The following is a 144,179-nucleotide window of genomic DNA, read 5'->3' as shown; positions in this document are numbered from 1 at the left end:
ACTGAATAACTAAATTTATAATATCTTTCAATCAGTGTCAAGATCGTTATTAATATTAAAATAATACTGTGGGGGAATTTCATTAATAATACCGTCTTTTAGTCTTCAGGCTGGTTGAAAATTCAGTTATAATTAGTCTACAGTCAATATGAAAGGTCAGGGAGATCTGTTAGATAGATTACGTGGAGAGCTAATTTTATCGGTAACTAAGTCATAATATTTTTAAAAGAAATTATGTTTCATAGACCTTTTCATTTCTCACATAATCGATATTTAATCAACGCTAGTTATTTAAGCTCTTGACTCAGCCTATGTCAATGCACTACTGATCTGCAGGTACGAGACTTCTTTACGCGTCCATAACAGTATTTTCTTAGACATTTTTTGGACGCCATCACTGTGTAAATTAAAAGCAGCGATTTCACACAAGCGGATTTTGCGCTCAGTTCACCAAACATCTATAGTAAACTGTGTGACATGTTATGATCAGATTGTAAACAAAATCGAATGGAGAATCGGCTAGTGTGAGAGCGCAACCGACTGTGTTTTTGTTTGTCAAACTTAGTGTTGGCTGCCAACCAACATTGGCCACGAAGTTTGTCAAACGTTATTTTTGTGTGTAACGAGTTCCGACTCAAAGGGATTCGGTGAACGTTTCCTTCTTAGCCCCTCGGTTTATTTGTAAGTGAAAGCAAATATGTAAGGGGGAAGGGAACTTAATACATTATGAATGTGCAAATTGACTCATCTGAACATTATTTTGACTACGACACGACTAAAGCAACACGAAAATATATGTATTTCTAAGAAAATTCAAGTCATTCCTTCAAATTGACTTGTTGCCTGTTCATTTTCGTTTTTTTTTTTCTCTCTCTCTTTGAGCAAAATAGCAGTATTTATTCTTCTACGAGAGAGTATTAAAATCGCATTGTGTTTGAAAATGGAGTCGGAAAAAATGCATTTATCCTAGTTTTGTTACGAAAGAATGTTAAATCATGGGAATAATATTCCATAGGTCCAAAATGATCTCCACTATAAATGTTGTTTTAATGTTAATTATTTTAATGTAATGACGTGAAATTATTATTTTTGCTTTAATGTATATCTTGTTCAATAATTTTCTAATTAGACATTCATATTGGTAAATGTTTAATTAGTCATCGAAAATCTAAAACACCTATTTTCTAATACACACTTTCACTGTGATTAGTATGTATTAATTCATGTTACATTCAGGTAGCACGGACTAGCAAGCGCAGCGTAGGACGTCCACCAACGAGGTGGACAGACGACCTTATAAAGGTCGCCGGAAGACGCTGGATGCAGGTCGCTTCTAACAGGTATCTGTGGAGATCAAAGGGGGAGGCCTATGTTCAGCAGTGGATGTCCTATGGCTGAGATGATGATGATGATGATGATGACATTCAGGTGCCATTCATTTGATATACGTATTGCGAAGCTTTGAATAGTTATTTGAAATCTAAAATAATATCGAAATGTCATAATAAAACAAATTCGAACGTGAAATATAATTTTTAACATGCTTATATTAGCTTCACTTGTAACTAACTGAGTATGTAATAAAATCTTGAGATCTTAATTTGACCCACTTTCCGGTCTCCGATTACGGTAAAATTTTGCACACGCTTTCTTTCAACAAACTAATGTCCGAATTATTTTGTAATTTTTTAAAACCGTGTTTTTTTATTTTTACTGCGTACCATTTAATGCGTAAAATTGTATTGTACAATATAATACAAAGTTACCTTTTTATCGTCCCATTGCTGAGCACAGGCCTCCTCTCACATGGAGAAGGATTGGCATATAAAACAACATTTATTACATAGAACTAACGCAAGTAGTCTATCCAATCAAGTTGAATGAACTTCGCTAGTAGCTATGTATCTTAGCTTCATATTAGGACGGATAGTATCGGCAGCCACCAACTATAAGATTAACCAAACTTCTGCAGAATCTAAGGTATGTCCTAAAGATTTTTATAGTGTGCTTTCAATTTTGTACCTTCTAGTAATTTTTATGTGATTTATGGACTTCCAGACTCTTTACCGAGGTTACTTCTCGAATCCGTACACAAAAGCCTGAATTTTCACAAAAGTCTAATACCTAAATCTATTTGAAATAAACAAAAATGACTTTTAAAATATCTAAAGTAACATTTTAATACACAAAATAACCATATTTTTCCTTGAAAATAAGGTACTAAACTTATTTCGAACTACCAGTGCAATCAAGTTGAATGAACTTCGCTGGTAGCTATGTATCTTAGCTTCATATTAGGACGGATAGTATCGGCAGCCACCAACTTTAGGATCAGCTAAACTTCTGCGGACCTGATGAGTGGGATTGAATATTCATGAGGAACCATGATTAAGTCGGAGGTCTTAAGTATGTGCTGAAGATTTTCATAGTGTGCTTACATTTTTCTATTGGTAATTTTTATTGTGATTTGTGATTTGTGGACATATCCAGATAAAATTATGGCCTGAATATTTAATATCTAAATCTATAGTAGAAAATTGAAGGGTTTATTAGTTAACTCACACGCTCTTATCTCAAGAAGTACTTAACTGATTTGGTACCAATAAAGTGGCTTTTAAATGATATTAAGGTTTGCGAATTATTTCTTATGGGACGAGGTTGCAACCGCTGGTAGAAACTGGTAAACTATGTATATCTGCCAAGTTTCATTATAATCTGTTCATCAGTTTTTGCGTTAAAGCCGTCTGGATTGGCTAATTTTATGTACAATACTATTAAGGGAACAGTTGTGCAGTTACATAATAAGTTTTACAAAATTTTAGTATTCTCATAACTTATAAAACTAAACAGTAAGATTATACTCAAGTTAAGCCTTTAGCCACAGTTATGAAACAGCTAATAACAGCGAAACATTATGACCTGACCTTATCGTGGGGTCAACAGGTCAATTAACAGCCAAGCTGCACCCCGCGGCTACGAGAATAAACAGTTGACTGCAGGCCATTAACTACTGTTTTGATAGATCAAGATTATTATTGAACATTCAGTCTATGGTTGGGAATATTCAGTTTATTTGTGCTCATGTTTTCGTTTGATTGGTTGTGATAATCTGAGGAATTACTGGGACGATTTTTAAAATTACTTCATGTACTGAAGGAGCTTTAGGCTTCTGTTGAAATGTGTACGATTTCTTTATATTCGGATGCGTGATGTAGTTCCAAATGAAAATAGGATTTAAAATTTAACATTTATAAACGTGAATTAAATTATAAGTAATACTGAAGGGTTGTTTAAAAGAATTCTTACTTACAAATGTTACTTAAGCAGGTCTTAACTAACATTTAATCACTACTTAAGACATTAAATAGGGATTAGTTAAAATGTTGCTTAGAAGGTGATTAGAAATTTTTATAGTAAAGCTGTAAGTGTGTGAATGTGTAGTTTGCTGACACTTTGCAGTCAGACAGCTTATCAATCAAAATTATTTACTTAGACTCCTTTTTATCCTGATGTGGGAATTAATTCCTCCAAAATGAAGGTAAAGCTAAAACGCGAACGAAAATATCCCTAATAGCCATTAGGGATATTTTCGTTCGCGTTTGAATTAAAACGTTGAATTTAAACTTATTTTGTAAAAACATTATGCAATTATCTTAACCATAAAGCAGTAACTACATGAAGAAACTTCCTCCAACATCCCAGACAAGAAAATCTAATATTCCAACAATGAGCTACCGAAAGCTTCTTCAAGATGTTTACAGCGGCTGCAGTCACTTAAGAGTAAATTCAGTCCAAATTAAACAAGTGCCTGACCGGTACCGCCGTAGGACTTTCTGTTAGTGGTCTAAGGGAAAAGAGATGAGAAGAGAACTCTCTTCTAGTAAGGCTAATTAAACCTAAATTATTTAGTTAATTATGTATAACTAGCCGTTTTCCCTCGGTTTCACCCGCGTCCCGTGGGAGCTACTGCCCGCACCGGGATAAAATATAGCCTATGTTACTCGCAGATAATAAAGCTTTCTAATAGTGAAAGAATATTTAAAATCGGTCCAGTAGTTTTTGAGTTTATCCATTACAACCAAACAAACAAACAAAGTTTTCCTCTTTATAATATTAGTATAGATGTAATTTCTGTCGGCAGTTTCACCCTCTTCCCAAAGAAATTTCTTCATGTACTCTAAAAGTAATTTATACTTAAATTCCTCTGATACATAAGCTATACCTCTATATTGACGAGTGTTATCAAATTCTATTTATTTTTTTTTGGGTGAGAGACCAACAACATCAATACATATAAAATTTGATGTGGATAGTAGGACAATAAATTCATATTTAAATTACATTTAAATACCATTATCGACCGTTTCTTTTATCTTTTAAAATTATGAATATTAAAATGATGTAATTATTTCGAAGCCATTGAAATATTTTTTCAAACTAATAGGTAATTTATATTAGATTCAAGAGTCCATAATTTTATCATGCAAATTGTTAAAAATATAATAGAATTTTTGCTTTTTGTTATCTTTTATTAAATTACATTTTTATTGTCATGAGTTCGATGCAAAGATTAGATTCTTTTGTAAGAGAAAATAAAATTACCGTCGCAGCGTGAACAATGATGGAAATTCTTCTATGAATAACGTTTAGTTTTTAGGGTTCCGTACCCAAAGGGTAAAACGGGACCCTATTGTTTTCGCTACTCTGTCCGTTCGTCCGTCCGTCTGTCACCAGGCTGTATCATGAACCGTAATAGTTAGAAAGTTGAAATTTTCACAGATGATGTATTTCTGTTGTCGCTATAACAACAAATACTACAATGAAAACTAGAATTAAATAAATATTTTGGTGGGCTCCCGTACAACAAACGTAATTATTTTTGCTCATTTCTGCTCGATGTCGGTAACGGCAACAGGTAGATGCGGTTTTATAAATAATGGTACGGAACCCTTCGTGCGCGAGTCCGATTCGCACTTGGTCGGTTTTTTCTTTTCTGATTAGACCAAAGGGACTCGTTAAAAACAGATTAAGGGCGTTGAACTGGTAACTTTGTAACCTACAGTTAATGAGTTTGTTAGTTCAGAATCAGCTAAACCTTTTGTAGGTGTATCTAGCACATATAATTTGTGGTCAAACTCGTTCTTTTGATGTGAATTATTTTGTTCTGTAAGCTGATTATTTTGTGAAATGGAATATAGTTAATTTTGGAGCTTCTAGTTGATAAAGTAATGCTCTTGTAATAAGATCTAGGTTCTAATTTGTGAATTTTTGCTGTGAAATAATGTGAAGTTAGTGTTCGGGGTCTCTTTTGGTAATTTTTGGAGTCGTATTAAGTTTTACGGTGTAATTGCTATTTTGGCATAATTTTGTACGAACAACATTAAACTACTTGTGTAAGTGTACGTGTTGCTATCTTAAGTACCTTTTTTATCTACCTCATTATAAAGGAGAAGTGATTGTTTGTATGCTCCAGTCTCAGGAACTATTTCTTCGATTTAAAAATTATTTTATTGTTAGCTTGGCCACTTATAAGAAGTCTATAGGATCAGGATTTTTGGCCAGCTGCGGAAAGTAGTGACTTCAAAAAGCAGGCATAAGCTAGTATACCACAATTCGCTGTCACCACTCTATTAGACAGTTCCTCAAGCACTTGTGTCTGTTGAGGATTCCCATTGTTTGCGCGTCTCCGAGGCCCTGCTTACTGCCTAACTACCGAGTCTCAGACTCACCAGCATCCCCGTAAAGCAATGTGATATTACACCAGCGGTGATAAGGAAACTCTTTGATAACAAACTTTGTGATTCCATTGGGATTTTCGAAGCTGAGAAGATTTGTGTAATACCTGATTGTTGTGAATTTTGAGACATTTTTGATGGTAACTTATGTCTATAAGTAGATATGATAGTGAATGTATGGTTCTATCGTGTTTTATCTTCATTAGATAAAATAAATGCTATTTAATATTAATTTTAGTCGATTTTCTTATTTGATTACTCCACTGCTTTCTATTTATAGGTCTTTTTTTTTACAGAAAAAGAACGACTTTTTCAATTATTTAACTCACTGCATTCGAGATCTAAATGCTCTATGCATTTTTCTCATATAGAAAAATAATGACTATTCCAGAATTTTCAGTGTTTCATCCTCTGCTGTAATTCGTTTATTGACGTCCAAGACAGTTCATACTACTTGACTTAGCATTTATAGAACTCACGCACTTGAGAGGTCCTCAGCAAACAGCTTTCAAAATAATATAAATTTTGATTTAGCAATACTTTAAACACCGCGTTCCTAAACCATTCTAACCAAACCCATTCGATAGAAAGGTCGATTTCGCAGCCGTATTTCAATGTGAAAATATTGTAATGGAATATCTGGGCGGAGCGGTTTGTGGCCACGATTTTAAGAGTCGTATAAGAGAATTATTGTCGGTCACGGATGCTGATAAAAGAAGTTCACGGGGTTCTGTTAAGGTGGAATATGGTTTGTAGTTTCTCTCTGCGTGAAAAAGCTTCGTTTTTAGAATTTTACGTGGAAATGATGTTACTTCTAGTGTTTTCTTGGGATGTGATTTAAATCACTTACATGATTAAAGTAAAAAGCTATATAATTTTTGGAACTAAAATTTTGGTAATATATTAAAAATAGTTATAGATAGTCTAATTTGCAAGCTCCTTTGAGAAATCTTTAAAGAACAGAAGCAGTTTGGATTTATATACTACGTATTTAAAATCGAAATAAATTACATTTTTGTCATTCATTCTTCCTCGTACATTTATTGACAGCCCTAACCTAGATAGAAATATATAAAAGTCACGTGTCACCCACAAACTAACAAAAATATCTACAAAGTTACTTCTATCTTCAAAACTTACATCTTATCTCAAGTAAAACTAGTTTTATCAGAATTGAAATCTTTTTGCCGACGCTAAATTTTGTTAGATATTTCAGTCTGCCTAGACTGAGTTCGTAATAACTGGAGCAAAAGTTTAAATGAACATGCTGTAAGAAAAGATTAAGGCGTTTTGGGAGATGTGGTTTTCTTCATCATAATGCTTTTTGAGGTTCCATATCCACCCAAGTAGAAAAGGGTACCTATTACTAAATCTTCGTTGACAGTTTGTCCGTCCGTCTTTCCTATCGTAAGAGCTGTAATTTAGTAAGTAATGATACTGCAATACAATTATTTTAGCTTTGTTGTCAAAGTCAAATCATTTTTATGTAGGCCTTACAAGCACCTATGAACGTCAAAAATATAAATAAGTTTGATTTTAGTTTCTAGCTAAGAGCATCAGATGTAGTTCAGACACTACAAAATTCACTATTTGACTGCAGTGTTCTTTACGTTATGTGCTTAGATGTAAAATCATTACTTGCTTCTGACACCATGGTTAAATCTGAAATGAAACTAATTAATAACAGGAGACATAACTTAAATCTTAATTCAAAACAATATTGAAATCAATAGAGTCCTCAGAACTTATAACAGAGACATAAGTTTTGCTACCAAACAATTTGACTCAGGGTATTGTATTGAACTATCCTATTCACTACTGAGTTTCAAGTATATAAATATGTCTGGAATCTTGCGTGCCTACTGGGATAATTGTTTAATTTGTTGTTTGAGACAAGTTTAATGAATTTCTAGTTAAGGATTATTGTGAATCGGATATTTGGAAAAATATAAGATAAAAGACCAGACACCTCAACAGAGGATTGTCAGATTGCTACTTTCCACGAACCTATGTAGGTATATTATTTATTGGGAGTAAATAATGTACATGGGTTCTATTGGGAATGTAGAAAGTAAACCTTAGTTAACGATTTACGTTCCATATGTAATAAAATGCCATAATAAACAAGAAATATTGAAATAAAAGAGAATTAATACTTATGTGAGCACCTAATTTTAACTAATAGGTTCAATAAATATACCCTAGAATTGATAAACTCTTTTGGAAGTCATTAAACAATATTCATATAAACAGGCGAAAAGGCGTTAATAGGCCATTCGAGTACAATATAATAACGCGTTCCGGGTCGTAATGGGGCTGCCTCGCTTCTGCAGCGCATCAGGGATGTTTGCTGAAGCTCGCATTGACTGCTTCTACGCAACAATGAGGAAAAGATGCGCGTCCCTGGTGCGCCGTGTGCGGGACAGCCCCAACACCTTAGTGCGCTGTATAGCGAGTAGACTCGACTGCCTGTATATGAATCACTGCTGCAGACTTTCCACTTCGGTGATAGACCTGCAGTGGTGATTCGATACAGGCAGTTATCTTAGGTTAGGATGCTTTGTTTTGTAATTTACTAACATAGTAATTAAGTACAAATTGTTACTAACAAAATGAGTGATGGTCACTTGAATAATTGAATTTAATATATAATACTCATAGATCTCCATTTTTCAAACACCCTTGTAACATTTCCGCGCCCCCAATTTTAGGAGAACCAAAACCCCATGTGTTAGTAATCCCGAAAATATTCCTACACATAGGTACATATATGTACGTAGGATAACAGTAAAAATCTTGTTTAGACAAGTCGAAATCTTCGTACGAGCGGCGACGGATTAAGCCGTAATAACATGCAAATTAGTCCTTCATTCCTTATTGCGGGGCTTAAGATGGCGGATGAAGCGGTGATGTTGAGGTGTTGTGTTCCTATTTTTGTGTACAAGGTGAGTATGTGTTGTGTTGTGTGGAGTGAATGGTATGAGGATTATTGGAAGTTTGACTTGTTGAAGTAGTGTTCTAAATTTGGGTGGCAATGTTTTGGAAGTATTACATAATTATGATAATATACATTATTCTATTAGAAGTTTCTGTTCAAAAAGCTAAGGCACTTGCTATTCTAGTGGCCATAATCATATGGCATTGAGTGATCGCTCTGCGCACTTCTTCACTGACTTTTTTACAGGAAAGTATAAAGTACTTCATCGGACATCCTTGCATTTTTGCTGGTCTAGTGGAAAGAAACTCAAATACGATTCCAAGTTTTAGAATTGTTTTACTTTAAAAAAGTGGATTCGTATTCATTTAACATTCATTATCTATTTTTTACTTACTATATTTTGCATACAACAGACTTACAGGGTTTCATTGCACACCTGCGACCTTAAGTACTTTTCCCCTATCTCTGACAAATCTTGTCACTGCACTGAACATACGATCTCCATTCAAAATCCAGTTTGTACCAAAGGTTATTGGCCTTTGCCAATTCAGTTTGCTAATTCATTGATTTCTGTATTCCTCTACCTAAGCCTTCAGGGAATACAAGCAACATATGTGTGCAATTCAATGCTACGTATATTCTATCTCTCAAGCCTTAGGCTCGCTGTCCCCCACAAATTGCACTCCATAGACCCTCATACATAATTCATGACTGTAAGTTTTAGTTTTCAAGGTACACACACTGAGCAACCTGTGGGTTGCCTGTTGTTAAGCATTTAATATGCTCTGGCACAGTTTGATGTGGTAATCCGTGCTGAGGGGCAATTTAGCACAAATTTGTCTTGAGGAGTCTACCTGTAAACAATTTGGCTTTATTATCCTTCGGAGCCAACCCGGGGATTAAAGCTATCGATGTTGCACGAGGACCGCAAATAGGTCAAGAAGATTTGCATTATCTTGGCAAAGTTTTGCCCTTGATTGAAGTCAAAATTACTATCGACTACAGCACTATCTCAGTTTGCATAGAAAATAAACAAGAAGGAAGAAAATTCATTTTATTACGACTCAACTTCAACTGACTGACACACTGAATTATAATCTCAAAAGGTACAGAACACAGCAAATAATATAAAAACAACGAATAAATTACTACTGAATAATAAAAACGAAATAAAACTCCCTCACAACACGGTCCAAAAAAATATGGAAATCCGTAAACAAGTTAATAAAACGCTCAATGTAAAAGTCTTTTTCGTGAATGATTGATTTGAGCATTAATAGGAAAAATGCAGGCATTATTTATTAAAGTGCAATCTCCCTTTGTTCGTAAAGCTGAATGATATTGATTTTTAAAGTCTGCAACGGATATTTAAAAACGGATTGCGAACTGTCAACATGCACAGATGTAATAACAAGCGTACCGACTTGTATTGGATATTTATGAGAAACTAGCTTCGCTGTTTTGCTAACGTAAAAACTTTTACTGTGACGACGTGGAGAATTTTAAATATTCCCTATTGATTTTTGCAGTTTCATTTGAACGTTCTTGTGAAAGGGATATTGGCAAGAATATTGGATGCGATTTTGTTCTTGTTAGTTGCAAACAAACTGACACGTACCTTACATAGCTTGTTTGGTGGTTGAACCGTAGTAAAAATGATGAGTGTGGATCATTTAACAATAATAGTTATTACATTGACAGTTACGGGCAAAAATCAATGGTATGCAATCTGTGTACAGTTCCATAATTGTACATAGAGTGCATGAACGTTGATGGATCCAAAAGTAAAGGACAACCAAAGAAACTATTGATAGTTTGTACGAAAGTCGATATAGATAGAAATAATGTTCCTTGCAAGATGACGACAGATAGAAGAATATGGAAGGAGAAACAGATAAAAGAGACCCCAAATAAAATTGGGATAAGGGCAGGATGATCATGAATTGAACGGACAACTTCAAATAACGTTAACGTTATAAAAAAAATAGCCAGTCACGTATTCTCAGAAATATTGATTACTTTCTAAAACAGTATCCAATCTAAACAATTACATTACGAAACATTCAGAAAAATAGAATAGTACCGTTTATTTTTGTACCGTATCTTTAGAATCAATGAAGCTTGCCAGGTATCCGGTACGGTGTGTTTACTTTGTCAAATGCACTTTGAAACGTAGCCTTTGTACCTGCATACTGCAGACTTTTAGTCGGCCGACAGTTTGGGCTCGTAAATCAGAATGAATTGACTGCCTCGTTGGTCTAAAGTCTGAAGTCTGTGACTGTGGTCTCGGGTTCGATTCTCGGGTGAGGATGAAATCGCTTTGTGGGTTTTATAAACTTTCACAAAGCAGCTCGTAGGTAGTCTGGAAGATGGTGATTGATTCACCCGTGCATCGGCGAGCACGTAAACGTCGGTTCTGCGCCTGATCTCTCTCCGGTCGTGTCGGAGTACCGTCCTATCGGGCTTTGAGAGTGAAGGAATAGTGAGTGCACTTGTGTCTGCGGCATAGGATTACTTTAATAAAAGTTGCCAACTGTCGGCCGACTGTTCAGTCTTCAGTATGCAGGGGCCCTTTGTGTTAGAATAGGGATGTCGTATTTCGTTTCCTAAAAGTCTGTTCTGTGTTTCAGTTTGTATGTTTGTACGTTTGAGTAGAATGGATGTAATTTACTTTGTCTGCGTTTGTTTAGACTTGTTTAATTCATACTAGCGCATGTAATACCATTTACTTCGTTTCCTATTTAAATCTGCGCTTTAGTGTTCAAAAGATAAAATGGGACCCTATCATAAAGTCTTCTCTGTCCTTCCATCTGTCCATAGGCTGAATCTCATAAACCATAATAAGTAGAAAGCTGAAATTTTCACAGATGGTGTATTTCTTTTAACGTATTAAAAACAAATACCAAAAACTAAAATGGATACGTACCTATTATTACTCATCATCCTCCGAGCCTTTTCCCAAACTATGTTGGGGTCGGCTTCCAGTCTAACCGGATTCAGCTGAGTACCAGTGCTTTACAAGAAGCGACTGCCTATCTGACCTCCTCAACCCAGTTACCCGGGCAACCCGATACCCCTTGATTAGACTGGTGTCAGACTTACTGGCTTCTGACTACCCGTAACGACTGCCAAGGATGTTCAATGACAGCCGGGACCTACAGTTTAACGTGCCATCCGAAACACAGTCATTGGTGTCTAAGGTATATTTAGAAAGTACATACAAACTTAGAAAAGTTGCATTGGTACTTGCCTGACCTGGAATCGAACCCGCGCCCTCTTACTCGAGAGGTTGGTTCTTTGCCCACTAGGCCACCACGACTACCTATTATTACTAAAATTCTTTAAAAATAGCCTATCTTACTTAACTCACGTTGTCGAATTGAAAAACAGTAGAAAATTGAATAGGTTTTCAATAAAGCCAAAGAGACATAAATTCAGTTGTGACATTCTTATATTGTGGGCCCTGAAACCAGCGTCTTATAATAACGCTAAGTGGCAGTAAATATATCGAAATTCAATCATCAAAAAAACATTGAATATGTAATATTATTTTTCATTGGTTTTCCATATTAAATTTTAGAAAATGATATCAGTTTATTTTTCATTCGTTTTCAATATCAATATCAAATTAATACTGATATCAGTATTTCAAATATTTTATTGTAATAAAGAGCAAAATAAATGAACAAATATTTTAAAAATTTTTGCTTTTGCTTCGGCCAATTCCCAGTTATCAAATTGCACGTTATTTTGTATCTGAAAAAAAAACACATCATAGAACAAATGAATAAAGCTTCAAATGAACGTTGTTTTTTTTGTTTATGACAAAAACAGTATGATGGCATTTTAAATGTTATGTTACCTGCGGTATTTGTCAACTCCATAGGAATAAAAAAAAATGGATATACAGAACTACGAATTTTCCTTTTACCAGCATATATTGCGTATTTCGACCAGCTTTTGTGAAGTCGTTGTCGTTACTGAGCTATTATAACGATGCTTCCGGCAACAAATGTCGTAAACGCCATTTTGGCGAAAATGAGTTAAGAATGCAGGCCTACTCAATTTTTGGCGCTGCGTCGTTCTAAAAATGTGAAAAAAATATTCGTCTAAAAAAATACTTTTACATCCAAAATTTTTACTAGTATAATCAAAATTTTTTAGAAAAGAGGGTATGTATAACTCATATTGCTTAGAACCGAATAAACGTGCAGGTCGTATAATACAACGTACAAGCAGCTGTCGGTCGTAAAAACATGAAGACATAATTAATGGTAAATACACCCTACAATCATTTTTAAAACGTAAGCTCTGCTGAGAAACAGTTGTCGTAATGTCACTTGGTCTTGGAGAATCTACAATCCACAGATTCACTGTTTATTCACAAAATATTTACATTAATTGAAAAAAAAAAAACTTATATATATATATACAACTTAAAACTAATACAGTGCATCAAAAAATTGCTCCTCATCGCTGTCACTGGGTAATGTACCCAAAAGACTGGCAGCATTGCCACGTTGGATGGCAATGCTCAACCTCTGTGCGAAGCCTTTGGGTCCCGGGAAGTGTCAACCAGGCGCTGGGAAATATCCCTGGCAAGAAGGTGGGCGCTCGGACCCCACGGCCCTAGAGTTTCAACCCCAAATGGCTCAAACATGTAATCTATATATATAAAAATGAAACCCGATTTCCGTTGTCACGACATAACATGAAAACGGCTTGACCGATTTGGCTGAAAATTAGAGGGGAGGTAACTTAGACCAGGGAGAAGGTTTAAGGATACTTTTTGTCACCATCCGGCTACGGGACGCGAGTGAAACCGCGGGAGAAAGCTTATAAGGTTACTATATTTGCGCCGCTTGAGGTTCCCTGCTTGTGCAGCGGCGGAGCCAGCACAACATGCAGTTCCGGGAAGGTGAGATGGCGCAAGAGTGTCGACGCATGTCGCGTCCCACACTAAAGTCCTACCCACCTTCCACGGAAATAGCGACATGCCGTCTGGTCTCTTGCCATCGTCGCGTGCCAAGCCATTTGGTTCGAGTACGGCTGGCACGCCGACGGCAACAAGAGCGCGACGGATCACGTCGTTTATGTTGGCATGTCGTGGTATGCGGCCGGCACTCCGGCTGCACGACAGGCCGTGGTGACCGAGGCTGTTGACAGCTTCCCCCCGCAGTGGCAGCAATGAGGAGAGCAGCATGGAGCACCTAGTCGGAGGCAAACGGCGAGTCTGAAGGTGGTGTCATCAAACATGGTGCCTGTGTTTGAGGACACAATTATGTCAATTTGTGTTTTATTTTTTTGCTACAAGTAATGAAAACTCAACTTACAGTCTTAAATTCATTATTTGCTTCAGATATTTCCATGTTTGTTACATACCATCGCATCAAGTCGTGGTGTTTACACTCATTTTTATTTCAGTATATGGTTTTTAAAACCAAACCCAGAACTATTGTATTTAAAAACTGGTGCATACTTCTAACTTCCGTTAGACAAATCGTTCTCCATTGATTTGTTAGTGGTCGTAAATACCAACTTCTTGAATCTTCTGGGGTGTATGTCCAAGCTAACTTTTAAAATAAGGCTTTGACATAAATAGCAATAATATATTATGAAACACCAACGTATTTTACGTATTTCTTGTATAGAACACAATTTTACAACTTTTAAAATTAAAAAGATATAAGCCAAAAACGAAATTATTTTTTGTTTTTCGTTGATTACCAAAAGTGCTATTTTGGTGTTTACGACCTTTGTTGTCGGAAGCATCGATAAGCTAAGTTATTAAGCTGTTATTTGTTTTGTAACTGTAGACCACTGCTGACATTGAACAATCTTAGGCAGTCCTTAGTCTTCGTCAGAAGCAAATTAGTCTGACAATCAGTCTTACACCTATTGGGTTGCCTGTGGGTTGAGCAGGTCAGATAGGCAGTCGCTCCTTGTAAAATACTGGTAATCAACTGCCTTCATTTAGACTGGAAGCCGACCTCAACATAGTTGGGAAAAGACTAGACAGATGATGAGGTTACATATCTGAACTGAGATCGCTTCTTTAATAATTGAGTCGCTCACTTAGAAGCCCCATACCAATGCCGGTCGAGATCACACCATAAAAATACTATCTAGTATCAATGAAAATGTTACCCAGTTTCATTCCTTAGGCTATTTTGATATCTATATGTTGATTTTTGTTTGTAATAAATTATTATTCTTCTGTCTCGCAATAATAAATCCGAATAGTAGGTTCCTAGTGTGCTTGTTTTTCCTGAGAAAAAGGGTATTTTTTTAGGTAAACATATTTGTTTTTGTCTAGATTCAAGTTTTTTGGTTCCGTCACCATATTCTTTTCACCCAGCTTTAGCGCTGTTGTTTTAGGGTAATTCAAACCTATCCAAGGAAATCAGCGAAACAGTGCTGTTGTTTGAAGGAAAACTTCCTTCTCCATACTGCATACTATTTCAAATGACTGACACTGTATTTTTTAAAGTACATAATATCAAAAAATACTTAGAGATTTTTAACAAGAGCTTTCCTAGTTTTTCGGACTTCACAATTCTCAAATACTTGAACAAGAAAATGGGTTACTAAAATAACCACATTCCTATATTATGAAAACGCTGAAATCCCGGAAAAGATTCTCATCAAAATAGATCCTATTGTATATCAACAACCACAATCCAAAGGTCATTGACCCGACAAAATTGCCTCTCGCCCACGTAGAGAGAACTCTTCTATTCTCAGTCGAGATATCTTAGAACACTTTGTTGTATTAAGTAGTAGTACAATGCAAGAAAACAGTTGAATACAAATACAAAGCAAGAACTCTGTTGTTGAGTTTCTATTTATTTGCGCTCACAAAGTGAATGTGGATGGTGAAAATAATTGTGTTTTCTGCATATGTTCGTTCAAAGCGAATTGGCATTCTCTTCTTTTTTCATGAGACTATATCCCGACATACCTCTTTGATTGAGTTCCTACTAGCTCTTCTTTGCATTCAGATTATTCGGAACATGAAAAATAGCTTACGTCTCAGTCTATAAGTCTAAGTAAATGCACATAAACAGCGATCTAAACTGTAGCTTACTGTTAAATGGATGTTCTTAGAAATATTCAACCCAAATACAAGGCGTCTTAATATGTAGATAAACTTAACAAATAAATACACTGTTAATAAATTCTATAATATTCATTTATTCTGTTCTTTACCTTCATCTAAGTCCTTACAATATCCCGCTTTAATGAACTATAAAATAAAATAATCCTAATGAGCACACAGCTAATTGAATTATTTAGAAAAATACAAACATAGTCTACTCTTAATAAAATTAAAATACAGTGCTTAGTTACTGTTAGTACGCTCATTAGCAAGCTCGTTTGTAAAGCTTTGATATTTAATGGAATTGAGCTCCACAAAATATTTTATTTTTAATTTAAAACTCAGGTTTTTCGTACCTTCAAAGGGTATTAAAGGTCAATCTTTGAGTAGCTGTGTAAGGTCAAATAACAAATGAATAAAATATGAAGCTGATATTGATATAATGCGAAAACATTTTTTTGAAGATTTTCTGAAGACTTTTATGCTCTTAGAAAGGTACTTCAGGTGAAGCCACGGGAAATATCAAGCTGACAATAATTTGGCATTATAGGGTCTATCTATCATCGCCACCCGCAGAACATCTGTCTAATTATCTATCGGATTGCAATCAGGAATATTGATACTGACTAATTTGCTTGTCTAAATAAGCTAGTTAACTGGCAAACAGGTTGATTGACATGTGATACGGCTGGTTGAGTCTATAGGGGATCAGCAGATAGGCTCAGAATCACATTAGCTAGTCTAATTAAACTCAGCAAAATACAAAGATAGCGGAAATGATTATTATAACACATTTTCAACCATTCGAAAATACGTAGATGAAACTACTGTTACAGCCTTTTTATCGTCCCACTGCTGGGCACAGGCCTCCTCTCACACGGAGAAGGATTAAGCATTAATCACCACGCTTGCTCAATGCGGGTTGGTGATTTGAAGATGAAACTAAACACACCCAAATAAAATTCACCAATACCTTTTATTACTTTTTGGCTACAAAATCTCAGCATAATTTGGCCAACGCCGATATCAATAACAAATGAGAGTAGCCTTGACCTATATCTACAAAACTAATTGTACCATTTGATACATAACATTATGTATCGATGTTTACGTTTATTAGGAACGGTCCGAACCCTTCTAACATCTTCTGCCTACAACAATATATGTATAGACACGATAATAATGAAATTCAGTTGCGACTCGACTATAGAAACTTAATGGGGCGGTGTATGGCCGTTTTAATCGAATAAGGTATTCCACAGACTGCGTGCAGCCAATTAACTGTTATTGTGTTAGAGCCTTAAGTGATAAGACATATTCCGATAGATAGGCGGAACATGTAATCGAGTGATGAGTTGGAACGTTGCTAACTGTTGCTTGGGAGAATTTGTGTCTGGAACCAGATGGAATGGAGATCAATTTTGAGCCTCTTTTGGGAATGGAAACGGATATGAGACAATTGATGTCTTGAATGCCACTATAGATGACAAAAAACAATAATCTGTGGTTGAAGGAAAAAACAGTTTTGTTTGTGTTAATAATGAGAATATTTGTGACGCTAACTTGGCATTGAGTACATGTTGAAAAAAAATCTTACTTTGAACGTTTTATTTACCTATTCAATAAAGACAGAGTTTATGAACCCGAATTCCTATTCGAATTTAAATGTACGAGTACAAAGTTACAATCCTAACATTACGAACTTTAAGTAACCAAAATACCCGAATCGAGCTTCTAATTTTGCCCATTACCTAAGTATCATAATTCGTAATACTGAAGACGAAATTGCTCAGTATTTCCACGTAACTGGTTTAAAAGGGGTGAAGTTATTCACATAAAACTGAGCTTGGCCAGTGAAGCGTGGCGACGTGTCCGTTATGGGCACCCGCACTTTGAACTCGCTAGATTCTTTAAAATAGCCACTCTTGAGATTTTCTCCCAAGTGGACGGGAATGGCCCTGAGGATTGTATAAATAATGATAGAAGTAGACAGAAAGTAGAATCTATTGTTTAATAGATTTTTTAAAGTTAAGAAGTTAGAGATAACTTTTTAGAAGTATCCATTGGCGAAAAATATGACGCAAAAATGTGCTATAGTGAAACACATTGTGAAAAATTTAAAATCGAATTTTATTACTACAAAATAAGACTTGAATGTTATCATGCATTGTTATATTTAGGTGTAGACAAAATCTTTTCTCAAGGCCAAAGTTTCAACCAAAATCGTATCACACTAACATTTTGCTCACCCCATTTTAGCCTATATTCTGAACTATTTCTACCACTAGCAGTCTGAAACCCCCACGTGCCTTCGATATAATCTTATTAGACGATACACGACCATATGTTTCACGGTATATATATAGCTATACGAATATAATAAGATTTATTACGGGCACAATTTCTGCAGTGCTTACATTTTATATATGTTTTACTGTTGTTTTTGTGGTGTCTGCTGATAATTTTGGTCTTGTGTTTTCGTCTTGAGGTACTGTTTTATGTTTGAGGTTTGATTTTGTATTCGAAATTGGTTTTTCGTCATCAGTATTATGCTGCCATTCTAAAATGGTGATATTATTTTTGAAGTCTTTCATTGCTTTTGCTTTCGTACCTTTTACAATTAAATCGTCTACATAGGTACATGAAACATCCAATCACTTGTTTATTTTTAATTCTTTTATCGACTTAATCCCGTAGTTACGAAAATATTCCTGTACTTAACACTAGCAACCTCTGCGGCTTTAGTCTTTACGGAAAAACACCGAAAAACATAATACGATTGTTTATTTTAAATATTGAATACACATACCTACGCTTCAATCGTAATTGAGTCGTGATTGGATCTCGGCAGGAATCGACATACGTTTAAGTAAAATTAGTAGGATCGCACCCCTGATCGTATTTTCAAAATATTTCACTGATAGATAGCTACAATATCCTGATTGATTCCTGATTTGCTATATTTTATCCCGGTACGGGCAGTAGTTCCCACGGGACGAGGGTGACACCGCGGGAAAACTGCTAGTTTTTTTTTTGTATTTGATGTAGTTATAGAAGATAGAAGAAAGTAGTGAAGTACTGGTTACTTCGGCTTTAAGCCTGACTTCCGAGAGCCATGACTCGCGATAGCAATACTATTAAATTCGAGGCAACAGAATGTATGAAAATTATTCCGAGGCACTCAACTTCTATAGGTACTTATAACATTATTTTACGTACTTATTATACGAAAATGAATTTTAAGCAGACCAAAAAAAAATTGGTGGCCCAGAATTTTTAACAGAAAATATCTGCATCATCAGTATAAAAAAAAAAATATGTGCCCGCCCTAAAATCAGCAAAATATGGATACCAACTATTCTTACGCGCTTGGAGCAGCGCTCGCGTCAGTAAACCGGTTTCGCGTTGCCGTCTGCGCCGTGCCGACTATGACGACTGTGACAATCGGTTACAAAATAAACATCTTTCGCTATCAATAACTATTCTTTTTTGTACTAAAACACAGCAAAATATAAATATAGGTATTTATAAAACTTATTTAACTATAAGTTGACAAAGTTTTCACACTGAATACAGTTCATTCCTGTATTGTAAACAGGATTTAATAGATACTCAAAGGTCGTACACGACCTTTACAAAAAGTTGTTATCTATGAAACTTAATAAGATAACATTAATTATTCCTGGTACAACAATACTGAACGAATATTTCTTCGTTTTATTTATAGGTACAATGACTTGTAACGAAACCATAGCGCGTTCTTATTTGAGTCAACGCCATCTATCGAGCCATGTGTCTATTAACCTTTTTACATAAAAAGTAGAAATTTACCCGAAAAAGCCTAAAATAAAAAAACATTTGTTAGAACTTGAGGTTGCTGCTGTTATTTTTGTCAACGTCAGGATTGCATCAATCCGCAACATTTATGAATTAAATGGAAATATAAGATTGCAACTGCTAGCTACTGTTAAGGAATTCCTTAAACCATATTTCGATATCATTATACCTCTAGAGCCTGCTATGGCAGTCTTACACAACTCGGGAAAATGATCTCGTCAATATCTATATGCATAAGTGTAATAAATCTGTGAAGAAGTAATTTTTGTACATTGAATATTTTATATTAAAGAACAAATCGGCCAGCGTGCTTTATTAAAACCAACATTAGGTATCTCACATTTCTAAAATTAAACAGGCTTCCTTTTAATATCATTTTTCGCCCCCAAAAATGTATGTAGCCTTCTAAATTACTAAGTCAGCCACAAATAACGAGCATCTAAATAATACTATCTTAGCCACTCGTTATCTTCTAAGTAAACCACTCTAAATACAACTCAGCATGATGGTTATTTTTAGCATCTTAATTTGTAGCATGCATTCTAACAGTAAACTTCTAAAATACTATTAAATGACATCATAAAATATATTTATTTAGCTTCTAATTTTTTAACTCAGTATGTTTAAAATGTAACCATGCAACATGCAGCAAGCATCATTTCTGTCACGGCTCCGGCGCTGCGGAGCTCCGGCGGTCCCATGCGAGCTTATCGTCGCAGATACGCAGTCGCACGCTCACCACCGCAGCTTCGGCTTGCTGGCCGGCTTGTGAGGCTATGTCATTTCCCCGTTGCTTAGTTATAAAATTAGAAGTTTAATCATGTGTCCAATAAATAATTTTGTGGCTAGACTTATAATTTCCCATTTCTAAATAACAGATCCAATAAAGCAATAGTTTCATAATTCATAATATTATTTTATTCTTATAAATACACTAGCTCCTGCCAGCGGTTTCACCCGCATCCCGTGGGAACCTCGGCACGAACCCGGATAAAAAGTAGCCTATAGCCTTCCTCGATAAATGGGCTATCTAATACTGAAAGAATTTTTCAAATCAGACCAGTAGTTCCTGAGATTAGCGCGTTCAAACAAACAAACAAACAAACAAACTCTTCAGCTTTATAATATTAGTATAGATTTACCCCATGTCCTTTGAGGCTGATGAGAAACCTTTTTAGTATGAAACAACGGATTATTCTATTATTAGATCGACATAAAACCCATGTATTCGTTTCATCCGATACATCGGTACTAGGGCATGCAATACCGGTTAACCGGTTTCGTTTTTACCGGTAAATCGCCCATTTTTGCGAGTTTTAAATTACCGGTAAAAATAATATGAAACCGGTAATTTACCGGTTTTTACGTTTTTCTGATAAAATATAGCAATTGTTCATTTAACGTCAAATCTTTGTTATGTAGCCTGAATATAATGTAATGTTGCATACATTACGTATAGTAAGAGTGTTAAAGTTGCTGTTTTTTAGAAAAGTAAACTTGTGTGTCCTTAACTATCTCTAGGTTAGATACAAATCTTCTTTCTCATCTTAATTTATAAAATCTAAACAAATTGTATTCATTCGGTTATTCTGTTTTTCCTCATAGCTGTCAGCTCATACAAGGTACAAATGCTTATTGCTTATTTTACCTACTCTATGACCTTACTGAGCAAGGGCTTTTACTTCACCACCATGCGGACAGCTCTGAGGACACGGTGGAGCACACAGTCCAGGTGCGCACTGCCTGGGAAGGGTACCGCGGTGTTGTCGTCGAGGCAATAGGCAGCGGCGACCTTTCGCGTCCTTCCCTGGTTCAAGCTATGGTCCGGAGCTAGAGGGAATGGGAAGCCGTCGCCCCTTCTGCGAAGCAGTCATGCTCGAGAAGGAGACGGCGGAGCGACTGCGAGTAGCACCTCTCATCCCAGCCGCTGTAGTGGATCAGGAAGACACCACGGGCGCCAAGGGTCGAGAGACGACTCCCGGCCACCGTAGGCGTCGGTCTGTGGGCGGTGAGTTCGGGTGGCTCATCGTTCCACCGTCTGCATAGACAACAGACCCGTGTCAGCAGCGCGAGTTGTTCCACAGGCTCCTCAGGGAGATGTCAGCAAACCCAGTAGGGCCCAGCAGGGCCAAGGCCTGCCGGGGCCGCGGGATTGTTCGAAAGAGTTACCGCTACCCTGGTCCATAAAACACCTACTAAAAACATGGGTTTTAGACAGAAAGAGTCTGTCATTTGATGATTTACCATAAAAAAGGGCTTTCCCTTCAATGAAAAATATATTTTTTACGGTAATTCTTAGCGTTTATCCCGTCTTGTGACGGGGTCGGCTTTCCGTATCTTCCTTCTTCCACTTCGCTCTATCCTCCTGAATAGACATCTTCCTCTTCGAGTTCGCAGATTTTCATGTCATTCATTACGACACTCAACCACCACGGTTTCGGCCTGCCTTTGCGCCTTTGACCGAGTATATTGAGATTGAGTATCACATTCACACTGCCGATGTCCTCAGGTGTCACTCCTTTTTACATGTCCGTACCATCGCAGCCATTTTTCTTGCATTTTGTCGGCGACATCGCGTACGGATGGTACTGACATGTTTTTTGTTACGGCCCACGACACCAAAAACGTTTATCACCTTATACTTTGCATATTTATTTAGTTTTTGCTTTAAAACTACCCAATCTTATTGTTATAATATCACATTTTAAAAAAATTACCGTTTTACCGGTTTACCGGTAAAAATATTTTTATTACCGAATTTTTACCGGTAATTTTTGTTTTACCGAAATTGCATGCCCTAATCGGTACCCTATTACTCTGCCAAAAATAAGGATAGATAATAACAGTACGAAGACACAAAAGTTCCGTCCATTAATATTCTACGAGCTTGTATCGAGAATGATGTATTAAAACTTCGGTTCTCGTTTTGGGATGAAAAATCGATTTTATTTATTAATAGCTGATACACGTGTCCAATTTTTTTTTATAAACTTTTAATGGATATATTTATCTGTACTGGATTAATTTGGTTTCTAGAAAACATTAAAATTAGAATTAACAGTACATACACTGATCCTTTTAAACACCAAAATAGAATTCCACCATTTTGTATCTCACGTTAAAATGTTATGCCTCGTATTTCGGATATCGAAAATTTCCTTTCAATGTCCAAATTTTTGTATCCACGTATCTATTCCTTTAGAAATTATTCCAGTTTGTCGCTTCACCAGTCTCCTAGTCTCTGTCCTTTGGAAATAATTTATGACAGTCCGCACGTACGAAAGACATTCTGGGCCGGTTATTTGGGTAGGCGGAGTGGGATAAGTGAAAGGAATATTTCGGAAAACGCTCATAATCATTTATCCGTACGGGGTGTAAAAGGATTATGTAAGCTCTCATTATTTGGGTTGTTTGTTCTACAAATTAACGGCCAGCTGATTATGTTTGTCTATTTATACCTAGAGGTCTCTGCACACAGCGGGCGCGGCGCGGCGGGACGGGACGGCGACGCGACACTGAGCAGTTGTAATGTACTAGATATTACGGACGACGCCACACAGAGCCGTCCCGCTCGACGCGACGCGCCCGCTGTGTGCAGAGACCTTAAATATTGCTTTGTTATGTGTTGAATATGATATTGTTTGATGATCTACTTACTTAGATTAAATAGGTGATAAATGGTTATTAAAAAAAAACTGTGTGAATAAGCAGTGAGAAAATTCCAACTCAAAACTTGGACCACTTACGTCATAAACGTAGCGACACTCGGCTAAGCTCTAACAGAATTTGTATCAGGAATAAAAGAGGCAGAAACATACATAGATTACAAATGTAACCTAAATGGAACTTGTGAAAGGATACCGCTATAGAGACATACAATAAACGTTCTGGTTGAAAACGAAGGGAGAAGGATATTGGACATAAAATATTCCAAGACGGTAACACCTCATTGAAATTATAATTAGAAAATAATTGGATTTTCAAGGGAACGATAACGTGCTTTGTTATCGAATGAAATCGATTTGCACCCCGCTTACATGGATGATATTATTATTTTATACCATTATGAAAGGCTTTAGCAATATCAAACTGGAATTTCAGATACTGTGTCTAGGAATGTTTATGGTTAAGTGTACCGAATGTAAGACGCCGTTCTGCACGATAATTTAAGTACCTCATTAAAAACTGCAAGCAAGACGTGTTGCGTCACACACGTGTTGTCTTAGAATAGACCGACGTAAATTCTAGAGATACTTCATTATGTTACTCTTTATTATTCGGAAATATTATCTTATGATAACGACACAGCATCATTGTGTTGAACTATGATGTTTGTGTAGTGGTGGTGAAACAAATTGAAAATGCAAACTTATGTTTAGCAATGTGTGTTGTTTCGTTCTACTTAAAATCGTGTACGAGTTTTTATTTAATATGCATTGTGCCTATATTTTTCGCTAACAGCTTAATGACTCATCTTGCACCTAAAAAAATATTTCAATCTTTCACTTATCGTCGAGCAAAGAAAAAAATTGAATATTTCCTAATATACGACGCCTTCGAGTCTGACATTTATAGTGAATCTAACCTAGAATTACTAAGCTTCAAATATTTATTTATTATGTTATTCATTTGTGGTGTTCAAACAATGGCTTTAGGAAAATCAGTTTGAAACGGTGACAGTTTTATAGATTGAGCACCGGGATGTCCCACATTTGCTGACTAATCGTGCGGGAGGAATTAGTTCACACAATGTCCTGTCTGGTTTGTTTGTGAGGTCGCTTGTTCCCAGAACAACCTAGATTTGCTGTCAGTACATGACAGATAAAATAAACAGTAATAAAGTGCCATATTTTTCAATGCGGGTTTGCATTATTTGGTATTAAGAATAGGTACAGACGCTAGCAGGCCAATCTGCGGAAATCTATCAATTTCACCATCGAATATAAAAATTTCGTTATTGTGATAAAGTTGAAAAGCTGTTGAAGAAATTTGACAAATTAATACAGGTTGATAAGCTGTCCGTACTTGCTTTACAATTCAAAACACAGATGAAGTTATGTTTAACCAGGAACGTAACATTGCATCACCAAAAAGAGCAATAAAGCTTAGTAACAAAAACCGTTTATAATTTTCGAACTATCCAAATTAATCTAATGCAGATAAAATTTAATTGGACCCATAAATTATCCGAACATAATAAATTTTGTACCCACTCTAAACTTACCAATTAAACAGGCTGATGAAATATAAATTAGATGATAGATTGCATTGATAAAGTATGAATTTTAATATTATAGCTATTTTAATTGAATGCGTGCAACCGGAATAATTTAATAAAAAAATGTAAAATAGTTTTAATATCGAAACATTCAGTGTGACAAAAACCTGATGTGATTTGTAGTTTATGAAATAAAAATACAGGGAATTTGGAAAATAATACTGTTACCACACTATTCATAGACTTTGTATTTAATACTAGCTTCTGCCAGATATAATTTTATTCATGCTATGCTGAGGATTAACGCTTTTTATGTTTGACGATTTATAAAAGTTACGTTGAACTTATTGCAAAAGCAGGAAAGAGGTGAATTTTAATTGTTAGGACTAGATAAGCGTTAAGGCGAGGAACTACAATAATTACCATTCACTATACCACCAAATTACAGTAGCTGAATATAACATCAGGGTCTTCATCTTAGTGTCCATCGTCGAAGGGTTGCATGGCATTTTTATGGACCCACCTTAAAAAATGCCACGGTATCCGGTAAATCTTTCGAACAATCCGGCAGTCCGGACAAGAGTTGAACAGTTGAAGTATTTTAAAATCAGAACAATTGAAATTTGGCCTATAACCATTGTCTTGCCATTTGTGTACCGTGTTTTAAAATGGTTTCCATTTCCGTCAAAAGGCAGAATGTTGATAATATAGCATATCAGAAACTTATACATTGTACGTACATCAGCCAATATTTCTGCACTTATCCAATAAAATATGAAACATTACATCGAACGTTTTGCCCGTTCAAGTAACTCATAAGTTTTCTTTGCTACACTGAACTTTTTGAGTTACTCTTAGGCCTCGGCCTCGAATTTTGCGGGCAGCGGGGCGGCAGCGGGGCGGCAGCGGCGGCGGCGCGGGAGCGGCAGGATCTTACGCGTATAATCAAATGGACCGGCCCTCGAATACAGCGGCGCGGGAGCGGGCAACTCGGTGACCGCCCGCGCCGCCGCCGCTGCCGCCCCGCTGCCCGCAAAATTCGAGGCCGAGGCCTTAGGGTGTTTGAATAGCTCAATAAAGATGTGGAATTCAGCAAAAAAAGGATTCTTTGCTAAGTATATGAACGTAATGGCTTAGGAAACTTAATTCTTGGCGTGTTGGATTAAATATATTAAAGGACTTGTTGGGAAGTTTTCGATTAAGAGTTTTGTTCGTTATTTGGCACATGTAGGCTCTTCCAAACTAGTTAATATAAAAATATTCAAGTTTCTTTGGAAACCTCATACTGAATTTCGGGAGTTGGTTAAAAAACTTGATCAAACCGCCATTTTTCTCATTATCATTAACAACATAATAAGGATATATACCAATTTAGCCCGTTATCATCTACTGCTGAAAATTAGCGTATCCATTTAACCACGCAAGTCTTGGACAATCTCCATCTACTCATACATAACCCATAGCTGCTGTCAATGTCTATAGATACCTATCATCACTCGGTCCTACTATTTTTTTTACACCACGGTTTTAACAAAAATGCTGCCCAGTAAAGGCTCCATAGGAATTGTTACCAGCTAACCACAAGCTTAGCGGTAAATCGATGGGATTTGGGGCTCGCGAAAATACTGTGTGGTAGATTGTATGTGCTTCAGTGATCAAAGGCCGGCCTGCGTGTGGTCGGCTAACAGTTTCTGTACAATGTCTATGTGACGTGCTGTTTTTTAATGTAGGGAAGTACTTACCGCACCCGTATAATTGTTTGATTATTTCGATTAATTATTAATCTAGACTTTTTCTCAACTATGTCGGGGTCGGCTTCCAATCTCACCAAATTCAGCTGACTACCAGTATTGTATGAGGAACGACTGCCTATCTGACCTTCTCAACCCATGCAACCTAACACCCTTGGGCAAGATTGAATTTATACTAGTTTTATATAATTGCAGGGAGAAAAACTCGCATTCTAGTAGGTCTACAAGTCTCTGCAAAAAAATCCGAAACAATTTATCAACAAAAAAAATATACTTTTCCAATCATTTTAAAACATAATAAGACATTCATCTGTGAAATCCATTGATGTTACTGACGGCGTACAATTTACATTGTACAATGTACATGACAGCCTTAAACCCGTAACTTTACCGTCCAATACAGGAATTTACGTCTTTTAAAAGCCTTTTTGAAAGTCCCGGAATGAAAACATAAAGCGTAGCCTCAGGCGAACGTTTTTTATTAGCCATGGATATCCATTGGTATGAGATGTGAGGAATCCTTTTGCAACTACGGTAGGTCGATTGCATTTATCAGGTGTGTGTGTGTGTGTGTGCAGGTGTGTATATGTGTGTATCTTTAATATTACAATTGAGTACATAGGAATGTATATAAGGAGAGTGAACAGTGAAGTATATAGAGGAGTGTATATGGGACTTCACTACATGAAGGCTTACATAAGCAGGTATATGACGGAGTACATAAGGGTTGTACATATGGAGTACTTAAAAAGGAGAAATAAGTATGACGTGAAAAGTAAAAATTGGAGTGGTGGGCATACCCATAGTGCCTACTACGGCAGAACCTAAAAAAGTCATGATTATTTAATTTACTACCAACGAATTATCTTCCCAACAAATTATACCTCCGTATGCAATTACGCCCCTTAGCAATATTTGCGCAAGTTCCTACTGTTTTGATAAAGCATAAAATACGTTTCCCTCTATGTAATACGCCAGTGGTTCTTAAATATTTCGTAAATTATATGTATACCACTTTATATGAATTCAGATTTTAGATTAACAGCTTAAATAAATGAATTAAATCTAGAAGTAGCTCTATGTTTTACTTCGGGTCATGCTAAACGGTGACTTATCATTAAATACAAAAAATATCGAGAAAACCTGAGTTAATATAATGGTTGAATATGTCTGCCGGGTCCTTCTCCGTGTGAGAAGTGACCTGGGCCCAGTTGTGTTGATAAAAAAAAAAAACCAAAAGAAGAAAGAGAAAGCCTGACAATCTGCGAAAATTAAGGCGGTAAATGATAAGCTACGGTGATGAAAGATCCCAAATATAACAAAAAACTAACGTCGTTATAGAATTTTCTAATCGTAATAGAACTACAAACCCAAGGTTGAGAACCAGAGCATTAAATAAATAAAGAAAGGATACGAACGTATTATGATATCATAACTGTAGTGTTTATCAATATTCGCGGATGGGTGGGCTTGTGATGCTAAGGGGTGGCAGAAAATTATAACAGTCACATGTTCTTGCAATAACATACAGTTTATATATTATTGTATTGTTTAATTTGTAGCTGTGAGATGTGTTTCGTGTTTTTGTTGAGATATACATAGAATATGATGTTTGTGTGTTTAAAGTTTAAGTTGGTTGGGAATTGCAGTGTTGTAAATTAATGGCGTACGCCATTTACAACACTGCTTCATTCATTCATTCGATATTGAATTTGGGTAAACAATAATTATGTCCCCTCTATGTGCCAAATAACGATGATATAAATGCTTTCTTAGATACGATCATCAAAATTCAGTATATTTTATGTAAATAGTACGAGTATTTTTTATTTTTGACTTGCAAATATTAACTAATTAGCTTGTTGCTTTAACTACGGTGCAAATCCTAAGAATCATAATTCAAGAGCCTTAAAATTTGTCACAGTCAGTAGTGTTCGATCGCTTGAGAATCATAATACGAAAACTGTTTATATAGATGCTGTAATATACACTCTTAAAGGTCATAAGTCCATTAACAATCACACAACAAAAAACGACAAAATACTATTTTCTTTAGAGTCCATTTATTTGACGAAACTACCCTCTTTATCAGCCTCTTCGACATAACTAGAACATTATATATTACACACGAACATAACTCTATTACAGACGAAGTTTTTTCCCTTCATATTTACCGAAGTATTTTTATTAATCTTTGTAAATCGCCTATAAAGTCACCAACAGCCAACATTTTACGGCAGATGGATAAAACTACGCCGTTGGACGATAATATCGGAATTTATTAGATATAGGTACAAATTTTATTTGAGATCGTGTAGTTTCGGCCGATATTTATGAAGTATTTTTAATGCTTGTTTCTGTAGGGCTTTTTTATGGTCCCTGCGGTAGGTACATTTTGCAACACCTTAATGTATTCTTAGAAATTACATCGTTATGTATTTTTATATGTCAGTAATTCTGTTATCATTATCACTTTAGGTACCTATCATATTTAATTTAAGGTTTGATAAAAGACCTTTTATCACAAAAAAAATATGATGAAGAAGATTGACAACAAAATTGCTTAAGAGGAATTTGAAAGTATTAATTATATATTTTTTGGTATATGCATAAAAACTAACTATGTTGGATACGGAAATAGTGCATAATGACACGTGTAAGCATATACCTACCTACTTATAATAATGTGTCCCACCCTTATCTACAAATATAGCACACTGAACCTTTCTTTCGGTCGACTTAACAATTAACTTCCCCAAATGCGACCAGAACAGAATTTATTGAAAGAACTAAGTATAGTTTATTCCTGTACCTTTACTTGAATTAATATTGAAGAGAGTTTGAAGCAACGTACATATAATATTTTACTTGCTTCTTGCAACAAACTATAAATAAATAAATAAATTGATAAAAGCTGTTTTTGTGTTATTCTTAATTATTTCCAAGTTTCATCAACATCAGTAGCAGTATTTGGATGAAAGAGGTACATATATAGTAAGAAGTAGGATTACCTCTGACTAAAAAGTAGGATCAGCAACTGGATATATATAAGCCATCTGAGCTGAGCTATTACCATGAAATAGACATAAACCCCTGAAAATGTTTCAATAAAAATATAAAAACAAACAACGCATTTTAAAGTGAGAATTGAAATTCACTGAAGCTCTAAACGCTTTTTCAAAAGTGGATTGTTTTATGGCCACTGTTAATTCAATTTAACGCACAGTAATTGCTTTAGACTTTACCAAAGTGTTATATAGTCTAAACAATTTATGTACCCGCACACTGCAAAATAAACATTCGGATGACAGTTGACCCGATGGTTGGCAAACTTTAAAAAAAAAATCTTGATTCCTATGACCTGATCTTTGTAATGTGCGTACTACCATTCATCTTCATACTGATTTATGAGCCCAAACAAACTATCGGCCGACTAAAAGTTTGCTTTGTGCTCTACTGTACTTTAGTCTAAACAATTACATAACAGAATTTGTGTAGAGGTGTTCGCTGTGTTGCCATTGAATCAAATAGGTACATAGTTGTTTAGAGGTGAACCGTGAAAACTATTTGAGCGTAAGAGTGAATTTCTAAGCATGTACGGAATTCGCGTCAGTTTGAATTGCTTGAAGCGTTAAAGAAAATGTAGGTAAGTAGGTCATTACTGTGCTTAAGAAAGTTGAAATTCTTAGCTATGACTGGCGATGACTGTTGTAAATGTTTTTTCGTAGGGTGCTTACATAAAGAAACAGGTTGCCGGTACAGACAAACCTGTACGGGTAGGTACCGATCAGTGCAGTTATAATATTTCAATACAATCCTATTGACTCACTTATAAAGAAACAGGTAAACAGGCAACCTGTTTCTTTATGTAAGCACCCTTACTCAGTTTTCTGGATTAATAAGATAAACCTAAGAATTATTCTACAGTAGAAATTATAAATCTTCGCATTACATTTACTGGATTGAAAATAGTTGCTGCGGTGGGGTTCGTTGATTTAGCCATAGCACTATAGTATACTATAGTATCCACTTAAACCACATATTATACTATAAATTGATGCATGTGAAAATAAATCAGGAGCATAACGTGGTGTATCTACACATATCATCCACATACTAACGAATTCTCACTTATAGTTTTGAAAGAAATTATTTAACTTAAACAGTGTTTTCCTCAGATGCAAACTATTAAAACACTATAACCCTGAACTACATATTGTAAAGTCACATTGATCCACAACCACGAATCTACTAACCCTATAAATGTCTCGAAAGGCAACCAGAATATATGTTTACGTATGACCCGAGTGACGCACAGATCTTTATTGCTCTGTTTATCGTCGACCCACCCGGGGGACTGTTTAAGTAAAACTTCGGGGTTTCTATGATACTCTCGTTAGTTCGTATTGTCTCTTCAAAACTTTGGTATCGACTGGGACAAATCTTTTGGATCAAACCATGGAGAACAAAATGACTAGTGGAGGTATCATGAGATCCTGTAAGAAAATAGAGCGTCAAAATGCGGGTGTTCGGATGATGAAGAACGTTACTGTTTTACTTTAAACCAGAACATTTTTTATAATATAAAAATAGTTGTCAAGGAACGTTTAAACACTCGTGACTGATCATTATGGTCATGCCCACCGTACGTAGACTTAAAAGAAGGCGCCTGACCTACCTGCATTATGGCATCTCCGCTCATCCGTCCCTACTCCTTGAATCACGCCAATTTGAAAATAAGTAAGTGATCATAGTAGTTGACAGGGCAGGAAGAAGAAGTAGTTGCAAACTTGCAACCAATGTAGGTATATTTAGTTGCTTAGCAACATTGGTTTCTCCTTTTTTGCCTCCTGGGGCTGACATAGATATGCGAGAGCATTTACTGTCAAACTGTTATCGACATTATCTTCAGATAAATAGTGTCTGAGCTGTGAATTCTGGGCACTGGTCTCTAGACAATAATAGTTCAGCAATTCCTTGGTGTTGTTGATGGTTATATTATTCATACATTGCCATTATTCAGCTCAGCCCATCTGTTTTGTGGCAGCTCGCTTCAAATTATTACATAGGTAATGGATCTGTATATTATAAGTAAGTTTGGCTGTGGATGTAATACTAAAAAAAACTAAGAAAGATAAACCAAATCACAATGGTTTGAATAAAAAAAGAACAAAATTTTTATTCAAGTTGGCAGCTAATGGAAAAAAGTTCAGATGAAAAATCTAAAAGCATCACTCTGCTTCTACGAAACGTAAATAGTCGAATGAATGTAGTGTGTACTTCAAACGCATTCAGCTCAGCTACTGAAAGGACCAGCCTTTGTTCATGATCAATATTAGCTAGTCATTGGTGAAATGACCCTTCAATACCATTATCTATTCAAAAAACTACTCCGAGGAGTTTTTATGCAAAGTTAGATTCCATCAAGTACTCTAGAAGTTAGTTTACAATCCAATTAGTGTGGTGAATTGATAGCATTAGATGAAGTTTCAATTGGCGAAATTTCAAAATGATTTTAGTCTTTGAAACATAATTTTGAGTAACTTTTTCACTTGAGTGAAACTTCAAAGACTTTTGATCTGTTTTTGCTAAAAGTGTTTTCGAAAGTTCCAACTAATTTAGAGGATGACATAAAAACTTCAAGTTATGATACAATTGATTTTATTCGATAATCATATTCCAATGTCGGAGAAAATCGATAACATTCCTAAAAAAAATCTCGACGCCCTCTTAGTTACAATAGTATTTACAACCATACAATTACACACACACTTTTAATCCTGTAATGCAGAGTCAGATGGGATTAACTGTCACACTCTCATTTCGTCAATGGCGGCTTGCGGGAGGTTCGAGTGAAGGGAGGCCTTCCCTCTCCGCAGCGTCGCGTGCGCCCCCCTCGCGTCCCCCTCCCTCCCCGGGGAGTTCTGCGCCGTCGATCCGTTCGGAGGCTGGAATTTCTGTTGCCGTAACTCTTGCAAAGGCGGTGAGTTATTAAACTGGCTCAAATTCTTTGGCATAGTCGCGTAACCCATCTGCGGGTAGCTCACGTTAGGTATTCGGAAACTGTTGCTTCTGCTCCCCAGTTTGCTCGGGAGCATCATGTTGTCCATACTTAGCGTTGGACTAGGAGGAGACTTCGGAACGTCTAACGGACCTTTGAAGTTTAAATTCGCCAGATGATCTGAACTCATCATGTGCTTCTTTCTATTCTGTCTCTCAACGTCCACTACCAAGCTTGGAGCATGCGTTGGATCCATATGGTAATGCGAATGCTTCCCAGAAATTGTCTCAAAGTGTTTTTCATTGAAACGTTGATTCTTCCCACGCGATCTTGACTTATCTCTCTGATAATAAACTCCAGCGAAAATTAGGACATTCAAAATCAGTAGAGAGCACCCTATCGCTATAGTAACACTTAAGGCCGTCGAATAGGCGGCATAGCCGGCCGCTTCCAAATTAGCCAAAGTGTTTTCAGTAGCGTTCAATGTTTGCAGATCTCTTCCTGGCAGTATTGTGGCGCACGTCGCCAGTATCGTATCAACGGTCGTTAGGGCTGTGTCGGTGTACACTGAACCGTTTGTACGTCTGATTGCGTCATTATCGTTGATGTTCCTCGCCAATGGATCCGGTCTGACGATGCCTTCGTACAGATCCTGCTCGTTGTGGTTTTTGAATAGGTTATGCCTTGCTGCCACATCCTCCATCCCCGCTCTGTGGAGTTCGGGAACTAAGCGGAGCCAGACGGAAAGTTGGTGCGCTCGGTAGTGGTTCTTGAGACGAGGTTTCATACCTACACAAAAATATATCGTTATAATATGAATTATTGAAATCATACGAGAGATTTTAATGTGCGTTTATTTCGCATGAATTACAATTGCGACTGTCTGATTGAATTTTGCTTGTCATATTAATAGTAATTTACGTCATGTCTGTATTATACACAACTCGAATGTTATCTTAATTTTCATCGAGCTGTTTATGGAAATATTGGTATTTCAATTTCGTGGAATAACTGAATATATAAATCAGATATTCATTTTTATTCTTCGAAAGTACTATTTAGTCTAAAAAGTTTGAGTTGAGGGAATTTGTATTATAAACTTTTGAAAACAAGTTTTTAAAGAGTCAGCGAGAAATGGAAACTTGATACGCTGATGCTATCATGACTCGATTTAATACGCTGATGCCTAGATACTTAGCTAACCTAACTACTCTAAATAAGCCTGTGTAAAACTTAATAGGGCGCTTGCTGTTTAGTTAATTATGCTGTTACTGTGTATAGCCTGAATCTAGCCTGAATATTATCTTACGAATCAGTTGAGAGCTCTTACGTCACAAATGAAAATATGCTATTAAATAACCAGACATTGTACGAACTCATTGTAATTGAATATTCTGGAACAGTGGAATAATAAAAGTAATAAAAAATATTTTCAGAAAAATAAAAATCGTTTTGTTATATGAATTTCCACAAGCCCTAGTAATATTTGCTTTGAAATTTTTAAAAAGAAATGTAGAATTAAAAAATGAAAATGTCTATCTACATTTTATGTAAAATCATCAGTAATATCAGGCTCTTTATAAAAGAGTTTTTCCAGATATTTACAACCATATTGCTGCTTCGTATTTTTGCTATGTGTTTTAATATTTTTATTAGAGAATATGTATGCTGGCATTGAAAAATGTATTCCAAAGACCTTTAGTTTTGGATAACAGCAAGAAACAGTGTTTTTATTCATACAGGTATAAATGCAGTTATAACTATTTTGGTGGATCAAATTATATCGTTTATTAGTCACAAATTCTCATAAAGTCTGTAATAGAACAAACTGAACTGAACTGTACAGTAAACTAGAAAATAATCATACTTAAACCTCTCATAAGACTCTAAACCCCAACTTGAAGCAACACATTTCGAATCTGAATACCATCATCAGCTTTAACGTCTAAATACACGGCGACAAAAAAATAAGGCCTAACAAGTTAACAATAAAACAATTTACCTATTTCCAAGTACTTCTGATGAGTGGAATCATATTCTTCCCAGTTGATTCCCCTGAATTTATTTCTCTCCCTCGACGCGGGGAGCAGGGACTCTTGACGCGCGTTGTCGTTCGGATTCCTGTGATCACAATGTGCTTTAGAAATTGGGGTAAGGTTATAATTTTGTGCAAAATTAGTGTGGATTTTTTTGTTGGTGTATGTTAGGTTTAAATTATGCATCTCAAGTTTAGTTTGTCCAAATAATATTTCAAATAAATAAAATTAACTAGCTTCGGCTGTTGGTCTCAATTGCGTTCAGTATGGCACAACTATGCGCAGCTACATAAAAATAATAGCTATATAAAAATAATACTCTATCTATCACATTATTGTTTTTTGTGTGTTTTCGCTAAAATATTTTTATTTACTTTTTTACACATGAAATAATATTTGGATGTACTTCGTTCAAAATGTTAAGGTGATCTTCACACTGCCCCGCATCACGCTGCATCTTGCGTGTCGACGCACCTACGCGCGTTCCTGCGGGAGTGCAGATCTGCATCATCGTGCGGGTTTTTCACGCACTCACGCGCGTAGGTGCGTTTTGTAAATTCACGCACAGCGAGTTCCATTTTCAAATATACACGTCACGCCCATTCAAAATCACGCGCGGCATTGCGGGATTCAGTGTGCCATACCTCGCGTCTCGCCCCGCACCTACGCGCGGGGGTGCGTGTTTCTCCGCATGTATGTGCGTGATCCGCATGAACGCGCGTGGATGCATTTTCAGTGTGTTGGACTATGCGTGTTTTCCATACAAACGGAGATATTTCCATACAACGGAAAAAAACGCATCCACGCACTACGCTGCATCATGCGGGGCAGTGTGATAATCGCCTAAGTCTCTCTTTACACAACCCTTCTCACTTTATACAACAGTATTAAATTTTGTAGTACCATAGCGAAACACTATTTTGTGAAAATCCTCTACGTTTTATTTTTCATGCAGGCTATAGTTAAACGCTGCACTGTTAAAAGCATCACAGTTTAAATACCACGAGAAAACAACTTTCAGGAAATAGACCAGATAAAGTTTCAAATGCGCTCCATTTTTAACTTAAATCAGGTAAACTCCACTCGCAGTAACAGTTAGTGTCTCCCTAATGATTATAACCCTCACTAAATTACAGTAATTATTAAACACTCCCAAAAATTTAAGGAATATAAAACACATAATTAAAGGGAGAGATTATCGTAAAAGCAACGTACAAAGACAAAGCTCAGTGTAATTCAAACCTTAATAGCGTAGGCACAAAGTTTATACTTCTTTGTATGTTTCCGAAACTTTCGGAAGCTATTAAACACAAGTTCAAAACAAGACATTTAGAGCATCAAGTGGTGCTTATTCCCTTATTAATAAGGCTCACGTTGATGAAGCAATTAGCGACGCTTTGAACAAACTTATGTTTCGCAAATTGTTAGATGTTATTAAAGGTGACATGGATTTGTGCACCTTTGCCTTGACGTCAAGATATTGCGAACTTGGAGTTAGCGAGAAAACTTGACTTGACCTATTTTCTAAATTGCATTTAAGAGTTATGACTATATTAAAATTCATGGTTTGCAACGAGCTTAAAAAGAATGAGAATTATGTTCAAGATGGTACTCTTTCTGTCTGGGAGAAGCAATTTCGAGAATATTAAAGGTAGCCGTTTAAAACTTACATCAAAACTAAGTGCACCTTTAGATCTTTTTCACAGGAAGATTTTTTGTGTATCTTGCTTTTTCGCTGTATTTTCGTGGGAGCATAATCTCAAAACCATTCGTTCACATGGAATATTTTGGTGAACCAAAAATGTCTTTTTACAAAAATACTCACCCGGTCTTCACAAAGTTCGCCACGAACAGCATAATGGATTCTGATAAAGCCACTTCGGACTTGGTATAATTCTGAGGGAAATGACCAAAGCCATCCACTAATGGAGCTCCGAGGACGTAAGGCAACTCCTCTCCGTGGATGGCACCCATTCTCTGAAAATAAAATTGTGGATAAATAAAAAGATAGAATATCAATTTAGACTATGGGTTAGATTTAGGTACAAAAGAACAGCCTGTTTATAAAATAGGCTAATCTGATCCATCACGATGACGGCCAGTCAGGAATGAAACATTATACATACTATTATTCGGTAACTGGATTGGGTGGTACAATTTTATCATGGTTATGTAGTTACTGAATGGAGAATGGAGTTGATCTGATGCATCTAATTCAACTGGAAGCTAACCCAAAAATATTTGAAAAAATAATAGGCTTCATAAAATCCAAAGATATTCCTTCTATAATTGACAATCGTTACTGTTATCTGCTATTCACGTTTTCACAAAACGACTCAGTTAGATTGAGTAGGCGCCCAAAGATTTAAGCCATCATTGATATTCTAGTCTCGATGTGATTAAATCCATCGCGCCCTTTTCAATGCCTGACCGAAACTAATCTGTTTATCTGTAGTCAATTCATCTGCCTCGTCGATAATATGTTTAACAATATCATTTACACTTCCAGGAATATTATAAATGGTTAGAATTTGTTACTCCTTTATAAGGTGCAGTAACTTTTCATTCCTTCAAATATTATTGTCAATTACACATGCACCAACAACATGCTTGGGAATCGAGCTCAAAAGCTATTTGCTAAACCACGCAAGACTTACGTCAAATAAAATTTGGAACTTATAGCTTTGATCGCATGATTCAATTTCCCAAAGTCAGATGATCCCTCTTTAGCAGAATGCAGCAAATCATGTACCGACATCATTTTACTTTGAATTGGGTATGTTCCTAATAAATCCATTACCGTGGATATCTGTTTAGAACCAGATAGTAACTAATACATCCATTGCTGCTTTACCTGTACTAATAATTTCATGTGTATCTATTTCATTGCCTAAAGCTAGTACATTTTGCGTTTTGCCTTTAACATGACTGGTATTGTAGTTAATTGCATGTTTATGATATAATGAGGTAACAGCATTCGGAGGTATTACCATGTTAATATATTGACGGGTTTTTGAGTAACGTTGTTAAATGTTCGTGTTTTGTATTTAAGGCTGTAATTTGATGGTGGCCCATATTTTATTACTAGCTGGTGCCCGCGACTTCGTCTGCGCAGGTTTAGTATTTCGAACAATATGTTTACAAATTGTAGCCTATGTGTTATTCTGATGTATAAGCTATATTATTGTAAAGTTTCATTAAAATCCATTCAGTAGTTTTTGCGTGAAAGAGTAACAAACATCCATACATCCATACATACAAACTTTCGCGTTTATAATATTAGTAGGATTATGTCTTATTATATTGTATTTTATTGAAGTTCAAACATTATCAGACCATACACACAGATATAAAAATTGCATAAAATCATTTCGTGATTCTCATCTAGTCAAACAAAGAACCGCTGTTTTATTGTAAAATCATTGAGAACATAAAACTGTCACTATATTTTTATGATGTTCCAGGGTTTGTATTAGACCTAATGACCCTAATATGGATCATACATTACCGCAGGCTCTGCGTCCGTGTGGACACTGGTGAACATGTAAATATACGCTTCGTTTAAACCTACTGAAGTAATTAGGCTGGCTATACGAAAGCAACTTATCGCAGACTGCAACTGCATAATTACGTGTTTTTACTACTTTTTACTCTTTTTGCTACAACTTAATATTTGCCAGTTCAAGCTCTAGTTGACCAAAAAAATCAGGATCAAAACACAGCCTTACCACAGAAAATAGCGTGGCAACAGGATTGAACCGAGATTTATTTCCTTAACAAATACCCCACCCCTTAGAAATATAATACGTATAACATAAGATATTATCAGGCATGTAACAAGCGGGAATTACGAGAAAATTGTTCGGGCCAACGTTACATAAGTAGCTGTCAAGCTAATCTATTGGTTGGGTACCTACAGCATTTTCCTTGATCGTCCTCAAAAAGTTTTGTAGGTACTAAACGGATACAAACAATGAGGAATATATGGGACGGATATTTTTAGATACCTTTAGGTAAAGAATTAAGTTTCATGTAAGATTTGTATCGGTTAATGAAATACATAATCATATTTAGAGCATATTACAAACTTTTAGTCGGCCAATAGTTTGTTTGGGCTCATATATCGGTACGGTATGAATGGTTATGTGTACTTTACAAAGATCAGGTAATTAGCCAGTATTAGACCGACTGAAAACGTTGATTGGAATCAAGATTTTATTAAAAAGAACAATTGCCATCGGATCAATTGTTTAGTACGCTCGAAATCATCACGAGTTTTTGCCTCGACAAATGCAATAGTCACCTATTTACTTTAGATTTTTTTTTTCGTTATTAGGTACCATTTTTGTTATACAATTATATTACTTCTTATGTTAATTGAATTAATCCGAATGACAATGTAGTAAATGATTCTTCTTAATGGGAATCACACCACACCACTCAAATCGACTTAAAACATAATGAAGGAAAACATTGCGTGAGGGAATCACGATTTATTACCCAAGAATGTTACGTTCATTGCTTTTTCTAATTAGAGTGGATCCTTTGATCCGCGGTGGGGTTGTTAAGGCGATATTATTATGTTGTTATAATTGTCTTGATCTTCATCAGATTATACCAGCCCTACATTATTAGAGATTAATTTATTTCTGTGATTTTTTTGTCTATTTGTAACACTTGCACTGTGAAGCCAGGCTTTTTGATCTCGATGCACAAAAAAGTCTCCTTGCGTCAAACTGCGAAGCAACAACCTGTGCTATTATCTCCATGTAATTTTATAATATTATACATACAAAAGAGATTTAATTCTTCGGTATTACTGAGAAAAATTTCTGTAACCTATTCATCTTAATTGTTGATCTTTATATCAATAATGTACTTATTAATATTGATCAAGCTTTACATAAGCCCGTGTCGGCCACAATTCTGAGACCTTTGCGGTAAACCGACACATAATCCTTCAAATCAAATTCGCAGTAAAGGGATTACAAACAAACAAAGCTATTAATTCAAATTTAGATTTTCTAGAAATATAATAAATTAACATTCGCACGCCGAGAATGTATAATTACTAACGAAAATAAACAGGTTTAATTAATTCTTGTATTTCAGTCACACGTCAAAGGTGTAATTGATATTTAACATCTTAATTTTTGGAGCGTAGAAAATATTGCCTTAATTAGTGTTAGTCATTAAGTTAATACTGAAATCTCCAACTCAGTTTTGTATAATGAGATCTGCAATTTTGATTTTCTCGAGAAATCTAGACCAAAAATGAATTTGAAACTACTATGATAGTAATGGCTTAAGATTAAAGTTTAAGAAGAAAAGTGATAGTGGTTGTGAACATGATCGTTAAAAAACATACCTATCTGGAGAATTAAAATAAAATTTATTTTATAAGCGTTAATATAGTCTTCACCAATCCTATTTAAGTAAACACCAAAACAGCAGAATTCTATGTGTTCCATAGTAAATACGGAACCCACAACATGATGTATGGCAAGGATTGATTCAGGCTACCCAAGTATAATTAATTTCCTTTAATGAATCGACGAAACGAGGTCGGTTAACTCCGTCCTTGAATATTACCCACGTGTTAAGATAAATGGAGCCCCACGTACGTTTGTATTGAGCAAATAATTCCAAGCACCCAAGCAATAAATGTCACTTGTTTTTGCAGAAGCTCAACAAATAACAAGAGTCTTAATTGTTTCTGACTTCACTGGTAAGGAGTAACAATTCTGTCACACTTCGAGGCTTAGGCAAAATGTAGGTTACAAAAATAAGCCTCTTTCAGATACCAAAATACGAAGGAATATTTTTCGACCTTGAAGATAAATTTTCGGGTTCAACAACAGTGATATTTTTAGAATTAGAAATGTAAGGATAGCATAGACCTTTACTCTGAAATACACTGACACAGATCAACTACGAATTTTAATATCTTGCTTAACTTACCTGTGGGTAGAATCCGTCCTTAGTCTGGTAATCGAACACATAGAAGAACGTTTTAGTCGGTCTTCGAGGTCCATCTTCATCATTCGGAGCTGGTTTTGGTCCACCACTTAATAGATCCCCACTTTGAACCAAAGGTGCTACGTATTGTGCATCTGATAACGCTGCTACCGTTGCATCTCTTGTATTGATTGGATTCTGTTGAAAATTTTCATGTTGTACATGTCAATTTTACTAAGACGTAGACTTAATACTGTTTAACATATTCTTATAATTTTTGCTCAGATATTGTCCGAAATAACGTCTACCAACAATACTAACATAACCTCAAATGCGTCAAGGGACGATAACAAATCTATGGAAATGAGCTTATGGCCTTGAGCTCAATCACATACAATAATCGCCTGTATTTCTAGAGACATTAAGATTCAAATTCGAACAGGAATTACTACGAGTTTTGTTATCTTATTTAATTTTGCAAGGCCTGTCGACTATTTGAAGAAGTAATACGAAATCAAATCTAAGAGAGATTGGGGTTCAACCATTTGTGATTTAGCTTTTATATTCGTTCAGAATTGTTATTTGAGTCTACAAAGTATAATTCATATTTCTGACAACTAATATCGTTAAGTGAGATATGATTGGGCTCTTTGGCGTGAGTTCTGAAAACGTCTTCGCCTTAAAATTTATGACGCAGTTCTGTTCAAGTTTTTGGTGACAGACTGTTTACTTGATAGCCAAATTAGATTTCTTGGGTAGGCGTTAGTTATAATTCTTCTTGACACGTCATTTCATTTCTCGCTTCTGCCAATATTATTCTTTGGCAACTTTGGAGCTAAGTTAGTCAAGTGAAGAAACTTAATTTATGTTAAGAAAGCTGTCACTAAAAAAGCCTACTTTAACGAACATTTAAAAGTGTAATTCATCATTCACCAGAAATCAGAAACGTAACAAATGAAAGCGAAATTAGAGTTCAAAGACTTCCTTACAGACACGAAAATACTAAGTAATTACTTTGGAGTTATAAAAAGAAATACGAGTATAAGGGAGAACTGAAATTCAATAGCTAAAGACACTGAATGTGAGCTTAGAGATAACGAGAAAGGCTTAAAGGAGTCACATAAGAGTCTCGAGGAGCCTGACAATATCTCTACGTCTATAGATAAACAAACCTCTACCGTTCTTTCCCAATCCGTGTATTCATTGACGATGGTGTAGAATATCTCGCTCAGGTGATAAGTGTAGGAATTTCTCACGTACGTTCTGAAAGAAACATTTTGTTATTAATCTTATGTCGGGAGCTTTGTTTTGTGGTTATATTGTGAACTAGAAATGATTTTGGGACTGAAATAAATGTGTTTGTAAGTAATCTTTAAGCGTTGAATGAAATGTATACTTATATAGTATCTCAGTACAGAACAAGTTTTACGCTTGTGTAAATACAATAAACAAGTATCTTATTGTGACCTTGTTCATTGGCTTTTTATGAAAGTATAGAGTTATCCTTGATGACGTAACATACGCAGTACAACCTATACCACGTGGCAACATGGACAGCCGATTTCGCTCTGTTTGGCTAGCTTGCCCTCAGTGAATTTATGACAATGGAATTTGGGTGGCGATTAGAACAACAGGTTCTTCTTCAGCATTTTCATGATGACGAATAAAAAACGCGTATAGAAGAGGGATATCAATATAAAAGTCATAAAAGTACTCACCTCAGCATCCGATCCCTTTTATCTGGTTCAATCCCATTTTGCACATCATGAGCGGAGAATTTCCACAAAGCTTCACTTGTGACTACTCCGAACAACAAATCGTATTTATTTTGAAACAGCCTCCTCCCACTATCACTCCTCTTCTTATGAACATTCAAATTTATATTCATGTTATTTAGAGGTCCAAAACTTGGGAAGTCTCCTGTTGAATACATCGTTAGGAAATCTTTTGCAAAATCTGTCTTGATTACTACGCCGTCTACTGATGGTCCAAAGGCAGTGAGAAAGTTCGGAGGAGATATGTCTGCTGATAGTAGTTCTTCTATTGATGCTTCTCTAAGGCAGTCCACTATGATCTCGTGGTCTTTTGCAAGATCATCCGGTATACTACAGTTCATATGCTTCGCTAGCTTCAGAGAATAGTAGACAGGGTCATCAACAATCGCCCAAGAGCTAAGTGCTGACCCGGACAAAAGGATTGCTCTGTGGAATAAACCTAAAAATGGAATTCCGGTTAGAAGGTACAAAAGGTATTATTTCCAAAGGTATTTGATAATACAATATTTTTTTCTTTCAAGATTTGCGCCTGAAATGTATTGTTCATTTTTGGAGCTCTTCAGAATTTGTCGGATTTGTAACTCTTGGATCCCTTTCAGTGTGTCCATGAGAAAGGATCAAATCTATAGAAACTATTGTTAGTTGATCGGATTTATTTCGCGTTTTTTCTTTTAGTAGTTTCTCGATGTGTTTTATATTGGGCTTAAGCCTCTCTGTTTGGGAAATTGTTACGATACGCTTTTAGCAAAATGGAAATGAAAAATTCTTGATTAAAAATAAGAAAAAAAACGTTGTAGGTACATCATTCGACTGCCCCAATCTTTACGTTGGGGAAATCAATTATCGAAATAATGATTTAAGCAAAAAAGAACTCGTAGGTACATTTCGTTTGTAGAAACCAAAGAATAACAAATCTCCGAAACGTAATGTAATTGAAAAAGTTCCCGGATTCTGAGTCTATGATTATGTTCGGGAAAATTTTAGTACAGAAACCTATCTCGATTATCTCGACTATCGAGATTATCGCAATTTCCTCCAGAATAATAAGTTTTGTTCTAGTATGTAATTTTATGAAAATATAAACTTGACTGCCAATGAAGTTTGTAAGACTGATAGGAAATTCTGAATATTCATAGCTTCATTATAGCCTTCAGTTTCGTAGTGGCTTCTAGAGAACACGATCTTATAAAATATTACTGCTATGATTTACTCTGATTTATTTTGACCCTTTTCAGAGTAGCGTTACAGAAATGACAGATTGTAAATAAGAGTTACTGAGGCTGTTTTGCATAAAAAGATAGATAAAGATTATTTGTCAATATACTAGACAGTTTTGTAAACACATGAATAAGGGTTATATTGCTTCAATGGACACTTGACAGACAACAAAAATATCGACATTATAAAGAACCCAATTCCATTTTTGACAATAATTCCAAGACAAAAGAGCAACGATATAAAAACTCACAAGTACATAAGTATCATTGTCCAAATAGTAAAGTACCGAATAAAACAAAGATCATTTTAATTAAAAACAAACATAAAACAAAAGCTAATCTCACCAGGCATAACGGTGGGTGATATCATGAGGAAATTGATGCAGGCGGCCCCAGACCCGTGCCCCATTAATGTTATGTTGGTTGGATCCCCTCCAAACAGGGCTATATTCTGTTGCACCCAATGTAAGGCCGCTATCTGATCCATCAGGCCATAGTTTGCTACCCTGGCTTTTAGATGCGGCGCTGGATTTGCGTTGAGAAAGCCTGTAAAAATTGGTGAGTTTAGAAAGGGGATTTTTGGACGTATCCTATGATAAATTGATAGGTACCTACTTTGTGATTCTGGGGAGTTTAAAATTATAGAAGCAGCAGAAAATCATGATAAAAGGTCCCGTCAAAAAATATATTTATGTTCCCGAATAAAAACGTTCATTCATCATAATTGATATCACATAAAAATCGCAACAACTCAAAAAAATTTCGCTGCGTTACAAAAATCATGTATCCAATTTAACAACAGCAAAAATGTTAAGCCTTTTTAATAAACAGAGCTCATCGGACCGTAACAAAACGCTGATTACAACGATTCGCTTTCACGAAGCGCCGGCACGCTAAATAGCTGCGAATAAAATATATTCCCAATATATTTTCACGTAGAACTATCCTCAAGGGATCGGTTTAATTCCAACAGCGGTACCATTGAAATGAATTGAAATGGAACGAAACACGACTGTATGTACAACATGACGAGAAAAAGTAACAAAATAAAATCTCGTTCATTACGCACGAATGTGCTTTGAAAACTTTTGCTTGGGATATTTGTGAAATGTGTAGTACGTATGGTTACACTGTGAGTCTCGGCACTGCTGAAAATGGAGAGTTCTGAGGTAGCATATTGTATTTTGGCATTCTTGTTAGGTACGTGTTTGATCATTTTCTGATCGCGTGTAGGTATAAACAATGTTCTTTTGAATTAATAATACTAAGCTACAGTTAGTAAACTAATTCCATACAAAAGAAATTCTTAAAGTATATTATTTTAAAAACAATTCGCCATTTTATTTTTCATGCCTAATCTGCTTCAAAGTCTGATCTACAGATTGATCTGACACTTTTGTTTATCTATCCTTAATTTGCTCCATTGATCTAGAACTGGAATGAAAATGCGCAATATCAGCTACATTCTGCACAATTTGTTAGTCAACTGAGATGAAATAGATTACGGAACGGTGCCTGAAGGCAACAGTCTGGCGCTTGCTTTCTATTTATGCAGGTCTGATTCTATTTTGTTTGTTTATTCAATTATACTTTGAAACAACTTGGTATAAACTAACAAGAATAATTCTTCTATCTCCACTAGATTTATAGAAATAAGCTTAAAGATGATTACCTATATAATCCACCTTACCATTAATTTTGTCAGTCCTGAGTTATATCATAATAAGACTGGGTTTTAATTAAGAGCACTTAAGCTGTCTCACAGACTATGATAACCTAAGTGTGACCACAAACGTAAAGGTTAAACCTAAAGTCAAGTGTCCAATTAATATTAGTCCCAAAACGCAATTAATGTAGGTACCAGTCTGACCTGTCTTTGCAGTGGCAGATCATAAAGACGTAATACAGTATGATCGATAACCACAGGGAACAATATTGTATCAGCCGCGTCCACCAATATTCATCTTTGTTTCTATACAATCGGAAGCTGATTGGCAATTGACACAGCTGTAACTGAATCAATGTTACTATAAATCCGAACATTTAAGCTGCAAATTGAATTCGTTCGACGATTTCTGAGTCAATAGTAAATGGTTGCTGAGGTGCATTGATTGATTTTGTTTTATCAAAGGAAATCGGAGAAATAATTATTCATTTATATTAATGTAACTCTGCCAGTCTCTTTGCTGTAAATTAATATTGACTTTGTCCCATTTTCACTGCCTATTCAAAGCGTTATTTTTATCTATAAGTAAAATAATTCAAACTCAAGAATAAACTGATTCGAATACTTATCTCTTTCACTGTTATGTCTCAAATTCTTAAAGATTAACTTAACCTTAGAAAACCCCTCGACAAAGTCCCAAAAATTGATGACATCAAAACAGCCAATAAACTGACCGAACTGTGTTCTAAGATGAATATGGAAATAATACTTGATTATATTTCAAGAATTCTACCAACTTCATTCGGGCTGTTGAACTTTCAAGTATTTTGCGAAATAAGACGTCGACTTTATGACGTTCGCTTAATTCACTTATTCAAATGAAGATGAATCTAAACTTTGCTTTGGACTCTTAAATTGTGTAGACTTGATTTGTTTAAGTGGTTTAAGATTTGATTGTCTTGTTTAATATTGCTTACGAAGATGCAAGTCTATCTAAAAGGTGAGTCTGCCTTTTATTGCATTTGTAAATTTTGCAGTCGTCATTTTATATTTTAGTCTTTTATCAGGAGTTGTTAATTTTACAAGCTATATTCAAGTTCGTTTTGAAGTTGGTAGTTGGTCCTTTTTTACAGTCTTACTTGTTTAGTATCTTCCATTGTTTTTATTATTTACCAGACAAATGTTATATATTTTATTTTTATATCTTCTTTAGGACCAATCTTTAGGAGATAAATACGCCCTATTGTTTGTTGTTATACTTTATGTATCGAAATTCTGGCAAGAATTAGGTATCAGCGTTAAATGTCAAGTAAATAAAAAAATATATAATTTTGGAACGTTTAAAAAAAAAGCTAAAGATTTAATAGGTAATCAAAAACTTACCAAGAACACCAAGTCTGAAGTTGAGGGTGACGACGATGAGGTCCGTATAGCTGGCAAGTACTGCACCATCGTATGGATGGCTGGAACTTGAGGAGTAGCTCTCACCATGGATATACACCATCACTGGGAGTGCTAGCTTCGTTTCGTCCACTGAAAGAAGATGATTTGTTACTTTGTGCTATAGATTGAATAAATTATTATAACTTGCAGATAGATATTTTTAATTGGATACAGGCTATAAAATTCTCCAATAGATTCGATCCAAAGGTCCATGGTTTGATATTCTATGAAACATAAAGATGTGGTAAGGATCGGAATCACCATTCATAATTGTATATGACTCATCGCGAATTTCTCAAAAATGTAAAATGTTTGTAAGATGTCAAGGAAAAGCAACTTCCTAAAGTTTTGACTGACAAAAATGTTTAGACAAGCAAATGGATATTCGTAATTGATTGCTTAAAATAAATATTGTTTCCAACAAAGGGCACGAGTCTATTCATTAAATTAATCATTTTGATAAAGAAACAGTAGTAACAGATGTTTGTGAAGGCTTAGATAAAGTCTGTTGTGACGTCACTACCTTTTGTATGGCAGCGTTGAAAGGGATAATCTAAAACTTTTATGGTGATGCTAGAGTTTGGCCCAGTTTGAAATTTTTGTTGTTTAGCTTATAGAGTTAGCGGTAGTTTATTAATATTAATGAATGGGTTATGAAGGGCTTTGTCTTCAGTAGCTAGATTGGTATCTTTTGTTTCGTTTCATTGTTGTGTGGCCTTAGTTTACGTCACGACTATTTAACCTAAATAAATGAATGCAGTAGGTATGATAGCTTTGTCTATCTAGCAATTGTGTTGAATTGATCACAATCAAATTTTCTATCAAATATAAAATTTTGAATAGGTACTTACTTTGCAACGGAGCGAAAATGTTTAAATATAGACAATCTTCACTTTGATTCTTAAGATAGGGAATCAGTCTTTTCAAATATTCTAGTCTGCCTTTAGGCATTTTCTCTAATATGGTCCTTTCGTCATCCATGTCGGGTATCTTCTGTGGGCATGCAGGACCTGGTCTGTCGGAGACGCGCACTCCGTCCCAAGGGGAAGGGGTTCGAGTTGGACTGAACCTAAAACAATAAGGAAATATTAAAACAAGAATTTGAAATTGAAGTTAAAGAAGATGAAGACATCAGTGTAACAAGGTAATTGGTATGAAATTGCTTTTACTCTTTCACGGTAATAAGGCTGAACCAATTGAGATAAAATTTTGTATAAAGGTATGCAAAATGTAAGAGAGATGAGTAACCTTGGATTGATTTAACATACAGAAAATATATACCCTGTATTAATAAAACGACTATTTGTAACATATCAATATCAATATAACGCGGATAAAAGAAGATTATAGGTAAGACCGCGAACACAGCTTGAGCAAAATAAGGCGGAACTCACCATATAAAAAACAAAGTAAGTACAATAAACGCCAACTTCGTCTTCAACAATATAAGGATGTGTCCAAAGTTTACGAAACAATTTGTAGGTATAATAAAAGTTATAGCAAGAAATTTTACATTGGCCGCTAAGAACATTACTTTTGAGCGGTTTTGTTCTTTTTTAGGAATTCTTATCGTATTTAATGCTATTTAGAAAGTTATACCAAAACCGGTAGCTATAGAAGAAAATGTTGTTGTACACGTTAAAAACACCGAAGTAACGGTTTAGTCATTAAAGTAACTATCTCCATTAAGTTCAGACTGTGCTAAAATATACAACGAACGCCGCAATTTTAAATCCAAATGGACTTTTTTTGCTCATGTTCTATAATTAAGACTACGTTCCTAGATTGTACAGAAAGTTTTGGTGTTAGCATTGATCTTTTATTGCAAAAGTATTTATAAGACCGAATTATTTTTAGATCATCGCCAATTTCGGCCTTAGGACATGGACTGGAGAATATAGGCTTAAAGGCCATTTTCCATCGATGCCTATAAGGTGGAAATTACTTAATCTATATCTAATTCTATCCGTTATTATTTTCCAAATTAATGAGATTAGGTTCGGCTTTAATTTTACTAAATGCAACATGAGTTTCAATTTACACAAAAAGCACTCAATTCCTTTGAACAATGTCAGTTCTTTTGTTCAAATTAGCACCTATACGTACTTAATCAAGCGTTCCTCAAAGCGAGCATAAATTTAAATACTAAAAAAGGTCTAAATATAGCTCACCTGTTGGATCCGACAGGCGGTGTAGCGTACGGTACGCCCAAAAAAACCTCAAGCGGACTTAGATATCTGTGTTCATCCATTGCCAGTACTATCCCCTGTAATTTTCCATACTTAGTCTGCACTATCTTACTACTTATCTTAAACTTAACATTAGATTTAGGGACTGGATTAGAAGGATTCAGATAGAACTTTTTATAGTCTTCGTAATTGCTATAAGCGTTATTCTCGTTATTGTAAAATTTTGTATTTAAATGTAGAAAATTTTCACTATTGTAGTAGGGGTTGGTATCGAAATTGACATCTGGGTGTGAGGGGTCGTGATCTTCATAATTGTCATCGGGAGCATCATTCTGCTTTGTGTTGAAGTATTTTACACCTTTTTCATTGAAATGTTTGTTCATATTTGTAGTGTTTGAATTAACAGTATCAGCTGAGAGGCATGTCACGACAAGGATGAAGTAGATATTGAAGAAGACTACTTGTTTTGGGTATCTGATGTGTGCACATAAAGCGACATGGTTGTACATGCTCGAATCACAGCGGCTAGTCCTGGATCTAATGCGTTTGTTTAACATATTTCGTCATGTTATCATGTTGTCGCGAAGAATTCACGATCAACTGTTTCTTGTTCTCCAATTATTGTATTGACATCTGAAACAAATAGAAGATATTATGAATACTAGTTGAATATAATCCAATAGTTCCACAGGATAACTATGAATAAATTCAGTTCAGGCAAGAACTTCAATGCCCGAAATAAAAGCGTAGATAAACTTGTTATACATTCTTTATCAAAGAGAATTAACTTAAACATTTATTCAAACCCAAAAGTAAAAGAACATTACCATTTTAAGACAATATTTTTTCACGTTATTTCTAAAATGCTAAATATAATATTTAAAGTTCCACAAACGACTGTAGCGTTTTATGAAAGTAATAAAGTTTTATTTTACTGCAGCGAGTTTTTTGGTCAAAATTTATTTTTATGGAGTTCTCTCATTGCCCACTTCGGCCTCTTTGCTTAAATGAAATAGCTGGTAACAATTTACTAGACTTTTTCGTGGTAAACGACTCAGATTTTCTTGTAACGCAATTTGTGATCTTAAATGACCCAAATAATTATAAAAGGTGGTAACACAGAAACTTTTCAAGTCAAAATGTAGCGATGTCGTGGATAAGTATCTTTTGTTTGTAGCAACCATATTAATTATCTACTCTGAGCCTATCGATCATCATCATCGTCATCATTTTCAGCCAAGTTTACAGCAAAACCATGATCTCTACTTCTGCCCATAGGCGGAACCCATTGATTTATAAAAGTACCATATAGTTGCGCCCAGCGCCAACTTCTATAAAAACGTTTATTACTAACCAAAACATATCCATTACAGTCATTTAGGTGTGCATTATAGGTAGCTACTATAATTAACGCAAACCACCACATTAGATTTAATTTACCAAATGCCACTAACAGATGCTATATCTATCTGTATCATCAACGACACCTAATTAATATTCATCGAAGTCCAATATTTTATCAGAATTCACCAAGTTCCCTTACATGACGAATTAAATAGGTGAATGCACAGGTACTCTTTGATTAAATATTTCCCATTGCTTTGCTGCACGTGAACTCCAATTTAGCAGATATTCGATACTGAACTCAATTTATTTGAAATCCGAACTTGGTTCCGATACTCAGATGATAGCCTCCCGGCCGGGCCTATCACCGGCCTTTTGTACGCCTACAATGTACGTGGGTATGCGGCTTAACCATGGAGAACAAAATGACTAATGGAGTCGCCATAAAATCACCTAAGATAGTAGTGAAATGCGAGTGTCCGGGGGCAAGGAACGTTACTGTCTTCGCCCTTATACACCTTCTTTAGACCCGACAATTTTTTGTTATACCAAAAATCGTTGATGGATGTCGTTCAAAGAACCCGAATACCTCGTTAGTTCACTCGTAATGGTTTGGTGATGGTTTTGGTATCAGTATGACCTAGAAGTAGGCGCCTAACCTACCTGCATTATAACATCTCCACTCATCTTTCCTTACTCCGTGGGCTGAACCGTTGGCAACTCATTAAATCGAGGTTTTGGCTTTTAACAAGGAAATATTATACTTCTTTAGGTAACGAGGTATTGTGGTATATATTTGGTTTTATAATCATGAAAGGTTGCAAAGGGCGCATTCATACATTGTTCTATATTTGCAGTTAATATTTTGATAGTAAGTATTTCATTTTTTAAAAAGGCTGTAACATAAGTAGGAAAGAAGAAGTATTTTGAATCATTAGTGTAGGAAATTGGTCCTTCCAGGCGCAAACCCAAGAATCCATTATTTCTCAAACTTTTATAGATTTTCACTAAAATTGAACTATCAGTAAATCTCATTACTACTGAAAATTTTAAACTGAAATATTTACGTACCGTTCAGGGTTTTACAAAAATTAAGTTCCGAAGGTTCATTAGTGATGAATATTAATTAAGTCTGATTACAGGCCTCGTGATTTTAATATGCACTTAAAAGTTATAAAATCCATTAAAATGTTGTGGTTATAATATTTACAAAGGACCTTTTAATTTGGTTGGTTTATGTTGTTATTTTGTGTTAATGAATACCAATATTGATAAAGTTGTGTTTTGTCAAGTTGCGTTTTATCGCTTCCATTTGCATTGTACTGTTAAAAGGGGATTATCGTTAATTATTTTTTTAACCGTTTTCTTTTGTCATCGTTACTATTCATTTTGATTGGTTAATTTTCACTATTACTGTTGATTTCTGACGATAAACCAATGACATGCTTTAATCTTATATCCTATTTAATGTTCTAAAAAATACTCGTAATATTTAAAATATTAAAATTAAGTCTATTCATTTTGTGACGCAACGCAAGCTTGCAGACATTGTATCAACTTATTTTTAACTTTACAGCAAATAAAATACGGTTGCTATTGTCTTGCATTTTGAGCCATGGTGCGTTTAGCTTTTCCGGGTTCCGTACGACCTCTTAGAAGCACGTTTTGTAATAAGTTTAGAACTTCCCTATTGACTCACTGTGGTTCCTACGGGACCCTATTGTTTTGTTGTTGTAACCGCAAACTAAGTTCTTGTTTAACTAAATATTCTATCGAGGGTTCTTAGAAATATTAATGTTAATTAAACTAGCTGTTACTACTCTGAACAACCATGCACGAAATAATTGTTTCACGTGAATGTACATTAAGTAAAATCCAGCTATTTAAATATAACATACGAGCTGCCACAACTTTTCTTCGTACATAGATATGGGTCGAGTAAATAGGTTTCTACACTCGTGGGCGTCTCATGCATAATTATGATTCCATTACGGGGCGCTCTTGTTCATCTCAAGATCGATACTGAAGTATACTCTGTTATATTTGACCTTTTAGAAAAGACGGAAAAACGTATTTTTAGGTAATGTTCAAATTTTTACAAGTTACAAGATCTCGTGGCCAAGTAACTGCCGTATAGGATGAATGGTTAAGCAACGGTTAAGGATGTTACGCGTAAGTTCGGAAGTGCTCAGTAGTGGTCGACTCACCGAGTCATACAAAGATATCGTATATGTTCATTTCTTTTCATGAGAAATCTTTAAATGACTATTCCCGCTGAGGGTTAGCAGCGTGAGGGAGTGTCAGACTCTTACTGACTTAAACCCACCATGTTCCTTTTTAAGCCTTTTATGTACCAGGGCCGCGGTAACTCTTTCGGACAATCCCATAGTCCCGGCAAGGTTTTGGGTTTAAACACACACACACACACACATCATGCAGATAAAAAAACATACACCCACAAACGCACACAGTCCTACAAAACACACTCAAATACATATTTATGTGTTTCACCTAAATATTTCTTGTACGTTCAAACTTCACCCCACCGATAGGCATATGAATGTTTTTCCACGGAACAATTCCCAGGATATATTCGCATAAATCACATAGTTTTTGAGTTATGAACAGACACATATGTATTTTGTTGTATGGAATGTTCGGAAGTGGGCGCCGTATATTATTATTTAGGTTAAATTGTTAATGCTGTGGTATTGAGAAGTTTAACTTTGTATAGTGATAAAATGATATAAGTTTGTACATAAGACCTCGATGGCGCAATAGTCACCATGCCGGACTGTCGAACCTGAGGTCCCGGGTTCGATTCTCGGTTCGGTCGATATTTGTGTGATGAGCATGCTTGTTGGTCGTGGTCTGGGTGTTATAATATGTATTTATAATTTATAAATATGTATATATGTAGTTATATGTAGTTTATCAGCTGTGTTAGCACCCATAACACAAGTTAATTAATAACTTACCGTGGGGCTAACCGACCGTGTGTGAAAAATGTCCCGGCATTATTATATTAAAAAAAAAAAGTTTTTGTTTATTTCGATTTTGTGAAATCTATTTTAATATTACGATACTGAAGAGTTCGATGTTTGTTTGAACGTGCTGATTTCAGAAACTACTACACCGACAACAAAAAAAAATCTATGTTAGATAGTCCATTTACGAGAAAGGCTTTATTAATAGTGTAGAATGAGTCTTGTAGTTTATCCGATCCAGAACAAAATTTGTAACAGAGAATCCCTTTTTTTGTACAAAACAACAAAAATATCCCCTTCAATGACAAAACCTACATAAAAAAATCAAAGCATGTTTATTAAGTGAAACAATTGGTCATTTCCCGTTTCGTCCCACAAAACAGCTACCTAGAACCGGGTATAATAATTCAAAGTAATATATATGCTGACGAGGAAAAAGAATGGACGAAAATCCTTCCCTACCATTTACCCTTACCATTGAACAGTACAAAGAATCTATTTCCAAAAACAGGCGATTACAATGCCGCTTTTGTTTACAGAAGACGTATAGAGCGAAAAGGAAAACGCTCAATGGACACCGTTAAATCGGATTGGTCCTTTCGATCGCAAACTTGACCGTAGCGAGAGCCTTATAGTAGATGCTTAAGTAAAGCTATGAATTCGATCGTAGCATATCTTTCTGCTGAAATACTAGCATTCTATTTTAAGGTATTAGCCCTGTTTTATTTGTTGGTATTACCATTTTAATGGTATCATCAATCTGGATAACTTTTAGATAGAACTGAAATGTTCTAGGCGAGAAAGTAGGTACTTTGCTTAATGCTCGGTTGGATGCTTGATAACAGCGGTAACTGAATGATAATGAATTTTGATAGCAATGAAGAACGTCATCTGAATATAAACGGCTGGTGAACGCATATAAATGATAATGGCAGATCTCGTACCGTTTCTGGATGCCTGGTACTTTCATAGACTTAATATAATGGAGGAGTGTATAACTCTTGTTTTTAATATTAATATTTTAATATCAATCTATAGATACCACAAAAAGCTTGGTTACATTTGATGGAATGTTCAAATAATTTATAAGTCATTGATTGTTAAGAGATATCTATTAGTACATTGTCGCGTTTACAAGCCAAAAAAGCACAAAATAAAATGAGAAGTTTATAGAAATCCCCTCAAAATTAGACAAAACAATTCAAACTAATTATACCTACAAACAGCGTCCTTCCAAAATTAAGTTGTCCCTTAATCACATTAACATAATGAACATAATGTTTTAGGGGACAACATTTCCAGTGAAGCTAAATCCACTAAACAAATGTTTGGTCTAGATCTAATCTAAAGCTGAGCAAATAGCCTTAGGTTATACCGTCAAATAACATACGTGGTTAACGTGTAATACTCCGGTTGAAATTAACCGAGATTAGGCCGTATCAGCCTGTTTGCCTAATAAACTCATTTGATTAGGACTCAAAGCACCAGAAATTATGTTTGGTAAAGGTATTAGGACCAATTTGCCGATATTGTGGATTTTATTTTTTATGGATGCTTAATTATTAAAATAGGTAACAGGATTTTTTTCGCAATTTTTTTTTTGTATTTTTTGTAATTTATGTTGTTTAATGAAATAAAAAGATTTTTCCTTGCCATTTAAAAATGTAACATCTTAATTCTGCAAAAGACAAATCAATTATAAAATTATACAAGACAAGAACGATTAATCTCAATTTAAAATCTAATTATAACAAGCGAAAAATATTCACAGCATCACACAAAACGTTTTCAAATAAAAGTCAACGTTCTCACTTTAAAATTCCCCCGACAATGGTCACAAAAGCCTTCCTTTTCATTGTCACAGTGACTTATTAAGTTGCCTTCGGATTGCTCCAATTTATGGAAAGGCAAAACTTTATGATCTACATAAAAAACATTCCATTAGTGTCAACCGAGTAGGAGGGCTATGTCAAATTAGCGTCGACCCTTCGTCGCCGTCTATTTTTGAAGAATTTTATGGACTTAAAGTTACGATGGAAAATATCAATTTTGGGAGCTGATCATGCATATGAAACGGTCGAGTTTTTGGGCGATTTGAGTTTTATAGGTTAACTCTTTTTAGTGAGAGATGCTACTCAAAAACAAACCTATGTATTTGGATAAGGCCCAAAAAATCGTCTAAGAAACTGGATGCTTTACTACCAAGCTGGTGAACTTGTTTGAAAGATCAGGAAGTGTAGAAATGAGATGGGAAGGTCTTTGCCCACCAAAGGGACAGTGTAAGCTAAGAAAAAAATAACCGAGAACGCACGAAGAATTCGAATGTCGTATTTAATCTTTAACCCTATCTCCTCCCAAAAATATATTACTCTTAATCCAAATCCTTATCCGTCCTCAATATACTTAATATTCTAACAAGAACACGAAAGCTGACGTAGCATTTAACATATAAATAGGACGAAAGCATATAAAATGTACTTCACACATCCCAATCAGATGTGATCAAAATGCTAAAGAAAGCATTCCTGTCACGCGACTCGACCCCTCAGGACGCGGGGCGAATTCCATTTGAAAAATGTCAATTCAAATCGAGCCCTAGTAAATACAAATAGAGCTTGAAATTGAATGTACCCTCAACGTCCAGGATGTTAAAACGATGTCAAAGGTACAGAAATTGAAGATGAGCATGTTGAAATCGTCCCCTCGAGGGTTTTTCGTCAGACTTTGCATAATTATTAAACTTGATTTAGCGGATTGAGTGCTTAGGTTGAAATTAGGGTATCGTTACTGTCAGGCAAATTGTATGGATTACAAGTGCTTATAGTAATTACGGGAATAAGAGGACTCGAAGGTTTTGGAACTCGATCTTTTCTGTTTAGCCACCAAATTATTGTGGTAATCTTAACCATTGCTTTGGATGGTCCATTTGGCTGTTTTTTTTTTCAAAAGTTTGTGTTGGTTTTCCTCAACTTTATCGAATTATTTTATAAATATTTTGAATTATTTAAAAATGATTGATGAACATTTAGACCTAGTATACCACCATTCATCATTTGTATCAGATATTTATTGCAGAAATAGCGCAATTGATCCTCATGCCAACTCAGCATATGCCAGCGTTTTCAAACACTACATTTCAGTTGTATCATGGATGCGTTTGCAAACCTACGTTCTACATGAATAAACATTCAATTCTGTAACTGTCTGCAGTACTGGAAATATGATATTCGAAGCAGGAATTAATTCGGAGAGGCCTATGGGCCTGTGTCCATCGGTAGCTTCATACCGTAGACTGGCAATGATGATGAGGACTTTAAAGCTCGTCAAAATTTTGATATCTCCTTTACTATTAACTTAACAAAATCAAACATTTTCACTTCTTACAAATCTGCAGTTTAGCGGAGCAATTTAGCGAGCATTCCGGTCGCGTATAGCAATCCCGATGGATTCTGAATAAGTTATGCTGGCTTCGACGTTTAGGGACCTAACCTAACCTGTTGGTGGTTTGAAAGTTTTATGCGTAGTTTATAGTGCAGGTTTTGCCACATCATTTAGTTGAGTAGACATAACATGTAAAATAGGGGGGGAATTATTAAAGATGTTTTATGACGATTCCTATCGAAGGTTTAAGTCCCCAGTGTATCTTTTCCAAGCGACATGTTTGTCCGTCCTCGATATATAATACATTCATGATAGAGCAGTTACAACACAGGTAAAATGGAAAATCCTAGATTTTAAAAACTTTGAAATCCTTCCCTGTATGACAGTCTGCGCCCTGACAAAACAATTAAAATAGGCTGATCATGATCAGTTATATTAAATAGTATATGAGTTACAGTATAATATCGTCAAGTAAATGGTAGCCATTTTTAACTTTATTAACCAGGCGTGCTCTATCAATAGCATTTTTCATGACATTCTTTAGAATATGCAGGGGTAATTCTAAATACTTTAGATTGAACGTGTCAGCGGCTGATGAAATATTATGAATTTAAAGAAGTACGTGCCTTTTTTTAAGTCATGCTTTTTCGAATTGGGTACGAATTTGTTAATTATTTTAACTTCGTATATTCTTTATTATATTTGATGGTCTGCAGATATAAAAGTTTCTATACTTGTCAAATCTATATCATATTTACCATCAAGATTTTAATGTCTATTTCATGCATTTATTTGCTCCACCGAAGTCACAATCGATTAATCTATTCATATAAAATGTTGTCATTTTCATACCGCAATCGTTTCGTATAATGCTTTTATTTCAACAATCGGATTACGCATAAATAAATAATTTTGCAAACATGCAAAATATTTCAAAAAGTTCTTGGATTATATTGTTTGTTAATATTATAAAACCATTAACTAATTTATTCCATGTTTAACCCAATGTATTTAACCCATTAAATATTACATACAAATAATGAGTGAATGAGTTTTTCCAAGAACATCCGAATAATAATGTTAATTCAATAACAAGGATTTTTTTTTTATATAAATGGTTTATGTAGTGAAAGCAAACAATTAACATTCATATATGAAAATATTCAATTTAATACATTATTCTCGCTTGCAAAGTAGTTATTAAATGCATCGCTTGTTTCCGATTTATTGCCCGAATCCCGAAAGGTTTACGTTGAAAAAATAAGTTCGTAAAAGCTGAAATTATGTCACAAAAACCAATGTCAGAACTTTGACGCTAATCTATAAGCATGAAAAGTGACGCCTTCTAAATTTCAGGATATTGGAAAAGATGAAAAGAAAAATATGTATATTTGAAACCCAGTGTAACAGAATTATATTTCAGCGGTATATTTTAAAAAAAGTACAAAAGCTTTTTGACGATTTTTTTCTATGAAACAAAAACTTACCAGCCATCCCTACTAATATTATAAATGCGAAAGTAACTATGCCTGTCTGTCTGTCTGTTACGCTTTCACGTCTAAACCACTGAACTAATTTTAATAAAATTTTGTACAGAGATACATAGACACGCGCACGTGGAAGCTAGTAATCACATAATATTGTCAACAAGCATTGAATTTTTTTTTGTGTCACCAAAACATAAATTCAATATTTTCCGCGATAAATAAAAGATGTTTCATCCCATCTCTAAAATATGACGCTCCATTACTTTAATTCGTCTTGAACAAATTGTAACTCAATCGGAAGCTTCCAGTTATTTGTAATTAAGAAGGAAATACGATACGAAATTTATTAATTGTGGCCCAAGTTTGGTCGATAGCCAACATTTTATATTGGGTTCAAGCCAAGGGGTACAATCATTGCTTCCGCCATTATTGTACGTGTGGCTTATTATTGCACTGTGGTTTGTATTTTGATTGTTATTTAACCTTTAGAAAGTATATACTACTAGCTTCTGAACGCGGTTTCAACCGCATCCCAAGATAACTGTTTCCCGTAGGCCTATGGTGACAAAAACTATCTTGTCTTTCTCCCTCGTCTAAGCTACTTCTACTAACCCTCTACTTTTTAGCTTAAACAGTTCAGCCATTTTTGTTGTGTGTAACTAACATGACTTTCATTATATATTTTATTTTAAGTTGATCTATCATCCTATTGCTGAGGTAAGGTCTCAGCTATCTTGATAGCAGCGGTTATCACAAACTCTGCGTTAGAAGCTGTCAGGTGGATTTGAAAGAAAATACTCTAACACGAGAGCTTGTAAGGTATACCAGCTGCAGTTCGCAAAATAAATATCTGAAGAACTGCTTTGAACAAAGCAAAGTTCGCACTTAATAAGTTTTCATCAATGATTGTTGTCTGTGTCTAAAGTACACAACATAATGTCTTTTCAAGAATTCACTTTAATATACCCAGGTTTGTACTTAATAATTCGCAGGTACCTGCGGTGTAGACACCCGAAGCCACCTAATTTGCGATTTCACATCACTTATTCGTAAAGGTTCCAAGTTGAATGTCTTACAAATTAGAACCCTTAGAAAACTGAGAGCTTCCAAATACAATTCACTCAAATGCTATACGTACCAATCTAAACCACGTTTTCAGAATCCCAATGCAGTACTAGGTACATCTTCAAAGGAACGTTTCTGTAAACAAATCTGGTGAACCAGTAATCCTTGGATTTCTTATTTCAAAATTTCACCTCTTGAGGTCTCGATGAGTCTGTCTGTACTTGAGGGAGCATAAATCAATATTGCGCAGTAAACATCCAAGTGGGAATAAATAAATGTAATTTCTAGAGGTACCGGTGTTTGTGCTTCAAAAGTCCTGGCGTAGGCAAACGCTTTTGATTCGGTTACGTTCCTGCAAAATGTTTTAGCGGTGAAGTAAATAAGTCCTGTTGATGTTTGTTTTATACTGGTTTTATGGTTGTTAATTTTTTGTTCGAAATTAGCTCTTGAAGAGTTGAAATAGGGTTGGTTTTGAATTGATAGGAATTTTGACTACCTTGATGTGCTAACAAGGAATACGGTTTAGGGATGTCCAATTATACTAACTAGGTAAATTGTGAGAAATACTGTTTTGAAGAATATTACTAACAATAATGCTTGCTGAAGGAACATTTTGTAAGAATCAAAAGTCTTTCCGTAGCAACACTTATTTGTATGAAGCCAGAATATGTGAACAAGGAAAAGCAGCAATATTAATAACACTCCAAATAGCACTATACCATCCAAGAACCAGCAAATTAGCAAAAGTAGCTTACACAATAAAATAACTAATTAAATTACGTAAACCGAGAGCAAACTAAGAAAACTGTATAAAATATAATAATAGCGCACATTCGCAATTTCAGAGCCACATTACTTGCACCACATGGCTCCAAATACTCTAGGAACGCACTTACAGTAATTAATGGATGTCGAGAACTTTCTAGAAAATTCTAAGAATTTCGTAGAGCAACTGGCGCAAAGTAGCTTATGTAATACTTTGATTAATACGAAACTCGTGGTAATCAATCTGAAAATTCCTCACTCCCAAGTTGTATGCGTTTAATGAATACTCAATAAGTATAAAAAAGTTACAGCTAAATAAAACTCGCTCCAGTTTTTTTGACTACGTTGGAATCCATTTGCAGCCTAGCAGAGTACGCGAATTTCGGAATTTTATACAAAGGCCTTGCCAATTAAGCCCTGTATCACAATTGCTGGGAAATATCGATGTACTAAGGGATTTGAGATAGGTTGTCAGATTTTTGGGCTCTTGTTTGTAAAGGTAAGATATCATAGATAGTTTGTTGGTTTACCGAGGTTTGACACTCATTTATTCTAGATATCAATATCTAGGAATTCAGTTCAATGCCAGTATGTAGTGATAAGAAACAATTTTATTGTTTTATTTACTTACATTAAAGTATCTCTAGAAAACATTCAACATTGAGCAGTAATACATTAAAAAAATTTGAAATATTGTATAACTTTGCTTAGTTTTGTGACAATATGAGATGTGCTGATCTGCTACAGAAAAAAAATGTTTTTCGAAGTTTTACTTTTTCACTTATCCTAAAGAAATAGCTTCAAGGTAGCCACTACCGAGATGTATTTTTAGTCTATCATGAAAACATCTATTTTTATACTACCCTTCCATGTAAATTGTTTCGGCGGCTTACCGCGCCCTTTTGCTTATTTTTGCATTTCTATTTTTAGAAAATACATTTAGTTTACTTGGCAAGTCAATCGGTTTATTCAAGTCACGAGATTTTTAAAGCGAAGTTCCATTTACAGCTATGTAGTTAAAACTATAAAGTGTAAAGGTTTTTAGCTTTCCTGTCGCGAGCAAAGCCGATAATCTCGTTAGAGACGAATCGTACTTCTGCAAATATTAGCTGGCTTCGCGAGATAAAAATGTGAATTGCTTTTTTAAATATTCATAATACTGTTTTTATTATATTACCTAGTAGAGCGGTTTGCTTTTTGTAATAAATGTTAAAATAGCCGCTTTTCCAGTTTGCGAATAAAAGTTGTATTTTTGTTAGTTGTAATTTTTAGTTCGGTTATATTTTTGTTAGTTTCAAATTTTGTATTAATTTAGTCAGTTTGAAACCTTTCCAAAACGTACTCTATATTTTTGGTTCTTTTTTTCTAATCAAAAAATAAAAGGGTGTATTTCGTGTACATTGTTTTGATCATAGCATTACTCACAAAAGCACAATTTCATTCAAACAAAAGTAAACATGATCCATCAACGTAGAACAAGCAAAAATTCTACCTGAACACTACAAATAAGGCCGCTTCGAAAGACAATGATCGAACATGTATACGGAACCAATATGTTGTAACCTATCGTATCACCGTAACTGAGTGTAAACAGACCAGGGATTATTATTCTCCAATTGGGGGAACGGACGGATGGCCGGTCAATTGTTTTGTATTATCCGAAAGGTGATAGTTCTGCCTTATTGTTTCTTAAATACTTTCTCTTATTATTTTTGGATATTCTCTAGGTAAAAGTAGATCTAGTTTTGCGTCTACATAACAAATGTTATTAAAGTCTTCATTTATTTGAGTATTAATAATTTCCACTCTGTTTTCTAAAATCAATATTCCCGTTAAATTAATTCTAACGCCAAATAAATCATTTATTACATGTATGTGTATTTGCGGTGTTTCCAAGTAATTCATTTGTAGATATTGGATCAAACAATTGTCCCGCAAAGCTTCGACGTATATTGTATTTACAATGTTCATTCCAATCAAATGTTTGCCACGATCCAACCAGATTTGTACATCCACTGGAATGTCATAACAAAGCGTTTGTGTGTCTAAATCCTTTGTATTTGTTTGCGAACGTTCACAGTCCAGTACCGCTTTAATCTTTGGTTCGCGAATCCTCTTTATGTTGTATAAGTAGAAGTGTATGGTATCGGGGTCTTTGGGACGGGGTTTTGTGATCGGTGTGTCTATACATTTGACGTCGATACAGGACGTGATGACAGTAGTCCTATAGAACGATAAAGTTGCAATGTAAGGGTTGATAGACAGTGGGTTGGGTAAATAACATTTGGGAGTTCCGATAGACAGTCTTGATTGACGGTCTTGAACGGTTTGATCGACGTACGGAATGGTACGTTTGAAAAGTGATGACAGGATTGGCCTATTTAGATTGCCTTTCGGCGTGGCAGTGGCAGTTCCGTTTGTGGGTGAACTACTTGTGTATCTAACAGTTTGAACTTAGTTAATGATATGTGCAAACAATGATCGTCAAGTAGGTATGAGAAACAACTTAAATAATGGTAAATAGCTACAACTTATTTGGAGAAAAGTTTCTAATGTATTAATCAAAATTATAACCCGACTTGCAAAACGAATCCACACATACAATTATGTAAAGTCATATTACTAATAAAAGGAATGAGCATTGACTGTATCCAATTCTTCGAGTTAAGAAACGATTTTGTACATCATAACACTGTTACAGAATGTCTCAAATTTGATCTAAAACAACCGCAACGACCTATTATTCTATCACCCAAAAAAGACAACAACGTTTACAATGACATATTAATAAAGACGGATGGCGCCAGACAAATGGCAGCCATGTTAGGCACATCCAGTGAATACCGAACTTATATCTGCGTGATCGATGACGTAGATTATGTCGATGGCTGTGATTAATCGAGAGAAAAGTTATCGATAGTTCTCGATGTATTGTAGACGATGTGTTGGGTTATGTAAAAGTTATCTAATGTTGGGCTGTTAACTGCATACATTTTGGCCTCTCTAATCTTTCGAAAATAAGTTTCGTATAATAATTAGTCAAAATATTAAGACATAAAAAGTGCTCTGAAACTTTGTTAATGTTCCAGTCCTTTCACTTGATAATGAGCTCCAAAGTTATTGAAAGGAGAAATACATTTCAACTTTCCTGATATTAAACACAATGGTAGTAAAAGGTTATAGAAACATGATTAACTTCTTGTAATAATAATTAGCATATTTTCCAAAGTACCCAATTTCAACACCTTGCAAAGATTAATCCTCATAATAACCTCTTTAGTTCAAATTTCAGCCTATTAACACACCCACCAACTTAATAATTTCTTCCCACCAAAAACGAAAGCAATAACGTTACAAAGGCGCATATTCTAAGGCTTAATTATCAAACTTGTTTCAACCCAACAATTTTTTCCATCGCTTTACTTAATTTCAAATTAAAATTTCCTTACAAAGGCCAAAGAACAGTACCGCCAAAACCGCTAAACAAGAAAAAAGGGAATACAAGGAAAAGTGAGGAAAATGGAAAATTTATTCATCGTCAGCACTTAGATTGGTGTCGCAAAGAAAATGGCGGTACAAGCCATTGAGCAAAACGTGGAATTAAAACTTAATGGGATGTGTTAAGACGGAGATGAACAAAAAATAGCAAACTTTCATTAAAGGGAATTAGGCTATTTACTTTTTTTTGAGGAAATTAGGCTCGTCGAGAAAGTCTTCGGCAAGAAGGTGCCTCAAACTTTTTAAGGAGGCACCAACAAAACAGATACCAACGTTGTAGCTACTCATAACTTTGCCCATTTGCTAACAGGGACAGAAATATTCATTGCCAAAAAGAAAACATTTTAACGGCAAATCAATCTAAGACAATAAAACTGATTATCAACACAAAGAAGAATATAAAGATACTATAAAACCCCATAACAAAACTATTAGTTCCCATGATATAGGCATCGTAAAACTGAACGTTAGAGCAAATGCACTTACAATAGGCAATAATCAAGATGGCGAGGGATTTGTAAGTGAAACTGAAGCTTTTTCTGAACGGTCAAGGTTTGATGAGGACATCTTTGGAGAATAAAATCTTATTTAGACTGATAGTGTATTGGTTGTGAAAGTAGGTGATGTTATTCGGAAGATTATAGGTGAAAAAAAAAAATACAAACTTATATTACTGCCCGCACCGGGATAAAATATAGCCTATGTTACTCGCAGATAATATAGCTTTCTAATGGTGAAAGAATATTTAAAATAGGTCCAGTAGTTTTTGAGTTTATCCATTACAACCAAACAAACAAAGTTTTTCTCTTTATAATATTACTAGCCGTTTTCCCGCGGTTTCACCCGCGTCCCCTGGTAACTACTGCCCGTACCGGGATAAAATATAGCCTATGTTACTCGTGAATAATGTAGCTTTCGAATGGTGAAAGAATTTTTAAAACTGTCCAGTAGTTTTTGAGCCTATTCATTACAACAAAACAAACAAACAAAGTTTTCCTCTTTATAATATTAGTATAGAAAATAGCTGGCATTCCTTGGGTGATGACTGTAAATGGGAATGTGGCACTTTCTCAATAACGGTTAAGCTGATTTTGATGAAATTAAGTGTATAAGAGCAGAGAGGTTACAATTCAGTAATACATATTTTAAATTTTATCAGGTGTCTGTGATGATTTAAGGTAAAGATATTATTATTTAGCCAAATAGTACAGCAACTTATTCTATTCATTTATGCCTGAATTAATTTAGTAGAATAATGCAGTGAAACTGTCCGTTGTCTTCATCTAATGAATTAATGTTATTACGTCCAGTCGGAATTACTTCTAACTTCAGGAAAGCTACAAGAGATAATTCAACAAAGTTTGTTCAGAGAACTAGAGGACAGTTCATTGTTCTATATTCAGTGGCAAAGCGAACTTTCTAGAAGCAATGAAGTTACAGTTCAGGTAGAGAAAGATGAAGCTGGTAAAAAACAACATTATATCGATATCCAGAAAACCATTTAAATAAAGCAAAATATTTAAACAATTTAATTTAAACGAAATTGAACCATTCTTTATACTTCAAGAGAAAATGGATCATGTATAGTCCAACCAACCTTGTTTACCTCTCAAACGTTTGATACACAAGCGATAGTTTATTCAAAACTTTGATACAAACTAATTTAAAGTTTTAACATAATCAAATCTTTTTCATCAAAGTTGGGACTTATCCATTCACTTGAATCGGTATCTTGAAGGAACTCTGCGAATTCATCGGGCCAATGCATTCGATAGAATAAATGTCGTAATGAATATTTATCAACACGAGCGGCCATTTTTTTTTCTTAAGCTCCTGTTTCCAATGGCGACTCGAAATGCAAAAATAATAGAAAGTATCAGCAATTTAGATTAAGGTCTTTTTCTGAAAAAGTCAAATGAGGGACGCATATTAATTAACTGTCTTTGTTTTGTAAAGGAACAGTTTCCTTTGATTCCTTGTAAATATGTATAGGATTTTTATGCAAAAAATTTAATTTATTTACGAATGGCAAATCGGTTTCCAAGTGAAATGAAACAGTAGCTACGCAAGCAACATTCTTAATATTCTTAGATCCATTACATTTTACATATTCATTCATACTAAAACCCTGTCTTGTTTTCGAAAATAACCTAATATTTATGATAATGAGATACTATTACTGCTCCTTCATGTGTAAAGTTATATTAACTTTTAAAGAATTTTGTTCTGGGCTCAACAAACCATGTATGAATTACTTTGATGTCTCTTTAAACACTTGATCTTTGTTATTCTATCAACGAGCAATGGAAAAACGTTCAGAACACAAAATTAAATTCATGATAACTTCAAAGAATTTCTTTTAAAAGATAACAAAAAGTTGCTTTCACATAAAAGGTTAAAAGTATTCTTTGGTAGTGAGTCGCGTGGGTAACAAAATTGGGAGTGAAGAATCAATGTGTAAAAGGTTGGCAACATCTGTCTTATCTGCACGACGTAAACTTTGCACAGCGCTACTCTTCACACATATTCACTTCTAGCCAAACCTAGCTCTTCAAATCGAAATGCGATCGGATTCTCGAGGGTAAGATATACATTTGTATGCTAAAAGGGTAATACAGACAAAACAGTAGCCGTTTGATAGTATATGCTAAAAAAATACAATAGTTTCGTGTTACCCTTTACGTTTTGAAAAGGTTACGGCGTACGTAATGTGTTTTATTCAAAAGATTTTGGATAAAAAACCAACCAATTGGTTTTATTGTATGTATTCCGAGTTAGCTTTTTCATATTGGAAAATATTTGTATGCGGATGCTGATTGGTAATGAGAGAAACAGAATATTGTTGATATAAAATTCGTCGTAAAAATCAATTGGAAGAAAGTTGCTCTTAAAATATATCGAAAGAAAAGAAAAAACATAAGCTAATAATACAATGAAAGCAAATGAAGCGAAAATAATGAAAACAGAATTTTACGTAACTACATTCTCGTGTTCTTTTTACGAATATCGTTTTTATGATTCGCCAATGTTTTGGCAATTGTTAAAATATAACAGAGCTGCTACTGCAGTTTATTATTCTGAAGTGACTCTAGCCGAGGTATACCATAACCTTCACTAAAGTCTGTTAGAAAATACAATCAATCCATACCAAACGACAATGGTACAGCCGGTTTCGCGTTCTGATATCATCTTTAAAATCAATCCCAGTTTTGAAGACTGAACATAAAGAACATTACTACAAACTTAGGTTTCAATATAATACCTAGATACCATTTTTGGATCGCAACTTCATATTTCCAGTGTATCCTTGCCTTTTGAAGGTGATCGGTCTATCAGCTTGAAGGGGCTACTCCACTCAACGACTCGTTTGAACAGCCGTCGGTCATTTGATGGATATGGCTGTTCCACTTCAAACTGTAAACTGTGTAACCGATTCGATACATCGATGGTTTGTAAAATATTGGCGATGTTCCTTTTTAAAAGGTTTTGGTCAACTTTTATTAATATTAGACTCGAGGCAGGCAGATATATTTTGGTATTAAAACAAACACATTTAATTAAAGACATAGGTATAAGTCTCGTCGAAGGAAAAAAAATAACCCTAGTTATACCTAAGTATTTCAAAGAATTTTCATGACCTCATTAAGATAACGAGAAGAATAGTTTTCTTTGAATATGTAACCCTTTAGAGAATTCTGGGGTAATTCTCAGAATAATTCACTATTAATGATCAAATGTCAAAACAAGAGTCTATACCCTGAAGGCAAAATATGTTTATGATTATAATGGTGTATTTGAATATTCCTAAAAATAGCACAAAGAGTACCTAATAGGTACTTTAAGAAAATAATAAATCCCACCAAAAACATTAAATGTAAAAAAAAGCCAATCCTCTACGCAATTCCTCCACCATAAAAAGTTTTGAGATCGCATAGAAGCCAAGTCCTGTTCAACTTTATTTATAATAATAAATCAATATTTTGTGACTATATCAATAGTTTTGTTCACATTACAATAATATTGTCTTGGCCATGAGCACAATAAACTACAAATATAATACAGCATATCTTGGAGAGGTGAAAGTTTTTGGTGGGATCTGATTTATTTTTTGTAGGTCTCTTTCTTCTCTAAGTATACAGGGTGTGTCGTTCACAATCACATTAAATCCTATCGCATATACTTTATGGTATTCTATGGCGAATTGTAAAAAAAATAGCCCAATCCATTCAGTGGTTTAGCCACAGGAGTCATTTTTCGTTTTTATAATTTACAACATCATGTGTAAAGCAGAGATAAAGTTAGGAGTATCGAATGTTTTGAGCTGTCAGTTTTCAAGGGAGAATGTCAGTTGTTTGTAATGACTGACTTTTATATGGTGTTCTAATTTTTGCACATTTTTATTCTATTTACTTTGTTTGAAAAATCCATTTTTCTTATTTTGACGTATTTTTATTTTTTCTTTGTTTTAATCGACATATATTAACCAGTATATTAAGGCATTTCATTTAATGTGATTGTGAACGACACACCCGATAAAACAAATTAAATTAACTTACATGCAACTAACTAAATATATGTATAACAAACTAAATACGTACACCTAAAGTAGCATGTAAACAACATTTTTAAAAAATAAACTATAAAATTTCGAAATTGTTGAATTTTTGAATCGATTTATTTCAGAGGTAGATGGCGCTATCACATGAAATTATTTGATATTTTTAAAGTACTACTTATACTAAGCTATGTAACGAAACCATAGCGCGATTTAGACCAGCACCACGCCATCTATCGAGCTAGCATGCAGTATTTATCGCACTGCATTAATATGAAATATTTTATCATTATTCATTTCATTTTAACCTAGCTTTTTTATTCATATGTATGTATATTTAATACATAATAACAATATACCACTACGTAACAATAAAACAAATAGTAACATTTTGTACATAAATAAATAACAAAGTTATCAATGCAGTCAAAATTCAGACACAATGTTCTTGAAAAACCGCAAATATAAATTTGTTTCCTATTTTTTATTAAGTTTTAAGGTTTTTATAATTTTCCCTTTATATGTAGCTAATAACCTATCTTGGTGCCAAATTTGAAGGTTCTAAGTTTGCTAGAAGTACCTTAGACTTTTGATGATCGGTCAGTGAGTCAGTGACAAAATGGTGTAACTTTGATCGCTCATAACTCGTAAACTATTTATTCAAATGTCTTGTAATTTTGAGACTGAGCTTGATCTAATACTTACTCTTGGTCATCGAAAACCTAAACTTCTAGCTTTGTTCACATGGAAGATACAAGGGGCTGAAATAGCCGCGAAACGCTTCGAGAAAAGATGGTACGGCCGTGCCCGCTTTGCTCGAGTCTTGGCTGGGGCACTGCCGTGCCCTCAGATAATGATCGTTTAAATATGTTGGATCTAGTATTAGTTCGAAACAAAAGTGTCAAAGTCACAATTTAAGTCTATCCAAAAACCAACAAACACGTATTTATACAGATCAATTTTTATTCCATTCCCTAAATTGAAACACCATTTACGGCGAAGCTGTGCAAACATTTCTTCCGCACAATATAACATCAAACACACATAAAACCACGACAGTTTTTGTCCACACAAAATAAACTAGTTTCAGGATGGAACGTGACAAATAGTTTGACAGTTCATTCATCAAAATCTATTCAGAGATAAATCCGTTGCGGAATGAACAAGTGATAGGTGAATAGATGTATTATAACAATACGTAATACAGTGTTCATTCACTCTCGTATTCAGTACATTACATAACACTCTTCACGCGGGTTTGCAAATAATGGTAATGCTCTTGAATTCCCGCTGTCTCTTGAAAAGCGAGTGATGAAAGACCTTCTTAAATTACGATCCGCATGATAAAATCTAATGGCACCGATCAATTTACATCTTGTCTTGATTCGCAGATACAAAGGAAATCACAATTTGAGCACGTTTGTTCACAATACTGACGCCATGCAAAAAATGGTGCTTAAACAGAAATGGGGGGCTGTTACCAAAATGTTACTTACACCCCCAAGTAATATAGGCCTGATGATCCATCATGATAATAAAGCAAAAGGCTCACTTATTGCCTGCCGTGATGAGCATCGTAACGACAAGGAAGATAGCACAAATAACCATAATTGGCATTTTAGCGAAGGTCATCAAAAAGGCAATACAAAAACAACCACATAGAAATTAATGTAGCGAAAACGAGAGAAAAATGGCGTTCTGTATTAAGAAGTGAAGGGACAAGAAAAAGCGGTAATTAGGGTTCAGTTGGCAATCAAAAGTGAATCCCTTCAGGACGGAAGGCGAGATCGACGGCAATTTGCAACGCGGTCCTTGGAGACGCATTAGCCGAAATGTGTTGTTGACCCATTTCGCTACATCTGGGCCTCCCTTAATCTGCGTCGTGTTTACTTTCCTTGTCGTGGATTGAGCTGCTGCTGTAATTGTAGCACCGATGTGTGGTGTTTGTCTTATGCGCCATTTGATATGCTAAGAATTAATGACCTCATTAGCCATTCAATCAAAGTAACTGCATTATACACAACAACGGCAGATTTCATTTATTCAAAATTATCTTCATTTTAAATTACTCCACAGAGAAAAGCACGTATCTAAAATCAGCTTTTTCACTTATCCAAATATTTATAAAACAAGAGACTGAATAAATTACAATTCAATAATAATATGTAAACATATAGGCTTAAACCTGCACCCACAGCTACGTTTAAAATTGGATATTATTCAAATCCTACTATGTTTTTCTTTTCTATTCGTTCAAATACATTTTTATCAATAACTTTTGACCATTTTCCAGCTTTGGAACGTCAGTCAAGATTCCCATCTGTTTAAGCTGTTCGCTTTGTATCAGTTACCCTCGATTTATCTCGTCACGTTTAAAATATTTTATCTCTGTATGTTGGCTGTGAGCCTGAAGGAAATGGTGCCAACTCCTTTGTTAGAATGCTGAGGTTGACTTAAATAAATGTTAGGATTGTTTCATATTTTTGTGTTTGGGGTATGTTGAGAATTACGTAGTTAGATAATGAATTATGGTTCTGTGCGTCATGGTAATATACTGATGAAAATAATAATAATATTCAATTACTCTACCACAAAAATGAAATTTAAATGTTTCACTGGACATTCGCATAAAATTTTTTAGTAAGAGTAATTTACTTTTTTAGTTTGTGAGAGATAAAGACTTTATTAAAAAGCAGGACCACAAAAATACGTGCTTATTACCATTTTAGACAAAAATGCAAACAAAAGCAAATATTATAATATTTTACAAAATCTTTAAACAATGGCAATACATTATGTTCAACGGTTTATATTAATCTCATATTTCAAATATTACTTCATCAAAGCTTTACATTTTATCAAGATGGCTCATACCTTATTTCACGCCAAATTCATACTTATTTTAAAAAGCATTTATTTCGCTGTCTTTGTTGGATGCCAAGAAATCTACTTTGTCATCATTCCTTTTGTTTCAAAGAAATCTCTTTAAACGATCATTTTACTAGTTACTGACCTTCGGAACTTAACAAGGCGAGAAATAAAAGTCTGTTTCTACTAAATTGGAATTTGTAATGCTGATTACGTGAATACAATTTTATATCTTTAAATATCTGTGAACGACGGAGAAGAATATTGTAGTAATTGTTCAATTTAGTGCTAGATTAGAATATAATCTGTCAAGGAGTTTTGTTTTATTTAATTTATTATTTGGAGGCTGGACTTCCAAAATTTGAGAAAAGGCTAGGCAAATGATACTAACTAAAACATAGAATACAAAAATAATTCTTCAATAGCTATTACCGTAACGGTGTTGAATTACCAAGCTAGTGAAGCCTTTTTGAAATGAAGCACCCATTACAGATTCTTTTGAGAAATATTTTATATAGGTTATAGATTTTTGCCTTTGGCATGTTGCTTCCTGGTACAATAATTCATAATATTACACAGCGCCTACAAGACAGGCAAGAAATAACACCACTAACGCTTACAATGGACCATTCGGATAGCAACAAGAAAAATTCATGAGACAAAAAACTTGGGACATAAAACAGAAATCGGTTGGCTGTCACAAATTCGATATCTATCCGATATAAGCGATGGCGATATCGCTATGAAATTCCTTCGACGTATTATTTTTACGTGCGACTGGTCACAGACGTGAGGAGCAAACAAATATTTCAGCTAGTGTTGTTTTTATTAAACAAGGCTTTGATACATTGATGGGCAATTTTTTATGTAAATCCCTGTTATCTTTTTGTTTTTTTTTTTTGTATGATTTTTGTGAGATACGTCATGTTTATGTATTAGGTGGCGTGATTTCATTGACGTTTGAGATTATGACCTACTTGGTTTCAAGGCTTTGGCGTAGCTTCAAACTCGGCCAAAAGAAATCTTAAGTTCAGATTACGAAGTGACCAAAAGCTAACTTCAAGTTGGATGTACTAGACTTCTAAATGTTTGCTTTTTAGTGGATCTTTGCAAAAATGTATCTTGTTTCTATAGAAGTCATGCAAGTTAATTAAACGTAAAAAATATTTTTTTTATTATAGTAAAATGGTTTAATATGTTCGTGATTTATTTATTCTATAGAAGTAATTTAGGTTACTTAAACGTAAAAAATATCACTTTCATTATACATAGTTTAACATATTCGTGCTAATTATTATTTGTCGTGTAGGAAGGAGTGGCTTAATAGGCGTATAACGAAGATTGCTGAAATGCACGCGATGTACATTATGTGTTGTTTTATGATAATAAATCTAGTTGAAATCATGTTTTTTCATGTTAATGTGTTTAGCCCTGACATTATTCTATTAGCTTTATTTTATATTTTACCTACCATTCTTTTCTTAAGATTGGAGATTAATAACAGATAGGATTATCTGTACCTCGTTAAGTCTAAAGTTGGTTCTACAAAAAAATTAACGAAAATAATTTATACCCACATTTTTTATATGATTTTTGGTTTTAAAACATATGTATGAAGTCTTTTTAATAAAATAATATTACCTATGACATACCTAGATGACGAATGTAAACACGTAAAAAACTTTTAAATTACATGCAAATTAAATAAAGCACTCAGATCCTAAGAGACGCAAAGAATAGACAAATGTTCACATCCTCACCCTTTCTGAAGTAAATCTTGAAAGGTAGAAAAATAACGATATCGTGTGTAAATTCAATGAAAACTCTCTGTTGTGCCTGCGCTCGCTAAACTTTATTTTCTTAGCAGACGGGACTTAAACTTCGTTATTATGCTGAACGGAGTTCATTTTGATGTATTTTCTTAGACAGGCATGTTCGAAATATAAAATTCAGCTATCAAATTCTATGGGCTTTCAACTAGAAAGGACAATGGGCGATTCCGGTCCAAATGTCCACCACGAACGAGACCTATATGGCTGGATAGCCCGTTAAATATAGAACATTTTTTGTTATGGAAGTAAAAAAAAATATAATGCCAGAAAAAAGTTATAGCGAAATCAAATAAAACATTTTATAGATTTTTTCAATTACTTTTCGTGATTTTCGCACTTTCTGTAACTTCTAACAAAATAGAATTGTTCATTATTAGAGAGAAGACACCACCAGTTACATCGAACTTTCTTAGATCCAGGCACCGCTGAGTATTCAAGCACTTCTGGCGCCTCAATAGGTTAGTGATTCGTACATCCATCGGGCAAAAAAATATGGGCTGTTTATATGCCATAAACAGCCTATATTTTTTACTCATCTTAGTTTTAGATAAAGTGCGGAAATGGAAGTGGAATAAAATAAAAAATAATAATGACAACATACAAAAACTACCGAAAATTAAGAATACATTTTTGGCTATAACTTTTTTTTGGCATTGTTTTTTTTTTTACTTTCTTAGTAAAAGTTACTCTAAATTAAGTGGACTATTTAATTATATAGATCTCGTTCGTGGTGGACATTTGGACCAAACTTCATACATTCTTGCCCAATCTCCTTTGTTGGTCTTTTTAAATTTTTGGATTTTTTTAATATCTTGTATTCTTAATCCGTCATCTCACTTCGTTCTTACGGCCTTTTCCCAACTAGTATCTAACCAGTTATATTTACATGGATGACTGCTTATCTGACCTCCTCAACCCAGTTAACCGGACGACCGAAAACCACCAGTAGTCTTAATCAGTAAAATATGTAAATTGTTTCCACCTGGAACCTCAATGAAAAGAACGAAAAAAACACTACAAAAAACGATGAAATTGCGAAAATTAACGTTATTGAGGCTATTGAAAAGGCTCCAGCCACCCGTCCATTCACAAATTGCAGCCTTAATTCATTCAATTTCTGAAGCGCTAGTGCATAACTAATTGATAGCAAACGGAATAGATATCGATAAAATTTTAACTGGACCAGCTGTAGTCACAATGAAAAATAAATCCCGTAAAACCTAAAATTTATATGCGGGGTTTTTAATAGAGTTTAATTAGTAAAAGAGGAATGAAAGCGTGGTTAGTGATGATATGGCGGTGCCCTCGTTATATTGTTATGAGACAGCACTAATTTTCACGGAATGTTGCGTGTTATTGCAATTTAAATATCATGAGGTTGAATATTTGTAATATGGTTCTAGTTGAGCTAGCTGCAGTAGCAGTTAGTAAATGACTAGCCGGGTGGTCAAACCAGTGGGATATAGCACACGTTATTATTTTGATAGAAATTGATGTAAAAATATCGGATTCAAATTGACAGATGTCGCTTTAAAAAGAAAATAGGGTCACCTGTCATCCATTCGATCCATCGGAAAATATTTTCGAGTAGGTACTACCGCTTCAGAAAATTCGGAACCATGCGTTAAAATTTCATATCGAACGTTAAAAAAAAATGGAATCCGAATTCGACACGATGTTTTTTTAGACTTCACAACTCAATATTTTACCTCATCCGTTCACCTGACAGCTTCCATTCAGTGTTCATAAAATATACGAAGCTCGGGTACTGCAGTAGGTTATTGATTTAGAGAATATTTTTTGGCGGATTACGGTATGCCAACCATTTTGCCGTCAGATTATTACTTGATGCCATATTTGTATTTTGTGTATGACATTTTTATATAACCTTTGAAATAAATGTGAAACATTCGAATTTATTCGACTTGTCACAATACATTAAACTTTAGGTATATTGGTGTATTGAAACAGACCCGTTATACCAAAACGATTGATTACAAACAATGTCAGATTCCCGGAACCAATCAACGTAACCCTTAGCAAGTCAAATACTGGAGTCACGAAATGCTAATTCCTAAGGCCAAACTAACAAATTATTCACTTAAGTACCAACTAAACTGTCAATACTTAATACCTTTGACTTTATTATCATTTGGGACCATATCTCCCTAAATGGGTCCTTTAGTATGTTCCGTAGTGCTCCGTCCCATGCAAATCTCGTTCGTTTGCTTGCTGAAGGGATAAAGTCATTCGACTTTGAGGTCTCGGGTATTGGAAGTTAAATATAAAGTATTATGCGCATAGTTGGGAGGTTTCTTTGAAATTCGAGGATTAGCTGCCTGGTTGTGAGATCGGATTGGCAATTGAGGAAAACGAGTCAAAGTGATTGATTCTATTGAGTAGATTGGTAGGTTTGGTGGTCAACGTGGATTTCATTCATGAACGTTTATGATACTATTGAATGCTGCTTTGAATGTTGGCTGTTAGCATTACGAACTGTTTTTGCAGAAAGACCAAAGTTTGATCTAGGTCTTTTCTAAGATTTATTTTTCATTTTTTAATTTATTTTTAGGTTACTGGTTTGCTTTCTATTTTTAGAGACGCAGTTACGAAACATGCCTCAGGCTAATATCCTTCCAAAAATATCATTATCTTACTAACTGAAGCATAGTATGAAGGATTTTCCGGGTCGTGAATACCCGCTATCTCCTGATTCAATAATGCAGAAATGATTTGTGGGCCCATGATACGAGCACCAAAAGTCTTTCCGATGCGAATATTTCGTCCAACGAAAACGCGTCATATAAGTCATGGGAATGACGTGAAATACATTTAATACTTTATGGGAAGCTCTTTTATATTACTTCCATTCACGAATTTACTTTGAATATTATGTTAGCGAGTCCCAGTCTGGGCGCCAATATTAACTTAGAACATAATTTACTATTTCGTTTAGACTTATACTGTAAATACAAACAGTGATATTATAATTGATTGCTTTATGCTGAAACAACAAAGTGCGATGCCTAAAATAACAAATTCATTTTGAACATTGTTTCAGCCCCACGTTGGGCGCCAATAAAAACTTTGTGTAACTGTTGGGTGTCATTTTGTTTGACACTTTATTTACTTTAATTAAAATGTAAAATATTACACCTACTAAGCCTCCTAAGCCGAGTCAGTTAAGTTTCTCATGAAAATGAATTCAGTAAGTCCCTGAAATTAAATTTCAGTCAGAAACACATTTTTCAATTTAACAAAACTCGTCACGTCAGAAGATTTTAATAAAAATCGTTTCGTCATTTTAGTTTGTGTCAGTCCGATTTTTATATTAATCATTTTAACGATCTCAAAAACTAGATGACGTTATCAACCTATGACAAAATTATGAGGTACTTTCATTTAGCCATTTCGGCAGAAAATTCCCAAAACCACATGACAATCTACCCTCAAATCCATCATCCCTAAACCACTCTCAGTAAAATTAAAAAGAAAGTCACGAAAAGGAAGGTGACAGGCGAAAAGTACCGTCAAACGCACCTGTGAAGAAAAAAATATATTAAATGGAGGGTAATCCTTCGGTAAGCCTCTTAAACTGTCACCATAACGAGTCGGCCGGCGATTATGAGATATCCTACAGATGCTACGCCTGTGTATATTTGAGGAGCTATTTGGATATGAAATGTTGTATGTTTCAATCCATAGGTAGGTAAACCCAAAATATAGTAGCGTTGTATCCAGTAATGGAGCTTGGATATCGTTGACATTTATCTGGGGGCTATAGGGGTTCATTGGGTCTCAAAATTACCTCCTGTATCTTCCCAATTTTATCGATACTTAACATAAAGTTACTTTAGTTCTGTTTCTGGGCAAAGTAGCATGCGGTAATTGAGAGATTAAACTGACTCATAAGTTCTATCTCACCTGTTCAATTATTGAGAGAGTTATTTCAAACCCGGTTGATCTTTTAAGGCTACTTAGGACGCAACCAGTTTCAAAACCGCTATCAGTCTTTCAGAACACATCCTGCCCCAAAAACCTAGCAAGACTTGGTCTTATATCCTACATCTCAAAAGGCTTTTAAGTCATCCCAAGGTGGGGTTAAACATACCCCAATTAATTGTAAGGGCAAGGTAGAGGTATGAGGTACGTTCGGCATTAATTATTCCAAGTAAGCCCAAGATGTCTGGGCGCAACTATTATGGGCCCATTTCAAAGCTGTCAGATAGCATCAAGGTGATTAATGGTTCAGTTTCTGTTAGATAAGTTTGTGTTTGAATAAGTAATTGGCGGGTGATGATGTTTTTGGTCGCCATTGTTGGTGGAACGAGTCTGTGTGTCTAATGGTAGTCCTGAGATTGGTTTTCCCTGTTTGAAGCTTTATTGATTAGTAGTAGTCTTTCAAGTATGCCTTTCATATTATGCCATTATCATCGAAATCATCAGAAAAACCTAATTCTTTAAAGGAGACTTTCATGTTCTAACGACAAAGTGAAATTATCTTGCGAAAATTTTATCTCTTTTATAGCTCCAAGAAAGTAATAATTCATCGAACACTTTCACAACAATACATCAAAAATTAACACCTGAAATCGACCCCCAGCCATCTGGTTTTGCGAAATCGCTCTCGCTTCACACAATCGCTGGGCAGATCCATTCATCGACGGTTCTAGACGCTACCTCCCTACAATGGAGTCTAAATTTCTATTGAAAATTATACGCCGTCGGACTGCCTTGGAATAAGTTAATTAAAGCAGTAATAAGAAATGATGCCAGAGAATTTTGCTAGAGTGATCATATTTTATTTTTCTTTTCTTATGAGATTTCCTTCGTACTTGTCTTAGTAACTGGTGAAAGTAATTTGCGATGCTAATTCGATTTGTTGCTGATCAGAAATTTTGTTTCTGGAACGGTACAAAAAACAATTTCCATTTTTGTTTTTTGTAAACTCTGAAAGGGAAACCATTTTAAATAAATAGGTTGTTTCAGTACTGGCTATAAAAAATTGGCCCCCTTACTTAACCTTGACTCACGGTAAAAAATATTATGAGAAGTACTCTTTTGTTTCTTGGCCATCTGTCATAGGTCATAGTATTTAGTGACCTTCTCTGGTCGAACTGTATGGTTATATAAATAACACAATATGTCGACATCAAAAACAAAACCACAAAAAAATCGAGGCAGTTTGAAGGCCGTTTGTTACCAGGGAAATATTTTCCGAATTTTAATGGACCCTACTAGAATAACAATGTTTTATTTTATCTTTTGTCGGTTTACCAGGAAAAAGTGGTCGGATCAAAAAAATATATTTTGTACGATATTTTTTTATTAAAAATTACCGAGATAAACTCATCCACACATAACCTTTTTTAGTTTCCAGATTCTTAACAAAAAAATAAAACATAATTTGAAGTTCCGTATAACATCTGTACATACATTTGGCTAGAACAAATTGATATTAACTTGCTGATAGGTGCCAAAGACCGAGTTAACATGTCATTATCAAGTTGGCAAGCGCTTTGAAATATCACTTGGAAGATAGTTGCTTTTTTACACGCTTTTTATTAGCTTCACCTGTATGTTTGTATGTTTGTAACCGACTTCTTTGGGCGCGATTTTGACCCACTTTAAACGGCCAGATTTCGTTCAAACTTTGTAGATTTATTGAGGACCGATGACAATACACTAATTTGATAAAATTATTTCATTTTTAACCGACTTCCCAAAAAGGAGGAGGTTACACATACACATCGATTACTCCGAGGTTTATAGACCGATCTACGCGATTCTTTTTTTGTTCGACTCGGAATAGCTGCCAGTTGGACCCATAGTCATCAGATCAGGATCTGATGATGGAAACCCTGAGAAATCGAGGGCAACCTTCGAAAGTTGTAGGCATACATAAGATAAAAACTTGACACTCAGGTGTACGCCTAAAAGCACTATTCAACTGTGAAGATTTGGAGCTGACCTGATGATGGAGACCAGAGAGGGTCGAGGGAACTCGACAACTGAATATGTAAACTACCTCGTGTTTGGGCTTAAATTATTTGTATTGACAAGATCTTTGCAACAGTGAAGGTTTGGAGCTGACCTGATGATGGAGACCAGAGAAAGTCGAGGGAACTCGACAACTGAATATGTAAACTACCTCGTGTTTGGGCTTAAATTATTTGTATTGACAAGACCTTTGCAACAGTGAAGGTTTGGAGCTGACCTGATGATGGAGACCAGAGAAAGTCGAGGGAACTCGACAACTGAATATGTAAAATACCTCGTTTGGACTTATATTCTTTGTATTGATGAGAACTTCCCACTTGTATGGATAGTGACAACTATTCGTATCACTGAAAAGCTTTAAATAAAAAACTTTTTTACAAAAAAATTAAACCGGCTTCCCAAAACACTAAAAAGCAAAAAAAATACTAATTTTAGGTACATCGGCCTAGAAGTCGGTGGCAAAATTAACTTAGTAACATCCATTAGACACCGACTTGTAGGCTTTTCAATTTGCAAAATATGATTTTTGCTAATTTATATAATTTTTATCTATAAGGTAAGAAAATTAATTAAAATTTTCTATAATTTTTCTCTACAGTCGATAAGGCAGGACTCGATGTTAATTTTTATTTCCAATAATTATCTTTAGCCGTTTTCTCTAATATTGACAAATTTTATACTAAAGAGAATTTTAATTCTACAAAACAAAAAATAGTTTTAAAACAAACTAAAAACTAGAAAATAAATAATAGTTTAAAAAAACTAAAAAACACGCTTTTTATAGAAAACCGAACTAAAAAATAGAAAATAAATTTTAATGAATTTAAATTAAGAAAATAGTGTTAAAAATTTCAATGAATATAAATTAATAATAGAGTGAATACAAAAAAAAATATTTAAAAAAAGCGTGGGGTGCTTTTTAAGGTATTATCGAAATGAAAATCACTCTACTCATATCTGTCAATAAAATATTTATAACTATTGACACCATGCACCCCACGCTTTTTTTAAAATTTATTTTCTATTTTTTAGTTCGGTTTTCTATAAAAAGCGTGTTTTTTAGTTTTTTTAAACTATTATTTTTTTTTTGAAGTTCATTCTGTTTGTAATAAAAATGTGTTCAGGTAGAAATTATTTCTTGGATCATCTAAGAATTTAATTGATTTTTCATACATTGGGCTACTTGATACTTCTTCACGTTTTATAGGACTGGGTTCTTTTTCGTCAGGCTTGATACAAGTTGTTCGATCGTCATTTAGTTCCTGAGGGTTAGGCACTTTGTTTTCAAGCTTATCAGGGCTAGATTATTTTTAATCTTCTAAGTGAGCTAGGTGTCTTCTTGTTTAAAGTTAATTCAAGATGGGATCTTATATGTATACAACGCAGTAGGAGGATGGTTCAAACTGATTATTTTGATTGAGTGACCATTCAATTTTTTAAGCATTGAGGAGCTCGTGGCTAAGATCATACACGAGTCTATCGATCAAAGCTTATGCAATATTTGGCGCGGTTGCTTCGTGGATGACCATCTATCTCAAATCGAGTTCCTCCGTGTTTTGGAAGGCACTCCGTGTTTCCGTTTCGAGTAGTCAGAAGCCAGAAAATATTGCGAGAACCAATTTCACCATATACCAGATGTCCTAACTGGGTTAAGGAGTTCAAATAGGTGTTAATCACTACTTGTAAAACAAACTAGGGATGTGGCCAACTGTAATTGGACTCACTCATGTGTATCACTTTACTAATTAGCCAATTATGTTATTATACCACGATCTACAACTACATTGTAATATAACAGAAGACTGTACTAAAATAAAATGCTCTTCTTTCCAGGTGGGTAACTAATCTTGTTGTCGGCAAATTGGAAACTCTGGTAAAGTTACGACGCACAAACGTCGCGTAGAGGGACGACTTACGATTGGTTTCGCAATTGCTTTGCAGACTGAGAATATTATTGGAACAGATAACTATAAAAGCTAGACCATATTAATGTAATGTAATTACTTTTTTGAGAAAATCTTTGACTTCTAGCCTTGGAAATTGGGTACTAGGCCTTGAAAACCAGTCATAAACATACCTAAATGTTATTTACAAGTAAGTATCAGGAATATTTTCAATAAAACAGGAGCATTCATCACACATTCAATTTTATCCACTTTTAATTATTTCCATGGAAAAAAACTATGAGGAACATGTCAATGACATCACGTTAATTAAAAGTTCAGGAGCTGATGCGCATAAGGGATATCTCCCCTTTGCTGCATACGGTACGTACTCATCATGATTCACTGAAGCATTTATATTATGTCATATTATTGTTGCATTGCTTATACCTATAGGAATATTTACTTCTAGATATAAATTTTAAATTGCAGAAACACCGTTACACACAGTTTTTCCTAAGGGACTTAGAAACTTACTATAGTATTCCAAAACTTTACTTTCTAAGTCCCAGATCACTTGAAGTGAAAAATAGTGTTGCTTATTTATTTCAGTATTCAAGTTTCACTAAAATACACCGAAAATTAAAGCCACATTATCAAATCCAAAACTTCTCTAAAACAGACAACTACTGAAATAAACAGACGCCTTTTCCTACATCCATTCCATTCCATTCCATTCGTAGAGCATCAAACCGCGCTCCCCACAAACACTGACCAGTATTTCTAAATTAAACGTAAGCAGAATAAAAGAACCGCTAAAATAAAACCGCAGTATATTCAAACTTTTCACTGTGAGCCAATCAATTTTGAACAAACGCGTTTCAGAGATTGTTTCAAGCATGTTTCGGGTGAACAATGAGCTTTCCTGTATTCAATTGGGTATTTGTTTTTTACTGCAGCCTTGGGTGATGCGCAAATGTTTTTAAATTTTTTGTTCGGGTCCTTGAGTAGATTTTTTGCGCGTATTTTGGGAGTTATTTTAAGACCGTTTTTAAATAGAAAAGGGTTAAGGATGAAAACAAAGCTTTAATTAAAAGTTGTTTGTTTATTCTATTAGGTTAAATTACTAGTTTTTTTGTTGTTGCCAAAAACAGAGTTCCATTTTAGACGTTATTTAGATTTTGTCTGCCATTTTTTTTTCTGAAGGAACGGCAATGGCTACTCCTGTTGGTTCAATGCTCTAAGAGTGCGAGGCAGCGTTTATTAAAAAAAAGTAACACCCGTGAAAAGCCGTCCCATTTCTGGTTACATACAAGAAGGTTATACGTGGCATGTGTCATTCCATATTGACAGTACCCAATAATGTCAGTGTACCTGCACAGAGAAAAACCCTCGTCTTCAGATCACCTGGACATATTGAGGCCAAAGATATTGAGGTCTGAACGTGTGTAATAATGTGTTTTGTTTTGTTTTTGTTACATAGAGTTATGATGTTACATAAAGTTGTATGATGTTGTCAGACGTAGAATGGACTTGAGTATACAAAATTAGGCTGATGATACTATTGTCAAAAGCTTCTGTAATTGAGCGTATACAGGTGTTATTTTCGTCATTACTTAATTTATACCTCAACCCATAAAATATAGCTTTGCTAATATTATTATTATGCTGCTAATGAAACTAAGAAAAATACTCCCTACTTTAACTCGACTTTTATGATAAAGCAATCTCAAGACGTGAAGAAGACCGTGGGAAACAGCTATTTTTATAATAAAATACTCTTTTAAAATTACAAAACTTGAAGCTACGGTCACAGTGTGCTCTGCGCCTTACTAAATGATGAACGGACATGGACGGCTACAATTTATTGCGAGGCAGCTCAAGTACTTAAACGCCTCGTTTCGAGGCTGCCTCGTTTCAAGGCAGCCTTCAGGGAAGATTCTCGCCTTGAAACCATCAGTATCTAGTTTCAGCCAGGCTGTTATTCATCCTACTTTGTTTTTGTATGAGGAAATTTTTAGCTAAATTGTTGTTTGAAATTTATAAGATGGCGCGTTGGTCTCTGGGGATTTTATTGTTTTGAGATGGTTTAATGGTATAATAAATTTGACGTTGAAAGCCACTACGGTTAATGCCTTCATCATCAGGGCTCCTTTACCAAGTTTTATTACGTGCTCTTCAAAACGAAAATTCAACTTCGATGTAACTACATAGTAGCCGTAGAAAAGATCCATTTACTACTATATTTCATCATACAGCTTAAAAAATACGTGAGAAATACGTGGTAACCCTAACACAAAGAATAATAAGGTCAAAATAACGAACAGGAGCAGGTTTTCAAAATGTAAAATAAGTACATTTTAAAAGTATGAATTACCTATTTCAAGCACGATCAAAGTCAAGATTATAATATTATTTAATGTAAGCAGCGCCAAGCAAGGTCAAAGCCAAGACGTAACTCTAAGACTCACTAAGATATATCTTAGAAACAAAAAGGCACGAACTAAGTAAAGTAAAGAAGCGTAACATACGACGTTTTGTCACTGGATTTATTAAAACGTTGAATATATTTCCGTAGCCCCTTCTCAGGAACCTTTCACGTTCCAGATGCGACCCAATGCCTTTAAGCCGGTATATTTCACCGGGGGTGAGTTCCACCCCTATATTTTTAGTGAAACCAACCCCATTAAGTCGCCCCTTCCTATAACGCGAAATGGTATTTGACATTTTTGTAAGTATTATTTCTTTTTGGACCGAAGTTTTTAAGGGCAGTGATGCGTGAGTGGATGGGGTAAAAATAGCCCTTTTACCGTGTTCGGTGAATGGAGGTTGAAAGGCGAATAGGGGTTAAATATGGATGCCATGAATTAATCAATTCTATGTTACCTCCATTTGTAACGCTTTTCAGGTTGAGTGCGAAAAAGTTTTGTTTTTGTTGGACAAAAGAAACGCGTGGTTTAAATAATCTTGTTTTCAGAAAGCTTAGTATAAAAGGGTTGGGCAGTAGAATAAATTAACCACGAAAAAAAGTGGTACAACGAATTATACTTAACATGCCCTTCACTTTATACTTTTGGCACTTGTGAGTGTCCTTTTCAAAAACCTCATATCTAAATATACTTAAAGTTCTACCTAAATCAAACTTCAATGTAACCAAAGATGAGAACACATCCATAATTTTAAGAATTTAAAGTGAGATAATGTACAAACCATAATACAAGCAACACCGTAACAGAATCTAGTACTCTTCAAGTAAACAGAACTCAGTGCTTCGTTACATTAAAATCCATTAGCAGTTTCTACGACGCTCCCGGGATCTACCGCGGTTGTGTATTCATTAAGCCAGTGTAAGCCTAAGCGCTCCCACACACTGGAAATTTTTAGTCGGCCGATAGTTTGTTTGGCCTCATAAATCAGTATGGAGAGAAAAGGCAGTATGCACGTTGCAATGATCAGGTATTTGGCCGGTATCAGACCGACTGAAAACTTTGATGGGAATCATAATTCCTTTAAAAAGAAGTTTGCCCACCATCGGGTTCGCTGTCGGTCATCAGTTAGTCCTTTGATTCAAAAAAAAAAAATTTTTATATAATCGAAATTTTCAGTCGGTCTGACACCGGCTAAATACCATAATAATATCTATGTAATATGCGTACTACCATTCATCTTCACACTGATTTATGAGCCCGAACAAACTGTCAGCCGACTGAAGTTGGTAGTCTGTGGGTACTCTTAGTGTTCTTAAATATTAATAATTATGTGGTGTGAATTGATCATTAGTATTGTAATAATAATTTGATGTTAATTGAACTGTGATGTGATGATTGTGGTTATTATAAGCCACGTTACACGAATGAATAGAGTAAGAAATTAGTACATAGAGAGCTCGTTTGAAAGTGACAATAGTAAATGAGAAGCTATTTGAAAGCCACTATAATGGTACGGGTATAAAATATGACCCAGGGGAATGATAATCATGTTGTGAGTAAGGTCTTCAGCATGAATAAGTTTTCAAGTTCACCATCATCTGCCTAGCCTCTTCCCAGCTATGTTGACGTCGGCTTTCAGTCTAAGGTTATGGCACAGTATAGCGGCACCGCAACATCACGGCTCCACACCAGCATTTAAGTTGTTATTCAATTTAGAGCATTAAATCGTGTATATTATAATATATTTCGTAATGTCAATATAAAAAAGCCAACGGCGAGCAGTCAGCGCGCTTGCCGCTACCACACAACTCGACTCGCCGCCCGCCCGCCGACTCCGAGCCGGCAGCGAAACAACGTCATTGCGTCGTGTTCAATCATAACTGTCTTAAAATAATATTGAGTTTGCGGTGACAGCAAGCTTACACATCGCGGCCGGCGCGCGGCCTGCGCGCGGACGGCGAGCTTGCACCTTGCGGACAACGCGTAGTTAGCGCGCTGGCAGCTAGCCGTAGTCTAAATTCGAGGCGACGCCGTGCTGCAGCCGTGCTGTTGCGGTGCTGCTATAATGTGCCATGCCCCTAAAACGATGTAGGTGAGTAAATGTTTAAAATGGAGCGGCTGCCTATCTGACCTTCGCAAACCCGCTACCCGGGAAACACGATACTCCTTTATAAGACAAAAAAAAAAATATCCCTTTCATGTTTTGGTCAAACGCTGGTTCAGGGAACCACAATTTTTGGATGGTTACATGAACTTTTTTAAAAAAATAATTTAATAGGGCAGCTATTCATTTTCACGTTCGAAATATTCAAGTCGTAAATACCCAAACAAAATAATGATTTACGACATCAAAATGTACTTACACCCGATTGGCTTAAACATGAAATAGGGTTTCTCAAACTTACTCAAGGTCAAATAATAAGCTTTTGGACTAACAGACTCGACCTTGAGTGTCAGCAAATGGTAAATATTCCGTCTCTAGTTCCACATGAATGGATTCTAACTAATATTATAAAAATATAATGGATTTTGTTTGTTTATAATACTTTTAAAATATCGGAACTGATAGAGAAATAATTTGATATTTTTATGTAGGAAGCTTGAGTTTTATTTACAAGCATTTTTAACTTACCAGTCTAATGGTAAGATACCTACCAACCTAACTGATCTATCAATTTCTTCTTCAATTAAACTCCACCTAAAAGTTGTCTGGGAGAATTGCTAATTAGCGATAAGAAAAGCAATTATAGTTAGCTTTGTATACGTAATTTCCAGTGTAATTTCCAATTTCTATCTATGGATTCTGACCGATAAATGCAAAACTAGATGGTAAATATGCCATAACGCCAACCATGGATGCATTTTTTGTAAATCCACTAAGCGATTTCTGATCGACGATCCAGGAATTGAACCCGAGATCTCATTACCAGCAGTCGTAATTACCAGGGCTGGGAAACGAAGTTGGAAACATGTTTTTTAGACTTATGACATTCTGGTTGGTTACAATTTACTTCGATAGTGTTTAAACCTGAATCTAAATCACGATAGAAGACTGATAATTTCGATCGCCATACTCATCTAATAATTGTTGAATAGGTAATAATTGTTTGGGCGAAAGTTTCAAATCGCAACAGCAATATATTCAGCCAATTTTGTATGCAACAGCTATTCAGCCAATTTTGATAATCCCTTTAAATATCGCGACCACGAGCATTAATGTCACAGTTTCATGCTTTGTAGGTGTGAAAAAAAAAACAATATAAAGCCTGAATTCTGGCAATTATACATAACCTAATGTGGGAGAAGAATAGTCATAATGTCACAAGAACTGCGAACTGCTGTATGTAGGTAAAACTGCGTCAAACAGCTAATGTTGAACCGTCCTAAGTTCCACTTGACCTGATATTTCTATACATTGAAAGTATTGTGTTCTTAATATTACAAATTCAGAAGATATCCGTTCCTTTTTTTTATATGCATTTGTGTACATATTGATTTAGGTTTGATAGAGTTTGTTTGTTGTGTGTACATTGGTATCGAAATGTATTTCTGGAATAGTATATGTATTTATAAGTATTGATGTTCCTAAAATTACCCTTTATCTTATTCACCAAAAAATGTATTAAGAAAAAAATTATAGTGGTGTCCTCCTAGCCGATTATCGGCCACGACTTATGTTTTCTTATAAGAAGATTAGCCAACTGCATAGGACATATTATAGCGGAGAAGCATTTGCAAAAACCATGGGTGCACTCACTATTCTTTCACAAGCAAAAAATCTGAAAAGCTCATATTTCCCAAACATCCTAAACATCTGTTACTAAAAACCTTATCCTCCATATTTTCTACACCTCATTAGTTCTAGCTTCATATCAAATAATACGGCACAAATGAAATACCAGTAATAACTACATACACGAAAGTATGTACGCACCCATACATTCATATCACAAGGAATAAATCAAACTACCTATTGATGAGCATCAAAGGAAATCAAATTTCCATTCGATCATCTGAAATACTCTGTAATCATAGTTTCAGCTACATAATTATATAGCCAGGTTATAGGATATTCCAATTGGGGAAAAGCCTTTTCATTTTTTGATACAAATAACTTTCTGGTTGATTTTAACATATAATTTCGTCATTACTTATTTTCAAACTTTATGCAGCTGGGCGAGAATATAAATTATTATATACGGTGGTTTATTTTTGGCACTTTTGGTATTTGTCGCAAACATTTTGATGTTATACTTCATCATGTATAACATCAAAATGTTTGCGACCAGACTCGAATTCAAATAATGGCAAATGCAAACGCAACATATCTCAAATTACTATTGTACTAATTGTAATACTGTTGGTTTCCATACGAGACTTTCATTCACTGTTAAGAAATCAATGGTATCCAACATAGACGAAACTATTCGAAACTTAGGTCGACAGAATTTGAAACCGAACTTACACAAATAGCCTCTAATACTTCCCACTAAGTACCATTCCATAAAAAAATATATGACAAATATGCTCCATAACAATCATTCCTATAATTCCATATACCAAATATGACTTTAGAAATGCTTATAACACCCCTCTTGTATATCTTTTGCATCCAAATTATACTTAAAATCTTTATTATGTAGTATTTGGGGTCATTAATCAATTCTATGGGATATGTTCATGACTATCAGATATGAAGATACTGCATTTTTTGCCACCATGGAAAAAATAATGGGGAAAAAGAAGCAGATGTTTGAATAAGATAAAAAGATCTCACAGATCTCTCTCTAAGAGCATGTAACATTTCATCACTGCAAAGTCTTAAACTGTATCTATATTATCAGAAAGTTTTCATCGAAATACAAATGCAAGAGGAATGTTTAGGTATATAATTTACAAGCAAGCATGTTTTTATTTGAAGTGGGTCTCCACTCCATTATAAAATTACTCCATCAGTTTGAGAATTACACTGAAAGTATATCAAGTCTAAAATAGTTTTTATATGGGTGAGTTGGGATGCGGGTGGAACCGCAGGAAATACTGTACTTAGTTATGAACTCCAACTTAAGCCTTGCTAACATACATAGTTTATAAACTACTTACATGGAGCGATGATGTAAAATATTCCCTTTTTAGGGTTCCGTAGCCAAAATGGCAAAAACGGAACCCTTATAGTTTCGTCATGTCCGTCTGTCCGTCTGTCACAGCCGATTTACTCGGAAACTATAAGTACTACAGTGATGAAATTTGATGGGAATATGTGTTGTATGAACCGCTACAAAAATATGACACTAAATAGTAAAAAAAAGAATTGGGGGTGGGGCCCCCCATACATGTAACTGAGGGATGAAATTTTTTTTTTCGATGTACATACCCGTGTGGGGTATCAATGGAAAGGTCTTTTAAAATGATATAAAGTTTTCTAAAAAACATTTTTCTTAAAGTGAACGGTTTTTGAGATATCAGCTCTCAAAGTCGTAAAAAGTATGTCCCCCCCCTCTATTTTTATAACTACGGGGTATAAAATTCTAAAAAAAATAGAGGTGATGCATGCTAATTAACTCTTTCAACGATTTTTGGTTTGATCAAAGTATCTCTTATAGTTTTTGAGATAGGTTGATTTAACTGTAATTTACGGAACCCTTCGTGCACGAGTCCGACTCGCACTTGGCCGGTTTTTCAACACAAAATACCTTATGCTATTAGTTTACTGCTTAATTAGAAAAGCTTTAAGATAAGTTTCTCAGCGGTTCTAATGACTATAACAAGTTTCATGCTAATTCGATTTATATCAACGTTGAGTTCGGTGGAGGCATTTCAAGGACAAAAGAAATGAAAGATGGCTATTGGATTCAAATACTTATTGTAACAAGAAGTAGAATATCCGAAGATTATTTTATAAGTTTTCGATAACACAGTTTTAGCTTACTATTAAATTGGGTTGAAGCGATATCGTTTAAAATTTTACCTTGTCATAATTGGTCTGGACAAACAACCAATTCTTTTATAGCAAGATCTGTAGGACCGTAAAGGAATATGACAATAATTTTTGTTTGTTATACTTTCAAACTAAAACGAATATAGGTATAGTTACCGGCACGAATCTTGAGCTCTGACCTACACCTGCGCAGAAGTGATTTATTAGCAAAGAACCAATCCCGAGTGACGGCTATGACGCGATGCACTGCGGGCCAATCACCGCTTTAGCCCGCCCCCGCGCCTCACTTCATACCACAAAAGGGACCCAATAAATTACTTCTGCGCAGGTGAAGGTCAGAGCTCAAGATTCGTGCCGATAACTATAAGCTACTTTTTTACCAAGTATAGAAGACAGTTCCTCAGGCTATAAACAAAAATTGCGGGCAAAAATACAGATACTATAAATAGGCCACATTGTTATTCAAGTCTCCCCACATTATTTACCTACATATTGTGCTAGATATTAAAGAAAAACAGTCACTATCATATCGTGTATGAAGGAAATAGGTCGGTGCGTTGCTCGTTGCCTGGAGGTTAATAACCTCACTAGGGATTGAAATATTTATATGAGAAAGCCTGTTTTTTGCTGCCGTCATTATTTTTAGTTTTGTTGTTTTTTTTTTCTAGTTTGAATTTTTTCAAGGTTCGATATTGTGATTAAGTGGTTCATTTTTTTATCAAATTTATTTTTATGGTACCTAAGTAGGCTAGAGGAGTATAGTGAGAGAATACTCCGAAATGTTTCAATAATTATAGCGTACTCGAAAAAAAGAAACAAAACCGGCCATGTGTGAGTCGGACTCAGGAACTAAGAACGATTGTTTACAAAACGGCCAAAAACCCACGTTTATTCTATAAATTAAATTTTTATTAATTTGTTCTAGTTATCAGTACCTATTTGTTGTTATATTTAGGCGCAACAATAAAACATGGTTTGTAAATATTCAAACCGTCTCATTATCATGGTTCATGAGATACAGTCTGGTGAAGGAATCCTATGTAAGAGAGAGTGAAGGAAAATCGATCACTAATCCAGCATTCTTTCCTAAAAACACCAGCGACCAATGAAATTTCATTGCAAAACTGTCATAATTTCGCTAAACAATCACAAGACCGTCGACCAATCATATCGATTGCTTCCAACCAACCGCACAGGTCCGCCGGACCGTTTCAATCGGCCAATTGTTTCCTCATAATTGGATCTCGACGGGATCCGAAATTAGAGTTTTACAATTATCACGATAGATAAACCGTGATTGGTTTTTGTAAGTTTCGGATAATCGATTCTAAGGAAGTAAAGGATTTTAACCGACTTCAAAAATGGAGGTTCTCGGCTTGACCTGTATGTATGTATTATTCTGCGCAATGGCTGAACGATTTTCAGCATAGTCAGACTTAGGAGAAAGTATATAATTGTAGGCAGTTTTATTCACAATTTTTAATGAAAAAATAGTTAAGTATTTATCCAAAAAAAGTTTTATTAAACAGATTTTTATAAAAATAATTGAGAACTGATAAGGAACTGATTGCAAACTACCAGTAAGCAATCCAGAAATAGAAATCTCCTCAAAATATGAACATACAAGAAAATAAAGAGAATTGTTCATACATTAAAGAAATAAACGAAAGACAGGCTTAGAATAATCCGACATCAAGGGAATACACTATCGTCTTTCACACATACCCAAATCTCTTGACAGCCACTTCAAACAACTTACTCGTGTAACAGATATTATATACCTATGTAATACAAGTAGATAACACTGTTTATCTAATACTAACTACTTGCCGCAGTTTCACCTGCCTTCTGTATATATTTCTTGCCAGACTTATGAGTTTTCAGGGTACCTATGGGCTATGGGATTATTCGAAAGAGTAACTGTGTCTCATCCTCCGAGCCTTTTTCCCAACTATGTTGGGGTCGGCTTCCAGTCTAATCGGATATAGCTGAGTACCAGTGCTTTAGCTTTTGCTGAAAGAGTAACTGTGACTCCAGAACATAAAAAGACACAAAGAGACAAGTATACATATAGCGTCAAGCGTATAGCGTTAAGTAGGTTCGATCAAACCCCGCGAAAAAACCATATTTGAAGATTTCTGATATTCATTTTCAATACCCCTTGATGAGACTGGTTTTCAGACTTTCTGGCTTCTCACTACCCGTAACGATAGCCAAAGATGTTCCAAAGTCAGCTTTATAGCCACCCTAAAAACTAAATAAGTTCACCTGGCTATTTTACCGTGATAGCATAAAAAAAACAAACGAACCCACTTTCACAATCATTATTTTACAAGTCAGGATAAAATACTTGAAATATAATATCTTCAGAGGATAAAAACCCCGCCTATCAGACAGTTAAAATATAACTTCTCTGATTGAAGTGCCTCACAGATCTGAACTCAAGGCTAATCTTCCTTTGAGAGAGTTCAATGAACTCTGAAGAATTGTAGTACCATTTCACGTGCGTCGATTTCTTTCTTTTCGAAGGTAAAATGTGTTTTGACCTGAATATGTCCTTGAGATACCTGACCTGTTTTGTCTTTTCAAATGTGTTACTTTTTTCTTTTTTGCTGATTTTTGTTACAATATTCAATATTTTGCTACGGCAACAGTATTTTTGTTCATTTTGATATTGATTTTGGGTATATTTTCTTATGAGGACAAACCTGGATTGCAAAACTCAACATTTTTTTATCTACTGTAGTTTGCGACTATTCATCTCTGAAAATTAAGTCTTATAACCCTACCTACCTATTATTTCCCCAGAAAGTTATTATGCAGGCCCCATTTGAAAAGAGCCCCTTTAAGAACCACAATCAAACTGACCGTAAATCATCCAAAAAAATAACAATAAACCAACCAATAACCAGTAATACCGTACACCGTAAAACAAAATCTTTATGACATTAAAATCATTTACGTACGCCCTCCATTACCATTATCCGATGCTAAAATCATTTATTTGTGCAATTAATGGTAATATATGCAAACGAGTCTCATAAAGCTATACAATATTATATTACCTCCTTTTGTAACGCATTTGGTAAAACTGGTCCAAATAAAACTGATATAAATCGGTATTCATTATTAAGGGATGTAAGAGATTAGGCGTCCAATACGAAGGCTTATGTATGTATTTTCGTTTTCAATTTTATTTGATAAACGTTTTGAAGGTTTTATTGGTAGGGATATTGTTTTGGGGTCCGAGGTAAATGGGTAGAGGGGACGGGATGGACACGTTTTCGATATTAAATTGTAATAATATTATTTGGGGTCTGATTCTGTTCGTTCTACTGTTTCGAAAAGACTAACCATATTTCAACATGCTTAGGTTATTAGGAAAGATAGATTTATATATTTGAGGCTGTTTTCTTAGGATATGAAGACTACTTACTAGCTGTTCCCAACACGACCCAAGGAAACTATTCACGTTCAGATAATAAGCAGCTTACACACTTTACTAGTTTTCGACATCAAACTCCATTTTAAGCGAATCAACAGACTTACATAAAGGAGCTACAAACAAACTCTCAATTTTAATATTCCTCCAATTTTTTATAAAATATTCTTTCGCACGTTCTAAACCCTTTTTTTCGCCACGTTTTACACACCTTTTGCCCACAAGTGTTCGCAAGTATTCAGAGCAATGTGCGATCCATTGGTCGGTCCTATGAGGTGAGAGCACGTGTTACGTACGTGCCGGGTGCGGAGTGTGTTGGGTCGCTGCACGGAACAAAGAAAGATAGCGGAGATGCAATAATGCATGCAGGTCGGGCGCCTTCTTCTAGGTCGAATTCGTATGCTGGGTATGACAAAAACGATTAATTACAAGTGGACCAACGAGGCTTTCGGGTTCTTTGAGACATCTGTCAACGATTTTTGGTATTACCAAATTGATCGGGTCCAGAGGAGGCGTATTGAAGGCGAAGACAGTAGCGTTCCTCGTCCCCCGCTCACACTAGGCGCGCTACTTTCTTAGGCGATTATACGTTATGGCACCTCCGCTAGTCATTCTGTTCTCCATGGGTCGCGGAGTGTGTTAGGTCGCCGGGTATGTTAGGGTCGAAAGACTTATAGATGAGACGTTGGTGCCCATGTGTAATGGGAATTTTGTTGGGAAATGATTTGATGCTGTTTTGTTTATTTTGACATTAGCTGTTTTCCGTATACTAATGTTTGTCTTAACACAGATGTGACGGTTAAGCTGAACAGTGATTTACCTTGTAGATTGAGCAATGACAGCTGTACTGAGTACAATTTGTATTTAAATTAGATTTCACCCGCGACTTCATTTGCGTTCGCGGAGTAGTTACTCTATTTTAGTAGTAGTAATTTGTAGTAGTATTGAGTAGATATAGGTTTACAAACTTTATTTGTTTCCCATAGTTTTAACTGTCTCATGAGAACAATATCCTTGCATGGGGATACATATTTCTGGAGCTCTTGTCTAAGCACTTTCGTATCTATATTTATATACATTGGCAATTTGAGGTTATTCGAATAATAAAGATCAAAGATTCTCCTAGCAATTCACTATAGCCACCATGATACAAAGTATCAGTAACAAATGGCTTACTCCGGAAGAATACAGGAAGATACAGCGGAACTGATGTCAAACGACAACGTTCGGGTCAATATACAGAAATGAAATGAAATGAAATGAAATCGTTTATTTTGCAAGTTGGACATTACATCACTTTTACACGTCATTTTAAGAACGCTGAGGTCGGCATTTCCTAACTGACTGATCCCTGAGAAGAAACGCCGAAACAAACTCAAGGGTCATAGTCTCTTTTAAAGTCCAAACATGTTATAAATCAAGTAATATCATGTGTGAGTGTCACCATGTACGCGGTCTCGAATGGCCTTTTGAGGAAAGAGCCACATCAGGCTGGAGCTGACCAGTCCCAACAGACGCACGCATGCATCAGTCGTCGTGTAGCTCAAACCATATCTTAGGGAGCTCAACGACCTGTCACACGACGATACCAGATCTGCAGAACATTTGCGTAGGCCATTCAAAAATACTCAAACCCGCCAGACAGTATTTATGTTATAAGAATATATAATGTTTCTCGCATACACGATACTCACATTCACAATAATAATAAAAAAAAAAAAAAAAATACAATTATAGTATATAAATGTCAATAAACAATGTCATTAATAAAATGTTATCTAATGATAATATATATTTAAATGTCAAAAGTAACAATGCACAGGCATTTGAAAAGATATCACTCACTAAGCGAGCAGCTCATTCCCAAGCTTTTTTATCATTTAAATAATCAGATATTTTGTAATATCCTTTTTTCAAAAGTTTGGATTTTATATGATTTTTAAATTTCTTGATAGGCAAATCACGAACCGCTTTGGGAAGTTTATTGTAAAAGCGTATACATTGACCCATGAACGAGTTGCTTACTCTGTGGAGGCGAGTAGCATGTACAGCAAGATTATGTTTATTCCTAGTATTTATGCTATGAACATCTGACATTTGAACAAAGTCAGTTATGTTTTTACGTACGTACATTAAATTTTCAAAAATGTATTGAGAGGCAACAGTCAGAATATTTATTTCTTTGAATTTCTCTCTGAGAGAAACTTTTGGACCCAGATTATAAATGGCTCGAACAGCTCTTTTCTGTAAAATAAATATAGTCTCAACATCCGCACAGTTTCCCCAAAGGAGGATCCCATACGTCATTGAACTATGAAAGTAACTAAAATAAACTATTCTGGCTGTGTCCACATCGGTGATTAGACGGATCTTTTTAATAGCATAGGCGGCGGAACTAAGTTTTCCTGACAGTTTAACAATATGTGGGCCCCATTGGAGTTTGGAATCAACGGTCAAACCAAGAAATACCGTTGACTCAACAGGCTTCAACTCTACTCCATTTAGTTGTACATTAGTTTGTAACTGCCTTACGTTGGGCGTTGAGAATTTAATTAACTTCGTTTTAGACTCATTTAAAAGAAGATTATTGACATTAAACCAATGAACAACCTTAGAGAGTGCATTGTTAACTTCGTCAAAATTGTCGAGTTGGCGCTTGATTTTAAAAACGAGTGAAGTATCATCGGCAAACAACACAATCTTGTGATTATCCCTTATGTGATAAGGGAGGTCATTAATATAAATAAGGAACAAAAAAGGGCCTAGAATTGAACCCTGTGGAACCCCCATGGTGACCGTAGATCCAGAAGACCTCTTACCGTTGACATCTACCTTCTGAATTCTATTATGCAAATAAGAAGTCAGAAGGTCAAGAGCCTTATTTTTGATACCATAGTGGTGAAGTTTCCTGATGAGTATATCATGGTGCACGCAATCAAAAGCCTTGGACAAGTCGCAGAAAATACCGAGCGCATCCTGCGAATCCTCCCAGGCCTCGAATATATTTTTAAGCAATTCCACGCCCGCATCCGTAGTAGAACGACCCTTGGTAAATCCAAATTGTTTAGTGTGCAACAAGTTGTTTCTATTAAAATGGCTCAACAATTGACGTAATATTAACTTCTCAAAAATTTTACTCAAAGTGGGTAAAATTGAAATTGGCCGAAAATTTGATGGATCGGTTGTACTACCAGATTTAAACAATGGAATTACTTTACTAAGTTTCATCAAGTCAGGAAAAACACCAGATGCAACACAAGAGTTAAACACAGTTGCTAAATAAGGTGAAATTATTTCAATTATCGATGAGATTATCTGAACTGACAATCCCCAAAGGTCAGCAGTCTTTTTTACATCGAGATCTTTATACGCTTGAATAATATCCTTAGAGCTAACAACTGAGAATTCAAAACCTTTGTCACATTCCGCAACACATTTTTTTAATATTGTAAAAGCCGAACTGGAAGACGACATAAGAGTTCTGGTTGTTAAAATAGGGATATTGGTGAAAAAATTTTCAAACTCAGATGCTACCTCCAAGTCCGACTTAACGTCTACATTGTTTATTTTTAAGTGGAAGTCTCGATTCCGTACAGTGGATCGGCCTATTTCTGAATTGATTATATTCCACGTAGTTTTAATTTTATTACCAGAAGCTTTTATTTTCTGTTTTATGTGTATTGATTTAGCGGAGGTGCAGGCTCTTTTAAATATTTTTGAATAGTTTTTAACATACTGTTTAAATGTTTCATCTTGATTGAATGATCTTTCATAGTATAATTCAAATAACTTCTGTCTACTTTTGTAAATACCCGGCGTTGCCCAATCACTAAATGTTACCTGATCACAAACAGATATGGACTTAGTAGTAAAAACTTTTTTAAATTCACAATTAATTAAGTTGAATAAAAGGGTGTAAGCTTGATCAGGATTATCATGATAGGGCAATTCAGGCAGTTTTTCAACAAGTTATTTTTAAAATGTTCCAACCGATGTTTGTTTACAGGAATAAAACTTACATTTTTTCTCTGAGCTCTGATAGTTTTCATGGGAAAGGTAACTAATTGACCAGAGTGATCAGAATCTAACACATTTAAAATATGTTTGTTTAAAGGTTTTAAGTTTGTAAAAATGTTATCTATACATGTAGCACTAGTGCTAGTTATTCTAGTCGGCTCGAGAAATGGACCTTGTGCTTTCTGTATCTTGCTGCAATCGATATATAGGGATGTTTCCTAAGGTTTAAGCGAAAGAAAGTTTATAGTCAGTTTATTTAATTCTATGTCATCATTAGAAACGAAATATTTGTATTTGTTGGAGTAAAGTAATGAAAACATTTTGTTTAATCTGCTTTTTATTTATATATTTTATTTATTATATGAAAATATATTTAATCCCGTTTTACTACGAAAGAACCCTTTCGAATATTTAACTGTACAGTCATCTCACATTGGTATTTGTTGGACTAACATTACAAAATATCTTTTTCCTGATTAAAATATTACTGCTACTTAACTTTGGTTAAATAGATTTGTCACGCAATTTATATTGTATATTGACAGATGAAATCCTTCAGACGGATATTAAATAATACTTTTAAATCCGTGGTTTTTAATTTGATAAAGAACTCTAGATACGTTTCAGAATGACGTCAGCATTAGAAGTGCTTAGTTTACAGCTACAAGACTCGCCACTCTCACCACACCGTTGCTTACAACTTGTTAAGGGTTGCCGTTGTACCCTCAAATTCTCACAGCTTGAAATGTTTTTTTCTGAATTTAAGGGAGAAGCGAATGGAATATTGTTTCTATTGATTGTATAAATTACAAATGATTAAATATAGATTGCAAGTCAAATCATCATCATCACCATCCGCTTGATCCTAATTTTTCTCCTCTTCCATACATACTTCGTCCCTTAAAACGGCATCAGTGTCCATAAAACACTAATTATTGTGGAAAAAATATATAATCAATATTATCGATGAATATCGGTGAAGTCGACGTATATAACACTACCAATAAGAATGCTTCAATATTAGCATTCATTATAAAGACAAAACATTATTTTGAGAATTCCCCTTACCATCAATATTCAACGAACATCTTCCTAACAAATTGTCATACACGTCTGACAAGAAGACATATTTCTGAATCCATTTCAATAGCTAATCAAAATACAAAGACAGGAAACAAATTCAACCTTCTTGCTACTCAATGAAGCGCACACAATGATAATACTGAAGCCTTATATAACGGAGTAAGGAAAGATGAGCGGAGATCCCATAATGCAGGTACGTCAGGAGCCTTCTTCTAGGCCAAATTCGTACAGTGAGCATGACCAAAACTGTCAGTTACGAGTGAACTAATAACAAGGCGTTTGGGTTTTTTGAGACATCTGTCAACGATTTTTGATATTTCAAAAAATGTTCGCGTCCAAAGAAGGCGTATAAGGGCGAAAACATTAACGTTCCTCGTCCGACGCTCACCCGCATTTTGGCGCGCTACTTTCTTAGACAATTTTCCGTTATAGCACCTCCGCTAGCCATATTGTTCTCCATGCTATATACACACACATACATAGATAGACAGACGGAACATTTATAATAAATATGATATTCTCTGAATACTAGAGTACAAGGAAAACCTCTTGGTACAGTCCATTGCTCACAACTTGTGAGATGTTCAAAATGAGCTTTTAGTGGAAAAACTAGAGTGATACTTTGTAAAATAGTTGGATAATATAGTGGTCTTTTAGGTAAAAGACCAATGTTTTTGGTTGCCTTTTATAGATAGCAATGTGGAGGTATGAGAGTAGAGAGTAAAGCTCATCATACCTCGCAGTAATGGGAGGATCCTCTGACCGGACAGGTGTTTTTGTCCGGTGGGCTACTGCCCGACGGTTGTTGTCGGGGTGATCTATCTGTGTTCACTGTGCGCGCGAACACTGCATGTGCGATGCAGGATAGTTGATGAAAGTTGCGTCTCCGAATGTGTAGATGGCGGTGTTGTGCAATCTTTGGACTGAAGCTTTCAAAGTAATTTAGAGAATTTGTAACATACATTCAGATACCTACTTTTCAAATACAAAATACTCGTTAGTAAACTAATTTCTCAAAAGATCCGATAGATATCTTCAACACTTAACAATATTTTCACAATGCAGTAAATAAGAGTACGAGTATTCGAAAACGTACAATAACCCAGAAAAGTCATATCGGCACTTAGTAGTTTTAGAACCACTATTTATTCTCGTTAACCAAAAACCATTGTACAACATACATTCCCACTTTAAAACAACCGACCACAAGCATTCAAGCCAAAATAACTTTAATTTTTCACACTACAAAACTGACCGACGTTAATAATTTAAACGCCAAAAACTTAGTTTCCAGTTTTCCTATGAAAATACATGACAGTGATTCTTTTTATTTAGTTCGTTGCTAGCTTTCAGCAACCCGCATGTGTAAGCTCGGTATATTTGTGTTAGTACATTTTCTGACTTTCCTACCGAATGTACACAAAATGTTTTTTAAGTTAGGTTGGCAGTGGGTTTAGATTTTTTTTGTGTTTTATGAAGTTTGAAGGTTTATGACATTATCATGCGTTAATAGACTGGTCGTTTGCAAAAATCGTGGACAGTAGTATAGGTTTCCGTAGATATATTTTAAGAAATTGTAACGTTATCAACATAAAGAAGAACGGTACTGAAATAGGCATCTTTACTAAAAATTTACATAAATACCTCTTACTATTTACAAAGCAAAACATAATAACATTTACAGAACAAAAACACAAGAATTATGTTACATAAAACACTAAAAAAACTTTTATTTATAAACAATCCAATTGAAGCATTGAAAAAGTACAAATAAAACATTACGTTAAAGAAAGAATAGTAGATATTAATTTATAAAAAAGACATAAACATCTCTTAACAAAAAAAATCCACACACTCTATTCCAATTCACCCCACAATTTTCAATGAAACAAAAACTATAAGCAACACAATTTATTGAGGAACTCTAAATAAATCTACTATACTACAACTAATAAAACAACCCCTCGAATATATTAAGAAGAAGATTTTATTAAAAACTAACACGTTTTACGATATAGTAGAGATTTGTCTAGGATAATAAAATGTTAGACTTTATGTCCCTTGTACACAGTCTAGATTTTTCGGCTCAAATAAATTGTAATGTACGTGATGAGTGTGCTGAATAAATAATGTAGTTCCTCGCGCTTGATGTAGAATGTAGGTTTTGCGAAAGTTTTTGGTAATTTTAGTAGTAAAGGGAACTAATAAAATGTTTAAAGCTGGATGTTTTCTGAGGTTTTATAGATATATTAATAGTCGGGCAAAAAGTACGCGTGTGTATTCTTCTTATATTCAGAAAAAATAGTTTATGTCCTGACCCAAGCTTTGACTACATATGTAGTATATTTCATTTACATTGGTTTAGCAGTTTTGGTGTGAAAAGGGAACAAACAGACAGAGCTACTTTCGAACTTATAATATTAGTAAGGATTAAATCTATTTTATGAGTTCCATTTTATTAATTCACTGGTTGCCATTCGCATTCAAAATAAATAGAATGACTCGCTTTAAAAGCCATGGAGATCATCAATCAAATCATAAAGAGCGATTTGCCAATAAAAATGAACTGAACTGATGGATGGACATTCACAATGAACTCCATCCAATTAAGCCCCCACAAAAATTGAAAGGCAATGAATTAACAGATCAATAAATAAGAAAAAAATGGACCTTATTTATATAAGATCATCTCAATCTCCGATTTGAACTTATTTTGTACGTCAAATGATTATTTTTGTAGAGGGGAGCAAATCGGGGGATCACAGAATAGCGATTCGCAGAATCGTTTAAAATTGAATTTTCTCTTTTTTCTTTTATTTGCGTTTAAGCGTAAACCGTTCACAGTTTGAAGTGAGAATTGGAAATAACCGAATTTTAAATGTTGATCACGGTTTAAATAAAAGTTCGTTTTTGATTACTTTTTTCTATTAATTAAATACTGAACATTTATTTGGTTTCAAGTGGAGCTAGTGAACCGTAGTTTATATTTGCATAAAAGTTTCAATTTCAATTTTTTCGAAGAAATATATTTGGATTATTTTCATGATTAGGTATTTATTTTTTATCTTCAGTTAACGAACAGAATTTTCCGAGCTTACAATACAAAGTCCCTTCATCCAGCAATACCTTTACATAAACATTTATTTTTCTAATCAGATCTCCATCCAATTTAATGCCAACGTAACGAGAAAAATTTTCTTTTCATACAATTTGTCTTATAGTCCGTTCATCCACTTTGGAAACAAAACATTGTGCATAAAGGATGTCTTCTAAATCCTTAAAAATATGAAGGATTTGGGCCGAGGCTTGCAAACGAGGAGACTACAAAGTAGATCCGCTGCCAGAATATTAATAAAGAGGCCAGATTCTATTAATATTGATGATGTCACTGAAGAACATGACAGATTGTGTGTAGCTGAGCTCTCAATCACTGGACCCAAGTTTGGAGGAGGATATTTCTTGTATCTAGAAGGCTTAAATTAAGACTGCAGATTTGGAAAGTTTGATTATGTTTAAGTGTCTTTATAAGCCTGTTCTTTGGAAGAATTATCGCAGCTTGCAATGAAATCCTATGCAATAAAAACAAAATACCCTCTACATCTTTGAGAGTCATTGAATGATGTCCAAAAATCATATCACAAAATACAGGCCTTATAATCTATGTTATATAATACAAGGCAAAATCAAAAATAATTAAATTTAGTATTTACACAGGAATTTCTAATTTTAAAAGCTTAAAGGATCCAAGATAGCATTTAACAAATTGACGTCAATCAGTTCTAAGAAACAAATTAAATTTATTTACACGCCGCCCACGTATCGAGGCTTTCGAAACATTGATCTTGATAAGTAGCTAAGTATATTTCACTTAAATTGTATTATGAGAAGTGATACAGACATTACACCCTTGCTTGCTTGTTCGATATGAGAGGAGAAAATACATCACGAGATAAATCTTGAACGAATCGAGGACACAGTCGAATACAATATCACCAATCAGAGAATGAATATACAAGGAACATTAACGTCAAAGTGCTCAGTACACTCGCATTTAGCGAAGAATCAGTGCCAAGTACTTTTTTCAGGCTCCAACTCTAATTGCTCGACAGAAAGATTTATGCACTCAATCGACAATTCTGTACAGAATTCCGCTTGAAATGTTCCCGTATTTTTGTTGTTTAATTCACAGTGATTCAGTCCTTCGAGGCGTGTTTTGGTCCTTTCTGTCTTTATTTGCGTAGCTAACAATACTTCCAAATGATGCTTTGAATTTCGTTCGTCGCGGAATTTAAACAATGTCTCTTTTGTTTTTTGGAATTTGACGAAGATTTATGTTGCACATGAAACATTGTTACGTGTGAATTTCCTTTGAAAAATAATAGAAGGAAACACAATACCTACTCATTCTGGCAACAAAAGATTATATTACAACTTTTAGAAACCTCATGACACGGTGTCTGACCACGATTGAGGGAGCGAATATGGCCAAAATTACACCAGCATGATTCCCGTAAGATACTGAAACAAACAACGTTATCCGTTCCCAATAGAATAGAGGAGAGAAACAGTGAAGCTAGCAATTAAGTAGGAAATGAGAAGCACGCGTGCAAACACAATGTGATTAAGTAAACGGAACGGTGAGAGGAAATTTTGTTGTTAACTTTGGTCCTATGTTGTATTGAAGCGGTTTAGAGGACCCATTGTGGTTTGCAGGCTAGAAATAAATGGTTGCTCGTGCATGGTAAAGGAAACTGGGTATTGGTAAATGGGCAATGTGAAATAAAAACGAAGTCAAGTCGGTTGGTGTATTTACGTGAATAATATGAAGCTAGTTCGTTCGAAATAGTTCCCTCAGAATGCTTGTGACACCGGTGGCGGCAGCTAAGTAAGATATAAATAAGTATGTCACATTTAAAGTATTCAGTACTTAGATATTATTGCAAGAAAATATTCAAAAAACATAATATATTGTCCTCTTCAAACTTTTTAGTTTTCAAAAGAAATCTGAACAAGGCTAATGATACATTTTTTTAGCTTAACTTCATATTAAGTGATTCCCAGGCTGCCAGAAAAAAACTAGTATTAAATCTTTTCGAAAGATTGTTCGTATGCGTGTATCGCACACACTTTTATTCGTTTTCCCTTGCGAAATAAATAGCTTTACGTGCGAAGACAAACACTAAGTTCTACAAATGTGTTTGAACTTTCTAATGTTACGAAAGTAGATACTTCTTGGCAGTGTGAAAATAAATTGTGATGTCCTCTTTTATCAATATAGGACATTTTGTTTTGTTATTTATTTTTTACCGTCGGTGACAGTCCGATGTGGTGTATTCTATATCGAATACCAAATGTATTTGACCTGAACTTTTTTGTTATAGCTTTACGTACTACAAGTAACCCATGAAGTCGGTTATTTATTGTTAAAAGCATCATAGATATTTAATAAAAAGTTGGCACGGGTACATAATAATTATAACATGGCTAAACCAAACTTTGTACTTTGTCTAGTTATTTTATTCTTTGTTATCTTTTTCCTACATATTAGTTTTATTTTAGATGTTAAATAACTTATTTCGTTACTTGACATAATTATGAAACTTACTTATTTTTGCCTGCTTGTGGTAATTTAAAAATGCTATAATTAGAATGAAATACTCGTGAGTAGAAAACAAATTTCAAATAAACCTCCACATACTTATATGGATATAAAAGTTGTTAAATAAGGAAACATAATGTTGTATTCACTTATAATTAACTTCAGAATATTTGTTGATATTGAAAGTGAGTCTACTATTGAGAATTGCGTGGGTTGCTACGTAACATACGTAGGTATTCAATTTCCTTAGGGATTTTGTATCTATACTAATGGCTGACTGTTTAGCGCGGTTCCACTCCTGGTTATTCTTGTAGCACCAGAGAGACCACTTTACCACGATCTCTTCTTATTATAGATAGATATACAAATATCCAAGATTAAACTTTAAACTTTAATATGCCACTTTTATGTTGGGCAGCCTATAAATATTCTAAATGCGAAAGATTTTCGACGTTTGACAATCGACGTTTGTTCCGCTTTTGCACAAAAACTAGTGATATAGATAATAAGTAAAATTTTTATTAATATAGCTTATATATCAGAACAACATACACGCATCTTTTATTCGTCTGCGGTTAGTATTTCTCTCGAGAAACGGATGAAACAAATACCTAGCTAGTGACTTACTTTATAAAGAAGGGCTTTCATTGGCTTTCCAACAGATCTATAGGTACTCATTATTGTCTGTAATTGTTTCTGTGCAAGGCAATCTCGCCTTCTCACGTAGGAAACGAATGGCTGTTGATTACTCCGCTGGAATTATAACCTATATAAACTATGTACTGGTTTTATCTACTTTTCTTGGATACCTATAGCAACCGACGCTTGTCACTTGTTTGCATAGACTTTTACACCGGTGTTATACTTTTTTCAGCCCCGTATTGAAGACAGAAAAATAATTTACTAACTGGTGAACATGAACTTAGTGGTAAAGTGCGACAGGACTTTTATAACAATGTGTTCACAACGTTTTTTTTTTTTTCAATGATGACAAGCAATAAATACCGACTCTATTTCTTTTTTAGTACTTAAAAATTTCATACAAAATGGGTTCATTTCTAATCAACAAGCAAACTGACTTACTTATACAGTCTTCATATAAAAACTGAACTGTTAAAATAAATAGGAAATTAAAACAAGACAACACAAAATATCTCATTCCAACGCTGAATAAAACAGAACATTGTAACTCCACATTAATAATATTAGCAGGAAATATAATTGTGAATTATAAAGCGCTGAATACTGAAACCAACGAAGCCTAATTCCATATTTAAGCGTCTTCAAAGCATTTTCTTTAATAATAACCAGAGGCAAACATGTTTGGAAACACGAAATTAATTAGAATTTCTAAAGGCATTTAGGTACCTCTTTACATCAAAGGATATTCCATAAAACTGCTATGGGAAAAGGATTTTCAAATATGACATCAATTATTATTTTTGGATATTATGAAGAGGGTTTGTATGTTTTTGATTCTGTAGGGTTCTAAAGATCCGAATTTTATAATTCTTTAGCCAATAAAAGTCCGCAGTATATGTACATGGGTGTAAAATAATCAAAGTTACTTTCACTTTCTGAAAGTTCTGACAAAAAATCTCCGAGCAGAAATTGACCAAAAAAAAATCTTGAGCTAAAAATACCCTTGACGTTTCATAGTTTCAAAAATTGGTCCATCGTTCCCAGCACTTACACGGCCACACCATATTGTCAGAAATTGGTCCTCCGATCCAAAAAAGCGACAAAAAGCAATCGACAACGGAGCCTTTTCAGAAATCCGAAACGATTTTAAATTGGCGTAAAATCCTTCTGCATTGTTCACTGTACATTTCTCTTTCATATTTTTTAATCAGCCGTATGTTTTATCGGGAATAAACTCATTATATTAATGATGGTGTTCCGAGTAGAATCAGATAATCCTATTGGAGCAATAATTGCGAGCTCGGTCGTTGTATTAACACGTAGAACTAAATGTTTCGGGCCAATCACGTAACTAGATATTAACCGATGATTTGCAAATTGAGTTCGATACATTCGCTCTACGTATTTTGTGACCTCTGAATAATTTAATACGTGAATAAGTAAAGTTATACTACTACAAATTACTTATTTCTAATGAAGTAAACAGAAAAAAATTAACATCAGTTTATGCAAATAAAAAAAGGAAAAATAACATAATTAGGTATATATCATTATTACGCTGTCACCCTTGTCTAAAAATACAAGAGATCACAGAATGTGCTTTACTCAGATTTTATACAATCAATTGTATTATAATGTCCTACCTATGGATCTGAAGTTCGACACTTTCCTTGCTAAAGACGTATATGTACGAAAGCCTCTTATCATAAAAATTATAAAACATAAAAAAGCGCTCAAACATACAAAATAATAGCCCGTAGTGTAGAAAATAAACTGCCAAAGTAAACATGCATTTGAAAAATTCACTATAAAATACATACAGCAAGTCATATCTGAACTACAAAACGTCAAAACGTATGTTATAAAATTGTCTTCCCAATATCCAGGAAAGAGAATCTATTCGTCTCAAAAGACCACTCGAAAATTCTTACAAGTTTCGTTTCGTTACAAAATACCCGATACACTGTTGACCCAAATAGGAAATTGTCGGGAAAAGTCTCGCATAAATTTTGTTCTCCCACATCTCATTCACAAAATAATGGTAATTTATTCGAAAATTTATTTATAAGATTATGGCTGAAAATACTTTTCATGATATCTTCCTTAATTCAAAATGCTGACATTTTTTGGCTAACGAAGGATATTTTCATATATGTAATATGATAAACATGTAGAATATCGAAATTCGAGTTAAATAAAATTTAATTGAGGAAAATGTACCATTTTATGTAAAAAAAGAAACATTATTATCTGTTTGGTTGGAGCTCGAATATGTTGTAAACTCGGCTGTGTCAATTTGAACGCAGACAAATTTTCATAAAATATTCACCATGCTTCCAATAATAAATGTCACCAGACCTCAACATATTAATCATGCAGAAAAATACATTTGTAATTTTTTCTTTATAGTAAATTTATGCAAATATTTATACGCAGAAGGTTCAAGACAATACATACCTTTTTAAAACCATGTCGGGGTCTCACACATCCATTCAATTACGATCATCTCACAGGAGACATAGCGTCACATCTATCGAAAGGCAAAAAACACTTCCTAAACCTAACTTCACTTTTACTAACACGTATCTAAAAACTACTTATTACAAGTCACAAAACAAAATTTATAACAACAAGGAACTTTGTCTTTACAGTTAATGTTTTAAAACAAACACGGTGTCGGATTTAGAATTTAAAATTTTCGTGCCACGAGACGTGCTCTCGGGGGCCCGGTCGCGAGGCGACTGAAAATATTACCAAATATGAACCTAATTTTCCCTAGATCTGTGCGTGTAGGTGGGGAGCAGCTTGCGTGCAACCTTTTGTGTTAGTTCGCGTTGCTGATAATAGATGGCGTTGTACAAGGTTTCGCGAATGGTTTCGGGTTAAAATATCCTTCGCGATTATTATTATCATTTATCATTTGATGCGGGTTTAGGAAGTAACTGAGATAAACGTTTGCTTTGAGGTAAGAAATTATCAACCACGTACATTTCTTTGAGAGGAATTAGGTCCACAGATTAAACGCAAAGATTAGAACATAACAATATTGCTTGTATAATTTAAACACAAAATTAACTTCTTTAGCTCAACAAAGGTCGTTCCAGTTACATAAAAATTCGACGCAAAAAAATATTCCAATTAAAATCTTTCGGGAATTGTAATTCAATTAGTCGTCTACTAATTAACTTTTTCTCCGCCATTTTACTGCGAAACTTAATAAAAACAAAAGAATATGACACAAAATATGTAAATATTATGCTAAATAATCTCAGAAGATAGATAACCGGATCTTTATTTGATTTTCGTTCTAAATAAGATTTAAATGTAACTCAGGGCGAGCCTAAAAAAATAAAATGAACGGTATAAACTAACATTACTGGATATTTTCTGGAAATATATTCCTCTTAGGACCGTTGATATTATTGCCGTTTTATGGCTGGTGCAAAACATAAGCTGATCTTCGGATGAAAGGACCATTTTGGTCTTTAGTGATAGCGGTAGGACCAATTCATAGGCTTATAGTGTATGGTCCTTTTTTTGTTTTTGGCTCTGCTTTTTGGTGAAAGTTGTTTTAATGGTTTTTGTATTTTAGGTAAAGAAAATTAAATATAAACTTCAGAAAGAACGTGCGTTTTCAGGAAACAATAGCTATGTTGATTAGGCATAGTATATTTTTTATGCATTTTAGGAATATTTGATTGAATAAGTCCTAAGAAAATGATATTTTTGCCTTTTAATGATAGAAAAATATATTTTTGTTCGATGTGGGTAAAAAACAATTTGAAGGTAATTTTTCAAAATTATAACTAAAACCACATTATGTACCCAACAACGTAGTACCACTAATCAAAACTAAAACTTACCCTTTGTAAATATCATTCTACGACACGCAAGGGAAATTATGAAATGATTTATCCTAGCCAAGTCCGCACCGAGAGTTACGGCGTAGAGTGCCATTGTAGCACTGTTCACGTAGTACTCTCCAAGTCGTAGCAATGATAGTTACGAGGCTACGGCGTAGCATGTCTACGGGCTACGAGTGCTACGAAACATCTATATGGAGCGTAGAATTATAGTTGAGTTTGTTATGAGTACTTGGTATGGTGTTTTGTGTGTAAAAAGTGTATTTGATGTTATCAGATATAATATATATGTTATCTTTAAATAGGTGAATAATGGTAAGTTGAGGATTAAAATTAGTCGACAGTATTTTCATTTTCGCTGTCTTTAAGTATAACTACATTTTTTTGTACTGTTTGAATGGATTATAATTTTACTGTGTTATATTTTTGTATTTTCCTCGTCATATGTTACTAAATACCATTTTTTTTTATTTTGTTTAAAAAAACTTAAACCAACGTATCTGTAAGATAAAAACTATCTTGCCGTTTACGTATTTCAAGGTTTAAAAAAAGGCATTGGCCTTGGTGCTTATTTACGTTTGTTCAAAAAAAGTAGATAATCTAATCCAACCGCCAACATCTTATCAAACACATCTAGCATTAGAATTCTGTAAGAGTGGGATATTTTTTGCGCCATGGACACGATTTAGTATCGTTTTTATTTGTTTACAAGAAATATATACGGTTTCTGCGGCATTAAATATCCACGTTTTCCTTTATTTCTTACTTTTTTCTAAGGTTACCTTAATATTTTTGGCGTATTTAGTTCTAGCAAAAACGTTTGTGAGTCATGCGATTTTATTGTTTGGTTAAAACGTTTATAATAGGGGTAAATAAGTTTATAATTTTTTATATTAATACCTGGTTTTAGATGTGATTTATAATGAAAAGTATTTACGAAAGTAAGATTATACTACGCTAGAATATGACTTAGAACCATAATGAAACCGACTAAAATGGTTAGTCAAAATTGTTTCTAAAATGTCGTAGTTAAATAAATTCATAAATTAATGAATACATTAGCTTTTATAGCCTCATTGACCTGACTGATTTTAAGTCTGAACTTTTAACTTACAAAAGCCCCTAATTAATTTAACTTTAAAAAACCATCGATTTTACAGAACCAATTCAAATGCCAACAATTTTCAACATTCGACAAAATTAATACCCATTACAAAAACTAAAAGTCCGTAAAAACGTTCCGTCTCATAGCTAACTAAACAAAGTTCACAGACTGCAGTATCAAAAGAACATTTACCCCTTTCAGCTACATACCCAATCCAATCCATTCAATAAAACGAATCCAACTGAACGAAATAATAACAAAAAAACCGGCCAAGTGCAAGTCGGACTGGCGCACGAAGGGTTCCGTATCATTATTTATAAAACGGACAAAAAATCACATTTGTTGTATGGGAGCCCCCAAAAATATGTATTTAATTCTAGTTTTCAGTATTTGTTGTTATAGCGGCAAAAGAAATACATCATCTGTGAAAATGTCAGCTGTGCCAGACGGACAGTGACAGACGGACGGACGGACGGACGGACAGAGGAGCGAAAACAATAGGGTCCCGTTTTACCCTTTGGGTAAGGAACCCTAAAAACATACAAACAAAATCGCTGAAAACGAACGCTCTAAGTTGTTGAGATAAATTGGTTTCCTTAACGCGAAACGCCATCTTGAATTTATAAAACAGATAAAAATTTTCGTTGAAAACTTCGCTATTGCACACGTGGGATTTTTATTTATCGGCTTTGATCAAAACTTGGTGCGAAAAGCATAATTTTTTGGACAGTTTTTATCAAAGTGGGTGAAATCTATTGACAGGAACTTGAAGTTCCTTTTTACACGCTTTTTATTAGCTTCACCTGTATGTTTGTATGTTTGTTTGTAACCGACTTCTTTGGGCGCGATTTTGACCCACTTTAAACGGCCAGATTTCGTTCAAACTTTGTAGATTTATTGAGGACCGATGACAATACACTAATTTGATAAAATTATTACTTTTGATAACACTCATTAGGCGTTTAGTTAGTTTATCCATTCTAAATAGTCATTACGTTAGCGTAATGACTATTTAAACTGACTTGTCATTTATCTAGCTTTTAATAGCATAACATTCTTAACTATACTTATTCGCGATAAACTGTCTGTGCTGTGATTTCACGCTATAACTGCAGTACCAATTTTTTATATAGATGACCTAAAGCAGGACCATATCTAGAGCTTTTTTTTTAAATTCGGATGCAACAAACGCTGTCACGCAGTTAGAATCACGGGGAAAAGCAAATTTTACTATAACATCCAATATTAGTACCCACTTCACAATTCACACAGACTCAGTCGGCACTAGCTAGTAGAGTGCACATAGGCTTGCTCGCCATGCAACTATTCTCGGCGCCCTACAACTGTCTGCTCCTCCTCGCTTCCCGTGCATTGCCGAGTTAATGACAGCTGGTATCAATGCTCAACAGTTTGTAGAATAAATTAAAATGTTGTTATTTAAAATATGTTATTGTAGTTAGAATTTGTTAGAACAAAAAAAACTATTCAAGCAATTTTATATAGAGTTGGTGCAGCATAATATAGCTTTCTCCCAGAATATTCTATTTTAAATTATCTCACAAGTAACATAATCAAAGCCCATACGTCTCTCAAATAATACATCCATTGTTTCTTAGGAAAGTGACTGTTATTAGGCGAAACTCATGCACTATTTTTTGCAATGGTCAAGAACTATTTTTTGAAACACTGAGCAAGAATTCTTCTTTGAGCAAACAATAATAAAAAATACCACCTTTGAAACAGCCGAGTAAAGAAATGACCAAATATCCGTCCTTCATCCGAACCTCAGAAAAAGGACCAGCACAATATACTCCCCGATACTCTTTAACCAGAAGACAATTCATTAATATTACTACAAACAATCGTACAAGTAAACAGGATACATTCATTGCAGTAAGGTCTGCCCAATAATCTGAAGCGTTCCAAGTTTTCAGCGACGTAAATCAAAGTTCAACAATAAGATGGAAAGTCTTCCTTTGGGACAAAGCCTCCTAGACCGGGATCCTGAACAAAACCTTATGTTTTGACTTAAGTTAGAAGCTTAAGAGGGATTAAAGCTATGGAGATGAGCTTACCATGTTTCATTATTAGAACGGTCGAAGCCAGAAAGCTGTTCTTTGTGAGATGACGTTAGGCAGAGTTTAGAAGAACAAGACCTTACTGCATCCCCAAATAACATTGGGATAATGGGCAAGAGGATGATAGGCATCATCAGTAGTATAAAGCAATCGTTCTTCTAAAATCCTTAATAATTGTAATGATATTTCTAACCCAAATCATTTTAATTTTCCTGCTCTTTATTCAATTTCCACGTAATAACCAAGGTCAATGAACCCCAACCCGTCAGTCGATCACGACTTACGCCAACGCTAAAGCCACTTAACGTTTTGCACTTACCATATTTACAAGCACCCCTTATGGCTATGTAAATAAGGTTCAGTTCAACTGCTTTAAATATGTTTGTGCCCTCAAATATTCTTGTACTGAGGGAGGTGTAAGTGTGAACAGATGGAATGACTTAAAGCTGAGAATATCTTTGCTGAAATAAAAGTGACAGGGTAATATTTTCGTGTTGGAATTCCAATGGATATAAAATGTTTTACTGCTGCCTACATCCCATGTCTATAAGGCTTAGTGCAGTTTGGATTAAGGTGCAATTTTCAGAGGGAAATTTTAAAATAGCTTTTAGCGTGTTGTAGTTACATTATTATGGGTAGTTCTGTAATAATATAGGTGGTTCTGAAAATCCCTGTATAACGAGTTTGTGAATTTGTCATCTGAGTATTTCATCACTTGCATTATGCTATTGATACAAAATAGTGACCCATCAGGATTACTTAGAGTTCAATTTGTCTTATTAGGTTCTGCCATTTCATCGGAAAATAATGATACCAATCAAATTCATTTTTCTTCAAAAAAATAAATTACTACCACTATTTCATAAAAGAGATTGTTTGGAAAAACAACTTCCACAAACGATTCAACAGTTTCAAACCACTTCACAAAGCAATGGAGAATCAATAAAATATCCTTAATTATAACATTCCTACGAAATCGTTACCAAAATAAATTGGAATCGAATAATTTTTATCGTAAAACGTGAAACCAAAGATATACGATCCAAAGTCTGCAGTCAATGGGTAATTACAGGGGAAATCATGGAGCACAAAAAAACTAGCGGACGTGCCATAACGGAAAATCTCCTAAGAAAGTAGCGCGCCCAAATGCCGGGGACGACGAACGTTACTGTCATCCTGATCCCTTACACGCCTTTTCTGGACCCAATTATTTTATGTAATACCAAAAATCGTTGACAAATATCTCAAAAAATCCATACGCTTCGTAACTGATTGTTATGGTCATGCCCACCGTACGTATTTGACCTAGAAGAAGGCGCCTGACCTACCTGCATTATGGTACGGTAGACTGCACATCAGTGGTAACTGTCATGCACCTTATCTCAATAGTAATAAGTACGATTTTCCTATAAAACTGTTACCACTGACCTGAAGTTGACTGTACCTCCGCTCATCTTTGCTTACTCCGTGTAAATTCATTCGATTTTTATGGGTGGGCAGTTTTTTGGCACCCCAGTTTATTGTTGGAGTTATTGCCGAGTTGTTTAATGATATCTCGACTGATGGATGCGTCCGATGAATTACAATTGAGTGCATATTAAGTGCTCGTGTGTATTTGTGCGGTCGTTGTGTTTATTTGGTCTTCGTGTTTAATTGTGAGGATTAATTGCAGTAATTTGTTTTTCAAATATTGCCTTTTTCGTCAGGGTTGTAATATTTATGGTACAAAATGTACTCAGATTATCAATCGGTCACAGAAGGCCTCGAACATTGTAAGTACTAAACTAAAACTTCCGTAGGTGCTTTCCAGAGAATGGTGTCCAATATAGATAAAATGAATTTCATTATCACTATATATATACATTGTACCAAATAACAAAACTTCATATCACACTATACTTCATTATTCATACCTCATCATTCCTTCATTTTGAGCCAACTCTAAAGTTACACTTCAGAATCCACTCCACGAAAAAATAAAGTAACGGAATGAATATAAAAAAGATAGGCTAAAAAGTACTAAGTGCAAAATTGATCCATTACTGCTGAAGTGCGAAACGGGAGCGCGTGTGAGTAAATACAAAATGGGGGGTTAATGGTCTACGGATCACATCTTAATGCAAAAGCACCAATTAGCGTTTTACTCAACAAAAATTGTGCTAAACGAAAACCAACCTTAACCGTACAGCAATAAGGTCGATATCAAAATTAGAATTTCCATCTCAAACACAAGGTTACGTGCAGTTTTTCAAACGTTTTAAAATTTAAACTTTGTGTCTAGATACTAAGATTGGTTTTTGACTGGCTGCATTTTATAGCGGATTTACATTAGGGAAGTGGGAGTAAGAGGTTGCAAGACGAAAATGCTTAGCGTGTGTTGGTTTGAATTACAGTAGGAGCGTATCTACTGTTGTATTTTGTTCCATATTTCCCAACTGTTCGGTTTACGCGTTATTTGATTTGTGACGTCATAAAGCCTTTGCCTTTGACACTGATGTACTTTTAAAAGGGGGTCGTGACGTCACTGGCTGTTTGATTTTACGTCTCTTTGCTTGTTGTTTTGTGTTCGGTTTTTCATGAAATCTTGCAATGAAAATTTTACTGGTACTTTATCTGCAGCGTGTTTCATGAGTGAATATATTTTTAAATCTGCTCTCTAAGTTCTTTTCATTTTTAAATTCAAATTCAAATCTTTATTTGCGTTCCATATGTAATACAGGTGGTATTTTTATAAAGTTTGAACAATATATTGGAAACAATATGGACCCGGTAGAGCACAGCATAAAGAGGTAGGAGAGGTTTGCAGTACTTATTTATTACCTAGTTTAGTTTTATTAAATCTATACTTATTACTAAAAAAAAACTGTTATTTCACTAACTGTTTATTTCAGTTATATTCTGACTTAAATTGTCTTTCGATGTAACAATAATCACCGGTTCGTAAAATATCACAAATTTAACTGTTTATAAATAAACCTCAAAATAATAATGTAACTCTCTGTAAAGCTGTTGATGCAATAAATTTTTACTATTTACAAAAAAATATTCAGGCCCTGATATTGAACAGCTTAAAATAACTCAAAGAAAAACCAAGTCACAATCCATTTAAAACACTTTAAAAGCCACAAATACGCAACACCAAACATTTTGGCATCTAGCAATAAGACGGTGCAGTTGTCGACAAGTGTCGACGTGACCGACATCCGATGCTGCAATACTTGAGCTCGAAGGCTAAGTTACAACACAAGACCTTCAGATATATAAATACAGAATGATTCTGTGTTAATTGATCGTTACTGTTAGTCAGGATAGCTAATACCCAGTATTAAGGCAAATATCTTCTAGGCAAGCGTGCTGCATCTTCGGCCACATCTCAACTTACCATCAGGTGAGATAGCAGTCAAACACGAGTCGGCAATTTAAAAAAAACACTGTCTGTCTGCTGCACTTTGACGTAAAAACTACTGAACCGATTTAAATGAAATTTTGTACACAAAAATTACAATGTTTACATGTTTCTTTTATTTTTAGGTAATATTTGGTGAGATATGTCTCCAATCACTTTTATGCAGTCATTGGGAACATTAAATCGAGATCGATTCTATCTATCTGTTGGCTGTAAACTGGGAGTATAATATTATTATATTGGTATATTGATAGATATAGAATTCATAAAGCTGTTGTACAGACGTGACTGGTATCAGCTGTTGCAATACTTGCTGAACTTGCATCTAACTTGCTCGGGACAGCAAAACGTTCAATGAAGCTTCAGATGCGATTGAATTACTCTGTATATTTGTATGTTGTATTGGTATACAAATACATACAAACAATGGCTCTTAAAGAGACACGTAAGATTGTAAAATTCTATCAAGAAACTCTGTTGAACTAGGTAGCAAGACCCCAAAAGGAATTAACTAACAAAAAAAGATCCCGTCGAATTGACAACCTCCTTTTTGGGAAGTCGGTCAAAAAGTAGTTAAAAGACATGTATATTTGGAAAAGCTACTAGTCACTTTTTAATACAAGACAAGTAATAAACACAGAAAATTAAAATTTAATCAACCACTTCACTTCTTCATCCAAAAAGTAACTTTATGAAGTCCATTAAACATTCTCTTAAAGCCCCGTTTTCAGTGAACTACATAATTAAAATAGTCGAGATAACTCAACGATTTCCTTTGGTAAAAATCATAAATATAAAACGGAGTTCGTCCACAGCCCACAGCGAATTAAACTTGTAATTACAGTGATTGCTTTGCGCCACATTCGATGGTTTAAAAAGAAGTTTCTTGGATTGGATGCGGTAATATTGACCACGATTAGGTGTGTTAGTTGGTCAAATACTAGAAGAAGTAAGAAAATACATTGACTTGTGAAAATATTACGCGAATACCAATCAAGAGTGAATTGAATGAATACATACATCTAGGAAGGAAAATATATTATGTCACATCGCTAAACATAGGGAAATAAAGTCGAGGTAAAAAAATCGCGAAATTGATTATTTTGATATAACGTTTCTTTTATTGATATAAAATACCTCCCTACTCAATTGTTTGAGGCGCCAAGTAACTAACTTCAGAATTGCAAAGTAATTTGGTGCGCATCGTAACTTCTAATGTCTTTTTAAAAACCCTTTAACAAACTCAGAAAATTCGTTGCAATTTCAATCTCGCAAACGCACAACCCAAAATTGCAGCACCCACACATCAAAGTTTTAAGCTCATTTCACATCAAAATTCCTGCCTCAATTCAATCCAGCGATTTCAATTCAACATATACGCGTATATGCGTATCTGTTGCATCAGCGAAATTTGCTTACCCGTACCTAATTAGTAGGATTTAGCTCGTCGAATACCCGTTTGCGAATTTGAATCCAGGATATTTCCCGTATTCTGCGCTAGCTAGTTCCATTTGTGGCAGAATATGTCGACTGTGGACATAGGTAGTCTGTGATGACTTATGTAGTGTGTTGGTTTCATATGCGACTGGTCTTCGTTTGGTATATAAGGAGGTTTCGATGCTTAAAGGCAGTTTGAGTTAAAATGTGGGACAGTTAAGTTGATGCAGATGAAAAACTTGAAATACAGATTGTGTAAATCGAGAAAGAAATTGGAAAATCAATGAAGTGCTTGTGAAAACCGACTTTTTCAAAGACGATACAAATGTAAACACTGTAAATCTTCTATGAATGCAAACATTGTACGTAGGGCGTAGTGCAGTGTTATGATTCCACAATTTCTACATCCGAAAGTTGCTTAAAATAGTTAGCACAAAACTTTATCTAGAATCATTTTTTTTTTTTAATAATCTGGGTTATATTACTGGCCAAATAATTGATTGGTGCAAAAATATAAATAACTTATCAACTCCTTCCAACATCTTAGCTCCCAGCAGCCTGAGGCAGTGCTCCCCGAAGAAGTATAAAACGGGCGTGTCAAAGATAAATTGGGTTTCGGGATTTACAGAGCTTGACCGTGACGTAATTTAGATTAGCTTGCTGAGTTAAATAGCAACTTGAAATATCGAGCCGAAGCAACTGCGCATTGGACAAACAACTCGACTGGAGCGCTTCCTCAGAAAGTTGCATCCGAGGTTTTAAAGGAATTTGTTTTGTGAGCTCTCAATGGATGGGTAGCTGTTTATATGCTTCAAGTGGATCTGTTGAGTAAATAGAATTTTGTTATCACTAAAGTTGGGGTTAAAGTTTCTAATTTATTGCTGAGAGGATGAGAAACTTTAAAATGTTGAAGAAAAGGTTGAAATAGCTTTGGGTAGCTAAAGGTGAGAGTTTATCCTTTTGAAATAGAAATTTTCTTTGCATATATTCTCTTCACTGTTATTTGTGTATCCATAATATGCACGTATTCGACAACTTTTTTGCCTCACGGTAAGCAATACCATTTCAAAAGACCAACCACATGGCCTTAACATTTACACTCGCTCTAAAATACATTATAGGTTTTGAAATCCTAATCAAATCTTTCCTAATTTAAACCTTAACAGACATTCTACTACATAAACGAATATCATTTAAATCCAAGTATATCTTCTGTAGGCCAACTTAGGAACATAAGTAAAAAACCGACCACCCCTTCTAATTCACCCATGTAGAAAGGTCATTTGATGGTTTCGCACCTACCAAATACCGAAAGTACCTCGTATAACATACAACAGCAATTATGACCGATGTATTCAAAAGTATAGTATCAAAGAGCATTACAAATTACAGTTCACTCATGTTTTCAAAAAGGTCAAGAGAAGGGGACATTTGGGCACATTCCTTTGTTGGTTGGACCTTCAAATCCCTTTCTGATTCCCCTTGTAATGAAGGGCGATAAGTAACTAGAGGTCCGGATTTTGAGTGTCGAGATTTTGGGTTTTGGAATCCAATTTTCATATTTTGAAATTTGTTGCTGGTCATTTGGATAAATTATAAAAATAAATGATTTTGGGAAATTATTAGTTAAAATGTTGTTAAAAAAGCGTTAGTTGTAAACATTAGAAAAATGAAAATAATTATTTTTTTATGAAAAACATCATAAAAATAAATAAATAACTTTTTATGCAAATAAAAACAGCTTTTTTCCGCAAACAATGACAGACATAGCTCATTTTACAAACTACGAGTATAACATAATTTGGAACTCAGTAAAACTGAAACTTTCCAACAAGGACATAAAACTAATATGTATGACATATGCCTTTAAAGGTCATACAAACCCAACTTTAATAACTGCCTAGAGGGCCCATAAATGCTAACAGCCCGAATGTTAGTCATCAAAATGTATTCACGGCCTTATTTCTTAGGTAGTTTATACACAGTATATTATCGCCATATGTGACAGCCTCCCTTTCTAACCATGTTCGAGCCTCCTCTGACCTCTGCATTCGTCATCACTTAAACGTAATATTCTGGTCACAAATATATCCCAACACGACATTGAAACTTACACCTTATAACATTGCAGTTAGGGTTTGATTTAGCTTATCATATTAAACGGTGCTAAATCGACAAGTCATAGAGAACGGACACTTACATTCCAATACCAACTTTCAGCTAACGAAATAAAGACCAATTCATTTTGAATACTAAATTTATAAGATAGATATCTTTGTAAACGCTTTTGTTTGATAGTGTCTCCACAAACGTGCGCGATTCTGTCTTAGAAAAATTTGTCATGTCTTGTCAAGTTGTGCTCTTAAAAATAAAACAAATATTATAGAAATCTAACGACTTTTAATTAAAATATTGCCGAATCCCAATAGGTTATGGGCCCAGGCACATAACTAGGCATATATTTTAATTATTAGTTCGTTAAGAGCAAGGATTATTTCCGATATAAAAGTGACCGTAAAATGGAGGTTTCAAACGGAATGAAAATCGAGAAGTTTGATGGAAGAAATTTCAAACAATGGAAATTTCAAGTGAAATGCGCATTAAGAGCGAAGGGATTAAATATAGAGAAGGCAAGACCTTTAGAAGCCGGTTCGCAAGTGCAGTGGGATAAAGATGATGGTATGGCCATGTTTATCTTAACCTCTTCGATGGATTTAAACCAGATATCGTTAATAGAAAACTGCGAAACCGCAAAACAAGTGATGACAAAACTAGAAGCTATCTATGAACAGAAGTCAGAATACAACAAGATGTTAATTCATGAGCAGTTTTATCAATACTCGTATAGTGCCAGTGACACGATGGCACAGCACGTGTCAAAGGTTGAAAGTTTGGCAAAGCAGCTGCGAGAGACGGGTGAGAAAATAAGTGACACCGCCATTGTGACGAAGATTCTAAGCACGTTGCCATCAACGTATCGTTCTCTTAGACAAGCATGGTTGTCACTCGATGAAGATCGTCAGACCATACAAACTCTTACGTCGCGTTTAGTTGACGAAGAAGCCAGCCTAGCCAATGAATCGAGTAGTGAAAACGCGTTAGTTACGTCAAAAAGAAATTTTAAACCTAGAAATGAGGACAAACAAAAGACGTCAGAACCAACGTCAGAACAAAGAACTCATAGATTCGTGTGCTACAATTGTAACAAAAGGGGTCATTTCGCAAGAGAATGCAGGATGCCTAAGAAAAGGTACAATGAGAAGAAAACCAACAACATGGCGTTCAGCGCAGAAGGTTGCTCATCTGAACATGATGAAGACGCATGGATTTTAGATAGTGGAGCATCGAAGCATATGACCTACAGGAGAGAATACTTCTGCGAGTTGAACGAATCTCAATGCAACAATTCCGTTAAATTGGGCAACAAGCAGAGTATAAAGGTATGTGGCGAAGGAACTGTATTAATAGATAAGAAGGTTAATGGTACATGGGAGAGATGTAGACTTGTGCATGTGTTGTATGTACCTGATTTACGAAGAAATCTGTTTTCTGAAGGTGCAGCTACTAGAAGAGGATATGTCATAGTGAAGAACAATAAGAATGCTATGATAATGAAGAGCAATGTTGTTGTTATGTGTGCACAGTTGCAAGACAACAATTTATATGAATTGGATATAAAAACAATCAAACAAGAATATTGTAATGTTGTGCAAACGGATATAAAAGTTTGGCATGAAAGATTAGGACACTTAAATGTCAAGGAACTTCAAAATATGTCAAAGAATGGTGTGATTCCAGTTACATTGAGCGGTGGTCAGAATTTTGTTTGTGAAGCATGTCAATATGGAAAGCAAGCAAGACGCCCCTTCTTGAAATCTACCCGAGGTCCAACACAACCTGGTGAAATTGTGTACAGCGATGTGTGCGGTCCTATAGAAGAACCTTCTGTATCGGGTATGAAGTACTTTGTGTTGTTCAAAGATGGAGCTACAAGCTATCGCCATGTTTACTTTATGAAGCATAAGAGTGAAGTATTTCAATACTTTCTGAAGTACAATGCCATTGTGAAGAATAGATTTCAGCGTGATTTGCAGATACTACATACAGATAATGGTACTGAATATGTAAACCAAGAATTCACATCTTTTTTGGAGAGTAAAGGGATAACGCATGAACGTACTGCGCCGTATACTCCACAACAGAACGGGAGAGCAGAAAGAGAGATGCGTTCTATCATGGAATCTGCAAGAACAATGTTATATGCAAAGGATATTCCTTTAAACTTGTGGGCAGAAGCTGTTAACTGTGCGGTATATTTGTTGAATAGAAATACATCAAGCCAGACGGGAGATGTTACGCCATTTGAACTGTGGCATGGAGTGAAGCCTAACTTACAACATATTAGAATATTTGGATCAATTGGTTATGTACATGTTCCAAAGGAAAAGCGAAAGAAGCTTGCCAAGAAAAGTGTGAAGATGTTGTTAGTTGGATATGACCACGACAATTATAGAATGTATGATCAAAATACCAAGAAGATTACAATATCACGAGATGTTAAGTTTGATGAATGTAGTATGCTGGAAGAAAGAAAAAGATATGTAGAAATGACAGTTGAACAAGAAGAAAAAGAACATTCTACAGTATCTACCCCGCTAAATGAAACCCAAACTCAAAATGTTGAACCTGAAGAAATATCATCAGATGAAAGTATGAAGAGTTTAGAAGATATGGATGAAAGTTATGTTCCTCCAAGAGGTATAAAGATGCAGGAAGAACCAAGAACCATCTCATTACGTCCTCGTCGAGACAAAAGATTAGAAGCAAATTTCACAGAATATGAACTTCCAAACAGTTATGAAGAAGCTATGAAAAGTCCAAATTCTCATCTGTGGAAGAAAGCTGTAGCTGAAGAGCTTCAATCACATGAAGAAAATCAGACATGGATACTGACCGACAAAAGTGAAAAGAAGCCTGTATCGTGCAAATGGGTGTTTGCTATAAAGAAGAATAGAGATGGAGAAATAGTACGATACAAAGCACGACTGTGTGCACGAGGGTTCACACAAGTCAAGGGCTTGGACTATAATGAGACCTTTTCCCCCACAAGCAGGTACGACTCGATTAGGGTGCTGCTGAGCATCGCTGCTAGAGACGAGCTTCACATCGAGCAGTTTGATGTGAAGACGGCCTTCTTGTACGGTGAGCTGTCTGAGGACATATACATGGAGGTGCCAGAGGGATTGGAAACTCAGCCTTCCAAAGTCTGTAAGTTGATTAAATCTATATATGGTCTTAAAGGCGCGGCTCCACCGCGGTGCACGGAGAGGCTACGCACGTGTATTAAGCTTCGCTTTGTAAGAAAATGTATGTGGTTGTGTCCACTGCAACCCACGGAGAGGCTACGCATGAATTGTCGTCATTGATACACGCGTGGCTTGCTCGAATAGGCGGTTACATAGCTCAACGCTGTCAACGTGGGTCTACGTTTCCACCGGAGTACACGAATAAGACCCACGACTATGTACAGCTCGGTTATCGCAGAGCAGTTGTTGTAAGCGGTTACGTAGCTCAACGCTGTCAGCGTGGGTCTACCCGTGCGCCGTGCCACGCTATACATAGTCGTGGGTCATATTCGTGTACTTCAGTGGAAACGTAGACCCACGTTGTCAAACAAATGAATACACGCAGCTAAAATGCGCCGCGTGTCCGTGCACAGCGTGCACTGCGGTGGAGCCGCGCCTTAAACAATCGTCGAGATGTTGGAATGAGAAGTTTAGTTCTTTTCTAACTAGTTATGGTTTCCAACCGTGTCCGTCTGATAATTGTGTTTTTGTAGGATGTTTTAACGATGTCAAAGTAATATTAGTTATTTATGTTGATGACGGATTATTATTATCGAAAAGTAAAGATGTTTTGTCAGATATATTAAATGGTCTTAAACAAAAGTTTGATATTAAGATTTTAGAATGTAATTCATTTATTGGTATGGAAATAACTAGAGAAAAAGATTGTATAAGTATTAGTCAGAAACAGTATATTAAAACGATAATAAATAAATTTAATATGTTTGATGCTAAGAGTAGTAGTACTCCTGCTGATGTAAATGTACATTTGTCTAAGAATACAAGTAAAGAGTCTGTTAATTTCCCATATAGAGAAGCAGTGGGAGCTTTGCTATTCTTGTCGTCTGTTTCTAGACCTGACATAGCTTATGCTGTCAATGTTGTTAGTAGGTATGTTAATGACCCAGGTCCTTCACATGTTGTAGCTGTGAAAAGAATCTTGCGCTATCTAATTAATTCTAAAGATATGTGTATTGTTTATAAAGGTAATGGTGAATTAGTTGGGTACTCAGATTCTGATTTTGCAGGTGACTTGGACACTAGGAAGTCTAATACTGGTTATATATTTTTGATGAATGGAGGTCCTGTCACTTGGTCTAGTCGTAGACAAAGTACTGTAGCATTATCCACAACTGAGTCTGAGTACATGGCGGCAAGTGAAGCTGCTAAAGAAATATTATGGCTTAGACAATTTCTGTGTGACATCAAAGAACCACAAGAGTCAATTATTTTAAATGTTGATAACCAGAGTGCAATTAAGTTGATTAACAACCCTGTATTTCATAGAAGAAGTAAGCACATAGATATTAAATATAATTTTGTTAGAGAAAATGTGGCAAAGAATGTTGTTGTTATTAAATATGTTGAGAGTTCAAATCAGTTGGCTGATTTCTTAACTAAAGCTTTGCCAGTACAAAAATTTAATACAATTAGAGATAAGGTTTTGAGAATTATGTAATATGGTTAGTGTTTGTTAATTAATTAAAAGTTTTGTTTCTAGAGAAAAGTTTTAAGTTGTAGTAACTTATAGTGATGAGTGTAGCCTATAAGTTGTAAGTTGTTTTTGAGATATGTACCTGATAAATTGTAACGTCTACCTTATAAATTTAAGTGGGAGTATTGAATAATAAATTTATAAGATAGATATCTTTGTAAACGCTTTTGTTTGATAGTGTCTCCACAAACGTGCGCGATTCTGTCTTAGAAAAATTTGTCATGTCTTGTCAAGTTGTGCTCTTAAAAATAAAACAAATATTATAGAAATCTAACGACTTTTAATTAAAATATTGCCGAATCCCAATACCCATCAACACGTAACTGGCATAATTTCAATTTCACGTTTGCAATTTCAACTTTTAATTCATCGTGATAAGGTTGCTTTTTGAGTTTTGTAGACAAAATGGGCTTAAAGAAAATCTAAAATTAGATGTAGGTCATTGCATAGAGGTTCGTTAATTGTTGGGCGTGCGTTAAGGAGCACTCTGAAGGCTTTTAGAGGGAAGATGTTGCCTTGTAAATATTTTACTCAGTTGTATGTTTAATGTGAAGTTGAGAGAAAAGTTTTTGGCTATTAAGTTGCAGTGACGTCACTGTTTGAGCCTTGTTTCGTTGCCATCATAAAGGGTTGGGAAACTTTTGGGCTTTTAAAGTTTTTAATATTCCGTATGTTCCGTGATATATAGGTAGCAAAAACTTGAGTAATGGGTTCTTTTTAGAGAGAATATTAAAGAAGAGACAAGAAAACAAAATCCCTAGTAATATTATGAAACCGAAATGGCTTTATATAGCTTTAAAAATATGTACCTAACTTATTTGCAAAAAAAAATCAATTAATAATAAATAAGAAAAAAATTGCTTTGTATTTTGTTTTCTTTTGTTTACACTCCAAATACCTTCACAAAATACCCACCTTTTTTACTCTAAATTACCGTCAATCTCAAGAATCTGAAACTCAAAAAATCCTCTGCGAAAAAAAACGTTTTTTCCCTTCAACAATTTCCAAATTACACGAAAAAAAAAGAAACGAAAAACTCTAAAGAACGTCTTCTATGCAAATAAAACGCAACTCAGACGTGACATAAAAAAGTTTTCACCAAAATTGAATTAGCCGTGAGAACAATTGAAAATGTCCGCCATCGCTCGTAGGAAGTAAACGAACGCGAAAATTAAAGTTAAGTTTTAATCGTTTCGTGGTTACATTTTTAGGGTTCTAGGAGAAATAACTTTGTTTCAGGTTTATTTACTGCCCCGTGATTTCATCTGCGTGAGGTGCAAAACTTTCAAAATACTCTAGTTGGATTACCTTCGGTGGGTTCTGTCACATTACAGTATAGTAAATATACAACTGATTAGCTAGTTTATGTGATGACATTTATTTATTATCCCTTGCTATTTACTGATCTCCTAATTAGTTTCGTTACATAAAAACTACACTCTTTCACTGCTACACTGAATCAAGATGTGTTTTCAGAAGCAAAACACTGATTTAAATAAGTTTGAAGAAATTATTTGAATTAAATGAACTGTTAGGTATAATACTGTTTCATTTAATCATTATTTCTCCTACACATAAAAAATAACTACAGTGTTAAATACTGACGAATATCACCATTTCAAAAAGAACCCTCGGTAAAAAAATTCGACTCGTTTAACCGATTTTTTTAAATTCCAAAGCGATTATTGGATTAAAAGTTTGGCATGTTCGCAACGTGAGCCGAATCGGGATCATTGGGGATCTGTAATTACCGGTCGATGACATGCTTTTTAATTACGAACCGACGGTAATTGGATGCTTTTTTAATTATTCATTAATTGCGCTGTGATGGTCTATGTTTGTGTTAGGCTGAATTAGTGATTTATTATTAGTTGAATTAGTGGGAGGTAATGAGCGATGTGGAAAAAATTTTTTTTTAGATATTATTTGCAGGTCTAAAAACTGAGTACTTTTCAGACTGCCTATGAAGTTTTTGCCAAAAGAGCTCTGCCTGTCTGTCTGTGGCACAACAACCTCTGAACCAGTTATTATATGAAAACTCGTGGTGGTTCTTAGAAATCCTTCATTGAAATTTAATCCATATTCTACCGAAAAAAAAGCTGGTATTGTATGGATCTACTTATCAGAGATAACAACATTATAAACAAGCAAATATCTACTAAGAATTCTTTAACTAATGGAAAGCAACATTATCCGTCAGGGCTAGGGGCTATGTTTTGTATATTAACAACGAGGAAAAAGCTTCGAGCAAAATATGAGTTGTAATTACATTAACTTACGACATGCGTACTTATTAAATAAGTAGGTATTTATTTAGAAGAAAATATAGGCAAACCATCTTAGAAAAAAAATATGGTGACAGATAATTCTGGCTGCCACTGCGGGATACAGGATTCATTTTCAAAATACCTGTTACAGCTCTCGTAAAATATTATTTTACCACTCTGAAGCGTCGGACATTGAGTGTGATAGGGATTCACTAATTGCTGAATTTGGAGCGACAAAGTTATACCACCTTCTAAAATAAATTAACAATTAAATCGAAATAAAAATTCAACTACAATTTAAAGAGCAAACAAGTAATCAGACGAAATTCAGACGTAATTATTTCGCTCAATTTTGTCAAAGCATCGCAAATAGTTCGCTTCCCTGTTTCAAGTCTGTAATGTAATTGGCAATTCACTTAGCGTTCTGACAATTTGTTTACTGAATCACTGACTAAAGAAACGAACACGAAGTTTACACAAGTTTTAGTTTGAGAAGTATAAGGAAAATAATTTAATTTTCACAGTTTCATCTGTTCTTACATATGACTTCTTATTCCCACTTAGTCCTTTGGTAAGACTGGTTGTCAGGCTTTCTAGCTTTTGATTGCCCGTAACGACTGCCAAAGATGTTCAAATGACAGCAGAGCATCAAACGCGACTGACGAGTTAGTCAGTCACATAGGGGTAATAAAAGAATAAAAGTGAATAATAAAAATTATAATACCTACGCGTATATATGAAAATCTTTCAACAAAGAATAAGTTTTGAAGCAAAACCCACTATTCTATAAAATAATTCACACTCTTTAACATACACAACAAACTTTGCCATCCGCATTCTCTAAGCATACAAAATAGAATAAATAATGTCATAATGTCATCTCTTTAAAATTCAAAATACTATAAGACTGCAGTTTTTGTAGTGTTTGACCCAATTTCCGAGCTATTCGTGGTGTTATAAGGTCCCAAGTTCGGGTGTTAAGAACTAAAGTTAGGACTTTGTCTAAGAATAGTGGAATATCACCTCTATTGTATGTTTATAGTAGTAGCTATATAGAAGAGTTGATAATAGGGATAGGTATTGGTAGGTAGGGCTTTCGATATTTTTATTTTCATTTATTTATTTTTAAACATATAAGTAACATTTTTAAATATTAATAAAAAAAAAATTAAAAACATTTAAAAATTATTGTTATTTCAGTAGGTACAGTTAATTTTCACAATGTTTTTCAGTCTAGACTAAATAATGTCGGCATAACTGAACCAATACCAGAAAAACTGATTTTACTAATGAAGATAGATTGACAGCCAAAGACGAAAATAAAATACTATCTGGATGAATAAAATACGAAAAGCAGGTATTCTAAAATTATCGTCTAAATCTTACATTTAAAACTATCTTCCACTCACCCACTTGAAACCACGACCCTAACCTCGAACTCCTCACTTAAATAGGTGCCGTCAAAAACCTGAGCCAAATTGATATCATCGATTTTGTTCACCGTATCGTCTGCAGCCGAGGCTCTTAGAAAAACTGCAATGCTCCATAAACGGTGAAAGATTTATTTTACTGCATACAATTTATGTAGGTATTGAAGAATTTCCATAAACGGTGAAGTCGTGGTGGCCTAGTGGGCAAAGAACCAACCTCTCGAGTATGAGGGTGCGGTTTCGATTCCAGGTCAGGCAAGTACCAATGCAACTTTTCTAAATTTGTATGTACTTTCTAAGTATATCTTAGACACCAATGACTGTGTTTCGGATGGCACGTTAAACTGTAGGTCCCGGCTGTCATTGAACATCCTTGGCAGTCGTTACGGGTAGTCAGAAGCCAGTAAGTCTGACACCAGTCTAACCAAGGGGTATCGGGTTGCCCGGGTAACTGGGTTGAGGAGGTCAGATAGGCAGTCGCTTCTTGTAAAGCACTGGTACTCAGCTGAATCCGGTTAGACTGGAAGCCGACCCCAACATAGTTGGGAAAAAGGCTCGGAGGATGATGAAGAATTTTTTTTCTTTGAAAATTTAACGTTTGATTTCTTTTTTGTTATCTTTTGTCACAATTAGTTTTGTCTCTAAAACAATGTTTATTTTATTTTGTCTTTAAGATATTCTGTGATGCAGCTGCAGTATTAATTTTACTTAGATAAAAGGGTGAAATTACCGTAAATCACAAATTACTCTGACATTTTGTTTTACATTTATTTTTGTATAGAACGTTGGTACTAAAAACCTGAAATTAGAGTTCTTAGTACAGTTGTGTCTTTCTCCAATTTACTGGTGGTAAACTCATTGATATACCTACACTAATGTAAATATTCTAATTTTAACACCTAGATTTTCACCTCCATATTAAATAGCGAAGACACTCTTCGAGTTAAACTTGCCACTTAAATGCCGGGTGAAAATTTTACTTTCATTTTGCAAAGCACGTCTATCGTACGTGACTCACAAAAACTACTGGATTCGAATTTAATGGGATCTCCGATGTTACACCTCGCTAGAATCTTTGAAAACTCAATGGAAAAGGGTACAATTTGAAGTGTTGAGTTTTGACTGAATTTTGGATGGTTCGCCCATTATTCGGTTGAATAAGTTGGGTACGAATTTGTTCTGAATAGAATTTTTATTTAGAACATGATGTATTATGGCAGTGAAATAAATTGAATTGTTTGTATTAATTAGAAAAGGTCATCAGTTGTACTTAGATTGAACAGATAACTTAAAATTCTTATTTTAATTCTCTTTAACAAAAAACAATGTAACACGCAACTGGCGCTGACATAAAATATACACGTTTGCAAAAACATACAAAAATATAGAAAATACTGCCAATCTCTGAACTGTATTTTTCTAATCCTAAAATATGTAGTATCAATATAAAACCAAAATACTACAAAACAAACAGTTCCATAAAAAATCTATATTTGGCATTTTAATCCGCTAAATGTCAACCTTGCAGCACTTTCACACTAGCGTAAATTCCGCTCGTTAACATCGCGCGATACCTCTCTCACATCGAACACTGGTACGCAGCTGCATCTGGTTAGACTGGAAGCCGAACGAAACATCGCATCGACCGGGCATTGTCACTTGATGTACTGTGATTCAAGAGAAATAAAGATTTTTTATTACTTGATCGCACAAACAATTGACCACTACGGACCGACAACAATTGTCTTAGCGCAGAATGTGTCACGCATATTCGTCGGAATTATCGCGCGACAAAAATCCACCAGAGCGAAAGTGCATTGAAATGTCAACTTTACAGCAGACAAAGTTTCAAAATGTCAAACCAATTGAACTGATGCAGTAGCTGAAGTTGAAGCACGATCCTGTTTAACCGTCATGTCAGCGGATTATAGAATTCATGACGTCACCACTTGAGAGCAAACGTGACCGCGCCGAGGCACCGGTCACATTCTCAGTTAGTCTGACTTTGGAGTTTCAATTGAATGTGTTATATGCAAAATTTAATGAAAAAAATTGATAAGTAACTGTATATACTTATTTTTTTTGGTAGTTCATTAATTGATTTCTCAACATATTTTCTACATTTTTAAATATTCAATTCAAAAATAAAAAAATAAATTTTATTGTTACTGATTTAGATTAATGTTTTTTCGAAGCAGGCTGAAAATCAGCACTGTTTATAGGTCAAGTTTACAAAAGACAGCTTCCAAAAACGTGTGTTTCTTACGTGTTTCTGCTGGGATGAAGAAATGCTGAAAACTCTCCAGCAACATACACCCAGCTATATTTACCAAAATTTTCTTTAACTTACTTTGATAATTTAATGGTAGATTTTGATGGCTCTCGAACTTGACTAAATTCTCCTTTACACAACCATGGTGCATAAACCAAACCAAATAATCAACAATATTAATTTATAATTATGTGCAAAAACAAAAAAATTACTCGACCGTTCCCGATTTAATCTGTGGGCAGCTAGAAGCTTTAATCCCAAAGGTTCCCAGAGATTAGTTGCGGACAGACGAGCTAAATTATTTACACTTCATTAACGTTTCAATGGTTTTCCTACTTTTACTTTATCCTCTAATTATAGCTTCGTATGATGTGGGAGTTAATGTTTGGACAGGTTATGTAAGGCTGCGGAATGTAAATTAATTTCGGTTGAACTAATAATGTGTAGTTCTGGGTCTTTGTGTTCTATTTATGTGTAATAGGCTTTAGTTTGCTATATTTGTAGTTTATACTATGTAGTTGTTAAACACGCCTATTTTAGTTAACAAATAAGTTACTGATTAGTTCACTGTAAAAAGTTAGCTTACCAAAACCAATTTTTTGGACCAAATTGGTCCTTCGTTGATTTAATGTAACAAACATTAAAGCTATGCTAATTATACAAAGGTACTGTGCTATCAAACAGTTTCAACAAAAAATAGTGACTAAAGACATTTTAAAAGATACTCTAACTAAAAATGTCACTTCAACAATACACCATCACATTATCATAAACAACCAAACAAACATTATTCACCCACTAACCCCAACATTTCCCACAATTTTCGTTACAAATGTACCTCCCCGAATTTTTCCTCAAAGCACGCCTTCGGTTATATACTGAAATTACCAGTTTTCCCTTGAAAAAAAGGCATTATACCGAAGCAAATCCGCGACATTAAACAATGGTGGACAAAGGATAGCTTCCGTCGACCATCCCCTTAAAGCATGGTAGATTTATCGTACTTTTAAAACTTCGCTTTTTTTGCTCCCACAACGCTTTTCGCGCTCGTTTGAATATAAATTTTGATAATGTATTCTTTTTTTTCTCGTATTTTTTATGTGGATGAATAATTATAATGGGTTTGTGATCCTTAGTTTAATATTTGATGATAGAATAAATTGTTAGGTGGTTTTACAAGATTAGGGTTTACAGTGTAAAAATATGCAGGTTTCTGTGAATAAGCACCTTAATCCCGTACCTAGTTTACAAATTGTTGAATAGTAATGTGAATTCTAGAAAGATCTAAATCCTCTAAAAAGATAACGATACGAAACAAGAGAAAACTTTAAAACATTGAATTATTTAAGTGATTTACCACTGCATAATAGATTTGACCCTTTCAATCCGTGCCGGTCCTACCCTGCGGTAGGGAGGACCACTGAAAAATAAATAGTGGAATTTAGACCTGAAACCTTCATATAAAAGTATGTAAAATGTATTATAATATAATAATACATTTTCGCTTACACTGCATATTTTATTTAGTTACCATTTATACAGCTACCATAGAACATTGTTCGGTGTTTTAGCAACTATTCCTAAAACACCGAATAATATGATAATTCTACTTACAGTGACATCTGTCGGATGACTTACCAAATACTCAGTCAACGCCCTCTAACGGCTGACTCGTGTACTATGAATATTCAGAAGAGGGCTGCAAAGGGTTGCACCAGATTTTACTTAGTTCTCTTTTAGTTTCATCCCTTTTCTGTTGATGGCGTTATTTCAAACTATAGTAATTCAATGTTTCGTATTCATACCTATCGTAATTTTTATTATTAAACGGTTTTATTTAGCTTACCCTGTTTGTTTTATTATTTACTAGCTGTTGCCCGCAACTTCATCTGCGTGGGCAATATAGAATAGTCAAAATACTACTTATCCCGTAGGTGCATTCTTTCACGTGACAGTATAATTAGGATTAGCACTTAGCAGTCGCATAGATTCATTGATCAAGGTTGTGTTGTGGATGTGACCATTTATCTAAACAAAAGAAGTAAAGTTTGTGACGTTGTGAATATCTCTGGATCTAGTCAGCCAATTTGGAAAATTATTACGTATGGTGCGTAAGTAATTTTCACAGGAAACAGCTATAATCTATGTCTATATGCTTTGAGTCTGACAAAGCTGTCATTTGTACATTTTCTGCAGCTGCTGCGACTAATCAGAAGCCAGAAAGTCTGTCAGTCTTACCATGGATATCGTCTTGTGTAGTTGACTGGATTGAAGATAGGTAGATAGGTAGTCGCTCCAAGCAAAATATTGGTACTCAAACAGATTCGGTGACTGGAAGCCAACACCAACATAGTTGGGGAATAGCTGGATGGATGATAAAATGAGTCATCATCATCAGCAGGCGCATAGGGTAGGATAGTTTCACTACTGGGGAGAAACACTTGTATGACGGGGATTTTCTGTGCACTTACTCACTATGATAAGGCTGACCCCACATTAGGCGTGCGTGATCCTCGGGCGTGTGAGTAGCGCGGGCGTCGCGAGCGCGCTGCGTGAACGTCGCGTTTTGCTGCCCTGCGGCATGTGTGAAGAGTGCAAGCGACGCGCTCGCGGCGAGCACGCGGCGCTCGAGTTGCGTTCTTACCCCTTCGCCCGCTATCCCCGCCGCCCGCTAAACGCCTTAGCAGTTAGGCCGCTGCCTCTAATTTTGCGGGCAGCGGGGCGGCAGCGGCGTCGGCGCGGGCGGTCACCATTTGACTGGAGCTCACCGCTCGTTGCCCGCTCCCCGCGCCGCTGTATTCGAGGGCCGGTCCATTTGATTATACGCGTAAGATCCTGCCGCTCCCGCGCCGCCGCCGCTGCCGCCCCGCTGCCCGCAAAATTCGAGGCAGCGGCCTTAAACGTCGAGGAGAGCGGCGCGTGCAAGCCGCGAGCGTGCTGCAAATGCCGCAGGGCAGCAAAACACGACGGTCACGCAACGCGCTCGCGACGCACGCGCGGCGCCCGCGCTACTCACACGCCCGAGGATCGCGCACGCCTAATGTGGTGGCCTAAGCCGGGACTCCACCGAAATGTTTGCATTAGTTCACGAATAGGCAAAATGTACGTATCTGTGCGAGTCCACTTCATGTGTTCGTACTTGAAACCTGCAGTTTTACCAAGATTTTCAAAATGTACGCTCGCAATATGCCATTTCTTGGTGGAGCCAGCAAATCAAAAGAAACATAAGTGTTGTATACTGTGCGTCACTACCGCACACCGGGAAAATTTCGCTATTGCGGAGGACGTTTATATACCATATTTTGTGTCACACGTAAACAGGACGACAGTAAGTATCCACCGAAACACTGTCAAAGATCTGATGAACAAACAAATCAGACCTGACTTGGTCACCTGGGGCCAATCAGAGCTCTATGAAGCGATCATACGCTTTGGCTCCTACTGTTATTGTGGTTTCTGAAAATTTAATCACCTCATTCAACGATGAATGTAATTCTGATGGTACTATTAAGAACACTTGCTTAGCGCAGAAGCTGACGTTAGCAGGTCAAGTCTTTTGACTTCTCGAATAGGATACCATTGGTTTTTGTGCAATGCACACCTGCAATGCATTCTGGATTAGGATAGGATATAGGTGGATAGGATTTGCAACAGAGAACAATTATGTCTTTGTGATTAAATGACATCAAACGTAGTTTTATATAAAAGGTGTTTTTTTAGACTTGGCTCGGGTCTTACTGAGACTGTTCGTAATCATGAACAGTGTATTTGCGATCAGAAGTTGAAAGTAAACTTGTCTCTGGTATGCGGCGCGTAATTTGTACGTTTTCAGACGCATAAAGCATTTTACGTGTGTATGGTATTAAATCGAGAAAGCTCCCATTTCTTATCTGCACTTTGTATCTGGGCTTGTTTTTAAAGCTACAGAATCCTACATTACCTACCTCACGCTTAGCAGCGCCTGCGAGAGATAGATCCTTATTTCTTCTAGGATTAATTTTACATATTTTGCATCAGAAAAAATAATTAAGGTCTACTTAATACTACTCACTCAAAGTAATTTGTTTTAAGGCCACCACATACGTGGAAGATAAGCTAAACTATGTTTATGAAAAAATCCTGATATGAACTCCATCTGTAACTTTAAATGATAAGTAATTGTTCCACTAAAGTCATCATTTTTGACATAATGTTCAAAAAATTATTTAGATGGCACCGTTTTAAATTTGGCCGAGAACTATTAATTTTCCTTTCATCAAGGTAATAATTATAGTTGGATTTTGATGTGGCACGGCAAACTGACAAACACAATTGAAATGTCTATCGAAAAATTACACTTCGTGTTAAAATATGGTGAATTACGGAAAATACACAACTCCATCTGTTGAAATAATAATCCTCTATAAAGAATGTATGGTAATATTGTCATTTACCACCTCGCTCCTTTGACAAATTGATGATGTATTTTATTTACCACAGATGGAGCTACTTTAACCTTGGCTAAACAAAATTTTCATTTTTTTTTTTTCTTCCGAAGTTACTTATAAAGGTGTGATTTTCTGTGTAAAGATTAATAATAGGCCGATCAACTAATATAAGTACAACATTCAAATGTACAGTTTTGACAAATAGATTGCGTGTCGTAATATTTTACATCTTGAATTCACAAAATTAATCATATCTTTTGATAGAGTGAATCGATTTCGATGAAACAAAGACTAAGTAATACCCCAAGTTACGTAGAATTTTTGTATATAAGCATTGTCTGCATTTAATTCGTAGATTTTACGTGAATCCCGAACAAACAAACAGATAAACAGACAAACAGACAAACAGACAAACAGACAAAAATGACAAAAATGATGGAAATGGGTTCTGTTAGTTATCCTTTAACATGCTGGCTATTTTTTTTGTCAATTTCTTCAATGTACAAAAATTACTTTTCTACAGATTTATTATATGTATAGATTCTTGGGTCAAATTTAGTAATTCAAATTTAAGTACCTTGCTGTTGTCAGATTGATCTGAAATTTGGTACACACCTTTAATTCCGATGACAATACAATATACTAATATCAATAACACTGTAAATCCAAGATGGCCGCCGGTACAAAATGGCGGATTACATATTTTTTCCACAACCCCCTCAATATGGGTATCAAATGAAAGGGCTACTCAAGTAGAATACTGTCAGCAACCCCAGCGGGGCCCAACAGGGCCAAGGCCTGCCTGGGCTGCGGGATTGTCCTGGTACATAAAAGGCCTACGACGAAACACAACGGTTTTTAGTCAGTAAGAGTCTGGCACTCCCTCACCGCTGCTGACCCATATATAGAATGAGGAATATTCGGTAGGCATTTTCATTAAATACTAAAAACTAGAAAATAAAAAATCGGTAAAAAAACTTTTAAGTTAAACGGTTTTATCTTATGTGCACTGAAAACTAGAAAATAAAAAAAAAAACTGTTGCTTACCTATAAATCTACATAGGTGGTCCCGGTCATATTAGACTAAAATAAAAACGTGGGGCCCTCTGAAATCCTACCTATGGCAAAGCATATCTTTATACTTTGGTAGATCGTGAGCTTGGCGTTCGCTGGTGAAGCCGCTACGGCTGATTATTGATTGTCAAAATCTCCAGTTACGATCATAGTAAGTAGAAATCCACACCTATTATACCTCTAGAAGAAAGTATTACAGCAATAGTTAGGTAATGGGCCCCACGTTTTTATTTTAGTCTAATATGACCGGGACCACCTACGTAGGTTTATAGGTAAGTAACAGTTTTTTTATTTTCTAGTTTTCAGTGCACATAAGATAAAACCGTTTAACTTAAAAGTTTTTTTACCGATTTTTCAGTAACAAAATGCCAGCAAACTTGATGGAAATAATGATACTGATTTAATGGTACAGAGAGAAAATTTTACCTCCTCATGATCATTCTCCTGCCTTTATCTAAATATTTTTTTTAAAACAAATCACCAAAAAGTGAATACTTATTTCGTGATAGAAGTCATGATGAAAGATAATTTAAAATTGTTAGATCAATCAATCAGCAACTGAATGATTCTATTTTGTGAGTGTTCTAGGCGATTATTTCTTAATTAAAAAAAAAAAAAGTATTTTCAGATCGTTTTTCCGTATGAGAATTTGTTATCAGACATAAAATAGCTCGACCCAATTTAATTAATTATAATTAATAGCCATGGGAGACCCACAGTCACCATGGGTTAACATAGTTAACAACTGTCAGTCACAGTTTATCAATACAATAATAAGTTCAAAACTGAACCCAAAAAAAATGGAACATAAAGCGGATTTTACTAATCTGTGTCAATTTGCCGAAGTCAATGAATTTAAGATTAATTGGGGTACGTATCTCACGATCGGGGCCTCTTTTGAATAATTAATAGGGATATCACGCTATCTCCTTTTAGTACATAACTCTGTCTCGTTTTTCGACTTTAATTGGATAAGAAGCAGGTAGTCTGTTTTCATGGAGAACAAAATGAATAGCGGAGATGTCATAACGGAAAATCTCGTAAGAAAGTAGCGCGAAATTCAAATGTTTGGGGGACGAGGAACGTTACTGGCTACGCTCTCATACGTCATCTTTGGAACTCAATCAACCAAAAATCTTCGACAGATGTGCCAAGGAACCCAAACACCTTATTAATTCACTAGTTACTGGTCGTTTTGGTCACGCCCGCTATACTTCACTAGGCCTACAACAAGTCGCCTGACCTACTCGCCCTATGGTATCTCCGCGTATCTTTCCTTCCACCGTGTCTGTTCTCGATACACGTAATGTTGGCTGTTAATTCTTGTTGGGCTGATGGAAATTGCGTTTGTTGTCTTCGTATTGTATTTTTTGGTCCTTTTGCCTTCTTGAGTTTTAATTGTTATTATCACTATCACTCGCTTCGGGTTTTAAGTACGTTTGTGTAATCACCTGAAAATTAGAATTGAAATCATAAAAATATTTTTGTAAGAACTACTATTCTAATGCTGGGAAGTTTGTTCTTCACTGCTTATTCTTCCTAGTCATAACACTAGCAAGTGGTGAAAGGGGGCATTTTGGGGTGCTATCCTTTTAAATTGCTAAAAACTAGCCTACTTTCAATAAATGTTTAAAAAAAATGCGCAACTTAACACTTTGAATCTTGCTCTCTGTGGAAAGTATTAAATGAATGTTTTTCACCCATTACCTAGTGTACCTAAAAATAGACGTTTTCCGCAAAATATTTTCTAAACCCCCAAACCTGTTAAACTCCGACCTCACGCTTAAACCATAATATGTTATGAACGCCGTGAAAATATTTAGAACTAAATATCAGTTAAGATTTTCTATCTGAATATGCAAAGTGTATGAGTTTTCTGAGAAAAGTAGATCCCACCAAAAACATTAAATGTAAAAAAAAGCCAATCCTCTACGCAATTCCTCCACCGTAAAAAGTTTTGAGATCGCATAGAAGCCAAGTCCTGTTCTACTTTATTTGTTATAATAAATCAATATTTTGTGACTATATCAATAGTTTCGTTCACTTCACAATAATATTGACTTGGCCATGAGCACAATAAACTACAAATATAATACAGCATATCTTGGAGAGGTGAAAGTCAAACATGAAGTTTAATATCACAGAATTAAATACTTTTAGTTTATTCAATTGTTACTAAATGACCGACAGTCAGTATCATCCAACATCAATGAACTGCACATGTACCTACTATGGCACATGTTTAGTCCATGGTGATTTCAAATTCCAATCAGTCCATAATCAGTCCAATCGTAAAATCATGTCCATATAGAATTTATCAATTCAATGGTATTTACACATTATTACAAGGAGTGACTTTTAACTTGTGCTCATGGCCAAGACAATATTATTGTAATGTGAACAAAACTATTGATATAGTCACAAAATATTGATTTATTATTACAAATAAAGTAGAACAGGACTTAGCTTCTATGCGATCTCAAAACTTTTTACGGTGGAGGAATTGCGTAGAGGATTGGCTTTTTTTTACATTTAATGTTTTTGGTGGGATCTAATTTATTTTTTGTAGGTCTCTTTCTTCTCTAAGTATAGGTATAACAAATTAAATTAACTTACATGCAACTAACTAAATATATAACAAACTAAATATGTACACCTAAAGTAGCACGTAAACAATATTTTTTTTTAATTAAAAAAATTCGAAATTGTCGAATTTTTTAATCGAATATCTTTTAGAATAAAAGAGATTTATTTCAGAGGTAGATGACGCTATCACATGAAATTATTTGATTTTTTTTAAGTACTACTTATACTAAGCTATGAAACGAAACCATAGCGCGATTTAGACCAGGACAACGCCATCTATCGAGCGAGCATGCAGCGTTTATCGCACTGCATTAATATGAAAGATTTTATCATTATTCATTTCATTTAAACCTAGCTTTTTTATTCATATGTTGTATATTTAATACATAATAACAATATACCACTACGTAACAATAAAACAAATAGTAACATTTTGTACATAAATAAATAACAATGCAGTCAAAATTCATACACAATGTTCTTGAAAAACCGCAAATATAAATTTGTTTCCTATTTTTTTATTAAGTTTTAAGGTTTTTATAATTTTCCCTTTATATGTAGCTAATAACCTATCTTGGTGCCAAATTTGAAGGTTCTAAGTTTGCTAGAAGTACCTTAGACTTTGATGATCGGTCAGTGAGTGAGTCAGTGACAAAATGGTGTAACTTTGATCGCTCATAACTCGTAAACTATTTATTCAAATGTCTTGTAATTTTGAGACTGAGCTTGTTCTAATACTTACTCTTGGTCATCGAAAACCTAAACTCCTAGCTTTGTTCACATGGAAGATACAGGGGGCTGAAATAGCCGCGAAACGCTTCGAGAAAAGATGGTACGGCCGTGCCCGCTTTGCTCGAGTCTTGGCTGGGGCACTGCCGTGCCCTCAGATATATTGTGACGCTCATAAAATATGAAAGCATGAAATATGTTGCAACATTATTCAGCGATGTTTTAATCCGAAGATATTCATAGCGTCATGAAACTCATTATACTAACGTAACTAGCTGCGACCCGCGGGTTCGGTCGTTCATAGCTTTAAAGTTAGCGTTTTTATTGCATTTTTTTTACCTATGTTGGATATACTTGGTAATTAGTTAATCTATACTAATATTATAAAGAGGAAAACTTTGTTTGTTTTGTTGTAATGGATAAACTCAAAAACTACTGGACCGATTTTAAATATTCTTTCACCATTAGAAAGCTATATTATCTGCGAGTAACATAGGCTATATTTTATCCCGGTGCGGGCAGTAGCTCCCACGGGACGCGGGTGAAACCGCGGGAAAATGGCTAGTTTATTTATAAATGGGAATTTATGCTCCGATACTTCAGAGATCAGCATTTCAAGCCAGCTTTAGTGGAGATAAGGCGTTAAACCTAAAATTGTTACTCTTAAATTTATGCTCGTAATTAAGGCAGAAGATTTATCATTCAGCTCAATTATATAATTTGCTATACAAATCTATTTTTTAACCCCCGACGCAAAAACGACGGGGTGTTATCAATACCAGATATTTAATATTTGGTTGATTTTCAAAACAAATTCATAACCTTTCTATCCACATTCTCAACTTTTGTCAATCCAAACTATTTTCTCCGATTATTTTAAAGATAAAAGTTGACAAAAAGTTACCAACCCTTGACATGTTATGCAACATTTTTTATTACTTAAATAGAACTTGTGGCAGTAGCAGACATCAGTTTATTTTGCCGTACCTCAGCCGCCGTCCTTTGATCCAGCTTGTCTCAAAGGACTGCTTTCAACCGTACTATTTATGTTGCATACTTACGTCAAAGAAATAACGAATACTGACTTCAGAAAAATTTAAGTCAAATTGTATGTGCAGTAGCTGTTTAAGTGAGTATTTAAACTTGACTAAAAAGAATTCATCAACAGTAACAAAATACACCGCGTATTTTGTTACTGTTGATGAAAATTCTTTTTAGTCAAGTTTTGCTATTGTAAGTTTGATCAGTATGTGTGTCTATCTGTCTGTGGCACTGTAACTATTAAAATAATAGACCGAGTTTTAACTAACTCATATCAGTCTACTGTTGTTGTGGCAGTGAAGAGGAGTGAAGAAATGGATCTGTAGCATTACTTTTCATCATCATCATCAGCCTATTGTAAATTCTTTCCTACAGTAATTGCCTTTTTGAGTATCAAGACAAATAAAGTTACCTATATCCTAACATAACCTTCTGAAGATATAATATTTACTTGTCACCACACCACATCTACCCATTCCAAGATCTAAGACAAACCCTGTTTTTATATACACCAGTCCACCCTGTTTTTATATTTTGAACATGGTACAGCAAGAACAGTTGTCTCGTCAGCATTGAACTAAATTAAGAGAGATCTCCTTCGGGAGACCGGCACAAGTATAGCTAATATCTTTTGTATTAAAATTTTAAATTAAAGGAGAAAGCGGGTTCTATATATGTATAAATATTCATTCATAAGTTTTATGTTCACGATTTGTATGAATATTTCCTCCAAACTTTATAGAAGCAATGCTGACTTAAGAGAGCCTGAGTCTAGGCACATGATAAAAGTTTATATTCTAACAGTTCGAGTGGAAGATCGAGAGAGAAAACATTGGGACAATTGAATGATTTAAAATTGTCTTCTTTCGCCATCATTCAAAAACCTCTCTTTTACCCATATATGCACCTTCTTCTCAATTCTCATAGAGATACGTCATTCCCTTTCAAGTCGCCGTCACTTCTTCCTTGGACCAAACTCCATATTATAAGGTAAAGTCTCCCTTTGACTGCGGGTCACTCCCGGGGGTCAACCTCAATGTTTTATGATAATCGCCTTGTTTAATTTATGTAGGCTGGTCATAATTGACGTAAACTAATTAAGGGGCACATGTGATGAAATTTCCTGTATTCCTTAAGGGGAAGAAGACAGGTTGTATTCAAATTGAGGGTAGTTTCAAGTTCCGGTATTTAAAATACTATTAAATTATATTCGTTTTCAACTACATTGGTGGATCAACAGTTTGTTTACTTATCCCAAAGAAGGTTTAAAAATATTAAAGGTGCGTTCTAGACCTATACTTGTACATAGTAAAATTTTCCACCAATTCAATCACCCAATATTAAACTTACACAAAAAAGAACTTAAACTACACCACAAATACTTAACAATCTCAACTGCATACAAACTTTGCCACTGGCAACAGAATAAAAATAATAATATAACAATCAAGAACCACTGTTTCCCCGATTACCCGGGCAAGAGTGCTCATAACGGGAACTTACATAAATTGTCCGATCACAAACAAAAGTTGGTGTTAAAACTCGCCAAAGTGTGATTGTGGATCTGTGGCTAAGTACTGAGTATTCACGGGGGTTAAAAACGGCGAGCGTGTGTGGTGAAGTTGGTCATTCCGGTCAGATAGGTCAGTGTGGTCGTTTTGGTCAATGGACAATTTGATACATTTTGTGAGGATGAGCAGACTTGGTTAAAAAAATTGAAAAAGATGGTATGATCGGCAAAAATCAATATGATGCTAAATACGATGAAAAGATCGGTAATAACTACTGTGGAACATACACACCACTGCTAGCATTATTACTTATTGATTTTAGCACTAGCATTATTACTTTGTGTACATAGTACATACTTCTATTCTAAGTATGTAAAAATGGCGTAATATGCTTTTGTTTATTATTTGAAATTAACTCCTTCATTTTGTCAGTTACAGTCAGTATAACGTACTGGTCAGCCGAGCAAAATGCTCGACGCACAAGCTCGACGCAACCCACGCTCGTGAACAATACGACGGTAACCATCCGTCCCGTTTTGAAAGTTTGCAACTTAACTTTAATCCTGACTAACGTAATTGCTAAAGTTTGAATACAAAACCTTGTTCACGGGAACGCGATTTAGTGTCAGACATTTTGTAATTGATGTAGTGGATTCGACCTTTTGCGTTGCGAGTGTATTGTACGCAGACTGACGGTAACATCTGTCTGGGTCAGCTGATGTCATATTTTGGCAGATTTGGCACTGACGAGTAAGTTTAAATTCTTAAAGTAGTTTCAAGTGATAGAATTTAAACATGTGTTCAAAAAGAAAAATCGTGAACGTGAATGGTAAAAAGGATCTCATAGTTTTGTTTGCGTCTTTGAGCTTCTTGCTTTCAGAGACGAATTTGTTATAGATAATTAGGCCGTAAAACTATAGAAACAGATGCAATATTGATGTTGTAATTACGCAATTATTGAGATTTTTTGATTCTTTCTTGCTGCAAAAAGCAAAAGTTTCATCAATACTCAGACTCAGTACAATTACAACAAAATAAAATATGAAACAAACGAAACGTATTTTCTTTCTTTTGTGTATCTCACATTCGGTGAAATCAGCTCGTCTGCATTTTCATTGTTTTCAACGATACAATGTGCATTGAAATGAGTGAATAAAATTAACATCTCATTACTACAATCAGTGATGAATTTATTTCCACGAAAGTAAAAATTATTACGATTTTAAATTTTAATACTGTTTTATTCACAGATGGAAAAGCAGAAATATTTAAATCGCATCTCGATTGCATTCATTCAGTTAGTTACTAGAAATGATAAAAAAGATACTTATTGTTTTATTTTTCTGAGAATGTACGCGTTTCAAGTCCTCGTTTTATTAATTTACTTTTTTATTACGATACTTAACGACCATTCTAACTGATAATATTTTCAAAATAAATGCTTGATAGTTTAGGTACATAAAACAACAGACAGGTTTACTTCAGCATAGTCTAATTTATTTTTTATCAAACATATTATTTCTAAATAGGTACCTTTTTTATCTAAAAAATTATTCAATCCCAATAATGGGAAAATTAATATAAGTAGCTATTCAAACAAACAAACAGCCAAGTGTCCACCCAAAATTAGTACGAACATTATACCCCATTTTATCGTTGGCATATTTTGGTATTTTTGGCAACGTATGCCAATTTCTGGGGGTAAGCGCACCCTAGGGATGACCGATAAAAAATTACGACTCCATAGAGACTCGGACTTTTTAAGAGAATTCAATCGACACCGCATAGTACCTATTCTTTTTTTTATAGCGTCGGACGCATGACCAATTTGTGAAAACTGGACCGGAATTTTGAATAGCTCAGTTGGTTTTTCTGCACTCAAACGTATAGTTTTAGAGTGAATTTTCTAGTCTAGTTCTCTTTTTTTTTTTGCAATGTTTTTTTTTCCGAGTTGCATTTTTTTTGGAGTCCATCAACCGGTTTAGATACTATGTTTTGGAAATATCATGGCAAATATTTTGTGTAACTGTTTTCACGTTAAAGTTTTGGGTGTTATGGATTTTTTCTGTTTGGACGAAACCTGACGTATTGTGTTCTACAAAGCTCTATTGTTAATCGACATGCACTGGCATAGCTTAGTTAAACTACAAATATTTCTAACTTTACCTTTTGAAGCCATTTACGAGCTAGATTTTTTTATGATGACATCAGAAAATCAATGAAAAATTCTATATGATACAAAAAGAAAGATTTAGCACAAAAGCGAATATTCCTTCAGTATTTAAAGCAACAATTTTATTCCGACAGAATTGATGATACGTTTGCGGACGTAGCATCTGTTACCATTGATTATGCGGATTCAATCCAACGCGATTTTATCCTTCATTTTATTTAGTTACGATATTTATGGAACGCGGTTTTTTTATCGCCTTCGAAATGTTTATTAATGTGACTGTTCAAAATAATTCCACGACGCTTTATAAATATTATTTTAATTTCAACAGCCATGTTAATTGGGTCACTTAACCCATCGGCTGCAGCAATTATAAGGCCATTCTATTTGTGATGAGTGTCATAGTTAAACATTAACGACAATCAAAGGGTTAATGGCCAGTTTTACTGCTTCCACGCACAAATATTGGTGTTTGGAGATATGCTCTGAAGCCAAATTCATAATTTTGGTACAGTCTTGTCTGAAAATGGTAGCTGGTCATTCGAGATACACTTCTTTGATGATTCATTCTATTTTTTTCTAGAAAACAAGTCCAATGAAATTTTCACACAACAATAATTACAAAACCGATTACACTTTAACAAAACAATTTCACTAACCACCCAAAGAAGCTACTAACACCAAAAAAATGCAACACAAAACCGCTCAATTTAATTCGCGAAATAATTTCGCGAAGGCAAACCATTCCGTGCAGTGTTTTGTATTTTATGGTAATCATAACTCGCGAGAACAATACAGAGCGAATATTTGGTGCCTAGAGAGCAGTTGTAAATCATTTCGGGAACAAAGTGTGTCCGCTGCGTCGGTGATTTGTCAAAGGAGTTGCACTGGACTGAGTGTATGTGGGCTGAGATGTCTGGGGACGTTGATAGTGCTGTGACGGAATTTGTTTTGGAAAAAATTGGGTTTCGGTCAGTTTGTGTAAGTTTGGAAGTTTTGATGGTAGAGAAATTCTGGGTTTTTGATGAATCAGTATAGATTTGTTGCATTGACTTGACAGACCTTGCTATGTTACTGATTGGTCAATAAATAATTTAAGACGTAGGAGTGTTTACAGGTTTATTATTCATTTTGGATAGAAATCACTACTCTGTCGTACTTTTAATAATAAATGATTTGTAGAGAATAATTGTGCAGGAGCATCATCTTTCCCTGTCTCTGCAGAATTCAATACTCAGATTTCAACAGTGTTGTCAGACAATAGTTAGTCAAACACATAACCTGTTCACGGCGATAATTTGTCAAAGGAAGTCGGTAGTGCAATATCAAGGAATGTCATCTCTAATACAATCTCGTATAGACAGTGTTTATATCTATGAATACCTACGCAAGGAGGCGAGAGGATTAAATAATTTTTTTATAGGTGTTTGCAAACAGAATTTAGAGGACATTCGAAAAAAAATGTCATTCAAGTGCATCTTTTAGTTTTAAAATATTAAGGGTTCCAATGCAGAAGGTAGGTTTAAAACAATAACAATTCATCAGCCTTCGTATGTTATCAAGCACCGAAAGAATTTTCCAAATGGGTCCAGCAATCTTGAGATTAGCTCGTTCAAGAAAACAAATATTGTTAGTATAGATGAACTCATTACATAAACAACTTAAAACACAATTAGAAATTCATCATCCTCCGAGCCTTTTTCCCATCTATGTTGGGGTCGGCTTTCAGTCTAACCGGATTCAGCTGAGTACCAGTGCTTTACAAGAAGCGAATGCCTATCTGACCTCCTCCTCAACCCAGTTACCCGGGCAACCTACTACGCCTTGGTTAGACTTGTGTCAGACTTACTTAGAACACACTTAGAAATTATTACAATTAAATTGCCTTTAATCATACAGGCAGTCAAAATCATGCATCACAAATCAAACAAACAAGCTAATAATTTTCGCTAATATCAAATACCTTCCGCCCGTTTGTTCAGCAATTAATTAATAACGGCGGTTTCCCTAATGTGTTTGTGGTAATACAGTCACTCCGACGCAAATAGGATGTAACGTAAGCAATTATGTAGTATATTGTATGTATGTGTGGGGGTACGGGAAGGATTGCTCTTGAGCGGTAAGGCTGGGATTTCAATGTCTATGGCCTTACTACAAAAACTTTAACCCCTGTTTTACACTTGTCTAATAAAATTTTGGCTGCAAAATGAACCGTATGTCAACGTCATAATTTGACATTTTTTTAGACAAGGCATAAACTGA

At 35.0% G+C, this 144,179-nt stretch overlaps 1 protein-coding gene across 1 annotated transcript; it reads right to left on the bottom strand.

Moving 5' to 3' along the window:
- Window positions 1-32,269: 32,269 nt before the first annotated feature.
- LOC124643338 (neuroligin-4, Y-linked-like) lies at window positions 32,270-106,402 on the bottom strand. The gene is made up of 11 exons (XM_047182288.1): window positions 106,136-106,402; window positions 48,846-49,496; window positions 47,526-47,743; window positions 46,615-46,764; window positions 43,911-44,111; window positions 42,292-42,787; window positions 41,752-41,836; window positions 40,577-40,771; window positions 36,441-36,592; window positions 34,582-34,700; window positions 32,270-33,368 (listed from the first exon to the last, which is right to left on the bottom strand). The coding sequence occupies exons 2-11, from the start codon at window positions 49,418-49,420 to the stop codon at window positions 32,389-32,391; spliced, it is 3,171 nt and encodes a 1,056-aa protein (XP_047038244.1). The 5' UTR covers window positions 49,421-49,496; window positions 106,136-106,402; the 3' UTR covers window positions 32,270-32,388.
- Window positions 106,403-144,179: the final 37,777 nt, after the last annotated feature.

Source organism: Helicoverpa zea, chromosome 2 (genome assembly GCF_022581195.2).
Source record: "Helicoverpa zea isolate HzStark_Cry1AcR chromosome 2, ilHelZeax1.1, whole genome shotgun sequence".
Taxonomy (NCBI): Eukaryota; Metazoa; Arthropoda; class Insecta; order Lepidoptera; family Noctuidae; genus Helicoverpa; species Helicoverpa zea.
This window is presented reverse-complemented; position numbering and strand designations above follow the sequence as displayed.

What these genes read in the sequence shown, in the direction of transcription:
- LOC124643338 (XM_047182288.1), bottom strand. Translation starts at nt 49,420, where the DNA reads ATGTTAAACAAACGCATTAGATCCAGGACTAGCCGCTGTGATTCGAGC. An exon ending in CATTTTCGCTCCGTTGCAAA is followed by an intron (nt 46,765 to 47,525) that starts GTAAGTACCTAT and finishes ATCTTCTTTCAG; the next exon opens with TGGACGAAACGAAGCTAGCA. An exon ending in CTTCAGACTTGGTGTTCTTG is followed by an intron (nt 44,112 to 46,614) that starts GTAAGTTTTTGA and finishes CAATTTTTACAG; the next exon opens with GCTTTCTCAACGCAAATCCA.